At 42.1% G+C, this 144,179-nt stretch overlaps 1 protein-coding gene and 1 pseudogene across 2 annotated transcripts; one reads left to right on the top strand and one right to left on the bottom strand.

Moving 5' to 3' along the window:
• Positions 1-32,939: 32,939 nt before the first annotated feature.
• Positions 32,940-33,409, bottom strand: LOC308431000 (large ribosomal subunit protein eL29-like; annotated as a pseudogene). Its single transcript has one exon. The product of its transcript is annotated as a large ribosomal subunit protein eL29-like (transcript).
• Positions 33,410-53,682: 20,273 nt separating this feature from the next.
• PIAS1 (protein inhibitor of activated STAT 1) lies at positions 53,683-143,628 on the top strand. Its single transcript, XM_080930294.1, has 14 exons — positions 53,683-53,712; positions 79,429-79,873; positions 106,668-106,752; positions 106,998-107,045; positions 108,778-108,868; positions 109,478-109,612; positions 115,357-115,462; positions 124,376-124,449; positions 129,935-130,095; positions 131,793-131,923; positions 132,841-133,021; positions 136,846-136,988; positions 139,013-139,050; positions 141,488-143,628. The coding sequence occupies exons 1-14, from the start codon at positions 53,689-53,691 to the stop codon at positions 141,779-141,781; spliced, it is 1,956 nt and encodes a 651-aa protein (XP_080786420.1). The 5' UTR covers positions 53,683-53,688; the 3' UTR covers positions 141,782-143,628.
• Positions 143,629-144,179: the final 551 nt, after the last annotated feature.

Here is a 144,179-nt window from a genome sequence, read left to right as displayed (position 1 = left end):
CTAGCCAGAAGGAAGTGGACCTGGACCTCCCCAGCTTTGGGGCACTCTAGCCCTCCATTTCTGTCTGGGAGAGGAAGAGGAAGAAGAATAGGTAAAGGAGGAGGAGGAGGAAGAGGAAGAAGAAAAGGAGGAGGAGGAAGAAAAAGAAGAACAAGAAGAACAACAACAAATTTCCTTTCTGCTCTTGGATGTACTGAACTCAGCTGTGTCCCTGTGTCTCTTAAATTCCGTTTCTGCCAGAGCATATGAAAAAGCAGAGAGCTAATTATATACTAGTAATTACCTGAAAATGATATGTTCATTGGCTTCTCACGAGCAGACACTACTATTTTTGACCTCTTCATTGTTCGGATTGGTGACAGGAGTCACACTGTCTCTATTCCAAACATTCCCTCCTAGTTCATGATTAGCATACTCTTCAGATGGGGCCACAGTGTGGAGAGCCTCCTGGGTAGGAGAGGAGGGTGTGACTCAGTCCACCCAGGAGGCACTGGAAGCCTCCCCTACCCACAGACACCTCCTCCTGTTTTATAAGAAAGAGTTCATCCCCCTGCCTCAGAGCCATGCACTCCTATCTCTGCCCTTGGGTTCTGGAGAGAGTGTCCAACAGGAAGGCCCCCATCCACTCCCGGATACATTTATACACCCTTCAATTATGGGCCTTGGTTAATTGTCCTCTTTTCCACCAGCCCTTCTTATGACACAAGGAGCCTGTAATTACAGTGATGAGATGTTTCAAAGGCTAGCCTAAACTGGGTCATAATGGGGAAGCTGGAGGTCAGGGTACATGGGTCAGAGTTGGTCCCTGTGGCCAACTGCTCTCCCAAAGCTCCTGCCATGGGAAGGCCCTGTTCCAAACATCTTCTGTGGTCACCTCTTCCTGCTGTTCTGTTGATACCAGTTGTGCTGGTGAGAAGGCTCACTTAGTGTGCCTTGCAATACAAAAAACCTGAGTTCAATTCCTAGAACCCATGTTTTTTTTAAAAAAAGGCCAACTATAATGGCAGGTAATCGTAATCCCAGCACTGGAGAGGCAGAGACAGACAACTTCATAGGGGCCACTGTCATGGTGACTGCCACTGGATAGTCTATTTGGTGAGTTCCAGGCCAGAAAGGGACTCGATCTCAAAAAAAAAAAAAAGAGGATCGGATCTGGGCAAGAAAATCCAGGGATGGTCTGTGGTCTCTGCAGGTACATGCACAGGTACATGCAGATGCAAACATGCATGCACATGCACGCACACACACACACACACACATACACACACACGAGGAACAGCATTTGTAGGACATTTTATGATGAAGGTAATCATGCACACATGCACACACATATACACACACACACACCATATAAATAACAATAATTCTTTTAAAAAGCAATTTAGATCTATGTCTAAAGAGGTAAACTGCCCTCCCCAAGTCCCAGGTAGCCCAGTGAGTTACCTTCGGGACTAAAACCAGAATCCAGGTCTTTGATTACTCTCCTGCTCATTTCTCATCACACCTGTGGTAGGATGTCTACTACTTGGTGATGATTTGCTTCCCATAAGAGCTATCATGGCTCCTGCTTGTGTGGGAATGGCCAACCTGGAAAGAGTGCTGTGGTGATTTGGTCACATCTTCCAGGCTGTGGAGAAGAATATGGAGGACAGGTTGGCTCATACCACCATCGCACGGCCTCAGGTTAACTTGACCTGAATCCTCCAGGGCCATCAATGTTGTTGTTTGAACCTGCATCTCCCAAACCCTAGTGAAGAAATTTCAGAGTAGCTTTTTCTTCCTCTGTAAAGGAAAGACAGTGTCAGGTCTGCCCAAAGCTGACTCAGAGCACTGCCCAGACTCTACCCAGCAGTATCACGGGACATGATGTCACCCACATCTTCTCAACCCAAGAGCTGCCTTCAGAGTTCGTTTTGAGACAGGGTCTTTTGTACCCAAGGCTAGTCTTGCGCTTGTTTGTGTCATCAAAGATAGCACTGAAGTCCTGATCCTCTCTCTACCTCCTGAGTCATAGGTGTGAGCCACCGCATCAGGTTTATGTGGTGCTGGGGATGAAACCCAGGGCTTCACGAAGCCCTGGCAAGCACTCTGCCAGCTGAGTCACATCCACAGCCCAAGTTTCACAATACTGACCGTGTATTTGTACCATTAGGAGAGTAACCTTTAAGGTCCGGGCAATTTAGTAAGGAAAGCACAAATCCCAACAGGGCCAAGGGAGCGTGTTTTAAAGCTCAAAGGGGCCTGGACAGATGGCTCAGTGGTTAAGAGCACTAACTCCTTTGATGGAGGACCCAAGTTGAGTTCTTAGCACCTATGTGACACTTACTTCTTGCTTTTCTGGGCTCCTGTGTGCACATGGTACATAGAAACTCAAACAGGCATGCACATAAAATAACAAACAAGGCCAAACATCTTTAAAGGCATAAGGAGGAACAGATCTCAAGCCCAAGGCAGCTGATAACACACAGCACTGAGCAGAGGACAATTAGAAAAGGCTTTGCTTCTTCCCTGTGGTCTTGGCAGAGATGGTGCTCACTAGAGCAATCCCAGTAACATAAACGAATGACTCAGCCCGAGTGTACAGCAACAGGGAGTAGTGGGGACTGCAGCTAATTGAGAATTAGCCTAAAGCAGTTCAAACTCCCATTTTTAAAAAACAGCACTGGCTAAATGGGAGATGTTTGCAAGCTTCACTTGGTTTTAAGGCTTTAAACTAAAAATTTTGCCAACTGGACAGGTCTGTGTGTCTGACTTAAACATTGTTTACCAGAGATGTGGGCTAGGCTCGATGGTAGAGAAGTTGCTTAGCATTGAGAGGCTCTGGGTCTGACAATTGTGCACACAATACATACATACTCATGCACACACATATACAACACACACACCCTGGTTAATCATAAAAAGAAAGAACCACTTAATGGCTGGGGATGTATCTCAGAAGTAGAGCATTTGCCTAACTTGTGCAAGGCCCTGGGTTCAATTCCTAGTGCTTCAGGTAAAGAGAAGCATACCTAATATCCATAGGGTAATGTGGGTCACAGCTCTATAGGGTGATATATGTGGGTCACAGCTCCATAGGGTAATGTGGGTCACAGCTCCATAGGGTGATATATGTGGGTCACAGCTCCATAGGGTAATGTGGGTCACAGCTCCATAGGGTGATATATGTGGGTCACAGCTCCATAGGGTAATGTGGGTCACAGCTCCATAGGGTGATATATGTGGGTCACAGCTCCATAGGGTAATGTGGGTCACAGCTCCATAGGGTGATATATGTGGGTCACAGCTCCATAGGGTAATGTGGGTCACAGCTCCATAGGGTGATATATGTGGGTCACAGCTCCATAGGGTGATATATGTGGGTCACAGCTCCATAGGGTAATGTGGGTCACAGCTCCATAGGGTGATATATGTGGGTCACAGCTCCATAGGGTGATATATGTGGGTCACAGCTCCATAGGGTGATATATGTGGGTCACAGCTCCATAGGGTGATATATGTGGGTCACAGCTCCATGTCCGATCTGGCCTGTCTCACCTGCTACCTGGACATCATCCCAAATAAACAATTCTAACTTCAAGAACGGTCTTGCTGTGTCTGGAGAGGTGGCTCAGTGTTTAAGAGAGTTGGCTGTTCTTCCCGAAGTCCTGGGTTCAGTTCCCCAGCACCACATGGCAGCTCACAACCATCTGTGACTCTAGTTCCAGAGGATCCAGGCTTTTGTGGGTGCAAAGACACATGCAGGCAAAACACCAGACATATAAAACATTTTTTCCAAATATATATTTTTTTAAGAATTGTATTGCTGGGCTGGAGAGATGGCTCAACTGTTAAGAGCACTGGCTGCTCTTCCAGAGGTCCTGAGTTCAAATCCCAGCAACCACATCGTGGCTCACAACCATCTGTAATAAGATCTGATGCCCTTTTCTGGTGTGTCTGAAGACAGAGACGGTGTACTAATATCTAATAGATTAATTAAAAAAAAAAATAAAAGAATTGTATTGCTAACCTGACTTGGTGTTACAAGCTTGCAATCCTGGCACGTGGGAGGCTGAGGCAGGAAGATTTCCAGGTGGGAAGGATGAAAAGAGATGGCTCGTCAGTTAAGAGTGGGTACTGGTTTGGGAGAAGCCCGGCATTCAATTCCAGCACCCTGTTAAGGGGTTCACAACTGCTGGTTCCAGAGGACTTAACTCTGGCTTTCTCGGCACCTGTACACCCAGGCATATGCTACCAAAACCGTACACACATACACAAAATATAAAAATAATAAAAATAAATCGTTTTTTTAAAAACGGCGAGTGGAGTATTCGGGTCTGTAATCCAAACATTTGAGAGATGGTAAAGACAGGGAGGGGATCCCGTTGACTTTGGCTACATACTGAGTTCAGTTCATGGCCGGCATGGGCTACAGGTGACCAGGAAGTGGGGGTGGGTGGAGAAAGTCGGAGGAGGAGTGAACAGTCTAAACAAACAAGAATAAATATGAAACAAGACATTTCGGGGTGAGATCAAACCCTCCTTTGAAAATTCAGGGGGCTTCCCAAGAATCAGGAGGTTTTCAAGGCTGATCAGTAGCGCATAAAGGGTTGTAGCAGGGAGCTGGGACACAAAGTGAGGGACTGGCAGAGTCCCAAGTAGGACTGAATTGTACAACGTAGAGCCCTGGGGAAGGTTTCACTTCTTGGTCTCTCAAACTCTTCGAGAAAAATCTCATTTCATACGCAAGCTTTAAATGCTTTTCAGTGCTGAACAGAACCCCTCCCCCAAAGCCCAGAGGCTGGGTTGGGCTCCAATGATGCTGTGGAGAGGGAAGGGAGGTGTGGAAAGGTGACCAGCTGCTGAGGCCTAGGGAAATGAGCTTGCTCTCAGAGTCTCTCAGAGGTGAACCAAGTGGTTTCAGAAAGCATCAGGGACGAGCATGGGATGCTGGAGGGCCCGCTTCGCTCTGGAGAACTGATATACCCCACGGGGAAGCAGCTGAGGAGTGGGCTGGGCCTCACTCTTCCTAATCCTCGAAAGGAGCTGTTGGTTATAAACAAGGCAATTACCCACAGGAGGCCGATGACTCAGCTCAGCGGACTGTAAAGTGCTCAGAAAAATAGGGCCCCATCAATGCAAAAATATCACTTGGAGCACTTTCCCCTAAAAACCATCTTCAGTCCTCCTGGATCGCTGCCTGTAAGGGCCAGCGGAAGGATTTACGCCATTAAACGGAGCTCACCTGGCCTGGGGAGCAGGCGTTCTGGTCAAGCCTCAGACCCTTGGAGAAGGAAGGCAGCCGCCACACTGCCTCGCTTCTCCCAGAGCACCGACATTTACAAGTCCACAGACAAAGGTGCCTGCCTTCCCATCTTAGCTCATCATAACGCATGGCAGCCTAGCCTTCTCTGAGCCTGGGATGAGTCCAAGACTTGGTGTAATCATCTTTTGGAACCCCAGAAGCTTCAAGTAACTTGCAGCAACTTACAGGTGAGTTTATGCGATGCCCCATCTGTTCCAAGGACCCCGAGTAGATGCCGGGGATCCCCCATAACTCTGGACTTACATCCTGTATCCTGTGTTTCTTGTGAATGCACAATTAAGATAACGTTTAGTTCTACATTAAATAAAAGTAACAGTAAGAAATTGGCAATAATAACTAATGATAAGTTTGATTGATGAAATAAATAATAGACCATAATATGGCTATTTCTAATTTATGAATTGCTTATCTCTTGAATTGTCCATTGGCTGTTTTCTGGCGGTGACTGACTGTGACTAAAAACATAAAAGCAGACCCACGGAGAAGGGGGACCTCCTGTGCAGGGTGGGAAGTGAGAAGAGCTCTGTGGCCTTCTCACAACTTTGTTAGTAGCCCTTCCGCCTCCTCTCCTCTCTACTTCCCCTTCCCTCCTCTCTCCTCCCCTTCTCCCTCCTTTCCTCCTCCCCCCTCTCCTCCCCCTCCTCCCCCCACCACGCTTCTCATTGTCCTTAACCTGGTCCTCCTAGACCTAGAGCCCACATGAAGTCTGACTTAGGGTGTGTGTGTAATCCCAGCCCTGCTCTGATATGATAGGAAGTAGAGACAGGAGGATTCCCAGCAGCTTTGAGCTAGCTACCCTAGAATACATACCAATGAATAACAAGAGACCCTGACTCAAGCAAGATTCAGGAAAGACAAGGATCAGCCTGGAGATTGTCCTCTGACTTCCACACATGCACCATGGCATGTAGGAATTAACAGGAGCACACACAAGTCCCCCCACACACACATAATACACACACATACACACATACACACACACATGTAGTTCACACACATATGGAATAAAAAAATACTCAGTTATCTGAGATGCATATATGTGTGTGTATATTTATGTACACATACATATCTCAAAGAGCTTCATTTGTAACCATTTTATTATTTATTAAAGATGAAACCATATTAGCAGATTGATGATACAGATGTACACGATTAGATGCTAGTAGCAGCATGTGCCTTCCATCCTAGCATCTGAGAGGCAGAGGCAGGCGATCTCTGATTTCAAGGCCAGCCTGGTCTACAGAACAAGTTCCAGGACAGCCAGGCTACACAGAGAAACCTTGTCTTTAAAAGCAAACAAACAAAAATAAATCTTTGCTGACTATCTGATGCCACAGGACACCGATCATTATTAACATTTTTTTCAGAGTTATTCAACATTTGATTTTGTAGGAGGCAGTGTTGAGTACACAGATCACTTGAATACGTCGTACAAAAACGGCTATTTCAGAAACTCTGCCATAATTCCAAGCCCAAATTCATGGAACAATTTCTAGTAAACTTAAGTCAGAATCCAAGCAGCAGTTAAAAGATACCTTATTATGTGTGTCTGTGTCCACAGGTGTGAAGGTCAGAGAAGGGGTCACTTCTCACCTTTACCCACTGAGCCATCTTGCCAGCCCTTAAGCACCAATTTACATAAACAAACATCCTAGCCCAGTAGAATTTCAAGGTCTGCTAATAGGGTACCTACACATTTAATAATGGTGGGAGTTTTTGTTTTCCATAGTTAAATCTGAGCAGTATATGTTGGGGGGGGTTGTGTGTGGCATGACCAGTTCACCTCAAGGCATGTGTGGATTCTGTTCTCAGAACTGTTCAGAGCCAAAGTCTTGGTGAAGTCACGTGACACCTCACATGGCACCTCATGTGACACTACACGTAACATCTTGTGGATGAGTGATGCCCTAATTTCCTTGGGTTCCGTATGCATTCAGTGTGAGTTAAAGTTAGGTTGTCCTGCTTTCAAAATCCCTTTGCTGTTGTCAAAACTTTGTGGTCTCCACCTTAAGTCACACCCGTTCATCCAGGGCCACACCCCACTGTTTGAAAGTTGGATTCCCAAACCAGTACCACCTCTAGAGCCCGGCCGATGACAGGAGCTCCTGAGCAGTCACTGCCCCTCACATACATGCAATCTACCAACATGTGTCTCTGAACTCCCCTTGTCCTCCAGGTACATCCAGCCCTTCCATCCTTGACCCTAAACATCCCCCATCCATTCCAAAGAGCAAGTTTGGGCATTTCGTCGTATCCACGATCCTCCTATTAGACTGAGCCACGCTGAGCACCCCGAGAAGCTCGTGACAGTTGGGGGTGCTGAGCCATTTGACCCATTAGTATCGGATCATGAAGGGTGTCCCAGAGGAGGGTGAAACAGCAACCAGTGCTCACTCACGGAACTGACGCTGGGACCTGTCTCTTCTTTTTCTGGGCACTTTGCTTTGTCCTTCCGGCTCTTAACTTAGACTTTGGGCCTGGACCCTGGACTTGGCTTAGACTTCTGGCACTGGTGGCAGGTACCTGCTGTAACCTCTGGCTCTCAGGTCCTCACCCTGATGTCAGTGTTCAAAGGTCAGGGAATGGCTCCGCCCCTACGCTCCAGGTTTTTGCTCCATCTTTTAGCCTTCTGTTTTGTAACTATTTGTTTTCATGACTGGGCCCCTCCCAGTATTGTGAGCAATTTAAAGGTAGAGAGTGGGTGTCAGACATATTTCATAAGTGAATGCCTGAATAAATTACAGTGTGCCTGGTCTCGGCGGCCTAATCACTGGTAATACAGCTTTGAGTAGCACAGAGGGATGCTGTCATCCCTGACTCATGCCAAGTGTCCCAAGAGAGAGGAAGAGGGGCTTCTGTGTGACTGGCCACACCTTGGACCCAGAAGCACTTCAGTTCTCCATTGATGTGTGTGTGTGTGTGTATGCGCTCGCACGTTCACACATGTACTTGTATGTTGGTGGTATGTGTCATGCATGTAGAATATGACATTAGTTGTTTTCTCTTACTATCCCCCTCGTTTCCATAAAGAATATATATTTTAAATACATATAAGTAATTTTATAAAGGGAAGAGTGTGAGCATGAACTCCACTCACTTCCACAACGTATGCAGCTGAGCTTCCTGCCGTTGGAGAAGGCACAGGGGCCAGTACAATGGACAAGCCTCACCCTGGGCAACGACCTCTGTGGTGATGCCTTCCCTGCCAGGTAAGTATCCAAACTTTTTGAGACAGGTTTTTCCCTCCTTCCTTCCTTCCTTCCTTCCTTCCTTCCTTTCACATTCTGTTTTTTAAGTTGTGCATGTTTTTGTTTTGTTTTTAATGTATTTAACTGTTCTGTCTGCCTGTATGTATGTGTATCATGTGTGGTGCCTGCAGCATGCAGAAAACATTGTCTGATCCCCTGGGACTGGGATTACAGATGGTTGTGAGGTGTCACATGGGTGCTGGAAACCAAATCTGGGTCCTCTGCTAGAAAAGTGAGTGCTCTTAAATGTGAACCATTTGGGGGGCTGGAAAGATGGTTCAGTGGTTAGAGCACTAACTGCCCTTCCAGAGGCCCTAAGTTTAAATCCCAGCAACCACATGGTGGCTCACAACCATCTGTAATGAGATCTGATGCCCTCTTCTGGTGTGTCCAAGGATAGCTACAGTGTACTTATGTATTATAAATAAATCTTTTTTAAAAATGTGAGCCGATTCTCCAGCCCCTCGAAGTAGTGTCTCTGATAGAACCTTGAGCTCAGTGGCTAAGGTAGGCTAGCTGATCAATGAGTTCCATTATCCTCCTGCGTCTGTCACTCCAATGCTCAGGTTGTAGATACATGTTAGCATACAGGTGTGTGTGTGTATGTATGTGTGTATGTGTGTGTATGTGTGTGTGTATGTATGTGTGTATGTATGTGTGTATGTGTGTGTATGTATGTATGTGTATGTGTGTATATGTGTGTGTATGTGTGTGTATGTGTGTGTATGTGTGTGTGTGTATGTATGTGTGTGTATGTGTGTGTGTGTGTATCTGACCATGTATGCATGGATATTCTGGTCTTCCTATGTACACCAGGCTGGCCTCAGATTCAGAGATCCCCTGCCTTGCCTCCTGAGCACTGGGATTAAAGGCCAGCGTGGGTTCCATACTCCACTTTGACCTTTTTTGTGGGTGCTGTGTATCTAAACCCAGTTCCTGAGCTTTCACCGCAGGCACCTCATCGGCAAGCAGTCTCCCCAAGGGTCTCCACTGCCTTCTCTGCAGCTTGTCCTGGACGGGTCTGTTTCTGAACTTCATCTTAAAACGGTCATGGCTCCTCCATATTGTGCCATATTTACACCTTGTGTTTCGTCTTTTTGTTACTACTGTAGGTTGTGAGTTAAGGTAACAAGGCCAAGAAGAAGGAAAAAAAATCATCACTTCAAGCCATGCCATTTGCAGAGATGGGAAGCTGGAACGGGGCTGTAAAAAGCAGGCTGGGTGCCACAGGAAGGAGAAGATGTACCTCCACGCCTCCAGCCTTATCAGAGCTCCACAGCCTCTTGCCAAGATTTTAGGAAAAGGATGTTTTACTCCCAGAGAGCTATGCTACATGTATCTATAGGTGGGAAGTCTTTCAACAAGTATTTTCACTCAAAATACCTGGCGTGTGTTTTCACTGGATTAAGTCTGCAATTTCAGCTCTATGTTATGAAATCTTGACATAGGGTTGTAATCACTGTGTGTAGTTGTGTAGTTAAGGAATCACGTGCAACACTGGCCAGTGAGTGAAGAGTTTTAGCATATAATAATCCCATCTGTAATCTGGGTGATGGCACACACCTTTAACCCTACCACTCAGGAGGCAGAGGCAGGATGATCCCGAGTTTGAAGCCAACCTGGTCTACAGAGTGAGTTCCAGGATATCTAGGGCTACACAGAGAGACTATGTTGAGGAAAAACAAAACAAAAGAAAAATCCCATGTGGGGTGTGCCCCCCAAGAACAATTGGGGCTTTCTGATTGTGAATTTTTCCTCCTGCAGTGATAGGTTGGGAGAATGGTTATGGCTTTTGAGACGCTAATGAGACCGCGCAGTGGTAAATTCATTTAATCCCAGCACTCAGGAGGCAAAGGCCAAGGATGTCTGAATTTGAGGCTGGCCTGGTTTACATAATGAGTTCCAGAGCAGCCATGGCTCCTTAGTAAACCCTGTATAAAAAGGGGTGGGGTGGGTGTAGGGCTGGAGAGATGGCGCAGCGTTAAGAACAGTTAGTGCTCTTACAGAGCACATGAGTTCAATACCCAGAGCCCACATGGTGGCTCAGAACAGTCTAATTTCAGTTCTGGGGAACCTAACATCCTCTTCTGACCTCCGCAAGTGGTCATGTGGTTCTCATACAAATGTACAGACAGAACACTTAATGTTCATAAAACAAATAAACTTATTAAATATTGTAAAGCGAATAAGGAATCTCAACCCAGTTCTTTTAGATATTTACTCTAGGTGCTGAGGCTGGGTAGGTAGTTGACAACCCTAGACTCTGTCATCAGCCCTACATAAAGTGGGCATAGTGATCACATCTGTAACCTCAGCATTTGGGAGGTAGAAGAAAGAAGATGTTCAAGGACATCATCTGCTAAGTAGTGAGTATAAGGTCATCCTGGGCTACAATGAGATCCTATCTCAGAAAGAAAATAGTAGTAGTAGTAGCAGTAAAAATAACTGAAGTTAAATAAACATTTAGATTCCTTTGAAACCACTGCTATGATTTAATCCAGACAATTGAATTTATTTATAAGAATGTGGGGGTGTTGTTGTTTGGTTTGGTTTTCTCGTTTGGTTGAGGGTAGGGGTGTTGTTGGGTTTGGTCATTTGGTTGAGGGTAGGGGGTGTTGATGTTTGGTTGAGGGGTAGGGGGTGTTGTTGTTTGGTTGAGGGGGGGTCTATTTGGAACAGGTAAGTAAGACAAACTCTAAATTTGATTTTGCTGTTACTTGTCAACCAACTGATCACAAAGATGGCATCTACTGCATGCACAGGTGCATGATGGGAAGTATATAGGGAAGGCTGAGGCTGTGTCTCTTCTGTGAATCTAGAATCTACTCAGATGCCATCTAGTCACACAGTCCTGGGTTCAAATCCCACTTGTAGAATTTGGTCACAAGATGGGACTTTGGTAAATCACGCACACCTTTGAACTCCGCCCTCCTCTGTCAAATGAAGATGCTAATAGCCCCCTACCTATGGGGTAGCCATGGAAATAGGGCAGATAGTAGGCATATTTTTCAGGCCACATGTACAAACACTTCCCACTTGCCTTAGCCTGAGGAAGACTTGTGTTACTCCACTCACACACATGTATCACATACATGTACACTAATGAAAAATATTTTTAAACAAATATTAATTTTTTACATTTACTGACTTTATGTGTGTGTGAATGCCATAGTGTGTAAAAAAAATCTCTTGGGCTGGGAAGAGAGTTCACTGGGTACAGGGTCTGCCCTGCAAGCTTGATAACCTGAATTCAGTTCCCTCAAACCTACTCAAAGGCCATAAAAGTCAGACACAATGACATAAGCATCCGTAACTCCTGAAGGCCTCCCTCCCAAAGCCAGGCCTTCAAGGTCGTCTTTTGCTACACAGGGAGTTTGAGGTCGGCCTGTCTGAAATGCTGAAAACAGAAAGGGAAAAGTTCCTTGATGAAGCAGTGAGCCAATACCGTATTATTCGGTTTTTACTGAAATGCTGATCCTTGAGTAAAGCATGTTTTTAAAGATGCTAGCCTGCATGAAGAGATGGAAAATCTGGAAGAGCTGAATGCTGAGTAACAATGCTACCCCGAGGAGAAGATCTTATGCAATAGTTTGGAGTTTCAGACCAAATTGCCCTATTTTCCCCTGGAACACCGTTTTCTCCTTGGACAAACTCAAACTGATGAGAGTGGGTTGTGCTTCAGGGCTGAGAGTTTGGCTGACATCCCCTAAAGAACAACACTCGTCTATGTAGCCTCTGATAAAATTCAGACTTTAAATTGGAAACTGGCCTTTTGAAAACTCACGTTTGCCGTGGGTTTTAGTGTCCTTTGTCAAGAGATCAGTGGGCATAGCAACAGAAATAATATTTGATGTTATATAATGAAGTGTGTTGGAGCTGGAGAGATGGATCACCAGGTAAAAGCACTTGCTGCCAAGCCTGATGGCCTGAGTTTGATCCCTGAGACCCACATAGTGGGAGGAGAGACCCAACCCCTGAAAGCACTTCTTCTGATCTCCATAGGAATTCTGTGGCATGTACACGCATGCACACGCATCATACACACATGTAATAAGTAGATAAAGGTAGAAGTAGATACATAAACAGTGTAGGTTAACATTTGGAAGAGCTACATAATTTACTGAGCTGATATTTTCCAAACGACAAAGACCTAACTTTACAGCACACATGAGCATAAAATAATGTATGTAAAGTGTAACACAGGGAGGGTATGGTGGCATATGCCTGTACTCCGGAAGTTGAGGCAAGAGGGTCACATGACCAGAGACATTTGGTTTGGCCTGGAACTCACAGAGATCCACCTGCCTCTGCCTCCCGAATGCTGCGATTAAAGTCATGTGCCACCAGGTTCTTCTCCTTGACATTTGAAGGAGTCTCCTCTCTCATTCTGTTCTCTGGGAGAGTTTACGGAGCACCTTTCAGCCCTTACTACAGGGGATTGCTTGCTTTAGATCTCGGTTTCTGTTTTGTCATGCCTCGCACAGGGATTGATCTCGTGGCTTTCGAAGCGCGGACTCCATTTTCTGTGTATAAAGTGAAAATATGCTGGCCCTCCATGGGGGAGGGGGAAGGAAGGGGGAGATGCGCGCAGTGGAGGCGTCTGGAAGAGTCCGGAGCAGAGGGAGAAAGTAGACTGAACATGGCCAGTGCACTGGGAGAGAGGGGAAGATCGCAGAGAGAGAGAGAGAGCATCACACTGGAGAGAGAAGCCGGGTTATATGAAGAGTGAGTAGCTGTGCCGGAGAGAAGCCTGTGAGCTGGAGGGAGTCTAGGGTCTGAGGGAAGATGAGGAGGGCTAGGATGAACTGTGTATCCCAGCATGCACTTGGGTATGCTGATAGGTATCCCAGGACTCCATAGGGCCCTTATGCCAGAGGGAAGGGAAGTGACTTCTTTTGGTAGAGGGAACCAGTTTCTCAAGTTCCTGAAGAATGCTGGCTTTTATCTAATCTCAAGAAATCCTCCCATAGCTCAGGTTGAGCTCATTTCTTCTGAATATCAGAATTACCTTTTGGGGTTTAGGACATTGGAATTTCCTTTGGACCGAACATTCTGCAAATGTCTAAAGAGATTTTTGATGTTGATTTCATCTCTGTTGTGAAGGAATTAATTCATGAGCTAGTGAGAAGAGCTAAATAGTTTTTCAAACGTGCTATCTTAGAAGTTATTTCTTTGGTAAATCACATTTATTTATTTCGCATGTATGTGCACGTATGTGTGTGCGTGTATGCACGCGTGTGTATTTCTGAGTATGTGGCTGGCACATGGAAGTCAGAGGACAGGTGTCCAGAACTGGTTCTTCTCCACCATGTAGGTCCTCAAGATAGAACTCAGCCCATCAGACTTGAAGGTAAGGCTTTTTACTTGCTGAGCATCTTATTAGTGCCCAAAATGTATTTCTAACCTATCCTCTTCAAGGGAAACACAGACAGACAGACAGTCAGACAGACAGACAGACAGATACGCGCGCGCGCGCGCACACACACACACACACACACACACACACACACACACGCACACACATATTTTCTTTTTAACTGAGAAAAAGTTTCACACTGTGGCTCAGGCATGCCTGAGGCTATGTAGCCTCCACTGGCCTTGATCCCAGCCTGGGAAGTGCTGAGGGGCACAAAATCTGACTGTAGAGTTCTGGAGTTACAGGTATAGGTCACCTTACCCAGAACCCCCCTTTCTGTTTTTTTGTTTGTTTGTTTGTTTGTTTTTTGTTTCTGGTTTTTTTTTTTGTTTTGCTTTTGCTTTTGTTTTTTGAGATAAACACATGAGAACAGTTCCTAGGCTGGTTTTTAACTCGCCATTCTCCTTCCTCTACTTCTCTAGTACTAGGATTGCAAACATGAGTCACCAAGCCAGGATTAGATCTGTGATCTTGCAATGACAAGTGGGTGATCTTGCTTCTCGACAAAGCTCCTAGGTAGCAGGAGAAAGACAGGTAGCCACAGCCACTCAGGAAGAGCAAAAGACATACCACAAGAGGCTTGAAAACACTGCTTGCCCTGACTTTTTTTTTTTTTTAAAGATAGAATCTCATTTATCCCAGGATACTCAAACTTGCTTTATAGTAGAGAATGGCCTTGAACTTTTGATCCTCCTGCCTCCACTTTCTGAGTGCTGGAATTTCAGGCATGCACTATTATCCCAGGCTTAGGAGGTATCAGGGATCACACCTGGGTTTCATGTGCTGGCTACTTGAGATCACAGTTTGGACCCTCACCTTATATATGGGTTCATGATAACACCCTGGTCACCGCCAGCCTTTGACGCTATGGGCAAAGCCACCTGTGATTTAGTTCCTTGCAAATGTCCCTCATACTTTGCTTTTATTTCTTTCCCTTTGCCTAAATATGATTCTAAATAGAAAGAAAGGCCACACTTCAGTGATTACGATATTAGTTGTTAGAATCATCCACTCCAAGGAAATAGAACATCAGCCATACAACTTAATTAACCATCTTCCCATAGATCAGAGACCCCAGGATCTAAGGTGACTTTTCAGGCATCATCAGAATGTGTGTCCAAGAGGGGGGTGGGCAGCTGCAACATTGATGAGTCTGGTCTTCATGGTTTGCAAATGCTCCTTCAGGTTTTCCCCGAAAGCCCTCTGCTTGTGATTGTTAACGGAGATGACCCTTGAGGTAGCAGCCTGGCCTTTTTCCAGTCAGCTAATTTGTTGTAATGAAGTTTGTCTCTACCATCACCTTGACTCTTGACTAATTAATTGGCTTTATTACATGAACATTGACCAAGCCTTCACTTGATAATGAGAGGCAGTGGAACCTTTGAGAGGTGGGGCATAGAGAAAGTTAGGTCACCCAAGGTGTACCCTTGAAGCAGATATTGGGACCCCTGTCCTTTCCTGTCTCTGTTTGCTCTCTGGCCACCACATGGTAAGCAGCTTTCCTCTACCACTTGTCCCCACCACACTGACTCTCCCCAGGCCCCAAAGGAACAGAGGTCAACAGGCTCTACATTGAAACCTCTGAGATCGTGGGTCTAAATAAACCTTGCTCCCTCATAAGTGGTTTAGCTCAGGAATGTGGTCACAGTGATGGAAAGCTGACCAGCACACTCGGAAAGAAAGACAGTGGAGAAAGTATCCAGACAAACTGGCTATGACAGTAATACTCAAAACCCCTGGAGCATGGTGACATATGCTGCTGTTAATCCCTATACTAGGGTGAGGTCAGCCATCTCTTCATGCAAGCTAGCATCTTTAAAAACATGTTTTACTCAAGGGTCAATCCCAAGCACAAACAAGACCAAACCAAACATAGGTCATGCCCAAGCAGTGGTGACAGAGAAGGGAATATCAGGTTAGCAAAGTACTTGATACACTTGGCAGTATACCCTCCTAGGCACTTACAATATGCATTTACTCCAGCAATTAGACCTGACCCTAAGAATTTCCACTGGCTTCTCTTAAGAGTTAAAAATGCTTAAGATTTCAGAGACAAGCAAATCTGTATCTCAATCACACTGCTACTTTTTATTATTTTTACTATTTTTTGAGACAGAGATTATAGCCCAGGCTGGTTTCAAAACCACAATGAAGCTCAGGATGACCTTGAGATTCTGATCTTTCTGCCTTCCCTTATAAGCACTGAGATTATAGGTGTATATCACCTTGCCCATTTTATGGGGTGCTCAGGATAAAACTCAGCTGTGTTGTTATAATAAGAATGTCTTCCATAGGCTTACATAGTTGTAGGCTATATTTTTCAAAACCTACTTTAGTAAGGGTTCTTAAATGCTTTAACCTCCCTTCTAGCCCAGCACCTACCAGAGGTAGTAGAAAGAAAAGGTTAATTGGGCAAAGTAGGATGTGGACCAGTTTAGAAATAAATGTTTGGGGGTGATTCCAATCTTTGTTATCAGGATATCAGCAGTTCAGTTCACACGAATCAGCAGCAGCAGTAGCTTGATACCCTTGCAAACACCATTCACAAATCAGCAACAGCAGTTTAATCCAGAAGAAACTGTGGGACTCTGCAAATCAGCCACAGAAGCAGCAAGAAGACACTGGAATATACAAGAAGTTCTTTGGTGCATTTCTCTCTACAAAGTCATGACAAAGCATGATCATCAAAGAAGGCAAAGAAGGTGAAAGAACCAATGCCACAGTGTAGTCAGGTAAGGCCAGAGTCAACAAAGCCTATGGAAGACCAGCAAAGAGTGGCAAGGAGAACCAATGCCACAGCATAGTCTACTGTCTGTTGGGTTATACTTAATACTTTTCCAAACATAAAGTGTCCTCTCAAGTGTTCACTCAGCAAAATACAACATGCCCTTTTCCAGGCAGCTTCCAGAATGCCCCTGTCTGTTCTCAGCAAAACATCATCTCATAAGAAAGTCTCCAATAAAAAAAAAATCACATGACACACTGAATTGCCAAAGAAACCATACATTTACACTTTCAATTGACTTCAGCTGTAAGTAGAATTGTAGCAGATTCAGAAGTCAGAAAAATATTGATTGAATCTTTTGCTTTTGAAAATGCTAATTCAAAATGCAAATGGGTAATTAGACCTTTAATGGCAAGATTAGCACCAATAGATGAATGGATTAGAGGTATAACTGATATTGGATATCAGATTTATGATGCTATTCTGGTAGGAGAAGAAATTTCTAAATGTCTTAAGAAAAATCAAAGTGACACATGTTTTAATTCTTTATAATCAAGCTCATTTGGTTGTAGGCAAGGTGTTCCTAGAAGCAATGATTTTTCTAGAAATAATACAAAAAGAAGGCCTTAGCCTTCAAGAATATGTGCAAGGTGCAATAAAGACCATCAGCAGGCTGATGACTGCAGATCACCAGGGATAGGTAAGGTCATACTTTGATATCCAGGCCCTAAGAAAGTTCCCAAGAAGGCCCTGATATCAAATTTGATTCAATCATTCTCAATTAGAATTAAAGATGCACAGCCACAAAGCAATTAAAAAATGTAGTACATGTTGTTAAAAACAACACTGCTCTGGGTATAATTAAGGTCAAAACAGCTCCAGTAGCTAAAGTTCAGGAGACCCTAGAAAACAAGTATTTTAAAATACTTATATAAGTGATCAGAGACCAAAGCTAAAAATACAAATAAATGGCATTGAAATGGAAGATTTAATAGACTTAGGAGCAAACATAACAATCATTTCACCAAAATCTTGGGATCTAGATTGGCCTCTCGGGATGTAAATACTCAGCTGCTAGTGATTGGAACTTTATATTGGGTGAAACAAAATACAAGATGGCTTAAGTGTATAAGCCCAGAAAGACAAATAGGAAAATTAAAGCCATATGTAGCTATGTAGCTAATATAACTATGATTGTAAGAGGACATGATTTGTTATAACAGTAGAAAACACAGATTAACATTCTCCTTCAAGCTCAGAAACAAACCATAAAATAAAGAATGCTTCTGAGACAAATATTAAAATGTAATATCAAGAATAGTCACAGACTGTCTAGCTTGTCCATAAGCAGGATACATGTATTGGTTTTTCAAAAGTACCAGGTACCATACTTTTGAAATGGCTAACTGATAAGCCTGTATGGGCGTATCAATTGTCTATGACAAAAGAAAAGTTACTAGAACAACGGGTTGAAATTCCTCCAATGTGATGGTTTGTATATGCATGGCCCAGAGTGTGACACTATCAGAAGGTGTGGTCCTGTTGGACCGGGTATGGCCTTGTTGGAATAGGATTGTCACTGTGGGTGTGGACTTTTAAGACCCTCATTATAGATGCCTGGCAGTCAGTATGCTGCTATCAGCCTTCAGATGAAGATGTAGAACTCTCAGCTCCTCCTGCTCCATGCCTGCCTGGACACCACCATGTTCCTGCCTTGATGATAATGGCCTGAACCTCTGAACCTGTAAGCCAGCCCCAATTAAATGTTGTCCTTATAAGAGGTGCCTTGGCCATGCTGCCTGCTCATAGTAGTACAACCCCTAACTATGACACCTGCTTTTGTTATTAAAAAGAAATAAGGAAAATGAAGGATGTTAGCAGACTTAAGAGCCATAAATAAAGATGATTCAGCCAATAACCTCATTACAGCCTGGAATCCCATTGCTTTCTTTATTACCTAAGTCATGTCTATGATGGTAATTGATTTAAAAGATTGCTTTTCATAATCCCTTTTCATAAGCATGATAGAGAAAAATTGGCTTTCTTAGTACCTACTTATAATAATGGTTGTCCAATAAAGAGCTATCATTGGAAATTCCTATCACAAGGAATATTAAACAGCCCTACCTTGTGTCAATATTTTGTACAACAACCATTTGAAATAATTCATAAATAGTTTCCTCAACCTAAAATTTGTCATCATATGGATGATATCTTACTGGCTGATATACCTTAGGGGGAAAATGTTTGGTGAATTAAAGAGAATTTCTCTTGATGAAGATTACAGATTGCTCCTGAAAAATACAAATAAAAGATTCTATCAATTATCTAGGATATAAGATAGGTTAAGAGAAAATTTGACTACAGAATGTACAAATCAAGAAAGATCAATTACAAACTCCTAAATGATTTTGAAAAATTACTGGGAGATGTTAACTGGCTATGGCTCATAATTGGATTAACTACTCAAGACTTAAGTAATTTATTTAAAACCTTACAAGATGATAAGGACCTGAAAGGTCTAAGAAAATTATCAGCCGAGTCTGAAAGAGAGTTGGATTTGGTAGAAGAGAAATTACAAGATGCTCATCTGGCTGATTTTGATCCAAAGCTGGATTTTATTTTGGTTATTTTGCCATCTACTCACTCTCCCACAGAAATTCGTATGCAGAGAGAAGATAATACTTAAAGTGAATATTTTTAGCACACACCAAAGTAAAAAAACAAAGATCTGTGCAGAAATTATTTCTGAATTGATTCTGAAAGGAAAATTGAGACTCCATCAATTAGCAAGAATAGACCCAGCAGAGATTGTGGTACCCTTTACTAATGCTGAAATTGTCCCATTATGGGCCTAAAAAAAAAAAAAAAAAAAAAAAAAAAAAAAAAAAAAAAAAAAGACTACTGGTATCTCTTCTTTTATACAAGTGAGAATCAAATTAGTTATTTTTATAAACTGAAGTTTCTTGCTTTTTGGATATTTGTTGTTAATCCCTTCCCCCAAAAATTACTTTAAGCTCTTTGTCAGAGATAGATTACATTGTTGGAGTCCAGGAGCCACCCCACAAAACACATGGACCCTAATCTCAGTCAAACAGGGATGATTTATTGAGCACACACCCTAAGACTGATTATCAGGACTGTAGTTCAGAATTTGGAGACTGAGGCTAAAACCCTGAACATTTTTTCTATATCAGCTTATAAAAGCTAAAGCCACAGCAACCACAATGAGCTCAATTCCAAGTACTGGAAGTGCTGCTGGTGGTCAGCCCTGACTCAAGTCATTTTATACATAAAAGTTTATATTGAACTTTAATTTGATGGGTTCTGTATGTGAAGCTTATAGTGGTGGAATTTCTTAAGATTAACAAACCTCATAACCTATAGAACATAACAGGGTATGTGGTCAGCATGACCTTGCTGAGTCAAGTCACTTCTCTGTGTCAATGACTGGTAGGCATATTACAACAACAATATGAAATAGCTCACTGGTATGGAACAGAATGGCTACAGCTATGCTAAAGGGACAAGCTTTAACAATACTTTATTAAGTTTAAAACTTTTAAATGCAAATAAGAAAGGAACAACAGCTGTTAAGAGACATTGGATAGTAGAAAAATTCTGCTGAATTAAATAATCCTGTATATTTTTAAGATGTGTTAACCTCAGAATGGAAACCTGAATATGTGTTTTCTTGGAGAAGAGGTTTTGTCTTTGTATCCACCAAAAGGCTATGGATACCATCAAAACTAATAAAGATTAGATTTGAATAAGAAAGACCTTCTGAACAAGGGGAGACCATAGTTCATCAGACAGCTTGGTCATTCAGTCCAAACTGACATAAAAACTAAAAAATTCCTTTCATTTGATCAGGTGTAAAAAAAATAAAAATAAGAAATAGAGATTTTAAATGGTTTAAGTAAATTCAAAGGATTAAGTGATTTAGAGCTAAGATAAAATATCTGATCAGGGCAGTGGAAGCCCTTTAATCCCAGCAGAGAGAGGTGTAATTTTATGTTAGTTGGTTTCTAAATTCTAAAGTTATAGTGAACAAGGTGGTGGTGGTGGTTCACACCTTTAATCCCATACTTTGGGAGGCACATACCTTTGATCAAAATACATGAGAGTCAGAGGCAGGCACATAAGAATTATAATGATGTCATTTTAAAAGCTGCTTACAAAAGGCAGGCTGAAACTCAAAGTGAATATCCTTTGTGACCTAACACTAAATATACTTAAACCTTGAATATCTTTATCTATCTATCTATCTATCTATCTATCTATCTATCTATCTATCTATCTATCTATCTATCTCCCTCTCTCTCTCTCTGTGTGTGTGTGTGTGTGTGTGTGTGTATGTATGTATGTATATATATATATATATTCAGTAGGATATATTTATTTTCAAAATTTCAATTTTTTTATTTCAGTTGAAGATAATAATTTTTCTGTTGTCAAAAATATTTTGTTTAGAGAAAGTTATTAACCTTCAAAAACAGGGAACCCCCTCTGGAGTTAGAGTTAGGGCAGGGATTTGTTTTTATCTTTCTAGGGGCATTAGAGGCATCCAGCTAAGTAATCTGAAGACTACTGGACAAGTGAAACATCTGAAGAAAAAGGATGGATCATCAAGAGAAGATGTTCCAAGAAAAAGAGTAAATTGGTCAAATGGTATCACTGCCCTCTGCAGACATAAGTGGTAATATTTATGTCGTACCAGTTCAATTAAAAATTAAAGCTGGCTTTGGGAGTTGGAGCATGACTTTCTTCTTCTCTAAACCCAAGTGTATTTGTTAAAAGGAAAATCCAAAATCTGTCTCACATCCGAAGAGCAACCTGAACAGAAGGAAATAAGCATCAAGGGCCTGACTGTTCTATTGCCACTGATCTCTTCGTCTTTTGGTTTTCAGTTCACCCTCTAAGCTTTCCTTAAGGTATTAATATTATATCAAAATATATAAGGTTATCATGTATATATAACCTTCCTGTCATCATGCAGAGTACTAACTAATTCTAGAAGTAATCTTCATTGAGCTTCCTATACATGTTTTCAGGTTTGAGTGTGAAGCAAGTAACTAGGAACAAAGTTTGTATTCCTCAAATGTGGTCCTTAAACCTTTCTGAGATCTGCTGAAAATGGCTTTTAAAATGTTCATGTTTTCTGTAATCAACTAGGACCATTTCTAACTGTAACCTTTTAGGTCTCCAAGAAGATGATTGGGCCCCACAATGACTAATCCACCTGGATTGTGGAAACACTAACCACTGGGAGAGACTGCCCCCATGCCTCTTCTACCACCAGGTTCTGCACAAACAGTGGATACCTTTGGGTTGAGTGCTATGTTCTACATAGCCAGGATTGCCACTAAGCTGACAAATACCACCCAAAGATCAGCTTTGAACTACAAACTACTCAGGACATTTAAATTGCTGAGTTCATGTGAGACTGACATGAACATTGTATAGAATTTTAATGTCAAAAATATTTAAGCCTAAGACTGCCGAATGCAACCATGCTAGACATTGTGAAAAGCTTGGTAGAAATAGTTTCATTATTATAATTAATTTTACTGTGGTAGAGTTAGTCTTTCCTTTTTATCTAGACAGATATGGGGCATATAGAAATAATAGGAAAAAAGGGTAAATTATTGAATTTGCTCTTACAGATATTTGAATACTGATACAAAATTAAGGCTTTATTTGGTTACATTTGTGTAGATCTTTGTATATTGATGCAAATTTAAGGTTATCTTTTGGTTACAACATGCTATATAAACTCCTTTTAATGTACTGTACCCCTATGTCATTCTTAAAAATGTAGTGGGAAGTTCTAGTCTTTTTGAAAGCTACTATTATAAGTTGTTTAGGCCAATTAAGAAATACAAGTTAATAGTCAATCAAACTTGTGGTTTTGTTAGGTATTACTTTATTAAATCACAGGTATTTTCTGTTAATCCTATAGTAAATAGCTAGAGACAATCATTTGCCTATTCAAATAAAATATACTGAGATAGGTAAGTAATCTTTGAAAGGCTCAGAGATCTATAGGCTATGGCACTTAAAGGTGTTCTATTCAATTTAAGACTTTCTGACAATGACAGCAGTCAGCTTCTGGCAGGACCCCCATGCTGCTTGGAAGAAGAGGATGAACATGTTGCAAACTGCCACTGGGCAAGAAAATGCCCTTGCCTAAACTGCAGACGGTGTGCTCTCTAAGCTGTTGAAAAACAGGACACAACAAAAGTCACCTGCCAAGCTCTGCCAAGACGATGTAGAAAGTCCTTCACAATTTCTGTTTCACAGAAAAGTCTGTCAGATATTCTGGGCTCATAGGCCAAAGAGGCAGATACTCCAACATTTCAGGGGAATCTTGGATGACTGTCCAGGCAGCCAGCGATTTTGTCATTTCTAAAGGTTTGGAAGCTGCTTATTCTGCACTTTCTGTTTATTTAGGTGATATTTATCGTTCCTGGGCCTCTGAAGGGAATGAAGACTAAATAGTTATAGTCTCGCAGTTAAGGTTAGGTTATTTAGGATTTAAGAAAATGTTTTAAAGTCTTAAACGATGTTTTTAGGTTGATAAATGCAAGTTATGATAGGAAGTGATTTAGGTACAGAACTTTGGACTCACCAAGATAGGACAGTCAAGTACTTTCTCCAAGTGTGCCAAGTACAAGTGGAGTGGACCTTGTGAGTGTAATTCTAGTGAGTGTAATTCTTACCTGATAGTATGTAGTTTGTTGAAGTTAGAGAAAGAGTCTTTTGAATGCAGCGAGAATACAGGGAGGGCCATCTGTAAAACCTTACGAAGACTTACTACTGGAGAGGCTTCCCGACACGTAGATGGACAGAAAGAAAGAATTGAAAAGTTCATCACAAAATAGTAGTAGAGAGAACTCCCAAGTTAGAAATCTTACACTACCACATAAAACCGTCAATGCCAGGGATGGTTTACACTGGCCAAGGGTAGCCTATGGAAAGCCTCAGACATCACAAGCCATTGTCTGGGCTGTTGGTTACTCTCCATAACCAGATGGTAAGCCCCTATTGCTGAAGACAGTACTTACAAATGCTGTTGAACATGAAGTTGACCAGGTGCCTAACCTGACATTTTACTCTTGCTGGCTAGCCTTGGAAGGTGCTCACTCTATGGGCCATCAAAGGAGAAAGGTAATCCTCATCCTATTTCAAAGCTACAAACCCTGTGACCCACAGCAATGCCCTGCCTGTGAAATATTCTGATACAATAGAGGCAAAAATGTTATGGGAGCAACCAACCAATTTCTCATTGGCGGTAAGACTCACTCCACAAGATGGAGCCTGTAACTGACCCTGCAAAAGTAGCCAGAAACCTAAGACTAGATGGAAAACCTACTACTATTATTTTGTTAAAGGAATATGGCACTTAAAGGACTCCTAATGACATGTTGCTACACCCATAAATAGTTCCTCACTCAGTACATGGTAGAGATGCTTCGTTTTGTAGCAGATGGGGATTTATCCAGAGATGCACAACAGAACCCCTGGCAGAGAGTGAGAGACTCTGGAGCTCAGAGTCCTAAATGGGATGTCTTCACCAAAGCCCTCTCTAGGTCAGGGAGTTGTGTGGAAGAGAAGGAGGAAGGATTGCAAAAGCCAGAGGCGATTGATGACTCCACCAAGAAAACAATGTCTTTCTACCACACCAGGACCGATGCACATGTAGGCTCACAGAGACTGCACAGGTTCAAGCCAGACAGGGTCCCAGCACTGAGAGGGGAAAAGTGGACACAGACTGCCACCCTAAACCAAGAAGTTATCTGCTATTGATACCCACCGGCAAGGGAAAAAAATCTGTTTTCTCTAATGGAGTCTCTCTGGATACATTAACCACACTTCAGTTCATGCCCCATGCCCAGGACTTTATATAAATATGTCTTATTTGTTTTTTTTGTTTGTTTGCATATTTTGATTTCCATTTCTGTGTTTTCATGGAAAGTTTTTGTATTTGTTTCTTTGTTTTAATTTATTTGCAAAACTTTTAAGAGAGAAAAAGGACATGAAGCCTAGTGGGTAGGGAAGTGGGGAGGATCTGGGAGGAATTGGGTGGTGTAAACAACTGGATCAAAATACTACATCGTATGAATTTTTTTTTTCAAACTAAAAAACAAGAAAGAAAATCAACTTTTGACCTTGTAATAGGGAAGTATAGATTCTTTCCTGAAGGTCTCAGCCTAATAGTTGTCACCTGGTTAAGACTGAAACTCACTGGCAAAGCTCCGTGGTAGCAACTCAAGCCATTTAATTTCACTAACACCCACACAATATTATAGAGGAAAATTTTAAAGCAATAAAGAAAAGCCTAGATAATTACCGCACATGTTTCTACAGACTTGAAATGGCAACAACTTGCCTGTAAATACCTCCCTTGAAGAATCAGTTAATAGGATATATGACACAGCAAAAGAAACCATTAGCCACAAAGCCCTTAAAGAGAGACCGCTGCTTCTTGTGAACCCCTGACAAGCTCTGCAGATAGGGATGGGAAAAGTAACATTATTTTTAAATTTATCTCACTATATGTGTTTGTCTTCTTTATTTATTTGGAGTCCCATAGATCGAACTCAGGGCTTCACAGATGCCAGGCAAGTGCTCTGCCACTGAGCTACGTTCCCAATCCAAAGTGACAACTTTCTGATGGGGTTAGACAGAGTAAAGGCCTGTGAAGCAGAGGCCCCCAGTCTTGGCTGTCTTCTCAGCACAACAAAGACGTTGTTGTAGCATTGTTCTCGGCTTCCATCTTGACCTTTTCCCTCTCTGCTCTCATTGGTTTGTGTTGGGTGTCCATGGAAGAAGTTACCTGACAGGAGAGAGGGGAAAATAGCAGAAGTAAAAGAGGTTAAAAAATAAAAAATAAAAATAAAAGCAGGCTGGAGAGATGGCTCAGCAGTTAACAGCACTGGCTGCTCTTCCAGAGGTCCTGAGTTCAATTCCCAGCATCCTCATGGTAGCTCACAACCATCTGTAATAGGATCTGATGCCCTCTTCTGGTGTGTCTGAAGACAGCTACAGTGTACTCACATACATGAAATAAATACAACTTAAAAAAAAAAAAGCCTACTGGGTTTCATACCTACTACCCCTCAGAATTCCCCAAGCTCTAGAAACCCATTTAACATGGGCCTGAGTTGTTTTATAAAGAGGGCATTTTATATTATATTATATTTTATATATATATGGTGGCCTCAGATTTGCTAGGTAGCCAAAGCTGCCCTCCAGATCCTCCGACCTTCATCTCCCCAGGTGCTAGGGTAACAACAGGTCAGTACACCAGGCATGTGCTGGACTTGTAAAGACACTCGATGCAAAACCACATTTCCCACTCATACAAAGTCACCAGCCTGAGATAAGCATCTGTGAGGAGTAGAAGGAAGATGAGACTACACAGATAAAAGCCTTATGGGGAGCAAGAACTGTGGTCCCACATATGCAAATACAGGGGGTGGCTGGACAAGGACTAGAGGGATGTGGGGGAGGAGGGGGTGGAGGGAGACACAAGCTGGAGAAAGTAAGAGTTTTCAAATATGTAACTAACAGAACAATAGCTTGTTTAATCATTGGCCAGCATGCCTGCCTTCTATTACTTCGTAACTGAATAGGGTCAAGTGAAGGACAAATGTATTGATAAGACAGTGGGCAGGGCCTCCCTGGAATCTACAAATGCCAGTTAGCACTCACTGGTTCTACCCAGTTTGGAGGAGACTGGCCCAGGAACTACTTTAGGCTACGTGCCCTGGCACCCTCCAGCAATAGGACTTTCTAGTGACCTCTGAGGCTGGCTCCTCTGGGAAAAGAAAGTCATCCTGTCAGAAAAGCCAGAGTCAGTTTCCCCAGCACATGGAAGGGACATAATGGGGCTGGAGTAGTGGATTCCTGGACAAGCAAAACCAGACCTCAAAATGAGTGTCAGAGATGTATGAAAGATCATGTCCTATTGGGATGGGAGGAACTGAATATTTCCGCAACAAAATGAATCCATATGCTCAGAACTTTAGATTCAATTTTCAAAATTACATTCATAATGTATATATGTTCAGACGTGTATGTGGTGACCACACGCATGCATGGCACATGGAGTTTAAAGGTTGATTATGGAAGTTAGTCTCTCCTGATATGTAGGTCCCGGGAATCAAACTTAGGTTGTTGGGCTTAGCAGCAAGAGCCTTAACCTACTGAGCCATCTTGTTGGTCCATAGAACTTTTAACCTAGATTTCCTGTATGACTCCAGATAGAAAAACACAACATCAAGCTACTGTCCTGGAAAATGGATGCCGATCAGTCTAAGTTGCCCTGGAGAGATAATGAGACGTGATACACTTTGTATCTAAATGCTGCAGAACGCTTGTTTCTTGTGGGTGTAAAACAAGACCAGACCTGCATTTGGAGAAGACCGCTTTGCTAGTGGAAGTCGGATGTGAGAGGAGAGGCTGACTTGGGGAAGGCTGAACCAGAAACCATGATGGTACTCTGGGGGAGCAGGTGGTGGAAGGACAGTGGACACTCAGACATACAGTGGTCTGGGAGGCGGACAGTAGGAAGCAACAGCTGGTTGTGTGGTGCAGGCCAGCGGGATTCACTGAACAGACTAGGCAGGAGGATTAACAGTTCAAGGTCAGCCTGGGCTGCAACTTAGTAGCTCTGATGCCAGGCAAAGTCAGAGAAACCCCAAGGGCCCACACAGCTCTTGGTGAATTACCCAGCCCAATCACATGACATCCTAACATGAATCTCCGTGTTAGGACCTGCCAGGGAAATGGTACCCAAAAATCTGACTGGACGCATCCTTCCCTTTTATGAGGTGTGTTTTGGCCAGAGCTCTGGAGATAGACAATGGGGAAAGACTTTTCTTTCTTTCTTTCTTTCTTTCTTTCTTTCTTTCTTTCTTTCTTTCTTTCTTCCTTCCTTCCTTCCTTCCTTTCCTTCCTTCCTTCCTTTCCTTCCTTCCTTCCTTCCTTCCTTCCTTCCTTCCTTCTTTCTTTCTTTCTTTCTTTTATTTAAAAAGATAGGCAAGTCAGGCATGGTGGCATATGCCTTTAATCCCAGCACTGAGGAAGCAGATGCAAACAAGTCTCTGAATGTGAGGATAACCTGGTCTACAGATAGAGTTCTAGGACTACACAGAAAAACCCTGTCTTGAAAAGAAAACAACAAACAAAGGCACAGGAGAGATGGATGGCTCAGTGGTTAGGAGCCATTGTTCTTGCAAAGGACCCAGGTTTGGTTCCCAGCATTCATGCAAGGCAGCTCAAAATGGCCTATAACTCAAGATACAGAGACTCAGATGTCCTCTTCTGGCCTCTGGGGCACCTGCACACACAGTACACAATATCCAGGAACATAAAAACAAAAGCAGATACATAAAAAACATTAACAATTTTTTTTCAGACAGGGTCCCTCTCTGTGTGGTCTTGGAACTTGCCATGTAGGCCAAGATGCTCTCGAACTCATGGAATCCCGCCTGCCTCTGCCTCCCGAGTGCCGAGATGAAAAGAGCGCCACCACAGCCAGCTATATATTTTTAAAGGAAAAACAATAATAAATCATAGACTCTGAGGATAACTCAGCCAGAGAACGCTCGGCCAGCACCCAAGGGAATCTAATCTCCAGTGTCCACAGTACTGCAAACGACGGCAGTAAATGTTCCGAGGAGCATGAAAGCTCGGTTGAGTCTTCAACTTCCACCAGGAGGACTTCACAGTCCCCTGGGGGCTGTTTTTGTTTTTGTTTGGTTTGGGTTTTAGCTGCTTCTCCCACCCTGCCATGGCCCAGGCATCCTGTCCGTCCCTGTTGCCGTCTGTGGTGCCCAGCTTTGCGTTTTGTTGAAGGTAGCCGAGGTGTAGAGCCACTTCACTGACAGTTCACGGTGGGTAAACAGAGGGAGCGGGGTGGCATCAACAGCAATAGGGAACAAACAGTTCTTTGTGGTTAGGGTGTAAAATCGGTGGAGAGGCTGGAGGAAGAGCAAGTTCAGGCAGAAAGAATGAGTTTGGTCTGGAAAATGCTGACCATTGTGAAAGGGTCTGATGGTCTAGAGATGATGGCGGGAGAACAGGAGCGGGAGCGGGGGGAGGGGGGGGGGAGACTAAGAAGTGGGCATGGGGGGGACTAAGAAGCTGGCATGGGGGAGGGGACTAAGAAGTGGGCATGGGGGAGGCAGCTGCTCTTTAAGAGAGGAAATCTTTGGAACAGATGTCATAGGGAATGAAATGGCCAGTCTCTTGTGACAGAATGTTGCCATCCACAGTGTTTATACTTAGGAACTGCACAATCAAGTTGAAAAAGCAAAACCCCTCATGACTTATGTAAGTTCGTGGTTTTCTGTTGGGGACACTGATAGTGGTCCCAGGCTCCATTCAGACTGTGGGTTGGAGGTTGCACTAGCCTGGGTCTAAGAATGATATCCAAGAGCTAGCTATGGTGGGTTAGATGAGAACGCTCTGTATCAGCTATCATACAAACCCCGGATTATATTTGAATTTGAGTAGCAAACAACTCATTTAAGCTGGTGGCATGCTAGCACATAACGGTTAACCAAAGCAGATGGTGAAGTTCATAGGAATCTTGCCAGTAACCATTTTTATTAAAAATTAAATCAAACAGGGCTGGCAAGATGGCTTAGCAGTGCAGACAACTTGAGTTCCACCCCCAGAATCACTAAGGCAGAAAGAGAGAACCAGTTCTAACAGGTTGCCCTCTGATCTCCATACATGTACTGTGGCATGTATATGTGCAAAAATAAATGTGAGAAAAAAAATGTGTGCAAATTTAAATACACTAAATGCATTATATTTAAAATAAAGGTAACAAATACTCATTTGCCATCTGGTCCCACTTGAGTGCAGGGGATTGAACCACAGCCTTGGGCATGTAGAGTACACACCTCAACCTGCTGTAGATGGTCCTGAAGCTGTTTGTATTTTAAAGTTAATTCCACTTCCCCAAGAAGGGCTGCCTAGTCACATGACTCCAACTCAACCTTCCCCTTTTAATTAGTAAAATAAAGGAAAGCCAGTGACTGGGCTGAGTGAGGGAGATAGAGAGGGCTGAGAGGTCTGAGGAGGTCAGAGGTCATCAGAGAAGAGGAGAGGTCATGGCAACATGGAGCTTCCCAAGGACCAGCTAGACCCAGGTGATATTGATTGGCGTTAAATAGCTATGAACGTTAAGGATTTTACAGGCCTAATATCTCATATAGAAGGGCAGTTTGTATCTTTGTCTATTTGATGCAATCTTGTTGTGCAGAGGGTTTGTGGATTGAGAGTTGAACATATAAACCTGTATGAAAAGCTATAGGCTGTAGAGTTGTGTTTGTGTGGGATTTTGGGGTAGAGAAACACCCAGGACACAGGTGGAGAACAGGCAGTAGTAAACCACCAGGGGAAGGGAGTTGCACGAACGAGTTGGTCCGTGTTGGCAGCTCAGACCAAGTGCCAGAGGTGAGCGCGGCTCTGTATCAGGGTCGGGCCTGAAGAGAGAGACCTCAGGGCCTGTAAAGAGATAAGTTCTTTTTATTTTTTAATATTTACTGCAACAACCTACTTCCTTTTTTCCTGAGTTCTGGCTTTGCTGCCCAGACAATGAGGTAGAAACCACTCACGGGGAAACAGGTATTTCTCTGTGTGCGTTCAGAGTTACAGGCTTGGCCTGCTCACATATCCACTCTGGATCTGGCAAACGCTTTTATTTTTTAATAAATACAGATGACAGAGTCCTAAGAAGCAGAACAACAAACAAATACACACAACAGAAGCCTACACACCTTATCTTCTTGGTGCTCAGAGTTTACTCACTATTCTACCAAATATAGTTCAGTGGATAAAGTGATGGTCTAGCATGCCCGAAGGCTTGGATTTGATCCTCAGGGAAGCATCAGTGATATGGTGGCTCATGTCTGTAATTTCTTGGGATATAAAGGCAGGAGGATCAGGAGTTCTAGGTTATCCCTAACTATGTAGGAAATTTGAAATGATCTTAGACTACATGAAACTCTGCCTCAAAACAGTAGTGTTACATATGTGTGCTATATTATATGTGTGTAGATATGCATGCAGCTGTCTCTTGAGACCAGCCTAAAGCATTATGGGAGACCTTGGTGCTCCAACTTTAGCATAGAAGAAAACTAGGATGTGACATATCTGTGTCATCTCTGCGGAGAGATGAAAGGCTCTTGGGGATGTCTTGCAGACAGAATACATAAGCCTAAGTGGTGATCTGTAGTTTGTAATGGTCTAGCTGCCTGTCATGTCAAGGTGGGATAGATCTAATCAGAGACCACTTGCTGTGAATTACTGTGTCTCTCCTATCATTCTACAACTGATGCATCCTTAGGGCAGTTGGTTCAGGGTTTGGGTTAATTTCTCACTGGTCTGCCCAAGCCCAAGAGAGAGAGAGAGAGAGAGCTCAGGACACGTCTATGGACTTGAGGAAGAGCCAGGACTGACTTTGGGACTGTTGACTATTTTCTATGAGGAGCTGTGAAAAGTTGAGGGCCGGGCCGTAGAGAATCCAGATTCCAGATGTCTTTGGCCATCCCACAGCTCCAAGCCTCATAGACCATCCTTAATGTGCTGCTAAAAGGAAGATACTGTTTTACTTCCTACCCTGTGTGGAATGGTGAAGCCTAGAGCACCCACTCAGAGACAACATTAAGACTTTATACAGCATGAGCTGTTCCGTGTACCATCCACTCAGGAAATGTTTTAAGGTTAGTTTTCATTACATTTTTGTTTCTGTGTAGGTGTGCCTGTGTATGTGATGTGCTGTGTGGATGCCGGAACACAGACAACTTGTGGAAGTTGGCGCTTTTCTTCTGTCACATGATCCCCAGGGACTGAATTCAAATTGCCAGTCCTGGTGGCAAGCCCTTATTCCTACTAAACTATCTTAAAGGCCCAGGAAATATTTCCCAAGAACTTTCTTAGACACAATGAAGGATGTTCAAAGGACTGTAAGACTTGTTCCAAGTTTAGAGTTTAATCCCAGGAGGTTGGTGACTAGCCTGTTTGATTTAAGCCATAGTTATATTACGAATTTTAGGAAAATAAATGTTTGCTCTGAGGCCATTAAGGCCATAGTGAAGCTTTGATGAATCAGAAGACATATTTGAAGATTTGAAGCTTCGTTCATTTAGAAGATATTCACACCTGGTATAGTAATGCCCACCTGTAATCCTTACATGGGGGAGGCTTAGACAGAAGGCCATCATATTTCCCACCAGCCTAAACTTATATCTGTGACCCAATCCCCTAAAACCTAAACAAACAAACCAGATAAACAAATACAAATATCCCACTATGTACAATGAAGTGAAGTCTCGATAAACTCCATCAGAAGTTAAAAACATCATGTTAAAAATACATTGCTGACTGGAGGTGAAGGGGAAGAAGTTGGAAAGATGGCTTGGTAGTTAAGAGCACTGGCTCCTCTTTCAAAAGACATGGGTTCAATTCCCTGCATCCACATGGCAGCTCACACAACTGTATGTGGCTCCAGTTCCATGGGATCTGACACTTTAACACAGACAAACATGCAGGCAAAACATCAATGCACATAAAGGACAATAAAATAGAAACAGACTTAAGGGCTTGGAAAAGTGGCTCAGAGGTTAAGAGTGTTTGCTGTGTCTCTATAGAACCCATATTCAGTCTTGAGCATCTCAAGATGGGTGGCAGCTTCAGGAGATCTCATGCCTCTCTTTGGCCTCTGTGGGCTCCTGCACTCAAGCCCACAATATCCACACACAGACATACATAAATAAAAAATAAATCTTTGTCCTAATGTTTTCGTTGCTGACATGAGACACCATGACCAAAGCAACTCTTATAGGAGATGACATTTAACTGGGGCTGGCTTACAGGTTCAGAGGTTCAGTCCATTATCTTCATGGCAGGAAACACGGCAGCAATCAGGCCGACACGGAGAAGAAGCTGACTTCTAGGCAGCTAGGAGGAGGGTCTCAAAGCCCACCCTTACATTTATACACTACCTCCCCACAAGGTCACACCTATTCCAGCAAGGCCATATCTCCTAATAGTGCCACACCTTGGGGCTAGCACATTCAAACCACCACCATCTTAAATACTTTTTTTCTTTTTCTTGTCTCAAGTTTATTTGTAAAAACAGCATAGGACACTGGTCATCTGCAATAGTGTGTAGCTGGGTGTGCCACAGTAGTCTGTCTGTCTGTACACTGGCAGGAGCCTTTTCTATGGAGCCTTCACAGGGGCCTGGGCACCTTTGGGAGCCTGAGCTGGAGCTGAAGCCTGGGCCTTAGCTGGAACTTTGGCCTCTGCCTTGGTTTGAACCTTGGGCTTTGGTTGGCAGAGCCTACGACCCTTGGCCATGTAGCTTCGAATCTTCTTTCCAAGCTTGGGGTGAGCGATGAAAGCCAGACGGCTGAGTTTGCTGCTGGGGCCCTTTGGCATCTTGGGCTTGATGGCCTCAGGCTTCACAAGGGCCTTGATGCCTCTGCGCGTGCACTCACTGCCTTTGCATTGTTGGCCTGCACCTTCTTCAGACCTTTCTTGTTGTGCTTCTTGGCAAAAGTCATGTTCCTCAGAAACTTGGGATCAACGCCCTTAAGAGATTTGTATCTTTGTGACTGGGGTTTCTTGATGCCATTCCTGTGCCATTTTGGGGACTGGTTGTGTGTGGTGTGGTTCTTGGACTTGGCCATGTCTGCACGGTAACCCGCAGCGCAGCTCCCTTTAAATGCTTTTAATACACTCAACCTACAAGCATCATACTTAGCCTCAGCCTACTAAAATATGCTCAGAACATGTTAGCCTCCAGCTGGGTAAATCATTTAACACAAGGCTTATTTTTAAATGAGCATGTCTTATATCTTATTAATTACTGTACTGAAAGCGAGAGATAACGAACAGGCTGGATGGGTACATTTTGAACCACTATAATTTTTTTAAAAATAAATTTAAATCAAACCACAAAAACCTGTGGGGAGGTGGGCGGTTCCGGTAGCAGAGCCTTGCTTTGCAAGTTGAAAACCTGAGTTTGAGCCCTAGAACCTATTTTAAAATGCCAGGAGTGGTGTCAGGTCAGAGGTCAAAGATCCCTGAGACAAGCTGGGCAGCCAGCCAAGAGTAATGAGATTCTTTGTCTCAAAGGTTTTCGTCATTTTTGGAATGACATCTGAGTTTTTTGGTTTTTTTTTTTTTTTTTTTAGCTGCCACATATATGCATACGCATATACATAACCAACTTGCACACAAAGGCACACACATACAGTTTCTCCATTCCCTGGGCTGATGGTCTGCAGTAATGTCTTGAGGTGCTAAGCAAAGGCAGGGAGCTGTTGTGCCTGACTCACCCACGCCATTGCTAGGGAAGACAGCTGATACTCCACACGTGTGTGAGGCTAGGCTTTTGGTGTTCCACAGATTAGTAAATGGGTACCACTCTCAAGGAGCTTCCTAGTTTAATTCATTAACCTCTCTTTAAACAATGCTTTTATTAGTTCTTCGAGAATTACATCAGTACATTCTAAGCATATTCACCCCCCCACATTCACCTACAAATACTCTCTCTACCCTCCCATCCCTTCTCATCCAAGCTTGAGATTATTTCCCTTCCTTCCCTCCTCCTCCTCCTCTTCCTTCTCCTCCTCTTCTTCCTCTTCCTTCTCCTCCAGTTTTTGTTGCCTAGCCTAGGGAGTGTGCCTTGGTGTGGATCAGACACAGAAGCCACATAATTAAAGAAAATTGACTCCTCTTCCAGCAGCCAAGAGTTCCTCAGCTAGGGGTGGGATTTCACCTTCTCCCTCTATGCTAGGATTTTGTCTGGCTGGAATTGCGTAAGTCTTTGACATGTTGTCACAATCACTGTGAGTTCATATGTGCAACTTCCCCCATGGTGTCTGGAAAACACTATTCCCTTAATGTCATCGATTGTCCCTTGCTCTTAGACTCTTTCTAGCGCCTCTTCCACCAAGACCCCTGCGCCTGGGAGGGAGGGAGGGAGGAAGGTATGGGAGGGAGGGAGGGAGGGAGGGAAGGAGGGAGGGAGGGAGGAAGGGAGGGATGGAAATGTCCCATTAGGACTGAGCACTGTAAGGTTCTTTATTCTGCTTGTTGACCAGCTGAGGGTCTCTGTGTTGATTGACACCTATGACAAGGAGAAGCTTCTCTGATAAAGCTGAGAGATGCTCTGATCTCTGGGTTGAAACTTATTCTCACACTATTATAGACTGGCCTTGAACTTGGGGAAGCTCCCTTGTTCTGAGATTATAGATGTGAGCTACAACACCTGAATAATTGAAGAAACTGAAAAGGGGAGACAGGGTACCTAGGGCTAAGGACTAGCAGATAGATCTCAATGTTAATATGAACAATGTGTCTTACCTAAAGAAGGAATTTGTACCTAGATGCTTAGATAGGGTCAGTCCAGATCCAAAAGAGAAGGTAACATCTTTCATTGAGTTTAGATTACCTGGGGGTATGGCTGAACATGCCTTTGATCTCCTGCAATCTGGAGGCAGAGACAATCACAGCTCTGTAAGTTCAAGGCCAGCCTGGTCTACATTGGGAGTTCCAGGCCAGCCAGGGGGACATAGTGAGTCCTGACCAGAGTGGGGTGGTGGAAAGGGAGGCAGAGAGTGAGGGAGGAGCTAAGGGAGGGAAAGAGACATTGAGAGGGGGGAGGGAGTGGGGAGCCAACATGAATTTGAAGGGGGAAAGGTGGGACAAGACGTTCTAGTGAAGGGGAGCAGGCTGTTGCTGTAGCTGGGACAGCAGCGCTCAACCTCCCAGAACTGACTGTCCCCAAAGGTTCAGCAGGGTCTGGGGCTGTGGTTAAAGTGCCACAGTTCATGTGTTTATTGATATTGTTCCCAAATGGGGACATTCTCTGTACAGCACAATTTACATTGTCATCTTCTCTCAGACTTTTCAGGGATTCCTGAGGTAGGAGGTAATATTGTGCCTCCAGCTGGCAGAGGCCAGAGAGCATTGTCACGTGGCTCTGTGACTCTGGGGGAGTCCCTTGGAATTAGAGCACTGCTCTGAAGAACAGAGCCTCACCTCTAACGCCAGATAAGCTGCATCCATGCGAGGACTCAGGGTTCAGCTTCATACTTTGGGGACCAAAGAATGCCATCTGCTTCTTGAAAGCTGCTAGAGCTCCCAAGGCTCAGCCCTGCAGAGACCTCGTTAGCAACTGTGGTCTTGGGCAGGTAGTTGCTGGGCTGCTGAGGCTGAAGCATGCCCCATCCATTAGACGTTACCTCTGTTGGTTCCTTTTCACCAGGGCACCAGGATCTCACCAGGTGGAGGACAGAGCTGGAGGTGACAAGTTCTGTTATTCTCTCGGCCATCAACCCTACCTGTGTGGTTCCTCCCAGCCCAGCAGTGCGGTCACCATAACTGTATTACATTAGGAGATGAGACTATCTTTTTGGAATGTGCCTGTACTCACTCAGCCTGGACCAGCCAGCAGCCATCCTTCCTAGGGACTTAGTAATCTACCAGGGGGCAGAACCAGACTCCTTGCTGATCTGGGGTCCCTGAGGCCTTGCCCCTACCTTTTGCCTTCACTAAGATGTTCTGTGTCTGCCATAAACACTATCCATACCTGTAAATAACTTCCTTTCCTCTCCAAACCCCTTCATTTTCCTCCCAACCCCTTGTCTTTGCTTCTTCTGCCTTCTCTGCTGTCCCAGACTCTCAGTGATTATAGCTCTGAGCTAACTGCCTGTTTGAACAGAGAGGAAGAGAGAGAGAGGAGAAGGCAACCCACTAAAATCTCAGAACACAGAATCCTGTTACACAAGTAAGAAGTGGCCACGGTTCTCAAACTTAGAAGTGAGGGAGAAGAGGCGGATGGACCCGAGTCATGCGAGGCATCATGGATGCATACATACCACAGCATGTGTAGGAATCACGTGTGTGAGGCAGTCCTGTGATGACCTGCGTTCAATCCCGGGTTTGTACAAATGAACGTGTATGTAAACATAAGATAACTAATACTACTGGAAAACCCAAAGGACACGAGGCCCAGTGCTTGACCGATCCTTAACCATGCGTGATCATGACATACTTGAGAATGAATTCATGACTTTGGGGTCAATGACTTGCTTATGAATAGCAAGTGTAGACCAAGCTGGCTTGGAATTCACTCAGGGGTCTGTTTCTGCCTCCTGAGCAATGGGATTAAAGGGATGGGCCAACACTAGGAGCCGAGGGTATTTATTTATTTATTTATTTATTTATTCTCTAATATATTTCATCCCAACTGCAGGTCCCCTTCCTCTCTCATCCCAGTGCCCCACCCCCCACTTCCCAATCTACTTCTCCTCCACATCCCTTCAGGAAAGGGAAGGCCTCCCAGGGGTATCCACTAAACATGGCATATGCGGTTGCAATAAGACTAGGTACTTCCCTCGTATTAAGGCTTGATGAAGCAACCTGAGGGGGAAAAGGGTCCCAAAAGCAGGCAAAAGACTCAGAGACAGCCCTTGCTCATCCTGTTAGGAGTCCCAGAGAAGACTACATTTTTTTTCATTATGTACGAGTGCAGGTTCCTACACAGGTCAGAAGAGTGTCTGGTATGGGTGCAGGAATTGGACTTGGGGTCTCTGTGAGAACACTGCTTGCTCTTGACTGCTGAGCTCTCTCTCCAGTCAGGTTTTGTTCTCTACAATATTTGAAGACAATTATGTTGTACCGAGATGTACATACTTTAATTGTCATTATTCCCTAGGAAATACAGTTTAACAGAGCATGTACATTGTGTTAGTATCGTAGTCTGGAGACATTGTCAGTGTGCAGGAGGGCACACATAGGTGCACATATTATACTGTGTATCTGAGGGATGTGAGAGTCCTGGAGTTTGCGTGTCTGCTGGGCTCTTAGAACAGCTTCTCCATGAACTCCGAGGAAGGACAGAACCCTTAAAGTTAGTTGAGATAACTAGAAATTGTTTCCCTCCTGTTCAATCACAGAGCCTTGGGGTCATCCGCTGCCAGGTGGCAGGGCTGGGCACCTGCCTGATGTCTTTTTCCTGCGCATCTGCCTGGGTCTTCTTTGTTGTTGTTGTTTGGTTGGTTGGTTCTGTTCTTCCTGCATACTGACTTGACCCTCAAACCAAGAGGCTGGAACACCCTGTTCACATTCATCAGGCTCTTCCTTTGAGGGACTGACTGGAGCTTTCCAAACCTCCAACTCCTGGCTTTAGTTTTGTTCCTAATAAACTGTTGGTTCAGAACAAAGGTGTTTCTAGCTTGTCTGCCCAGGAGTACTGGGTATCCTTGGGACACTGTGTCTTGGTCTGGTGCCTGTGCCCTGGGGGGTTAGCCTGACAATAGGTCATTTTCTCTAGCTCCATCCCCTTAGGCTCTTGACCCTTCCCTCCCCATTAACCCATAAAGCTACAGGTACACTTCAGCTAGGCAACACAGAGCACGGTCTGGCCCTTTCCCCATCTTAACTTTAAGTTTATCTCTAAGAGAATACAGACATAACTGATTCTTTTCTCCCACTGTAAGGGACACATGGATGTGCCCAGACGTGTGTGGGCATGTCAAGGCCAGCTTGGTGTCAAGCATTTTCTTCCATTGCTTCCCATCCTCTCCTTACTCTTAAAGGATTTATTTATATTTTAAGTGCACACATGCGCACCAGAATGAGGTTTATGTGCACTGTGTGCATGCAGGACTCTTGGAGGTGATTATGATTCCCTGTGTATGTCTTCCACAACAGCAGTATCCACTCTCTCTTTCCTGGACCTTTCTTCTTGGTTTTTAAGGTAGGTTCTGTCACTTAACCCAGAGATAACAGACTCAACCAGGCTAGCTTACCAGGGTGCTACAGGAAACCGCTCTTTCTACCTCCCTGAGGTTGGATTACAGTTATACACCAGCTGGCTTTTTTGGTGGGGTCTGGGATTAAACTTATGCCATTACATTTGCACACCAGGCACTTTCTGACTAAGCCATGTCCCCAAGTCCTGGGCTCATTCCTTTGCAAAATAAGTTTGTTGGAGATGACTGGGCATGGTACTGCTCACCTTTAATTCCAGGAGCTGGGAGGCTGAGGCAGGCAGGTTTCTGTGAATTCAAGGTCTTCCTGGTCTACAGAGTGAGTTCCAGGATGGCCAGGGCATTTACATAGAAAATCTGTTTGGGGGAGGAAGGGGAAGAATGTTGTAGTAGATCATCTATCTCAATGAATTAAAATTGTTGTCAACCGTGTGCTAGGCTCTGGGTCCCATTTCCCATCCAGGCAAAGAAAAGTTTCAAAGTACAAACAAGACAAAAAGAAAAACTGCCACACCTTCAAAAAAGTTCAAGTTAATTTACTACTGCCAGAAAATTTGATATTGAAAGCACTATATATATAAAGAAATATTGATATTGAAAGTAGGCTGAGGGACCGACCTCCTGAGACTTTAACACATCAACCTCCTCCCAACTTCTTTCCCCCCCAGAATGCCAGAGACCTCAGAACAACCACACCTTGGTAATCTTTAAAACCATTTAAGTGTTTGCCCTCAGCTTTTGAACTCCTTAGAAATTTAACTGGTCTGAGTTTAAAGAGTCTCCAGCACATTCCACGCTCTTATTTAAACAAGCCACAGTGATTACACAGTTACCTCTCCCCCACCCCCTCCAACCCTTAGTGATTTTAATCACAATTTTATCTTAGGGCCAAGCATTCTTACCTCCAAACTGTTCCTCACTGGAATGGGCTTTCTAGGGTTGGAGGTCAGAACCGGAGTGTGCTATTGAGCCATCCATGGTGGTTCAGGCAGATCTAGTGGAAGGTGGTTGACCCTGGCATCACTTTTATCAAATGCCCACTCTTCCCTAGAGCAGTGTGTGGGAGGAAAGAAAGCAGGTCTTTAGGCACAGCATTTGGCTTACACTGCAGACAGTGTAGACAATGATTCTGCTCCTCATCATCAATGGATTATAAAAGACATGAAGGTAAGGGAAAGAAGATGAGATTGTACTGAGAGTATTCTCTTCCCTCCCCCCCCCCACGCACGTGTGCACACACACACAGAGATACTTAATATAAGACCTAAAACTTTGGCCTGGAGAGATGGCTCAGTGGTTAAGTGGTCAAGAGCACTGACTGCTCTTCCAGAGGTCCTGAGTTCAATTCCCAGCAACCACATGGTGGCTCACAACCATCTGTAACGGCCGATGCCCTCTTCTGGTATGTCTGAAGACAGTTACAATGCACTCATATACATGAAATAAATAAAATGAATCTTTTAAAAAAAAAAACCTCAAACACTTTAGAGAAAAACATAGGGAGAACACGCCAAGATAAAGGCAAGAACTTTCTGGAAAGGACTCCAGTAGCACAGTAAATAATACCAGGGATTAGTAATGGGACTTCGTGGAATTAAATTAGCTTCTGCACTGGGAAGGAAATACTGAGCTCAGCAAAGAGGCGAGCTACAGAATGGGGGGCACCTATATAGCAGGGGCACCTCAATAGTAGATGGAGTTAGTGCCCAGAATCGATGAAGAACTACTAAAGTTACCCCCTTACCAAACCTAAAAGGAGAAATGCAAATGGCCATTAAACATTTGAAAATGGTGCTGGATACTCTTCCCAATTCTGAAACCATCTCCCTTGGGTTAGAAGAGCTACTATAAGGAAAGCGAGTGATAGGAGGAAGGAACAAGGAAAACCAGTGGGGATCTCACACTACAGGTACAGCAACTGTGGGAGCCGGTGTTGCTGTTTCTAAAAAACTAAAGCCATGTCATGTTATAGCCACATTGCCCCCTTGTTTATTGCTGGACTACTCACAATAGCTAAGAAATGAAACCAGCAGAAAAACAGAGAAAGAAAATGTGGTACATCACACACAATGGAATTTTATTTATTTAGGCATATATAACTGGAAATCATTCGGTTAAGTAAATCCAGAATGATAAAGATATATGGAATGTTTTCTCTCATATGTAGAGCCTGATTTCAGTGTGTGTGTGTGTCTGGAGGGTATCTGAAGGGGGGGTTTATGGTATACTAGTTAGAGTTTTACTGATGTGAACAAACACCGTGACGAAGGCAACTCTTAAAAGAACAACATTTAATTGGGGCTGGCTTACAGGTTGAGAGGTTCAGTTCATTATCGTCAAGGTGGAAACATGGCAGCATCCGGGTAGGCGTGGAGCAGGAGGAGCTGAGAGTTCCACATCTTCATCTGAAGGCTGCTAGCAGAATACTGACTGCCAGGCAGCTAAGATGAGGACCTTAAAGCCCACACCCACAGTAACACACCTACTCCAACAAGGCCATACCTCAAATAGTGCCACTTCCTGGGCCAAGCATATACAAACCATCACACATGGCTAGCTCAGTGGGTAAAAGCACTAGTTGTGAAAGCAAGAAAACCTGAGTTCAAATCCCCAACACCCATATAAAAGCTGACCATGGGCACAAATGCTTACAACCTCGGCATTGGATTACAGAGACAAATGGATCCCAGAAGCTTGCTGGCCAGCCAGTCTAGATGAAACCATGAGATTGAGAGCTAGTGAGAGACCCCATCTCAAAAATAAGGTGGAGGGCTGTTGAGCTGGCTCACTGGGTAAAGAAAATTGCCACTAGACCTGGTGATCTGAGTTTTTTATCCCTGAGATCCACAAGGTGAATGGAAAGAACCAATTCCCACAAGTGGTTCTCTGGCCTCCACACACACACACACACACACACACACATAAATAACTGTAATGAAATAAAATATTTTAAATGAAGTTAAAAATGATGAAATCCAATGTCCTCCTTTATCCTCTGCATTTGCTCAAATGGGACACATATACTATATGTATATACACACTCACTATACATTCATAACACATACCACACATATTTACAAATATATACACCACACACACATACTACAGAAACACACAACTACACATTCACACTGTACATATATGCAGTGATGACCATAGTAAAGACATGCCTTTTAGATGTGTAAAATTCGCTTAGTTAGGATCCCACGACACTCAAGGCTGCACCTGATAACCAGACCCCAGTGATAACCAGACACAGGGCTAGAACTTACAACGCCCTCTTGACAGTACATAAGCAGAGATGAAGAGCAAGACAGTAGATCTGCAGATCCGCAGGACGGCTGGGGCCACGGGAGAGACATCACCTTGACTTTCCCTAGGGCTGGAGAATCCCCCCCACCCCCCAGATCCTGACCCTTGAATTGGAAACTACCATTAGCGACTGAATCTGACCTTCAGCTAAGATACATCACACAGGTGAGCAGCCTTGGGGACATAGGCTTAGGACCATAGTTAGAAATTTAGACTGTGAATTTTATGTGATAACCTTCAGCATAATAAAATATAACACTTGCTATACCAACTACAGGTACCTATCATTTTGCTCACAACACACACTCACACACACATACACATACACACCCCGTGCAGAATGAGAGATTCAGATAATTTTATTGTTCTTCCTGTGGAAACCCAGTTTTCCAAGCACCACTTTTGAAGAGACTGTCTTTCATTGAAGGTGTACTTCTGACATCTTTGCTAAAAGGCCCCTGGAGTCTGTCGGTCTGCATGCTGTTTTGGGCCAGCGCTTTGCTACTTTTGTCATTATGGCTCTGTAGCAGAATGTGAGACCAGCCATTGCTCTTTTGGCTTAGGATTAAGGGGAGGATTAGGGGAGAGCTTTTGCTCTTTAGGGTCCTTTGTGCTTCCATGTGACATTTAGGATTGTTTCACTAGTTATGAAAAATGTTGTTGGAGACTTGGTGGGGGTTGTGTTGAATCTGTACATGGATTTCCAGAATATAGTCACCTCACAAAATTAATTCCAACAATCCATGAGCATGGGCAGTGTGGTGGCTGTTCCTGGCGTCACCTTGACTATATCTGGAAGAAACTACAATTTAAAAGAGAAGGGCACACCTGTGATCCTGATCTTGAGGCTGGAAGACACAAGGTTCTGACCTGGATCTTGGCATGGAAATCTTGAGGTTTGGTGGCTATGAGAAGTTTAGGCCCAGGCAAGGTATAACACACCTTTAATTCCAGGAGACTGAGGCAAGGAGATCTCTGAGTTCAAGGTCAGCCTGGGACAAAGCAAGTCCCAGATCCAGGAGTTGTTGTACACACCTTTAATCTGGACCACACCTTCTGCTGGAAGCCTACTTCAGGACATTGAAGAAGTAGGACCACTTTTCTTCTGCTGCTTCCACTTACTCGCCAGCAGATCTGTTGGAACCCACTTCCCCAGAAGACCAGCTGGACAACTAACCTCGTGGGGACTGAGCAACTACTTGGACTTTCTATCCACAGCTGCCCAATGTTGGGTTATTTGGACTACAGACCGTAAGTCATCACAATAAATTCCCTCAACATAGAGAGGCGTCCCATAAGTTCTGTAACTCTAGAGAACCCTAGAGAAAGAGACGGGTCTTTCTATCTTCCTCAATTTCTTCCTAAAGTATCTTTGTAGCCTGAGTGTGTTTCTAGAGATCATACCGAAGGTATCCTAGGCAAGTACTCTACTAATGAGTAACAATCTATCCGTAGCCTTATATTTTTCTTTCTGTTATATTTCTGTTGATTTATTCAGTTCTTTTGCTTTAGCATCTAATAGGTATGCTGAGTAAGAACCCTGCCCCCGGGCTCGGCCTGCTGAGCAAAGGCTGAATATACAAGAAGCCTTGTATTCCATCCAAGTGCCTGGAGGAGTGCTCACTCTAGGAGAAGCTTCTTCTGGCCCGTGCTATTTTTTGAGTTGACCCTAATGTTACTTACCCTTAAGACCAATTTGAGTGACTTGTGACATGTCACGTTCTACTCTGATCCTGTCCAGAGCTAAGGTGTGGTCACAGTTACACACAGGCCCACAGATGTGAGAAGCGCAGCTCCCAGGGTTGTCTTTGCAGGGAGAGTAAAAGTGTGTGGGAGAAGCAAGCACCGACATCTGTCAAGGCTTCCTCGTAGCCTCGCTTTTACCGATTGGTCAGCTTTTGCTGTCATTTGTTCGTGACTATGTTTGTAGATAAATGTGTATGACGGAGGTTTCGGTGAGCTGCCTGATGTGAGAGCTGAGAATCAAATTCAGGTCCCGAGGAGCACTGTCAATGACTAGGTCTTCTCTGGAGACTTGGGAACCAAGGGAGGACAGAAAGAACATCAGCCAGATGTTGGGGAAGACCTGAGTAACTCTGTCTTCTGGATGCCGCAGGAGTCTGTTCATGGGCTCCGAGCAGCTGTGGTTTCTGCCCATCTTTGTTATTGGTCGATTACTGGGAAGAGACACTGTGATCAGAGCAACTTAGAAAAGAAAGCATTGAATTGGTGGGTTGCTTGTAGTTCCAGAGGCTCAGTCCATGGGCACCAGAGTAGAGAACATGGCGATAGGCTGGAACTCACATCTGACCCACAAGGTGGAGGCAGAGAGAGAGAGAGAGAGAGAGAGAGAGAGAGAGAGAGAGAGAGAGAGAGAGAGAGAGAGAAGCTTTGGAACCTCAAAGTCCCCTCCTACCTCCCACCCCTATGCCAGTGACCTACCTCCTCCCACAAGGCCATACTTCCTAATCTCCTTCCCCCAAACAGTTCCACCAACTAGGGACTAAGAATTCAATATATGAACCTCTGGGGGCCATTCTCATTAACTATCACGCTCCCCAAAATATTTTAAAGTATTTTTCATTAATTTAGAAACTCATGACTGTTCTCTTGCTAACTCCTCCCAGGTCTACCCCTGAACTCCAATTTAGAGTTCTCTCACTCTTATCCTCTTAAAAAAAACAAAACAAAACTATGGAGTTTAGTTTGCCCATATACTCATGGGTGTGAAGTCACTCACTGAAGGATGGTCAACCTATTGGGGGCCACAGCCCTGAAAGAAAACTGACTCCTACTCCCCCATCAGCTCTAAACTGTCAGTAGCTCCTCAATCAGGGGTGGGGCTCATGAACCCTTCCTCCAGGCTGGAGTGTGGATTGGTTTCATCTTATGCAGGTTTTGTGCTCAGAGTTCAAGAGAGCTGTGTCCCTGCCTTACTTTACTCAGACCTTCTCCAATCTCTGGCCATTACAATCTTTCTGACCCTTTTTCTATGGTGATCCTTAAACCTCAGGAGAAGTGGGTCTAATTGCTTTATAGCATCTTTCACTGTATAAAACTTGGGTTGGGAAATTGGCTCAGTAGCTAATTGTGCTTACTAGCTGTGGTGGTTGGGATAAGAATGGCTCCCATAGGCTCATAGATTTGAACACTACCAGCGAGTGGTCCTATTTGAAAGGATTAGAAGGATTAAGAGTTATGGACCTGTTGGGGAAGGTGTGTCACTGTGGGTAGGCTTTGAGGTTTCAAAAGCCTATGCCAAGCCCAGAGCCTGCTCTAGGTTGATGTCAAGGCGATACATGATTGGCAGTAGAGAGTGAGTCGGGAAGAAGAGTTCTGGTAAGGAGAGAGGAGGAGAGGCGGGAGATTCAAGATGGAGGCAGCAGAGGAGGATGGTTCAGATCAAGGTGAACTAGATCATTTTTATCTTGTCTAGGTGGGTGGTTTATATATTTATTAATTGGCAGTGAATTTATTGTTTAGATGTGTTGAAGATTGAGAATTTAACATATAAATCTGTTTAAGTTATTGATTGGGTCATGTTTTTACCAGGCTGTCGAGTACAGTGTGTGAAAGCAATGGCAGAGAGGCAGCTAGAGCAAACAGATTGGCATGGGGCCCTCCAAATGAGATGTTTGTGTGTGAGAAATGCTTGGTAACTAACCGCCTAAGGGTCTGCACCCTGCTCCACACTGGAGCGGCTCCTGTGGAGTGAGACCACGGACTGATAGCAACAGCCATTTTTTAGTTTTATCTCAACAGCCTCTCTCTCTCTTTCTCTCTCTCTGCTCACAGATGATCAGGATGTGGTTCTCAGCTACTGCTCCAGCATCTGTCTGCATGCTACCATGCTTCTTGCCGTAATGATACTGAACTAAGCCACTGAAACTGTATGCCAGCCCCAATTATATACTCTACGTGATAAGAGTTGTGGTGGCCATGTCCCTTTATGTCAACAGAACAAGGACTAAGACACTGCTTTTGCAGAGGACCTGAATTTGATATTCTGCACTCACACCTGGCACTCACAAGTCTAAAACTCCTGTTCCAGGGGGATCCTGCACCTCTGCACCCTGTGGGGACATGCACTCACATGTGCATAGACACACATAGACACACATGCATACACTTAGTTAAAAAATAAAATGAGTAACCACTGGTGGTGGCCTATGCCTTTAATCCTAGTACTAAGGAGGGAGAAGTAGATGAATCTCTCTCAGCTTGAGGCCAGTCTGTTATACATAGTGAGTTCTAGAACAGCCAGAGCTACATAGTAAACCCTGCCTCCAAACAATAACAAGGATAAAATAAAAATAAATCTAGTTTTGAAAAGAAAAAACAATGTATCTACAGTCTGATGCAACTTCTTTTGTTTAGTGGTGTGTTGACTTCTTTCTTGACTAGTAATGTTTTTCTGCAAGGGTTGATCATATGTGCTGCTATTTTAGTCAGAGTAAGGTTAGGGGTATAGTGGTAAACAACAATAACACCCCCTACTCTCCCTCCCCCCCACCCCTCCCTCCCACCAATCTTAGTAGCCTAACTCAAATGTTTATTCCTGGCCTTGATATAGTTGAGTGACAGAGTATAGCTGAGTGAGATGATCTGTCTTTGTTCGCTAGCGTTACAAGAATACATCAAAATGTAATTCTTGCTCATGCTAAATGATGGTTTGGCAGAAAGTTCTGCTGGCCAGGGCACTCAGGTACCAAGTGTGACAGAACCTACCATCGTGTTCTGCCATCATGAGGGCAGTGAGGGAGAAACGATGAGGAGGCAGGGACAAGGATGAGGAAATGAATAAGTATCAGACCTTGAAGCTTTTGCCTCAGAGTAACACACAGAAGTTCTACATGGTCAGGTTAATGTAAAATGGGGTGGAAGACAGACATACAATCCTGCCATTGCCTAGGAGAGGAGACTCCACACCTCTCTGAACAGATTAGGAATGTGGGAGCCCCCATTCCTGGCCACCAAATACCTTCTCCCTGACAAAATATCCTCCCCCAGTCATTTCTGAGGAAGTCAACCCCAAAGCCTTATTCTGATCCAACCTTCACTCTCAATAACCTTCATCTGTTCAGAGGCTTTAAATGTGGGAACATTGGCAATACTGTTGATTAACTCATTACTGTGAATTTGAGTGTTTTAGTATTTTGACATTTATCTTTGTTTTTTTAATCTACTTTAAACTGAGAAGCAGCTGTCTTTTAGTCCTGTTAGTCTTTGGATTTTGCCCTTTCCTAGTTTCAAGGCAGCCAGTTCCCTTTATGTCATTTTTTGTTAAATTCAAGTACTTGGTAACATTTGTTACACATTCTCTGTAAAGAGTCCCTGGGAGACCATTGTGTGATACTCAGAAGGTAAAGCTTGTTGAAATGGAAACACTGGAACATTTTGGGGTGGTCGCTAAAGAAAGCTACAAGCAGAAGGGAAAATGACCAAGAGAGAGGTTAGGCATATTGCAGGTGGCAGGACCAGGGACTTGAGGCTGCTCAACACCCCTCGGAGCCTACCTGCTGCTGTCATGAGACCCCTGTGGAGCTGAGTGACCTGTCATTTGCCTTGCTTGGTTTTGGTCTTGCTTTAGCCTGGTTGTTTTTGGCTAAGCGTCATTTTCCCTTTTAGAAAGGAAGAATCTTAGTTTGGGACTTATTGCTGTGAAGAGACACCTTGACCACATCAACTCTTATAAAGGAAAATATGTAATTGGGGCCGGCTTACAATTGCAGAGGTTTGGTCCATTGTCATCATGGCAGGAAATATGGCAGTGTGCAGGCAGGCATGTCACTAGAGAAGTAGCTGAGCCTTCTATATCTTCATTTGAAGGCAGCAAAAGAAGACTGTATCCCACACTGGACTTTGGATACTTTCTGTTTTTTTTTTCTTCCATTCTTTTTAATCCTTCTTCCTTTTCAACCCCTAGCACTAGGTAGGAGAGAAAAAAGAGTAGAGAGGGGAGAGAGAGAGAAATCCCCGAATAAAGTCCTGGGTAGGAGAGAGCAAAACTAGTGTCACTTCTTCCTGCTAATTAGGGGTATCAAGTTTCTTGGGGCAAGTTTGATCTTTTCTGTCAGGATATCTAATTCCTTCTTGTTTCTTCTTCGAAGGAATAGTTGGCAAACCACAACAAACCACATACAACCACTGGCTAACCAGCTCCTTCGATCATGGCTCTGGCATTTATATATAGCCAGAAAACTCCCCAGAATTTCAAATGTCAGTCTCTCTCTCTCTCTCTCTCTCTCTCTCTCTCTCTCTCTCTCTCTCTCTCTCTCTCTCTCACACACACACACACACACACACACAAACATAGCTGCAGTTGGCAAAATCACACCCCTGCTAGAGCAAGAGGCAAATCATAGTCACCTGCTGTGAGCAATCAGAAGCAGCCCCACATCCCTACATTTGGGATTAAAACAAAAGCACAGTCTTATACTATTTCTTTGGTTTTTCAAAGAAATCAAAATTCTCACCACAACACTAGGAGAACTCAAAGCCTGTTGCCATGGTGACACACTTCCTCCAACATGGCCACACCTACTCCAACTAGGCCACATTTAATACTAACACTCCCCATGGGCCAAACATTCAACTACATGACTCTGTGGGAGCCATACCTATCCAAGCCACCATGGTGGGTATTTATTCTGTGCTATTGTGTTCTGGAGTATACAGCTAATTTTTAAAGTTTTTGACTAGCGTATATTATACATGATAGTAAGTTTTATACCTGTACATGTTTTGACTGTATTTATCCTCCACTCACATTACCCTCTCTCATCTTTCTTGTACTCCAGGTAATCTCCTTCTTCCAAGCTAGTTCTCTTCCTACTTTCATGTCTTCTAAAAAACATTTTTTCATTGTGCATCAATGAAATCAGTTAGGGTTCTTTATAGGAACAGCGCTGAGCTCTTAATACAGTAGCATGGGCAACCTGCTGTGGCTACACCCCTGAACGGAATGCCTTTCCTTCTCTAAAAAGGCATTAACTACCCATAGACTTGGCTCACAAGCCCCACCCCACCCCATCCTAATGCAATGTTATTGGGTCCAGTCTTGTGTAGGTTTTCTGTAGGTAATCATAGCTGCTAAGAGGCAAGAATGCATCAGCCCTGTCCTGCCTGGAAGATGGTGTTCTACAGCACTCTACCCCTTGCTTGGGCTCTTATTTTTTCTGCCCCTTCCACAGTGGGTGACTTACTTTTTTATTTTGCTGGCTATTGCAGTGAGGAGATTGTCGTGAGTTTCAGTTGAGAATGTGTGGTCAGAAGTGATGGCGTGTGCCTTTTGTTCCAGCATTTGAAAGACAGAGGTAGATGGATCTTTGAGTTCCTGGCCAGTCAGGGTTATGTGGTAAGACCTTAGAGAGACAGACAGAGATGAGAGATACAGAGGCAGAGAGATAGAGAGAGGAAGAGAGACATAGAGAGATAGAGATAGAGAGATAAAGAGAGAAAGAGAGAGAGCCAAGAGTCACTAATGTCTGCTTCCTGACTTTGATACACTGTCACCGGCTATCTCATTCTCCATCTGTCATTCCTGGAACTGTTCTTGCTGCTACTGCTTTCTAACCAGGATGGACCAACGTGGACTCTCAAGCCAGGATCCAGAGTAACTCCTGTTTCTGTAAAGTTGCTTTTCTCAGATAGTTTGCCATAGCAACTGCTCTAGGGGATCTGGAAAAAGACTTGGAACCTGACCTATAGTCTAGCGAGAAATATGGCTGAATCTCTGAAACCACTAAGTGGGCTATGGGACAGGAAGCTGTGCTTGCCAGTCCTCTGCCCTGTGCCCCTGTAGCTCAGCGGAGTGTGGAGCCAGCAGGGAGGCTTTGCTCACTGAGCACGATGGTAGAGCAAGTCCCTTAGTGTGTGGTGGGGTGTGGATTGACTTCTCATCTACCCCTCACCCCAAAACAGAAAGAAGACTTTGCTTCTGTGGGGAGGAGTTGGATCCATCAGGCTTTTTACTTTGACTTCCCGGTGTTAAGACATTGGTGCATACCTGTAATCAGTGCTCAGGACGTGGAGGCAGTAGGACCAGGACTTCACACACCAATCTTTTCTTTAAGGTTTATTTATTATATATAAATACACTAGCTGTCTTCAGACACAGCAGAAGAGGGCATCAGATCTCATTACAGATGGTTGTGAGCCACCATGTTTTTGCTGGGATTTGAACTCAGGACTTCTGAAAAAGCAGTCAGTGCTCTTAACCACTGAGCCATCTCTCCAGCCCGAAGAATTGCATTCTTATGATTCATTTATTCTCACTTATGATCCCCTTCTTTCCCCAGAGCTGGGGGCTGGTAAAGCTAAAGATATTTATCTACCCTCTAAGAATTTCTTTTGGGCCACTTATATGTTTCCTGCTACTATGCCTAATAACCTATGTTTAATCTTGGGATCCACGTGGTGGGAAATGAGAACCAATTCGAACCTTAACAAGCTTCAAACACACACACAGACACACACACATACTCATGCACACATACACACTCATACACACACATACACACTCATGAACACACTCACACACACTCACATACACATTCAAACACAAATTTTAAAAGACTTGGAGGGGAGAAAGAACCTTTATGGACCCCCTATTGAGCTCTTGAGGGGGCTCAGCCTGAACCACCTGATTAACACTCAGCTAAAATAGGGAAGGTCTCAGTAAGAATAACAAAAAGACATTGCTGTTAGGAAGTCGGAGCTTGTATGCCTGGAAGTAGGAGCAAAGGCTGAATTTTTTAAATGTTTAATTTTGAATTGAGGCCTCTTGCAGGGCAGCTGGCCAAAAACTTGTGTGGCCCAGGTTGCCTTTGAACTCCTGATCCCCTTGCCTTTACCTCCCAAGAGCTATGATGTCAGCTGTGGGCCTCCACAGCTATTTATAGACAGATTCTGGCTATATAGCTGAAGTTGTCCTAGAACTCACATGTAGCCCAGGCTGGCCTTGAACTATTAACTCTTCTTGCTTTGCCCTACCCCACCCCAAAGTGTTGGGATCATGTCTTTGTATTACATATTCAGCTGTTAACAGAAAGCTTAGTGTGTATAGTCCAAGTTCTAGGATTACAGGCCTTCACTGTCTAGGCCAGTGCAAAATATAGGGCTCAAGAAGACAGAAGTGCCTGGGGATCAGGAAAGCCAGTCTGTCTGGACTCTGTCAGTCATGTAGTGCTTCCACAGTCAAGTAGTCCTCCGTCAGTCAGGTAGTCCTCCCACAGTCAGTCAGGTGTTCCTCCCACAGTCAATCAGGTTGTCCTCCCACAGTCAGTCAGGTAGTCTTCCCATAATCAGTAAGGTAATCCTTCCACAGTCAGGTGGTCCTTACACAGTCAGTCAGGTGGTCCTCCCACAGTCAGTTCTCCCACAGTCAGACAGTCCTCCCAGTAGTCTGGAAGAGAGTGGTTGTTGTAAAGATTGGACAAAATCGGTTGCCTTGGATATATTTTAATAGCTGGACTCAGCTGGACTCAGGGATGCACCGGACACTGGAAATAAGTGAAAAGAGAGGAGTCAGGATGCTTCCCTGACTTTCCCTGTGGAAATACTGGATATACACAGGATAATAGTGAGACTGTTGGGGAAGGATGAGTGTGAGGTGATCAGATGTTGAGCTGATACTACTAGGTAGTTAGCAACATTAGGGATCAACCTTCTTTTAATCAATTAGTTAATTAATTAAATCTGAGACAGGCCATACTTGTAGCCCTAGCTGGCCTAGAACTTACTACGTAGATTAGGCTAGCCTCAGTCTCACAAGAGATCTGCCTGAGTCTGCCTTGAGTGCTGGAATTAAAGACCTGTACCACCACACACAGTCTCCCTAAAGCAAAATAAATAAATACATAATACATTAAATTATTCCTTTTGGGATAGGATCTCATGTAGCCCAGGCTAGCTTGGAACTGGAACTTCTGATCTTTTACCTCCCACCTACTGGGATTTCGTGTGGCACCTCCATTTCCACTTTTATACAATATCATAGATCAAACAGGGCTTCTTGTATGTTAGGTAGTTAGAGAGACAGTCCATAAGCAGAGCTGAAGCCCTAGGCCTGCCTGGATTCCAATTCAGTGATGCAGTCTAAGCTGCAGATATTCGATTATATTATAGACCAAAAAGTCAAGAGTTGAATGATAGCTCTGGGTAGTTAAATGAAGATCACAGACTGAGTCTTATTTAGACTCTCCAATCTTTCTTCTCTCTCTCTCTCTCTTGTCTTTTTTGCTCTCTTCCTTCTTTTCCTTCCTGTATCCCCACCCCCACCCCAGGATCTCTTTGTGTAGCTCTGACTGTCCTAGAGCAAGCTTTGTAGACCAGGCTGAACTCGAACTCAGAGATCCACCTAGTCCATAGCAAACTTTAGGGCTGCATAAGTGAGACCCAGGAAAGAAAAGGGATGGAGAGAGAGAGGGTGGGGTGGGGGATGGGGGAGCCAGTGAAGAGACAGGAATGGAATGTCAGGACAGAGACAGTGATGTGGAGGAAAGTTCAAGAACTGTGTTTACAGAGAAAGCAGGCACATCAGCTGTTAGCAGTCCCTCCGGCCAGTTTAGGTAAGCCCTGAGAATGGGCTTTGAAAAGGCATAGAAGAATCATCCTCTGGCTGAGAGATCAAGATAGGGCAGTGTAGCTGCCTCAGGATAGGTGGAGAGGTGAAGGCTCCTGAAGAAATGGGAACTTGTAGAAAAATGAAGAGAAGAAAGCAGAGAAGTGCCCACTGAAGGCAATTTTGGATCCAGAGGAAGTTTAAATTTCAGTAAGAGGAATTTTGGTCTGTGTATATGCTGCTGGAAATGATTTGGTAAAGAAAGGGGGTTGGAAACTAGAAAGAAAATGGAGGAAATTTAGGGATTCAGGAGTGAAATACTCTAGGTCACTGGTCAGGACCTGACCTAGAATTCAGAGGCACTTCAGAGTAACCCAAACGTTAAGAGGATTTTAGATAGTAAAAAGTTGATCAGTTAAAAGGCTGGGGTTTTGAACGAAGGAAGCTTTTAGTAGATAGGAGTAGGTATGAAATAATCTTTCTTCAAGGCTAACTATCAGTGTATTGGAGAAAACCCTTCTGGGATTAAGCACACCTCCTCCTAATCCATTTTTCTCACAGTGAGCCTTTCAATCTCAATGATCATCACCATTAGTAATTCTATCTTTATTAGTTCACAGATCTGTACCCCATGAGCGACAGGTCGGGGATCTTCCCAAATTTCTGACTGCACAGGGTGACATGACAAATGAAATGAATGTCTTCAGACTTTGCCTTAGCCACCCGTTAACTGCTGTATAGGGTAGAATCCCTTTTCCTGAAAAGATACCACAGGAAATATGTATATATATATATATATGCTTTACTGTCTCATCATGAGGATTCGTGTAAACCCAGAAACGCTTCGTCAAATTCTCCTTAAGTGAAACCGGCTAATTATGACCCCCGCCCCCCCCGCCCCCCCCCGCAGCCGGATTGGGTACAGGTGCAGACCGCATCTTGCGGATGGGGGAGCGCTGTGGCTTCTGTCAACAGGGGCTCAGAGGACAGCCAAGGACGAGAGTGAGGCCAACACCTCCCCAGATGTGGCCTCTTCCCTGGGCGCTCCTGGACCGGCCGGCGTGGGGGCGGGGAGGCCGAAGGGGTAGTAACTGTCAAACTCCCGCTTGGCGCCATTATTTAAATAGTACGTGTGAGTCTCGCAGCTGTGCGTGCCTGGGGCGGGGCTGCGAGCTCCGGGAGTGGGGCGGAGGCCGGGGGCGGAGCGGGAAGGCTGAGGGGCGGGGCGGAGGCGGAGTCAAGTCCTCTAGAGGGGAGGGTCCAGCGCGGGCCCGGCGAGCTTCACTGCGCTTGCGCTGACAGACGCAAGATGGCGGACAGTGCGGAACTAAAGGTAAAGCGCAGCTCGAATTCACTTCTAATATTCGGCCGCGGAGACGGCGCCGCTGGTGCCGGGGGGGATGGGTCGGACCCTTGGGGGGCCGCTCGGGCCCGGCTACACCCGGGTCTGGAGTTGTAGGCGGGAGAGGCGCTCCGGGCCTCAGTGGAGGGGGCCTGGCTGTGGCGGGCCGTGGGCCCCGGGTGCCTCGGGGGCGCTGACGGGTCGTCCCCGGCGTGTTATTGTTGTGGGCGCCTCTGGCGGGGGTGGTGGGGCGAAGAGAGAGTGAGTCGGGACGTGGCGGCAGCGGCGTTCCCCCGGGCCTGGGTGCTTTACCTTGCAGCCCGCCTCCCCGCCCCCCCCACACGGGCAGTCAGGGGCTGGGGGGGGGGTAGGTTGCGCTTGGAAGAGGGGGATTGGGAAAACTGCCCTGCTGCCGCTTCCTCTTCCTCTTTCGCCGTCCCGGGCTCCTGTCAGGCGCTGCGCTCGGACCCCCGGGAACTTGGCTCCGGCCGCCCCGCCCCTCCGCGGCGCCCAGGCGCCCCCGCCCCGCTTGCTGCCGCTGCCCGCCTGTCAGTGGGTTCCCGGCCAGTGGGAATGCGCGATCCTGGGGCGATCGGCTAGGGAATACGAGGGAGAAGCTCTTGGAAAGTTTAGCGAACCCGGAGCCGGCGTTGGGGGTTCGGCTAAAGGGTTGCAGGGGGAGTCTGCCCGGGCGGGACGTTACTGTTTCTCTCTTGATTCCGGGCCACCGGGATGGGTGTGGGGGGAGCAACCCACTGCAAGAGTGTGCATTTGGGAGCGGTGGTGGGGATGCAGCCACCTCTCTCCACTCTTGCTGTCTCTGGTGTGGCCGATGAGAGCAGCCTTAGGGGTCTCTACACACCATGATGGCGATGCTATAGCTGATGGAGGTGAATGGTTCGTGTTTATATCCCCCGTTGCCTTTTGTTTGTTAGGGACATCTTGCTGGCCATGTTGATTTAAACGAAATTCTCCTCCCACCCACCCCATCCCACCCCAACCTCCAATAAATAGAACGTTCCATCGTTCCTCTCAACTGTACCAATTACTCATGCCTCGCGAAATTAGATGAAAGGGTGCCCCCTTTTCCCCGCTTTTTCTCCCATCCCAATCTTTACCTGATGATGGCTCCTTTACTGAAGCACATATACACAAGCAGTTGGGGGAGGGCTGATGGAACCCTTATGATTGGATTGTGACAAATGGGGCTCTGCTTGAATAATTCTGGTTTAGTAGCAGGCAGGCAGGCAGGCAGGCAGGCAGTTCTTAACTAACGCATATTATTTAGAGGCTCTGAACACGGTATTCCCTTCTCTGGCTTCCTCTGTGCGAACCAAACAGCTGGTTATAGCACAGCAGAGAACTAACATGTCTATCAGAGTGGAGATTGGGCTATGCAGTTTGTAAATCTTCAGAGAGGTTTAGAAATTCTTTTTTTTTACAATCAATAACAATTATTTTTATCTCCATTATGATGAAATAACTTCTCTCTCTCTTTCTGTGTGTGTGTGTGTGTGTGTGTGTGTGTAAAAGCCTCACTGGAAGATCCTTTTTTTCCTAGTAACTTTGGAGTGTTAACATGTCAAGATTTTTGTACAAGATTTGGGTATTTGTTCTTTTAAGTTTACTTCTGATTCCTAACTTGTTTGAGACAGAAAATGTTAATAGATCGTTTCCCCCCCCTCCACCCACCCCTCTTTTTAAGACAAGGCTTCACTATGTTGCTGAGGTTGACCTGGAACTCACTGTGTAGACAGACCATATAGGCTTTTTATGGGAATGTTAGGGATCCTCCAGCCTCTGTGTCCTTAGTGCTGAAATTAAAGGCATCCACCACAATACCCAACTTGGATAGTTTCTTTTATCCCAATTTCAGACTATTGATTTCACCGAGAAAGCCTCAGAAACTGACATTTTGGTGACAACCAACTTGCATAAAAACAAATGACCAAAAAACAGAGCTCAAGTGTGTGTGTTTTATGTAATTTTTTTTTTTTTTTTTTTTTTTTTTTTTTTTTTTTTAGCAGTCACTATGTTACTGTCTTTTGTTTCTGATTTTGTTTTGAGGCAGGGTTTCCTTCTGTAGCCCTGCCTGTCCTGGAACTCACTCTATAGAACAGGCTGGCCACAAACTCACAGAACTCAGAGATCTGCCTGCCTCCTGCTTCCCAAGAGCGAGGATTAAAGGCATGTGCCCCCCCCCATTCCCTTATGGGTTGTTGCTGTCATCTTTGTCTCCTCATATTTATTTTTAGGACTCCATTTGATAAATATCTGGCCAGGTTTTTTATGCATGGACCGTGTAGTAAGGCTTGAAAACCTTGTGGAAGATGTGCACGCTAAGAATAAAGTGCCTTTGTTTTTTCTGGTAAGACAGTGCCTTTGGGGCCAGACATAGTGGCCCCATACCTTTAATCACAGCACTTGGGAGGCAGAGGCAGGTGAAATCTCTTGTTTGAGGGCCAGCTGGTCTACCAAGTGAGTTCCGGGATAGACAGAGCTACTTAGTAAGATCGTGTCTTGATAAAACAAACAAACTAAAAGAAAGAAAAGTGCCTTTGGGAAGGGATGAGATTCTTGGTGTGAGTCTTGTTAGGTAAAGTCACTCTTCACAAAATGAGCCAGTATCACACAGACACTGAACACTTAATGGGAAATGGTATTTTTCTAAAACTGGTCTCCATTTTTTCACCCTCTCTAAAAGCTCCTTGAGATTTTCCAGAGGGCTTGTTTTCCACTCTTTCATTTCTGTTGTATAATTTTTTAGATTATAATAAGTGTTTTGACACATTGGTGTGTCATTGTGTGTGCCTGAGACTTAGAGGAGCTGTGATAGATTACTTAGTTGGTGATAGCTGTGTTAAAAGTTCTGTTAAGGTTTCCTTGTGATTTACTGTTCCTTTTTTTTTTGGAGAGTAGGGGTGATAACAAGAATGCATATGTGTATTATATATATATATATTTGTGCAGTGAAGTTTAGAAGATATTTCAGATATATTTTAATGTGTGTGTGTGTGTATGTGAGAGAGAGAGAGGTATGAGAGATATTGATTATATATCCTAATAAAACAGGAGAAGTCTCAATAATTAGAGGAACCCTAGATTTTTTTTTCCTAAATTTTCAAGTTTTAAATGAAAATGCAGAACTGTAGTGGGAACTGCTGAGGAAATTCCTTATTCGATTTTACAGCCCACACTTGACTGCTGTGGATTAGATTCATAATTATTTTCCTAATGGCCCTTTTAGTGAATCCTTTTAAATCGGTAGCGATTCTGCTAAGATCAGATGGGAAAACAGATCCAAAGCCCCTGTAGGGATAGTGCAAGCTTGAAGATATTGCCAATAGAAAGTAGATTGAGTCATATATTGCAAAATGAGTTCTCTGTACTTCTGCTTATGAAAAGTTCAATTTTTCATCCGGGGATACTCACAAGTGATTTCTGGGAGGCTGTGAAGGGTGAAGGTGAAGACACTTCAAACAGGAGGGTGTGCAGCCCAAGTGATCTTGGTAGTGATGACCTGTCAGTCTCACTGTAGCTACTCTGGTTTGTTGTTGTTTTAAAGACAGTCTCTTAGCTCTGGCTGGCCTGGAACTTGCTATATAGACCAGGCTAACCTCCAACTTACAAAAATCTGTCTACCTGTTTTTGCCTCTGGAGCGCTGTGATTAAAGGTGTCATGCCTTTAAAAAATATGTTATAAGAAAATATCCAATAAAAAATTTGTGAGCCGAAAAAAATATGTTTTTTTAATTTTTAGATAGCTCCTTTGCCTTTAATCCTAGTAACTTAGGTTAAGATGTGAGTTCTAGTCCAACCTGGGCTTACTAAATAGCCAGACTCTATCTAGAAAATAAATCAGGTTAAAATAAGCAAACAAACAAAACTTCAGACAACAAAACACACTAGCACAGTGGGTCTCAACTTCCCTAATGCCTTAATTCAGTTCCCTGTGTTGTTGTGATTCCAACCATAACATTAGTTCGTTGCTACTTCATAACTGTAATTTTGAGTTATGTTATGAGTTATACTTTAAATTTTTGATGTTTAGGATATCTGAAAAGCCACTCCTGTGAAAGGTCTTCCACCTCCAAAGGGATATATACTCACAGGTTGAGAACCTCTGACCTAAATGAAGAAAAAAAACCACAATAATAACAAAAATAAACATTTTTCTTTTAGAGTCAGGATTCACTTTGTAGTTCATGATGGCCTGGAGTTGATAACCTTTTTGCCTCAGTCTCCAGAATGCTGGGCTGTCAGCACCAGCTACCACACTCACCTTCCAAAGTCATTTTTTTCCCCTGTGTCTTTTTCGTTAAAACTGGAGTTAAATTATTATAATATTTTAACTCATAGAAGGAGCAGTGGGAGGGAAGGATTCATCACTTTCAAGAAGTAAATAACTGAGCCCAATGAGAAAGGGAAGCATACTTTAAAGTATCTGCTGTGTAAGCATATCAGTAAATTTTGTTGTCATATCTGTCTCTTTATTTTCAACAAATAACCACTTAGTTTTGATCTCTGTGGTGTAATTTGTCTGCTTTTATTTCACATAGAAGCAAGTAAATCTGACATTTTATTCATGGATTTGAGCTTAATCTCTCTGACTTGCTTTTATGAAGTGCTGCTTTTAGATGCCTTTTGTTTATGTCACTTCTTGGGAACAGTATTTTAAAACAATTTGAAAAACACTTAAGTTTTTAAGTAGTTCATGTAATTGTTTTGAAATATTGCCTCCTTTTCCTTGCTGGTTTTCTCTGGGCGACTGCATTGTCTTTCTCTTCTAGGAGTGTCTCCTAATCCCCTTTGATTGCGGTAGCTGATTAACCTTGGGTTTCTCCTGGTGAACTCCATCCGCGTGCTGTTCCAGGGCTCATGCTGAGGCTTTTGATTTCAGTGTAATTTGTACCCTTTCATGCTGGTAACTAGGAGTAAGAAAATAAAGTGGGTTGTGGTTGTAGTGGTATTTAGGAAGAAGTTTCTGCCTTAGAAAGTGGGATTTTATAAGCTGTATCATACTGAAAACTAAACAAGAACTTGGTTCATTACTTCACAGAATTGATGGTACTGTTTTCCTAAGTGTTCAGCTCTGTCACTAAGCATTTACTTTTTTGAATAACAGTCTTATGTACACAGGCTGGCCTTTAAACTCACTGTGTACCTGAAGACAACCTTGAATTCCTGGTGTTGTTTCTATCATCCCAAGTGTTGGGATGACGGGCATAAGCCACTGTGTGTGCTCTAATCTCTTACTGTGTGAAGGATACGTGATATCTTAGTTTTGTAGTGCTGTTCAGTTTATAGTGTATCACGTACATTTGCTTTTTGCATAGTTCTTTGAAATAGAAGAGGAATGAAAGAGGTAAGGTAGCCTAGAAAAGGCAAGTTTTACCAACCATAGTGGCAAGAACTTGTGTTTGAGTCTTTGATTTCAAAGCTCTTCTCAGTAGGCCTCCCGAAAGATGCCAGGGTGGTCCTGGAGGTGTTTAAGAAGTCTAGCTTACCAAGAACTGTAATGTTGCTAAGACATTTCCTTTAGTTCTGTGCCTGGGTACGTTGGAGGGACACTATGCATTTTCACTGTATAGCCCTGGCTAGTCTGATCTTACTGTGTAGACCAAACTGGCCTTAAACTCACAAAAAGCTGCCTGCCTTTCACTCCGGAGGGCTGGGATTAAGGTATGTGCCAGTGTGCCTGGTTTTGCAAATCTCTCTTTTAAAACATTTGGATTTTGTTAGTTGGAATCTTACAAATGAATTTTCTTTCTTTTAAATTTTTTTTTCTGAGACAGGATTTCTCTTTGTAGCCCCTTGACTGTTCTGGAACTCACTCTGTAGACCAGGGGGTCTTCAGTCTCAGATTCACCTGCCTCTGTCTCCTGAGTGCTGGCTTTAAAAATATGCCTTTGAGTGTTTGCCTAAATTTATGCATTACTTCCATGCAGTGTCCACAGAGGATAGGAGAGGGTGTCGTATCTCTTGGAATTAGAGTTATAGATTATTTTGTCTCTGCCTTGTGGGTGCTAGGGATCAAACTCTGGCTTCTGAAGAGCAGCCAGTTCTTCTTAGCTAGCCACTGAGTCATCTCTACAAGCCCCCACTGTTTTGCTTTTTGAGATAGTCTCACTCGACAAAGACTAACCTCCAATTAAATAAGTATTACTGTTTTGCTTGGAGAAATTTTTATAAAATATTAAAAAGACAGAAAAATCCCGCTTATAATTCTAGCTCTCAGAAATTCTACGCTTAACGTCTGTCAGTGTAGACTTTCGGTGACTGTAGGTATATGTATATTATTACAATCACAGTATTAAAAAATCATGCATATATTTTTGAGATAGTATCTCTTTAATATGTAGTTCTGGCTGGCCTGGAACTTGCTATGTAGAGCAGGCTGAACTCAGACTCCTAGAGATCTACCTGTTTTTGCCTCCCCAGTGCTGGGATTAAAGTTGTACAACACTGTGCCCAGCGCGCGCGCGCGCATACACACACACACACACACACACACACACACGTATATATGTATATATACCCAGTGTACATACAGCGTACACATACACAGTCCAGCTGTCTTTAAATTCCCCGAGTAATGAATATAGGATGGCCTTGAATTCCTGATCCTCTTCTCCATCTTCCATGTTGGGGTCGTAGGCCTGACTGATATATGTCATGCTGGGAATTGAACTCAGTATCATGAATGTTAAGCAAGCAGTTTATCATCTGAACTATATCCACAGCTGATACTTTTTATTTTTAATCTGTTATTTTTGTGATAAATCGTTCAGGTTTGTAGATATAGATCCAAGTTGCTTTCTATTTTATTTTTCTAGTAGCTCAACATTATGCAGTTGGTTCTGTGTGGGGAGGGACCTGGTATTGAACCTGGTCTTGTAATTTTCATGCTTTGGCAGATAGTCTTGTGTAAAGCTCAGACCTTTGCGCCATGTGGAGAGCAGTGCGGCTGTTTTTCTGGTTCAGGTTCCCTAAGAGGAGTGAATTAGTACCTTTTAGCTTATTTCTTGTTTTACCTTCATTGTTCCTATTTCTTTTATGTGTCAGGTGAGATTACATTTGATAAAGAATGAACTCCAAGATGATATAGCATATTTAATTGATCTCAAGTATGTTTGATTTTGGAAATTATATTAAAATAATCAAATATTGTGAGTTTTGTGCTTTAGGTGGTTGCCAGTTTTAAATGGCATGCTAAAACTGTATTGAACATTAATATAAAGAAAGTGGAAATGAGAACAACTTTTCATTTTTTAATGGGAAATCAGTGTTGCCATGGTTTGAAATTGGTAGGCAATGCTGTTTGGAGGAGCTAGTTATGGAAAGGTTACATAGGCTGTGAAAATATTTTTCTATTTTAAGAAGAAACCTTTTTGGGTATGGTAATTAATAAGTGCACATATAAGTTAAGAATGCTTTTTTCTTTTTGAGGCTCTGTCTGTAGCTCAGGCTAGTCTCAAACTCAGGGTTTTCTTTGCTCATCTTCCTGACTGCTGAGACTGGGGGTGTATGCTACCATCCCCCGTGAGAGCGCTGCAGTATCTGGAGAGTCTGAGCCATGGAAGGAACACATGATGAAGTTAAGCTGTGGAGTGGATTGTGTTCTAAATTTGTTGGAAATTTGCTTATTAGCATTCTTTCTGAGTAGGCAGCAGAAGTTTTTGAAGAACTTAGTTGTTTTGTCCTGTAAGTATGGATGACCCAGGATTTATGTTTTGGCTTTAGATGGTTACATAGTAACTTACAGAAGGTGGGCGGAGGCACAGAGCGTAGATTCTATGTAGTCATAGCTGACTCTAAGGGCCACTGCCACAGTGCATGGCGTGGCCAGTTGAGGCTTTATTCTGTACTTTGCCAATCCTACCTGGGCTTCCCTCCTGTGTTAAGGCTTCTGTGCCCTCTGCTTTTGGTTTCAGTAGTCTCATGTGAAAAGGCAGAAAAGCCTTTCCCTCAGACTTTGGTGAAGAAACCACCTTTTCTTCTCTCTTAAACCAAGAAAAAAAAACAAGTGTGAGCATTTTGAACAGGAGGCCGTGTGGATACTGACAGCAGTGGTGCAAATGCTCCTGTGTGAAAACATCGCTTCCTTACCTTTCCTGCTGTCCTTGCTCTCCGTTCTCTTTTTGGTTGCCATGTTAATTCCACACAAACAGTTCCTTCACCCTGTGACTTCTGTCTGTCCTTTCAGTGGAGCCAGGCCTGGTGGTGCTCCCAGCACTTGGGAGGCAGAGGTGGGCAGATCTGAGTTTGAGGCCAGCCTGATCTACAGAACAAGTTCCAGAAGAGCCAGAGTTATATAGAGAAATACTGTCTCTCCCAGCCCTTCTCCCTCACCCCCCAAAAATAACCCACAAAAAGTTCAGTGAACGAAATAAAAAAAAAACTTCAGTGGCTTTGCCCAAAACAGTCCGTCTTAGCTGGTTTGATACTCAGGACTCTTCCCCAGTTTGACCTGAGTCTGTTTTTTGTGTTATACTTTCTTGGCTGTAGCAGGAAAGCCTGAGACTTGAGGAGCAGAGTCACTCATTGCTCTGTAACTCAATAGAATTCTGTTGCTGTCCAGGAGATGCTTCCTATCTCTCAGCCTAACAAATTGTGTTACTGTTCATTCTTGTCGGGAACCAGGCTGATTCACATGTCTACTGTGGCATCTAAATTGGAAGTTTACTCTTTTCATGCTGTTTTTAGATTAACTTGGATAGCGTGTCCAGGATAACTTTCTTGGATGTCGATCATGTGTGTACCTGTTGGCTATCTTGGAACTGAGGTGGTGGATGGTTGTTAAGCACTATGTTTAACATTTGAGTTACTCATTGATTTCAGCCCTGTTTGCTGCAAAAGGAAAATGAAAAATGCTTAAGTACTTGTTTTGTTGTCTAATCCTGTATTAGTGTTGGGGTTGGATTTAAAGACAGATGTGATCGGTGGCAGTGGAGGTGTGCACACCTTTAGTCCCTCTCGAGGCAGAGGCAGCCTGATCTACAAAGCGAGTTCCAGCATGACCAGAGAGAGTTACACAGAGAAACCCTGTCTTGAAAACAAAGCAAAACAACAACAAAAAAGTAGATGTGCTGAATGTTAAGGAGGGTGCACAACAAAGCCCTTCTGCATTTGAGTTTCTGAATGTGAGCACGTTTGTTTCTAGTTTCATGGCACAGTGCTTAAAATAGAACTTGGCATGCTAACTTGTACTTATATGGTGAATTTAAGGTGTTTTAAAGAATTATCACATGGTTCGTATTCTTAAGGATCAAATGGGTTTCAGAGTAAATATGTAGTTTTTGTTTTTAAAAATTTTAAATATCTATCCAAATGTTATTTATTTTTCCTGTTTTTAAGGTGCTTTAGTCATATCATAGTATCTTTTTAGTTGACATGTACTTGCACATGTGTATGAGGTAAATATATTTCCAGTATTTTAAAGTCATTGTGGCTCCTTTGATCACAAGCACTCATGTGACTGGGGCAGCTGGAGGCCAGTCTGGGTTACGTATGTAGTGACCCCATCTCAAAGATGGATGGATGGATGGATGGATGGATGGATAGATGGATGATGGATTGATATATTGATGGATGGATGGATGGATGGATGGATGGATGATGGATTGATGTATTGATGGATGGATGGGTGGATGAATGGATGGATGATGGATGGATGGATGGATGATGGATTGATGTATTGATGGATGGATGGGTGGATGAATGGATGGATGATGGATGGATGGATGGATGATGGATTGATGTATTGATGGATGGATGGGTGGATGAATGGATGGATGATGGATGAATGGATGGATGATGGATGGATGGATGGATGATGGATGGATGATGGATGGATGATGGATGGATGGATGGATGGATGGATGGATGATGGATGGATGGATGGATGATGGATGGATGATGGATGATGGATGGATGATGGATGGATGGATGGATGATGGATGGATGGATGGATGATGGATGGATGATGGATGATGGATGGATGATGGATGGATGGATGATGGATGGATGGATGGATGATGGATGGGTGGGTGGATGATGGATGGATGATGGATGGGTGGGTGGATGATGGATGGATGAATGACAACAATATTGTTGTAGATTCCAGGCTTCTGAAGTTAACCAAAAAAAGGAACGGGAGGAGTCGTCAAGTTTCTGACACTAGGCAAAGGACATGGCCCGAGCAGCCTGAGGGAAAGGAGGGTTACCGTGGCTCCTGATTTCAGAGGTTTCAGCCCATGTTTGCTCTATTACTGTAGGCCTGTGGTGGAGCAAAACATGGTGGCAGGAGCTGGTAGGAGAGCCACCAGAGAGAGGAGAGGTTCAGAGACCAGGCACCCTTGAAAGCACTCCCTGGTGACTGACTTCACCATCGGTGCCCACTCTTAAGGTTTCTTCCATTGGGTTCTAAAATAGTACTGCTGCTGGGGGACCAGCTCCCTAACCACACGAGCTGTGGGGACACTCACATTCAAACCATACTGTTTCATGCTTAGAACTTGGGTTGCAGTGTGTTAACTAGTGTTTATTATTTACAAAGTCTTCCAGTCTTCCATTCATTTATGTGTTCTGAATGTGAGGTACTAGACTATTGGCTTGAGCATATATGTGATTACTTAAGCAGGAAACATATGTATTTTATATTATAAGTGCAGTGCATCAACTGTTTCTATCTTGGGGTTTGTTTCTCAGACTCCTGGTGTTACCCTGGGTATTTCTAGGTCAAAACCATTTTTCTATTACCAGTAGGACATTGTTTTGGTATGCTGACAATTATAAGATCAGTGGTGAATAAAGCCATTGTGATTTGCATGATCCCTGCTGTGGTGTGACTGAATTATACCAGTGGTGTATTCTCCACCATCAGACTTTTGGATTGAAAAAGATAAATGCTTTAAAAAATAAAACAAACTGGACAGGTTATGTGGCTGAATAGTAGAGTGCTTGCGTAGTTTGCCTGAGGTCCTCAATGTGATTCTCAGCACACACATACTTACCCCCATCCCCGTCTCCCCCTTCTCATCTACCCCTCCCTCTCTTACACACACACACACACACACACACACACACACACACACACACACACGAGAGTGCACACACATGCTATGTAAAGGCAGGAAGACTGAGTGGTTATATTTAATGCCCTTGATGAAGGAATGAGTTAGTGATTTGTCATTGAACCTGTCTTTGCTTACCTTCTATGGCATGTTGTTTGAAGTGCTTCTGATAGCAGGCCTGATGATTAGCTCAGAAAAGAGCTTTGTGCAGTTGTTGAGCAGCAAACTAAACTAGCTGCCTTTCTAAGTAAAACACTATTTTTATTTGAAATAATTGCTTGGCAAAGTATGGTTATACAGAATGGGTGGTATTTGGCATACATTTTCTTGAAAATAAGTGAGCCTGTCACTACAAGGAAAACAACTGACAGTATTCATTGCTAATGATAAAATTTAAGCTTTCAAGGGGAAATTGAATTTTGGAAAACTACTGCACTTGCCACTAACAGTTTGACAGATTCCATACTTGACTCCTTTGATGTAATTGGTGTGATATGAGTAAGTGAGCTACGATTAAGACAGTAGTGAGCTGCATCACTGTTTGAAGAAGTGTGGAACTTGGTGTGCTCTCTTGTTTTGACATGAGATTTCATGTAGCTTAGGCTGGTTTTGGATTGTGGATGTAGCTCAGCGTGACCCTCCTGCCTCTTGAGCGCCAGGATTTTAGGTGTGGAACCACCATGCTCAGGGGAGCTCAACATTTTTTTAAGTAATCAGTGCATGGTTTGGTAAAGTCATATATGAATAAAAAGATCAATTGGAATGGAGGTTAGACCAGTGAATTTTATTTATTGAAATAGGATTTCATGTAGTCCTACTGGTTTTAAATCTGTTTTTGTTTTGAGAAAGGATCTCAGGGATCCTGGGTTAGCCTTAAGTTCTCTTGTGTACCTAAAATGACCTTGAACTTGTGATCTTTCTGTGTTCCCTTTTAAAGTGCTAGGACTATAGATGTGTACCACAGTGCTTGGTTTGTGTAGTGCTAGAAATTGAGCCCAGCTTCCCAGGGTTTTCTGCTAGACAAACACTACTAAATGGAGCTATATTCCAGGCACTGACCTTCGATCTCTTATTCTCCTTTTTGCATCTACCAAGTACTGATATTACAAATGTGCACCACCATGCTTTGAAATGACTTTGGATTTTTTTTTCTTTCAACCATTTGTTTTTTTTGTTGTTGTTGTTTTTTGTTTTTATTATATATGAGTACACTGTAGCTGTCTTCAGACACACCAGAAGAGGGCATCAGATCTCATTACAGATGGTTGTAAGCCACCATGTGGTTGCTGGGATTTGAACTCAGGACCTCTGGAAGAGCAGTCAGTGCTCTTAACCGCTGAGCCATCTCTTCAGCCTGACTTTGGATTTTTGAGACAGAGTTTCTCTATATAGCTCTGACTGTTCTGGTTCTTGTCTTGTAAACCAGGTTGGCCTCAAACTCAAAGATCCATCTGCCTCTGTCTCCCATGTGCTGGGATTATAGGTGTGTGCTACCACACCTGGCTTTCAGAATGATTTTTAATAAATAATGTTCATTGCTAGGATTTCAGATCTTATATTGGAACAGCTTTTAAGAAATTGCTGTTTGGAGGCTAGAGACATGGTTAAGAGATTAAGAGCACTAGCTGTTCTTCCAGAAAATCAGGGTTTTATTCCCAGCTAAGCCATCTCTCAGTTTTACTCATTACTGATGTTGTTGTTAGTTTGTTTGCTTGTTTTGAGACAGTCTCACTATGTAGTCCTGGAACTTGTTGTGTAGTCTAGGCTGGCCTTGGATGTCTACCTAGTTTTGGGATGAAAAGCATGTCTCACTGCACTTGGCTATTACAGGTATAAATTTAATTAAAAAATTTTTTTTGCTGGCTCTGGTGGTGTATGAGTTCAAGACTAGCCTGAACTACATATACATAGTAAGATTCTTGTGTCAAACAAAGAAATGTACAAGTGAATGCAAGTCTGCTGGCTAGTTCTATGTCATATAAGCCTAGAGTCGTTTTGGAAGAGCAAACCTCAACTGAGAAAATGCTACCACTAGACTCACTTATAGACAAGCTTGTAGTGCTTTTTCTTGATCGATGACTGACCCAGCCCACTGTGGGAGGTGCCACCCTTTCATCTTGGGTTCTATATAAGAAAGCAGGCTGAGCAAGCCATAAGAAACAAGCAGCACTCCTCCATGGCCTCTGCATCAGTTAATACTGCATGTTCCTGCCTTGCTTGAGCTCCTGTGCTGACTTCCCTCAGTGCTGGACTGTTATTGCAGGATATATTCTGATGAAATAAGAAACTCTTTCTTCCTGGAGTTGCTTTTTGGTCATGGTGTTTGTTTATCACAGCAGTAGAACCCCTAATTAAGACAAAACCCAATGTTTTCTAATTTGATTGGTAATATAGTAGATTTTTCTTTTGCTTCTTATTGTCTGGGGCTCAAACCCAGGGCTGCTTCTATGATTGGTAAAGAACTCTACCACTGAGCTTCAGCTCCAACCCTAGTAACACAGTACTGACAGATTCAACACAAAGGAGAATGAGTATCCTCCACTTTCAGAACATTAAAAACTGATAATATAAACATTTTTTAAGAAAATATGAAGAGTTATACTACAGGAGTGTCTAGTGTCAAATGAGACTGTCTTCTTTACTCCATTTCTGACATTTTTTATAGTTTAAAAGACAAAAAAAAAAAGTTTGCTTATAGAAAAAGCACCCACTAACAAATTAGCCAACCCATAGCTTTAGTGATGTCCTATGTTTCTGCAGCCAGATGCTGAACGAAGGTGCTGGAAGTGCTTTGGATCTTTCACGGTGTGAGGAGTAGTTACTTTTTTTGTTGTTTATTTTGTTTGTTTGTTTGTTTTTTGAGGTAATGTCGTAACCTTGCATTGTGTTTTTTCAGTGGGCATGGAGGAGATTTGTATGAACAAATATACAGTCTCTGAGATGTGCTCTAACCCAATTGTAGCTAATAATTTCCTCACTAGCAGAGCTTAGCTCTTGCAAATAGCAAATATATGTGATTGGTTTATAATTTACATGTTTGTTTTCTCTCTCTTCCTTTTGGGATGAAACCAAACAGCTGTACTATTGGATGCTTTTATGTTTTTGTCTACACTTTTCCCATTCTTTGACAACTTTTTAGGGTCCTGGTCACCCTACCTACCCTCTGTCTACACTTAGAGTTCTAGTCATCCCAGCTCATATTTATTTCTCAGGATGGGGTCTGAAAGACTGGCTTTTTCTTTCCTCCAATGTTTTTGTAAGGTTTTAAAACTGGAAGAAAATGAAAAAAGGTGAATGTCTGTAACCCTAGCACTTGAGTGGTTGAGGCAAAAGGATTGCTGCAAGTTTGAGGTCAACCTAGGTTCCATAGGGAGTAGCCTAGGAAAGACCAGAAAGGAAACATTGGCCCAGAAGGCCCTCTAATGAGAGTTCACAATATTGTGGCCTCTTAAAGGTAAAAGACCTCTTAAAGAGTTGTGCAATGACTGGAATGACTCAGCTGTTAAGAACACTGGCTACTCTTGCAGAGGACCCTGGTTTGATTCCCAGCACCCTCACATTGACTCCCAGGGGATCTGATAACCTCTGTCCTTCATAGAAACACAAGTAATGCACAGACAAATGTGCAGGCAAAATAACTATACATAAAAATTAATTTTAAAGGGGGAGGTTAGAGGCACTTGAGATGGTTTGGTGCTAAAAGTGCTTGCTGTGCAAGCATTAGGGCCTAAGTTCAAGTTCCTAAAACCTAGATTAAAAGCCTATGTGTGACTCCAGTACTGTGGAGAGGAGTGGTATAAAACAGCTTCTTCAAGATTGAAATAGTCCATTCTGCAGGAAGGTAAACAACTCAAACAACTTTAGGAAGTCCCTGAAACTCATATTCACTAGGGCCATTCTTGTCAGTGTAAAGGCTGAGATTTCTTTTGAGACTAGCTGGATAGAACTGCAAAGAAACAGACAAGCTGAGCTGCAAAGTCGTCTCTGAGACCACACCAGCTGCCTGGGAGAACAAAAACCAGTTGAGATGCCTAGAAGTGGTTAGACCAGAGTCACCTGGAAAACACACACACCAACTTGTTGAGCTTCCTAAAGGCCATGCCATGTACTACAGATTCCCCAAGTTTTGTGGAATGGGTCTCAGGAACAATGCAGACTAATGGGAGGGGGGGCTAATTAATAACCCTTCATTCTAGACTGTTTTTAGAAAGTTAGTTCTTGCTGTATGTAGCCACTTTTATAGAAGTTTGCCTTGACTCTTTTCTGTACCCATTGTAAGGAAAAATAGGACCTGGTTTTAATTAGCAGCACCACGTGCATATAAACAATGTCAGTGGTGAAGGATTGGGCAGTACTTTTAGATTAAACTCTGTGTGTTCAGTGGTCAATTCTTGTTCAGTACATTTTTTTCTAAGTAAACACCTCATCCTGGATAGATTAGTGTTTTCCAGAATCTGCTGAAAGTAACAAGTACAGAGGGTGATGCTGAGCATTTGTCTAGAAACAGACTTTGCTTCTGATTCTCAGTTTAGTGAAATAGCTCACTTTTTATTCAAACATTTGTCTGCATATCTGAAGGAATGAGGTGTCTGTGTGTGAACCAGTAGTGAGGACTCTGCTTTAATTCTGGGATTTCTCTTCTTTTCTAGCCTCTTGCCTCCCTTCTCAATGGGTTGTTGTTGTTTTTTTAATGTCATTTAAGTGTTTGCTAAAATAAGTTAACTTTAATTTATAAATTATTAATAACAAAAGAAATTTGAATAACACTGACTTTAGTTGTGTATTGTAAGGCGAGTGTCATTGTTGTCTAGGCTAACCTCTTAACTCCTGCGCTGCTGAGATTGTGGGCATGTGGTATTGTGTTACACCTGGCTGATCTTTGAACTAATGGGGGGGCGTGTGTGCATTTATGCATGTTAGTATCATATGTGGCTGGGCAGGTGTGCTTACCTATATGGAGGCCAGAGGTTGATATTGGGCGTCTTCTTGCTTGTTGGTCTCCTGAAGCGGGAGCTTGCTATCTCAGCAGTGTCAGTATGTTGTCTGGGTGGATCCAGTTCTCCTGATTTCAAGTAATCCTTCCCAGCCTTTCTACACTGTAACATGTTAAATGTAGGACTTGGGATTTGAGGTCTGAGTTCATACCCTTCTAGCTCTGTAAACTCTCTTGGTACTCTGAAGTAGTTCTGATACAGGCTCTTCAAGCTTTTCCTGTCTGAGTTCTGGGATCCAGAATTTGAGAGACCTTGCATAGTTATAGAACACATTCTTTGTGTGTGTGTGTGTGTGTGTGTGTGTGTTTTAAAAGGTCATCTCTGTTTAGGTTTCTCAATATGTCTCCCTGTATGTTTGTGTACTTCATGTCTGCCTGGTGCCCTTGGAGTCCAGAAGAGGGCATCAGATCCCTTGGAATTGTTGTCACAGACAGTTGTGAGCCACCATGTAAATGTTTACATGGTGAATTGACCCCAGGTCCTCTGGAAAAAAAAAAAAAACATTGCTCTTAACCACTGACAGCCCCTGACAGTACTGATTTTTCAAAGACCCACCTATAGCCTGAATACAGAACACAACTTATGGTTTTTCTTAGACTTCCTGCTTCCTTGGTCAAACTTCTTACCTTTCATGAAGATAAGCAGCTCCTGATGGTGGGTATAACATTAGCTAGAAGCTTTGTTGTTTAAGCTTGTCTTACTAAAGGCCTTACTTCATTGAGGTCTGCTTTTATAACATTCCATTGCACCCATGTTCTTATTCCACTGCCTCCTCTGTTCTCTTGTGTTTGTAGCTCCCCTTCAGTGTCCCCTCCTGAGTCTGTCCCGACTCAGCTTTGTGCTGAGTAAGACCTGGTGTTGGTTACTAGTGTCAGGGGAGAAATTACTAGCAGTTTGCATTGTGGGCTCAAATGTGTGCTAAGAAAAGAAATCATGTTTACTAAAGTGCAGGCACATTTAGCTGTTTAACATACACATTTTACAACCACTATTGTTATTATTATTTTAAATATTTATTAACTTTTATGTGCATTAGTGCTCTCCTTACATGTCTGTGTGAGGGTCTCAGATCTTCTGGAACTGGACTTACACACAGTTGTGAGCTCCCACTTGGGGGCTGGGAATTGAACTTGGGTCCTCTGGAAGAGCAGCCAGTGTTTCCAACCACTGAACTACCCCTTCAGCACTACCTTTTATTATTTTTATCCACCAGAGTCAATGACAAAACTATAATTAAAAATGTTTCTAAAATTAAAAGACTGTACTGGTTGTATGAACTATTTCCCAAGAGCAGATTTCATTTAATAGTTAGAGCAGTATAGAATTTTGTATGTCTAAGGAATCTTTGAGATCTTGTATGTTATCTGTCTCTTTCCTGTGTCTGTCTGTCTTCCTTCCTTCCTTCCTTCCTTCCTTCCTTCCTTCCTTCCTTCCTTTCTTTCTTTAAAAAAAAAAAAAAAGATTTTTCAGACAGTCTTGCTTTGTAGTCTAGGCTAAGTTTTGAACTAGCAACCCTGTCCTAGTCTCCCAAGTGCTAGAATTGTAGGTGTGAGCATTACTCCTGGCAAGCCTTTATTTCAGTGTGTGTGTCTGTATGTGCACACTTGCCCCGTAGCTAGTGTGGAGGTTAGAGGACAACTATAGATGTTGGTTTTATAGATGTTTCTACTTAGTGGGTTCCAGAGATTAAACAGGTAGTTAGGCTTTGGAGCAAGGGCTTTTACCCACTGGGTCATCTCAGCAACTCCCACTCTCCCCCTTTAAAAGTGAGTGTAACCCCCAAATTATAATTTGATAAATTAGTATCAAATCAGTATGAAAATACAAATCTCATGCACAGTGTTACCATCATGGCATGCAGTAGGTGTTGGATCAGCGTAGCTTCCTTGTGCTCATGTCTTGATTGTGTGCATGGAGTAGGTGCCTGACCATCCATGGAAGAAGCGTGTATAGTACAGCTACATGCAGAGCAGCCTTTTCCTTAAATAAAAACCATATTTTCCTGCCTCTCTGCACATGAAGTTGGTCAATGTGTTAGTGTTTTAAATTCTAAAATTTTAAATTAAATTAAACTAAACTTAATACTGTGTCCAAAATTTTAAAACAGTCTGAGTTAGATTTGTTATTTTTAGTATTCATGTTAACAAGAAGGAGCTTTTTGAAGCCTATAGCCATATGTTCCATGGAACGTGGTAGGACATAGTTGGGAATGACGTGTAAATCATCTATCAAAAAGGGGAACCATGGCAACCGTTTCACAATGTTAAGTTTGTACATTGCTTGAAGGAAAATGGCATCTCTGTTTACATATAATCACAATATTTTGCCATCTTTTGAGAGCGTAGTGTAATCAGTGTGCTGGGCTGGAGGCTGAGAGAGGAAGGTGCTAGCTGGAGGGTGTGCTGCAGATCACTTTCTAGTTGTCTCACGTTGAGAATAAATAACAGATGAGAGACTGGGAGGGACATGGTCAGGAGAGGTGTCACCAACCTGACTACTACCTTAACTAGAAACTGACTAGGTTGATCAGTTGGTTATTGACTATTTTGTGATCTTGTTTCTATCTTTATTCTTCTCCTTTCCTTGTTTGCTTGAATGTATGTTTTGAAAGACTATGCCTCTTTGTAGCCACAGCTACTCTGGAACTCACTCTGTAATAGTCTAGTCTGGCCTCACATGGTAGGGATCCTACCTCAGTGGCTCAGGATCTAGACTAATGGACATGAGCTACTGTGCCCAACTTATGAACTATTTCTAATGGGGAAGATAGAAATGGTCCAGAATTAAGAATATAGTTTCGTTGAATAATCTGACTTTATAAATAATTAATATTTTTATTTTACTATTTTTTTTCTTTAATGTATCTAATTTGTTGGGGATGGAAAGGGAAGGGCTGGCACTCTTGATTTGATCCTAGCAGGCCTGCACCTTACCTTGTATACCAGACTGTGCTGGAACTCTGTAGATTACAAACCTCAGTCAGTCCTCTACCTCTCCCTAGTGCTGGATTAAAGGCATGACTCCGCATGCCTGGCTTTAGTGTTTATTTTGTACTTGGTTATATAGTGATAGTAGATAAGACTCCCAATGCAGAGTCTGCTTTGTGACTGACCTGAAACTACCACAGCAGGATGTGCATGGGAGAGATTGTTTAGCTGCAGAATAAGGCTCACAGTGTGGCTACTACTTTTTTTTTTTTTTTTTTTTTAAGATTTAAAGATTATTTAAATGAGTACACTGTAGCTCTCTTCAGATGCACCAGCAGAGGGCATCAGATCCCATTACTGATGGTTGTGAGCCACAGTGTGGTTGCTAGGAATTGAACTCACAACTTCTCTTTCCAGTCCTTGACACAAGCTTTAATAAGGAAGGTCATAGCTAATGAGAGTATAAAACTGGCACTTTTTATATAATTACCAAATGGACTCCTCCTCCTCGTATAGTTGGGAATAGGTGTGTGTGTGTGTGTGTGTGTGTGTGTGTGTGTGTGTGTGTGTGTGTGTGTGTTGGAAGCTTAGGATCTAAATGGCAGACTGTGAGAAAAAGAACAAAAAACACAAAAGGAAGACTTGTTAGAAACCCTTCAGGACATGTATCCCTAAATGTAAAAGCTTAACAGGTACTAGCCCAGTACTAGCCCAGGCAGAAACAAGATAAAAATTTATTTCCAAGGCATGATACTCTAACATTTGAGAGCACCTAAAGAGAAAATGTTGCAAGCTTCCAGATGGGAAATACACAGGTAACCATGAAGGATTAGAGATGAATGGCACTGGGGCTGTGCTTTGTTTGAGATTGGTCTCTTGGAATACAGGCTGGCGTCAAACACAGTTTAGCTGAGGGTGACTTTGAACTTCTGATCCTCTTGCCTCTACCTCCCCAGGTGCTGGGGGTAGATAGCATAGTATCTGAGTTAAGAAAATGCTTTAAAAAGATGAATTATATATTGTGGGAATGAGTGCTCTGCCTCCATGTTTGTGTACCATGCATTCCCCCTGCCCTCAGATCAGAAGAGGAGGTCAGGTCCCCTAGAACTGGAGTTAAAGATGGTGGTGAGCCACCATGTAAATGCTGGGAACTGAGCCTGGGTGCTCTATAAGAGCAGCAAGTACTTTTAACTACTGAGCCTTCTCTTCAGTTCCTAGTCTAACCTACACTGAAAATAGAAAATAAGGAAATGTCTTAAATTCTACTTAAAAAAAATTCTCTCTAAATCTCTGTATTAAACCAACCTTGAGGATTGATTGTGAGGAAGGGTTGATTGTATAATACAAGGAATAAAAAAGACACCTTAAATCTATTGGAGAAAATAACTCACTAAGAAAAGCCAAGAAAGGAGAAACAGAGACTAGGACACAGGGCTCAGGGTGGGATGCAGATGAGCTATCCTGAGATACTGTGCACTGGGCTCAGGTCTAATTGTCCACAGTGGAGCCCTGTAACTGGCTGTAGGACCATATTGTCAGGAAGAAAGAGTCCTGTGATTCTAAAACTCACGGGTCTGAGGAGTAAGAAGACAATGAGTTTGAAGCTAGTCTTAGATATCCAGCAAGTTCCCAGGCTAGCTTAGGCTATATGGGGAGAACCCTGTCTCAAAAACAAAACAAGGCAACTCAAAAGAAAGCCAAATCAGAAAAAAAAATGGAGATAAAAGATACAGAATAAAACCAGCCAAGTGAAAGCAGCTTTAGGTCTCATAATTGAATACATTGAGAAGAAAGTTTGGATTTGCCGATGAATTGATGGTAGGTACATAGAATATTAACAAGGCATCAAAATGGTATAAAGTATAAAGAACAAAATTATATGAAAAGAGAGTAATTGTGATGTATTTTGGGTTCAGCAGTGAATTTTATTTAGGCGTAATAATGTCTAAATGTTAAAGAGCAAAGACAATTGATTCAATCATAAATTATGATGGGGAGATTATAGGTGAGGTGATTTCACAGCTGAAACCATTATTTATTATAACTGGAAGTCAGTAGATACCTTTAAGGAAAACGAACTGTTGTACAGGTAGTGAGACTGGAGAAGCAGTAGGTAGAACTGAGAGTGCATCCAAAAATCTTCCTTGTCAAGCTGTTAGGCTTTTTAAAAATGTGTTCATGGGCTAGAAAGATACCTCAGTGGTTAAGAGCACTTGTTCTTTAGAAGACCAGGGTTCAATTCCCATGACCCATGTTAGCTTAAAACCATTTATAACTTTCGTTCCAGTGACCTCTTTTAACCTCCAAGGGACCTGGCATGCACGTGGTACACATACATACGTTGAGGCAAAACAGTCATTTAAAAATGTGCATGTGGAGCTAGAGGGAGCACAGTGGCTTAAAAACCTTGCTGTTTTTCCAGAGGACCTGTGTTTGGTTCCCAGCATCCATAGCAGATGGCCTTTAACTGTCTATAACTCAATTCCAGGGGAGCTGATGACCTGCCCCCTTTTTTGGCCTCCTTGGGTATCAACATGCAGGTGCACATCACATCAATAAAAACAAAAAAATTTAAAAAGAATTTTAAAATTGTGTATATATCTGTCTGATTAAAAATAAAACAATTTAGGAAGATCACAGAATACTCTTCTGTGAAGAGTATACACATTTCAACCATTTAATCCCCCAGGATTCTGAGAATTATCATCCACTGATGTCATCAGCAGAATGCTGGAATCCCACAAGAGGTGATGATTTCTAACAGCCATTGTGGTTAATGTTATCCTTAGTTTTCATTTTGCTGTAGTTTTAACAAATGAAGTTTAAGCACATTGCAGGTTAAATATATATTGTTTCAACATCTCAGAAATATTTAAATGATTTGTTTTTCTGTGTGTTGTCAAGACTTCTGCTTGGTAAATTCTCTGCAGCCTTTGCTTTGAGTGGTACCTCAGATGGCTGGACCTTTTCTGACCCCTTCTTCAATTCTTGGAAATACTATGCTTAATAACTGTTTCCTCAGAGTATGCAAAAGCTGTTCCAGTAACAGCAAGTAACACCACCTCTCACTGTGCAAGGTTTTCAGGAGCGATTAATGGTAAATTGAGCCCGCACACATCTTAACCATAATTTTTAAGTTCAAACTTTGTTCATTTTTTAATTGATTCCCACTCCCCAATTAAAAGGCATGTGGTTTCTTTCCTCAAAATGGCTCTATTTATTAGTATATATTTGAGGCAGAATTAGTTATGGGCATTCAACAGATTCTTTGTTTCCTGTGTAAAAAAAATGATATAACAATGATAACATCTCAGCCACATAACAATGATAATAAATCCTCTTCACTTTGAAAGTCCAAACTAGGAAACTTGACTTGCTGATGGCAGCTGTCTTTTGAGAGCATATATGTAACTGTTGCCCTAACGGTTGTTGTTTGCTTTGCTTTCTTTGAGGCAGTAAAAATGTAGTTGACACTGTTAGGTTTATTTTGTCATTTCACTTTTTCTTGACCCTTCAAGCAAGAGTTTTTATTTTATATAAATTGTGAGTGACAATATGAAGAGATACCATAATATATCTGTGTTACACTTAATCTTATACTCACAATAAAAGACAAAAGTTACCATCTTTGAAATTTGTGGTATTGAATTGTTTTTGTTTGTGGCTGAGAGAATAGAATTGAATTAAAAGGGAAATGAAAATTTCTCTAAAGTTTCATTCTATTCTCCCCTCCATACCCATTTTAGAAAAAAAATACATTTTGCCCATGGGCCTCTAGACATTCGTGTGGGGGATTATCTTGATCTTGTTAATCCATGTGGGACGACCTGCCCACTGTGGGCAATGGCATACCGGCTGTTAATGGCAGCTGTGAGTTGTAAGTTTTACAATGGAGAAAAGGGGCTGAGTACAAGAATGTGTTCCTTGTTGTTCTCAGTTTTGAGTGAGGTGTGGTCAGCTTTGTTAAGCTCCTCTCATGTTACTTCCCCACCACCATGAAACTTACCCTTGAATTTTGAGCCAATACAGTCCCTTTTCCTTAAGTTGCTTTTGTCAGAGTATTTTATCTGACAATTATTTATAGGCTGGGAAGGGGGCGTATATAAACACTAAGACAGTGTGATGTTTGAATGAGACTGTCCCCTATAGGTCACCAGTTGGGATGCTGTTTGGATAGGTTTAGAATGTGTGGTCTTGCTGGAAGACGCACATCATTAAAGGCGGGCGTTGAGAGTTAAAACCTCATCCCATTCTGAGTTTGCTCTCTGCTTCCTGCTTGCTGTTGGAACTGTGTGAGCTCTCATCCGTACCTGCCGCCTGCTCTTAGAATTCCCTGCCATGATGGATCCATAGTTTAAATAAATCCTTCTTCCTGTAAGTTGTCTTGGTCATGGTAGCTCATCACAGCAACACAAAAGTAAAACCAGCCAACTTCCAATTTATTTTTAATTATTAATTCTTGATGTTTGATTTTGCTTCATTAAAAACAATTATCTTTAAATAAGGATCATTCCTATTGTAGCTAAGTTGGCTTTTAAACTCAAGTTCCTTCTTTTCTCAGCCTTGTCTTGGAAATGTCCAATTTATAATCTAGAATACATTTCTGGGAGTAGAGAGTTGGTTTAGTGGTTAAGAGCACTTGCTGTTGCTTTTCTAGAGGATCCAAGTTTGTTTCCAGTGCCCTGCAGGCTCCTGCACACATTAGATACACTGCTACAGACACAAAACAGTCATATATTAGGAGGGTGATGAGTATCATGATATCCATGTGGAAGTCAGAAGAAAATTTGTAGGAAGTAGTTTATTGTATGGATGCTGAGGACTGAATTCCGGCTGTTTCCAACTTGGTAGCAAGCAAGTACCTGTAGCCACCCAGCCATGCTGGCTCTGTTCTATTCTCCCCTTCCTTCTCTTCCTCTCTTGACAGTGTCTCACTGTAACCCTGGCTAGCCTGGAACACTTCTCTGTGTAGACTAGGTTGTCTCAAAGAGATCTACCTACTTCTGCCTCCTAAGTGGTGAGATTACATGTGTGTTCCGTGCCTGGCAGTTCTCTTTGCAGATGTTTTATACCTTTCTTGGAGGTTTTAGTGAGTACAGAGAAGATGCCATTGCTGTCCTATTTACAGACTTTTTTAATATCCAAAAAGAAAATATCTATATCAAGCTGGCTTTGAACTTAGATCCTCCTCTCTCAGCCTCCCAATTGCTGCTGTTTCAGTTGTTGGCCATTATGCTCAGCAGTTTGTTCCCAAAGTCTGGGTTACATCTTGTATGCCTCTGTAGAGCACAAGAATTTGGGCATTGATTTGAGTGATTTACTACTGCAAAGGTCATCTCCATTCCTTCTGCATGCTTTTCTTGTTCATTCTTTCACCGTCCAAACAGTTGATAACAAACTCTGGTTCTAGATGCAGAAGATAAATGGTCATGGGACCTAGTTCTAGAACAGTCATCAGCCCTGGAGAACCTGTCTAGGCAAAGAAACACCATATGGATAGAAATGGCAGTGCAGCAGGGCAGTTGTGAAAATAAATACCTGAGGAATGGCTGGAAGAGATAGACAGCAAAACAGTTCACTCTGCTAGGACAGGCTGGTGAAGGTGGGAAGGTGTTTCTCTTTGGCCATCTGTATTGCATTACATTACTTCATTCATTGCCCACTTTTAGGGGGCTATTCTGCTATCTGAAAGAACCCTAGTGCAGTGGTTTTCAATCTGTGGGTTGTGACCCCTTTGGGAGAAAAGGGGGAGTCAAATGAACACGGCACAGGGTCACCTAAGACCACTGGAAAATACAGATATTTATATTACAGTTCATAACAGTAGCAGAATTACAGTTATGAAGTAGCAATGAACGTGATTTTTATGGTGGGGAGGCTCACTACAATATGAGGAACTCTGTTAAAGGGTCATGACCAGTGAGAACCACTGGTCTAATGTGTTGGCCAAGAAAGAGGGTATTTATGAGTGGTATGGGATGGTAGGGAGGGAGTGCAGCCACTGCGCGTCGGTATTTGATATGAGGCCAGAGAATCCAGTTAAGGAATAGGAGGTTTAAAGGATGTAAGATTGCAGGTGTGTGTCTGCCCTGGCATCTCCTGTCAGAGGCGTGTCGCATAAGTAGCATGAGAGGCCGTAAGTCGCAGTGTGGCCTTTGGTCCCCTTCCTGTTCTGATTAGATCTCCTGCTCTTAGAAGGTGGGGGAGTGGAAAACAGTGATGAAATACATTGTAAACACAGGAGTAATGAAGGTAAGTAGATTTCTTCACATGTCCTGGTTGTGCAGATGGGATTCCTGACGGCTTAAATGAGAAGTGCAAGCCTTAGCATCTGAGACTGCCAGCTAGCTTTTAGAAGCAAAGACTAAGAGGTAAGCCACAGGGAGATAGCAACTGCTTTTTGGAGTCCCGAGTTAGTATAGAGCAGGACTTGGTAATGTGAGTACTGGGTTTGAGGTGGGGCGTTTGGCTTTAATATACTGGGCAGGTTTTCCCCCAAGAAGGTGGGAAGACTCCTGAGAGACGTTGCTACTTGTTGCCATCCACGGTCTGCCTCTAGAGTGCTTGTTGATTTGCTGAACAGGAGACTAAACTAAGATGGTAAATGTGCTGGCATTTAAGCAAACCTTATGAAGAGGCTAAATACAAACTTTAGAATTGTAATTTATGGTTGCAGATACTAATATTTTACATTTTACTCTTTTCTCTAAGCAAATGGTTATGAGCCTTAGAGTTTCTGAACTGCAAGTACTGCTGGGCTACGCTGGGAGGAACAAACACGGGCGCAAACACGAACTTCTTACAAAGGCCCTGCATTTGTTAAAGGCTGGCTGTAGTCCTGCTGTACAAATGAAAATTAAAGAACTCTACAGGCGGCGGTTTCCTCAGAAAATTATGACGCCTGCGGACTTGTCTATCCCCAGCGTACATTCAAGTCCTATGCCAGCGACTCTTTCTCCATCCACCATTCCACAGCTCACTTATGATGGTCACCCTGCTTCGTCCCCACTACTCCCTGTTTCTCTTCTGGGACCTAAACATGAACTGGAACTCCCACATCTCACATCAGCGCTGCACCCAGTCCACCCGGACATAAAGCTGCAAAAGCTACCATTCTATGACCTGCTGGACGAACTGATCAAACCCACCAGTCTAGGTAAGAGTGGTGTGAGGCCGTTAGGAGATGCTGTGCTTAGCGTTTTTCTTAGAGTTAATTTATGTTTGGTAGTAGTGTTAACAAGAATCTTTTGAGTTTAGATTAAATCAAATATATAAGGCCTATTACTTAGACAGAAGTGGTGACCAATGAGGTCAGACACAATACTAAGTTTGAAACAAAGTTTCATTGTATAAACTGGCTGTCCTGTGTCTTTCAGTTTATACCAGGCTGTCTGTGAATCCACAAAGATCCTCCTGCCTCTGCCCTCTGAGCTATTTGTCCTACCATACTTGGCTCCTAACTAATGTACAGTAATCTTGTGAAAACAAATGACCACTAGTCTCTCATTTTTAGTGTTAGATGACATCTAAAACAGACTGACCAGTTTGGATTACTTGAATGTGTAAATAGTTTTAATTAGCGTGAAAGGAAATTTGAGCTTTGATGTTGTGGTCACTTTTAGCTGCTGTTTTTCAAGTGGAGACATGTGTTTTAAGCATACACACGTGACATACACAAATTCCTATTCATAGGAATATGAGTGCTAGACATTTCTGTTACTAGGTTTCCCATCCTGAAATTTTCTTATCAAGGTATAGAGTCCAACATACTAACATATTAATCACTTTTACTACAGTATCATCTTGCTTTATTAGTGTGAAATAAAACTGACTTTTTTTTTGATGCCTTTGGTATAATATACTTTAATAGCAGACTTGGTTGCTGTTTATTAGAAATCAGTGTTTGGTAAATAGTGGCTGCCAAGCTAACTTCAGTGGTTTATCTTTGTGTGATATTTATGTAAAAACTTTGTTGGTGTTTGAGGGAGTATCTCCCTGCTTTTGCTTCCTTGGTGCTAAGATTACATATGGGAGCCACTGCCCCCAGCTCATATGTTTTGTTTTTTTGTATCCCTAAAATGTAAACAAAGCTAGTGAACATATAAATAGCAGACTATGTGTGCCCCAGAACCTAATGTATTTCCTGTCTGCTTCTTATAGAAATGTTTCTTGATTCCTGTCATTAATATTAATTAAACATTTCAGTTTGAGGAATTGCTGAGTATTAAGAAAAAGTTTTGAGTACTTTTAGAGAAGGTCTAATGTACCCCAGGTTGGCCTGGCATTCCATATGAAGCAGAGTATGACCTTGAATTCTTGATCTTCCTGTCTCTATCTCTACCAGAATTAGGGACATATGCCACCAGTGTTTTAGAGATTTTTTTTTGTTAGATTTTTAATTTATTCTTTGAGAATTTTATATATGTATACAATATATTGGATCATATCTACCTTCTTCAACTTTCCCTGGACCCTTCTTCCTATTGCCCCCTCCTAACTCCAGGCTCTGTTTATTGGCTGGTTTGTTTATAATCCACTGACTCTAATTAATGTTTTTCATGACTGCGGGGCCATGCTTTTGAGAGCATCACTGATAGAGGAAGTATTTGGTTTGTTGCTTTTCACAAAATTTCCCAGAATAAGTGAAGATACAGAAGGTATTTTCAAACGCGTGTGTGCACACTTCTGCACGTGCATGTGACAGCTTATGTAGGAGGTTAGAGGGTTGATTTTCTCTACCATGCACGTCTTCAGGATCAAATTCAGACAGTCAAGCTTGAAGGCAAATGTTCTTATATGCTGGGCCATTCTGTTAGCCTGACAAAGAGCATGAACTTTATAACAACACACCATTTTATTATTATTTTTTAAATTGTGTTTAAAGCTGGGTGGTGGTGGCATATGCCTTTAATCCCAGCAGTCAGGAGGCAGAGGCAGGCTGATCTCTTGAGTACAATGCCAGCCTGGTCTACTGACCAAGTTCCAGGACAGCCAGGGCTACACAGAAAAATCCATTGTCCCCCCCCCCCAAAAAAAAACAATCAAACAAAAGATGTTTTTAGATTTATGTTATTGTATGTGTTTAAATGTTTTGCCTGTTCATGGGTGCCTAGTATTGTGGGGATCAGAAGAGGCCATTTGATCCCCTGGAATTGGAGTTACTGGTTGTGAGGCACCATGTGGGTGCTGGAACTTGAACCCAAGTCCTCTGTATAAACAGGCAGTGTTTTTAACTGCTGACCCATCCCTATGACTCCATTTTATTATTTTTTAAAATTTATTTAATTTTATTTTGTATGCATTAGTGAGAGAACGTCAGATCCCCTGGAACTGGAGTTACAGTTGTAAGCTGCTATGTAGCTGCTGGGCATTGAACTCTAGGTCCTCTGGAAGAGCAGCCAGTGCTCTTACCTGCTAAGCCAACTCTCCAGTCTCCCCCTCTCCCCATTTTATTCTTAAAATGACTGAAACAAGAAAGAATCTACCTAATGCATATAAATCTTGTAAATGTTCATTGAAAAATAAAGTTTGTATGTAAACATAGATAACCCGTGGTATTTCTTGTTTTTCATAGATGAATCTTGTACATAGATTGTGTGATTTCCTTTTATTCTTGTCTGACTCATGTAGAATCATTTTAGATTAAAGGCCTTATCTGCATTTATGTAAAGTTTATATTTATTCATACTGATACATATTATCTGAAGAAGGATCATTACATCATCTGATATTTGAAAGAAAAAAAAATGGTAGCTTGAATTTAATTGAGTCTAGCTTTTAAACTTTTTTCCTAGTTTTAATAATTAACCTCTCATGCTGTCACTAACATCAAGTTTAAGTGCTGATGTAATTAGATGGTATTTAGTATGTGTATCAATTTTGTTAAAGAAAATAGATGCAAACTAGATGAGTATATTGGACAGTAGTCGAAGGTTTAACTTTGCTCAGATGTGTGCATTCGTTTTTTCATTCTGATGGGTGTGTCCATTGTTTCCTACCTGTATAGTTATTGTAGCTTGATTTAATTCACCGTAGTTCACCCTTACATCTTAGTGATTTAATCTCAGCACTGGGGAGACAGAGATCTTTGTGAGCTTAGTCATCTTTCCAGGGTGTGGTCTCTGCCCTCCACCCTAGAGCCTTGTTTGCTTGTTTGTTTGTTCTTAAAGACCAGAGTCTTGCTATGTAACCAATGTAGCCTGTCTTTGTCTGATTCTTAGCTAAGAATTTTGTTGTTTAGGGCTGGATCTCACTCTGTGGTCCAGGCTGGCTTAGTTGTGTAGCCTAGGCTCAGTTTGATCTTGCAGCAACCCTCCTGTCTAGTTTCTGGCTCCTGATTGCTTGTGAGCCTCCACATCCAGTCCAGAATTTGTTTTTTACTCCAGAAAAGTTAAAATTAAAGAAGTGACTGTACCAGGAGCTAGCTAGTTAGTAAGGGACTTGTCACCAAGCCTGACAACCTGACTTTGATCCTAGGGAGCCACATGAACAAGGAGAAAATGGACTCCCAAAAGTTGTCCGTTGACCTCCACATGTGTGTGCGCTACCCCATAATGTTTTTTAAGTACTAACAGTGAATATGTAACAGGCCATGTGTGCCTGCATAACCTAAAGTATTAGCTGTCTGGCTCTTTCAGGAGAAAGTTTGTAGATTCTTAATATAAATCACTGGGTGTTTCTTTTTTTCTTTTTTCTTTTTTTTCTTTTCTTTCTTTTTTTTTTTTTTTTACAAAGAAAAGGTCTCATGAATCCCTGACTTGAAACTTCTTGTACGTAGCCCGGGCTGTCCTTAGACTCTAGCAATCCCCATGCCTCAGCCTCTCACTTCTGTCACTACAGGCATCACCACTCTGAAGGGTACTTAAGGGACTTTGGGGAACTTTTTCTTTCTTTTGAGGAAAGGGTTTGTGTAGTCTGGCTGACCTAAAACTCACTGTGTCGACTAGGCTGGCTTCCACCTGCTGGTATTAAAGTTGTGAACCACCACATCTGGCTTTAGAAAATCTTAAATTTATTCTTTGACAGTTTCATACATGTAAACAATATCTCTTAGTCATGTTAATTTCTTCCACCTACCACAACTACCGTAAGGACATTGGGATGTATGATGGTAATGGGTGAGCATGTTTGGTTTTCCCCTGAGCAGATATTAAGCTACAGAGTTAACTTAGTATGTAGATGCTGATGACCGCAAACTGGATTTTCCTGGCTCCATCTCTCAAGTGTCACCAAGCTTGGTTCTTTTGTTTGTTTTTACTGTTTTAAATGGCCCTCTATCACCCAGAAATGTTGTCTAGTGGTCTGAGTATAAGAACTATTCATGTAAGCTGTGATAAAACTGGCCATACCTTTAATCCTAGCCCTTGGGGGGCAGAGGCAAGTACCAGGGCTATGCAGAGAGACCTGTCTCCAGAAACAGCAAATGTGTAAGATACAAGTGTTAGATGAGCTTTGCTCAGGGTTAGCAGTATTGTCAGCCATGAGTTATGAAAGTCAGCAAATGTTATTAAATAAAAGTTTCCAGAGAGAAAAACATAGTACACAAAACATTAGTACAAAATGAGAGCATAAATTTTGAGAGCAGAGAGCTAAACCCCTCTACTAGTACTAGCCTAGTTCATTGCTCGAGTGACTTTACAGAGGAAAACGGCTGCAAATAACCGTAATTGACGACATGTATAATTTGATTCAAGTACCAATGACTGACTCCATTGTGTGTGTTTTCACATAAAAATACAAAAGCAGCATGTTGCTATGTTTCCAGTTTCTCATTTCTATCATAGAATTAAAGACAAACATTTTGATTCCAAATCAAAAGTAATCCGTGGACGCTTGATTCAGTAAACATATTGTTGCATGTGACTGCTTTAATGAATCTGAAAAGGATTTGTTGAGAAAACTTATGAGTAACCATGAAAAATTTAGAATGAACACAGTTGTAAGGCTATTTTTCTGGATTCTTTAGCATTGGTAAAAGACAGTGTCTCAATTTGTAGCCCTAGTAGACCTTGGACTTGCTGTGTCTCAAACTCATAGAGATTCACTTGGAATTAAAGGCATGTGCTTATACACCTGACAAAGACTGCTTAGATTAAATTAAGTGGCTCTCGTCATACAGAATTTGCTTTCCTAAATGATTTTTTTTCCAAGAAAAGCTCATTTGTTTTAATCTTAGAAAATTATGTATTTTGAGAAATTAAATATTTTGGTTTTTTTTTTTAATGCAAACATTAAAATTAAGCCCTTAAAGAGCTTACAGTTGGTTAACTTATCACAGTAAATTCAGTTATTTTTTCCTCTTTATATTTTGGCCATAAGCATTAACCTGAGCACAATTTAAAAATGCCCACTCTGGATATTGTGATATAATAAGGTTTATATATAATAAGGTTTATAATCCCAAACCTTCACAAACACACTACATAAAAGTTTTGGCTTACTTAGTTAGGTTTCTATTGCTGTAAAGAGACAGCTTGACCAAGGCAACTCTTAGAAGGAACAATGTTTAACTGGGGCTGGCTTACAGGGTCAGAGTTTCAGTCCATTATCATCATGGCAGGAAGCATGGCAGCGTCCAGGCAGGCACAGTTCTGGAGAAAGAGCTGAGAGTTCTCTGTCTTGTTCTGAAGGGAACCAGGAGAAGACTGTCTTTCAGGAAGCTAGGAGGGAGGTCTCAAAGCCCACCCCCTACATTTACACACTTCCTCCAACAAGGCCACACCTACTCTAGTACCTCCTAATAGTGCCATTCCCTGGGCCATGCATGTGCAAACCACCAGAGCTTACACCTGGAATGACTTAACCGATTGACAGAGTCTCCTTATGTAGTCCATACTTGTCATTCAGCTTCTGCCTCGTAAGTTCTGAACTCACAGGTTTAGGTCAGCAGGCCTGAATTTCCTGCTGCAGGAGTTCTGAAGATTCTAGCAGAGGGGAGGCTGATAAGATAGTTCTTAAGCTCTGTTTGTATTGACACCAAATTTTTTTTCCTTATCAAATTCTGTATTTTTGTGCTCTTTGTTCTCTATGTCGATTCCTGAATTTACACTAGTGATACTGCATTCATTTGAAAACTTCATACAGTCTTTATGTTTGCAAACTCCTCTGGTTTTCCCAGTCTTATGTCTTTTCAGGTTTGAGGACAGAAGGGGGGCACCTTGAGGATTAGTTTTACAAAGTGTATTTTGGGTGCATTCAAGAATCATTTTACTAATTTCATCCCATTTAGAAAACTGTTCTTGGAGAGTCACATGCTCATGGAATTTATTCAAGACCTTCCCATGTTCTCTGTTTTTTTTTTTTTTTTTTTTTTTTTTTACAGTTTGATTCAGAGTGGCACTGTATAGCTGTGGTCAGCTAGAAGTTCATGATCGCAAATGACTCCTATGCATATGCTTGTCTCAGAATCCAACATTACATCCATGTACAGTGTCCGCTGAACAAAACTGAGACATTCCCATTCCTCTACTGTGAAGTCTATAGCCACATCCTTGAAGGTTAAGAGACCTTGTAGAGTGTTTACTAGAGACACACTCATCTTTTTGATGTTCTTATCCCAGATTCAAATATTGGAAATCATCTTGATCATTGGTTTGAAAACTGGATTCTTTGCTAAAGTCTCCTTGGCCTTTACCATTCAGGGCTATTGGATTTGATTTACAACTATGCAAATTTGGTTGAGCAAATGGAGACCTGGCAGGTGACAGGACCAACTGCTGAATGTCCTAGGAGGCCAGCACAGCTACTGCAGCTAAAGTTTTCAGGTACCTCAGATACTGAGGACTAGTCTCCCACCACTACTTCTTGACCACGAGACAGCCGCGGAGAACGCTGGAATAGTGGAACTTCCTTTACACCAGTTCTTATGCAGCACAGTCTAGCCTCCAGTTTCCCATGTGGTATTGGTTAGCATTGAGCTCCTGATCCTCCTGCTTCCTTGGATTTATAGACATGCATTACTGTGCTGTTTTATACAAAACCCCAAGACTATGCATTCTAGGTAAACACTTTGTCAACCAAGCTACATCTGCCCTATTATGGGTTTAGTGTTATTTAGAAGCTAGATTAGTGTACCCTTTAAAGTTTTCATTGTTGCTGGATGGTGGTGGTACATGTCTTTAATCTTAGCACTCAGGAGGCAGAGGAAGGGAGATCTCTGAGTTTGAGCCCAGCCTTGTCTATAGAGTGAGTTCTAGGATAACCAAAGCTATACTCAGAGAAACTGTCTCTCAAAAAACCAAAATAATAATAATGATAATAGTTATTGTTATTATTAAGAGCTTTGGGGCCTCTGGTACTAGAACAACAGGTGTATGTGGGTGCTGGGAATCAAACCTGGGGGCCTCTGTAAGAACAGTCAGGGATCTTGATTACTTGAGCCAATGCAAGCACCCCTTCTCTTTTTCCCTCTTTATGTGGTATTTATTAAGCTCAGGGCCTTCATGTGAGGAAGCACTGCTGAGGAATTGTGTCTGCAGAAGCCTTTTTTCTTTTTCTTTTTATACAGATATTTGCAACAGTTTTAGACTTTTGAAGTCTATATGAATCATTCATACAAAATCTTCTGAGAAAAAGAATCTTAGCCAGGCTTAGTGGTGCACGCCTTAATCCCAGCACTTGGGAGGCAGGCAGATCTGAGTTTGAGGCCAGCCTGGTCTACAGAGTGTGTTCCAGGCAGCCAGGGCTACACAGGGAAATCCTGTGTCAAACAAAGAAAATTTCTTTGTGTAGGTTGTATAAAAGCATACATTCATATGTACACTTGGAGTTTGCTTTAGGGAAATGAAGGCAGCAGATGCTCTCCATCTCCTCAGGAGCTAAGATGAGCCATCCTGTTGGGGTTTGTACCAGACAGGCAAGGCTCCTGGTGTGTCTTACGTTAGCTATTGGTGTCGCTGCCAACGAGTGCTGATACCGGATTATATTTGACAGTTTCCTTCTCACTTTGAATAATTGCGTTTTTCTTTTTCTACATGCCTAATAGCCAGTGCCTGTGGACCAAGCAGTGTATTTGTGCACATAGGCACTGAGCAGACGGAAAGACCTTTCTGGGGGTTGTGAACACTCAAGCTCTGCCCAAGCTGTGCTTGAAGAGGGAGTGAAGAGTACTGGGTTTCTTTCTCTGGGTGGTTTGCCTCACTAGAATCTTTGTTTCCTAGTTTAGTAGCACTGATCTTCAGGATAGAACTTCAAGGTTTACCTTGCACACCCATGCTTTGTCAGTAACCTTTTTATATGCTGATTCTGACTTCATGTTTAGTGGTATTTATACAGTTGTCTTGAAGTTTGAGGCTTAGGCATTCACTGTGCATTAGTCAATGGATATCTGTGTGTTTAGGTGTAATCTTGGGAATTATAGTAGACTTTCTTGGTGAGAAAGGAATTTTGACAGGTAGTAAAGAATTCCCTTATATAGTTGTAAATATGAAATAAAGCCTGTTAAAATTGAGAGATCAGAGCTGAGGAGATGGCTCAGCAGTTAGAGCACTGGCTACTCTTTCAGAGGAGTGGGGTTTGACTTCTGGTACCCATATGGCAGCTCACAGCTATCTTTAACTCCAGACCCTGGTGATCTACCTGTCTCCTCTGGCCTTCACAGGCACCAGGTGTGCACAGATATACATGCAGCCAAAACACCCTTACATATAAAATGCAAACAAAACACCCACATATCTAGAGCTTCATGCTGTGCATGATGGTGCAGACTTGTAATTCTGATGTTCAGGAGGATCAATAATCTAAGGCTATTCTCAGCTATATAGTGAATTCACAGCAGTCTAGGTTATATGAGACCCTAGCTTATTAAACAAACAAACAAAAATGTTATGTCTTGAGGCTAATTTGGTGTCTAGTCTTTGGAAATCACAGATGGTGGCTAGTGTTAATATGGATGCATATTAACAAGTGCAACTTCTGGGTCATGTTTCTATGCTTTTCTCAAAATACTAGGCCATTTTCTATAGTGGCAACGTTTTTCCTATTTACTGGCAGTCTGAAAACCAAGTGTTCTGACAATCCTGTGCTGTTGTGGGTGCCTCTGGGTCTTCCTGTTCCTGGCCAATAACTCATAGGGAACTTTCCCCTACTTGTTACAGAGATTTTTCAGTTAATAACCTATATCTTCTGGGATAAGCATTATTCTTCCGTACATATAAACATTTAATCCCCATTATTTTCCTCTATTTCTTGTCAGCACACTTAATTATTTTTAAGGTGAACATGTTTAAACAGATGGGATGTTCAATATCTTTCCATCTGTGTCCTCTGGGAAATGTCCGAGCACATCTCCATATTTTTAATTGGATTTTTTTTTACTCTTGACTTTTGAGAACTTTATTTGTTTTAATGCTTGTGTGTGTGTGTGTGTGTGTGTGTGTGTGTGTGTGTCTACTGTTTGTACTTTTTGTTTTGTGATGTGTTGTTTAAAGCAGGGTCTCACTGTATAGCCCAGGCTTTATACTTGGTTTCTTTATATTCCAGTCCTTAAAGAATTTTGAGATATTTACTTCCAATCTATAAGTCGTTTACTTACTCCCAAATGATGTCTACATACAGGTGGGAGATAACAGGATATCTTCCAGTCATCACCTTCCACAAGTCCATTCTCCCCTCTGTTGTTTCCAGTGATGAACTCTGGTCGTAAGCCTTGCTCAGTGTTTTAGTTCTGGTTACTGTTGCTGTGATGAAACACTATGACCAAGGTAACTCATAACAGAGCATTTACTGGGAGCTTGCTTACAGTTTCAGAGTGTTAGTCTGTGACCATTATAGCAGGATGCATGGTGGAGGCAGGCGGCAGCAGCAGGCCAGTGGACGTTGTGCTGGAGCAGTGGCTATATCTCACATGACCCCACAAGTTGCAAGTAGGAAGATACAGAGATTGGGTGTGGCTTAGGCTTTTGAGACCTCACCAACTCCTCACTCCATGACATACCTTATCCAGCAAGGCCATATTCCCTAATCCTTCCCAAATAGTTCTGCCAAGTCCGGGTCAAGCTTTCAAACATACAAGTGAAAGCCACCCTCATTTAAACTCACAGCCAACACCTACTCTACCTGCTGAGCCATCTTGAGTCTCCTCTTTGTATCTTTGGGCAATTTTTTAAAGATTTGTTTATTTATTGTGTGTAGAGTTCTGCCTGCATGTACACTTGCACACCAGAAGAGGGCATCCGATCCCTTGAACTCAGGATCTTTCTTTAGAAGATCAGCCAGGGCTCTTAACCTGTCAGCCATCTCTCCAGCCCTTGAACAATGTTTTTTTTTTTTTTTTTTTAAAAACAAGGTCTTGCTTTCTAGTTAGGCTGGCTCTGAACTTAGGGTTTCTCCTGCTTCAGCTTCCTAGGATTGTAGGTATGTGCTGCCATGTTTAGCTCTTGCTTTATTTTTTTAGTATGTTAAAGCGTGTGCGTGTGCGTGTGTTATAACTTTATTTTTTTCTTGTTATATGATGCTCTATTGTATGAATTTATTCCCTTGTATTTTAGCAAATATGAATATTCATATACATATTTTGTCCTGGACATTGTCTTTGTTAATTTTAATTTTATATTACTATGATAAGATACCATTACCAGGGCAACTTGTAGGAAATAAAAACAAAAACAGATTGTTTGGGGCTGTGATTTCAGGTTAGTGTCCATGGCCATCACGGCAAGGTGCACAGCCAGCAGGCAGACGCGGCATTGGAGCTGTAGCTGCAAGCATGAAGGAGAGTTAGAGCTAACGGGGAATTGTGTGGGACAGTGTCACTTTCTTACTAGGATTCCCTCTGAGCCTGAAGATAGAGCTCTTGTAAATGCTAAGAATGTCTCCCACATTACTCCTGCCTGTTATTACCTATTAATGAAAAACAAAAATAAAACATCTGCTCTATAGAGTATAGAGAGTCAAAGTCCATATATTGGTCTAGCTGCTGGAAATTTGTAGGACTGTCTGTCGGTTGCCATTGTGTTCTGTATTTAAGTTAAGTTCCTCTCCATCGTTAGTGAAGGCTGCTCTAGCTGTGAATACATATGGAACTGACTGATGGCTGGAGCCACCCTGTGTGAAACTTGTAAGTGGAGTTGAAAGACTAGCCTCAGTTGTCAGCACCCTGACGTCTCTAGAGAAGCTGTGGACAGGAACGACATCCAGGAAGCCATGCTCCCTTATCCAGCCTGCGTTTTCTAAACAACCAAAATCTCAATGGTTCAATTTTAGTCTGACACTGACTGTGTAGTCCTGGGCTGGCCTCAGATTTGGGGTGGTCTTTCTACCTTGTTCCCCAAGGGCTGAGATTTTAGGTGTGCTGCACCATATCCCACCAGCTGCTGTATTCTTGCTTTCATTTTTTATTTATTTTTATATGTGAGAGTGTTTTACCTGTGTGTATGTCTATACACTGTGCATGCATTCAGTGCCAATAGAGGCCAGAAGATGACATCGGATCCTCTGGGACTGTAGTTTGGGGGCAGTTGTGAGCCACCATGTGTGTCCTCGAAATTGAACCAAGTCGTCTGTGCTCTTAACCACTCTTAACCACATCCTTCCAGTCCCTGTATCCTTGCTTTTAAAGCCTTTTTATTTTATGTGTATTACCATTTGCTTCCTTGTATAAATATGCACCATATGTATGCAGGCCTGATCCCCTGGAACTGGAGCTGGTAATCAAAGCCCAGGTTTTTTGTTAAGAACAGTAAATGCTCTTAACCACTGGGTCATCTTTTAATCGCCAGTTACTATATTCTTATGTAAGACTTTTTATAGAAGAAATTTACTAGATACCAAGCACAAAGGCTCTCCCATCTGTAACCCCAGCACTTGGGAGGTAGTGGGAAGTGGACCGACCAGCAGTTCAAAGATATCTTCTACTATGTAGAGAGTTTGAGGCTGTTGGGCTATATGAGACCCTGTCTCAAAAAAGGAAAAAACAAAAAATAAAAACAACTACTAGAAAATAATAGATTGAAACTATTAGAACTAGTTAAAGTCAACCTGATACTTACATGGGAATAAAGCTAATTTTGAAATTCATATAAACAAAGAAAAAATTGAGCAGAGAGGACGGCACAGGACCATAGGCCCTTCTTTCCTTGTCAATCCAGGTGTCCTGTTTTCTGTCTCCCTGCCTTCCTCACTGTGGCAGCACTCCACAGCCTCATTGGCTTACTGTCTGCAGGTCTACCTAGCCTCTGCAAGGCCATTCAGTCCCCTACAGCGACCCTTAACCAGGTTTGGGAATCCTCGAGCCTGCTCTGCTGCAGCTCTGCTCACCGACCGACACTGTCTCAGAGGTTGTCCTCACAGCTTCTGCTGGACTCCAGGACACACACACTGTTTTCCTCCCTTCTCCTTAGTCATTTCTTCCTAGACTCTTGTTTCTAATTTCTGTTTATATTTTGTGATTTCATCGAATCTCAAAGCTTTAAATGATTATTAAACATAAACTCTAGAGTTTCTTTCAAGTACTTATGACATGATTCAGTTGTGTGTCTCAAATTTAACGTGTCTGAAACGTCCCCTCTTATTATTTCCTTCTTTCCTTCTCATTCTCTTTCCTTCCCTTCACATAGATACTAGCCCATCTTTCCCCCTCTCACTTAAGGACGTCTTCGTTATTTGTAATTTGGGCATTGAACAAGCCCACCCAGGTCTCGCTCTGTTATATATGTGTATAATCTCTAAGTTCTATGCCCAGGTTCCTTCATTGGTTCAAAAAATTATTGTCATATTTGAATCTTTGGCTAGGTCCTAACTTTACTTAATGGGTTTCTAGACTCTTGGCGTCTCAGGACCTTTGCCTTTACTGCCCTGATCTAAACTGATGGCCACTTTCCTGGATCATTCATCTTTTGCCTGCTTTACAGTAGTCTCATTGAGAGTAATTCTTTTAAAATAAGCTAATTGTAGCATTCTTCTGTCTCCGCACTTGTGGTTAGCCTTTCATCTGTTTGATCAGCCCACTCAGGCCTTTATGAGCTGTTTCTCTGGTTTGTTTGATTTGTTCAGAAAAGCGAGGCTTCTTGAACAGCCCAAATTGGCCTTGAACTCTTGATCTTCCTGCTTCAACATTTCCTAGTAGCTAGATTTGCAAAGCTTATCTGTGTTACAATTAATGACAATTATTTCTTCTTGAACATGGCTTTAATCACATTGGTGGTCTTGCTATTTCTCAAATGTACTACCGTTGTCTTAAGAGCTGCTCATGCATATTTCCAAATCTTGAGTGTTCTTCCCATAGGTATTTGCACAACTGCCTTCTTACTAAACACACACACATACACACATACACACATACACCAAAAAAAACCCCAAAAAACTAGTGACCATCTTTTAACATCTCTGGCAATGTGTAGGTGCTATGAAGACTTTGAGGCAGCGGCTTTGTTTTGTCTACTTGTCACTGATGGTTCCCAGTACCTAACATAATATGTTATGTAATAGTTGCTCAGTGTTTGTTGAGTGAATATTTGTGCAGCAAATCTTTTGTGATCTCTATTCTCTGCCTTTCTTTCTTGGGTGTTGATATCATTTTTAGGCTATGTGGTTCCCAGAATATCTAGAAACGTTTCAGATTCCAGCAAAAATGGAAAACTCGTATGTCCCAACATTTGCAGCAGAAATCCTGAGGTTACTTTGGAATTGAATTAACTACCAAGTTCAGCCCTTGACCAGTCAGTCACGGGCAGGAGAAGCAGTGCACTTTCTGGCCTAGCCTTTGATCATGTATTTAATTCTTAGTCTGGAGACAAAGCCACAAACAAAATATCTGTTGCAATAAGAGGCTTCTGACAAGTTCCAAGAAATGTGTACCAGTGTGTAAAGTGTGGTCTTGAGTGCTGACTCCAGTGTGTGACGTGGATGCTAATAGGAGTTCTTGAGTCTGCCCACTGGGTTTGGAAACTGAATTTCAGGGGCTGGAGAGATGGCTCAGTGGTTAGAGCACTGACTGCTCTTCCAGAGGTCCTGAGTTCAATTTCCAGCAACCACATGGTGGCTCACAACCATCTATAATGAGATCTGATGCCCTCTTCTGGTGTGTCTGAGGACAGCTACAGTGTACTCGTATACATAAAATAAATATTTAAAAAAAGAAACTGAATTAATGTGATAATGTATGTACTTTATGCATCTCCAAGCAGGAGGTAGCATGAATTCCTTCGTCATGAAATTTTTTTGTCCTTCTAAAACATCTCCAGGTATATTGTGATGTACTCTACCGTGGAAATAATTTGTTTTTATGCCTATTAAAATTAGGAAATTAGAGAAAGTTTTATAGAACATAAAAATGAAAAGAAAAATTTATCTCCAGATGTATGCTTATTTCAAGAAAAAAATTTTATACTCACAAAGAAATAATTCAGATTTTGTGATGGACTAAAATTTCTTATGGGGACTTTTAAAAAAGATGCTATAATACTTAGTGACTAAATAAACCAAGGAGACATTCTTTAACAATGATTCCACTCCTCACTGATAGCATGCCATATGAAGGACAACTGGAAGTAATTCATGGGTGGAGGAGTCTTGGCCACAGAGCTATCACAAGGCATGGCTCTGCTTGCTGACCACCCATTTCTAGATGACCTCATGGCCAGCCTCACACTCCAGCTGCCCTGTGCCTCTTCAGTGAGATCACTTCTCTTTATGTATTCTTTTTTTACACTTAATTAACCGTGTGTGTGTGTGTGTGTGTGTGTGTGTGTGTGTGTGTGTGAGTGAATTATGGGAATTAATTCTGTCTTCCATCATGTGGGTTTTAGTGACTGAATTCTGGCTTGGCTGCAAGAGTCTTTATCAGCAGAAGCTGCCTGTAGACCCCACTTATGTACTTATTCCCACCTTACTTTACCTCTGTCTCCTATGATCTGACTGACCTCAGAGCTGAGGTCAATTTCTGGATTTTGGTCGATTTGTGGGTTAGAGTCCTCACTTTCTTACTTAAGGACATATCCATTCAATTGTATTATCCATTTGTTTTCTCTCCGTTTATTACTATTCATGTATACATACTTTAATGCTAATTTTTTATTTAAAAAACAAACTTGTGCTAGAGAGGTAAATCAGTCATTAAGGCCCTGACTATGACCCAGGTCCAACCCCAGCACCCACTGGTGCAGTTGCAGGTGTGATCTGACACCTCTTCTCGCCTCCTCAAGCACTGAATGCACATGTTGCACAGACAGACATTCAGGAAAAAACCCATGCACATTATAATAATAATCATTTTTAAATTAATTTTTTTCTTTTAATTTTCTTCTAGCTATACACTCCATTGTGTTTTCCTTTGCTAAAAAAAGTTATTTGCCAGGAGTGTTTCAGTTCAGTCTTTTCAGATTTTTTTTCTTCTCTTTCTGTCTTGAGCCCCATCTAAGTAGCTTTTCCCATACTACGTGCTATAAAAACTGCTGTTAGCATGGTCACTAGTGGTCATTGTAATAGCAAGAATAGCAAGTGATTCCAAGTTCTGCAGAATCAAAGTGAATGACCACCTCCGCCCTCTGGGTTGTGTGGTGTGATGGTGAGACAGGAATCATCTCCTCCTCCTCTCTAGTGTCAGAACAGTGAAAAGTGGTGCACCACGTAGACCAGGCTGACCCAGAACTCAGAGATCCCCCTGCCTCTTTCTCTGGAGTGCTCCAACTAAAGATGCGCACCACCATAGCCCTGAGTTTTATCCTGTTTTGATTTTAAAACAAGTTCTCTATGTTGACCAAACAAGCTTGAAACTCTCGTGTTTGCCTCCCAAGAGATGGGGCTTCAGGACTGTGCCAGTATTTTATCTCTTTGTTTTTAACGTAAAAATTTTAATCTTTATTTTTATTTTATTTGTATCAGTGTTCTGCCTGCATGTATATCTCTGAAAAGGCACACACAGTAATTCCAGAGACCAGAAAAGCCTTTGGCTCTCCCAGGACTTGTGAGCTGCCATTTATGTATGCTAGGGATTGAACCCAGGTCCTCCAGAAGAGCAGCCAGTGTTCTTAACTGCTGACCCATCCTTCAGTCTAAAATCATGGTATTTCTTATAGCAGTGTGGCAATCTGCACATGTGTATATCGTGGGGTTTACAGTTTTTTATGTGTAATGTACATGTGTTAGGGCAGGAGTGTGTCACTGTATGTGTGTACAAGTCAGACATATACACATACATAGACAACTTTCTGAAGTTGGTGGAACTCTGGCCATAAGTAGTTTTACCTGATGAAGGAAGAAACAGTATCTGATGTAGCCCAGGCTGACCTCAAATTTACTATGTAGCTGAGGATGACCTTAAACTAATCTTGCATCCTCTTTTGTGCTGGCTTGGCACTGTGCTCTTTGCTTTTCTATGGATTTTGTATTAGAACAAATTAAGTAACTTTGTATAAAAGTGAGAAAATTTACACTCACTTTCAATCTATTTTCTTTTTCTGTTTTCTTCAAAATTTATCATTTAGCTTGGTTCCTAGCTGCCTGGTTCAGCTTGATAGCCAGCTGTGAGGTAGGTTAGACAAAAAAAAAAAAAAAAAGTAATGTTTAGCACCAGAGTTGCCTTAGAGCCTCTTAGAGAATTCAGTACTGTATCGTGAGTTTATTAAGGCCAGCTCGGGCTACCTGAGAACTTACCAAAGACAGGTGAGCAGCAGTTTGGTCAGAGCGGTGCAGACCTGATAGTGGGTTGGGATATCTCTTCTGTGGGAGGGAACACGAGCTGCTGCCGTCTTCCACTGCTGCTTTCAGGCCAGCCTTGCTGTCCAGCCCTGGCTAACCTAGAACATGCAGGCTGTGACTGTTTGATCAGTCTTCCTGCTCAGCTTCCTGACTGGAATTACAACCACAACCAGCCTGTAATTTTCTGTTTTAAAGATAGTTGGAAGCATGATGAAGTTGCAGTTGTTTTTAAAGAATACATAGTTAATCAAATTTGGGATTGAGCAAACTAGAGTTCATTAAAACCCAAGGGTTGACATTTAGAGATAGGTACTTTAGTTTCACTTCCCTCAACACAGCAAGAAATATTCTGTAACTGAAAGATGATTATTTTTAGCTTTCCATTCTGCATTAAGGCAGAGTAGCAAAAGCTCAGCCATTAGCTGAACTCCTTGTTCTGTATCAGGCTTCACAAGCCTTGCTTTCCTATGCCTAGGATCTGGCTTCCCGTGGTCCCTCTTTTTTCTTTTTGATTTAGTTCATCTCTTTGAGGAATAATTTGTAAAAACTTTAAAGGATGAACTTTATGCAACCCCTTCTCTGTGTATTCTGTATGTCTAGGTCATGTTTGTCTTTCCTAGAGATGGGCCTTTGGCAGCTTATACTTACTAAGGAAGGGTGTTGAAAAGTCACCTCCCTTAAGGGTCATAAGTACTCCACGCAAACATCGCCAGCCTTTACTGATGCACACCACCAGAATGTGAAACCACCAAGGTTCCACAATGACACAGAAGATTTGGGGATTGTATGACTTCTATTTACGCTTGAGCCAAGAGCAAGTTACCTAACACTTCAGATGGCACTGAGTGGCTATTGCACTAGCTTAGACATTTCTCATATACCCCAAATATTTTAATTCTTTTTTAGCAAAGTTTCAAACTATTGTGTATTATAGGACTTTAAGAACCTTCAGAATTGATGACAATTACTCAAAACACTGGTGATTTAGCTTCAAACCTGAGACTTTAATGTTAGTTTCTTTTTCATTAGGAAAGCAAAGATCTCCTATTTCTGTATTGAAATCAGTGTCTTAGTAAATCATTATTTACCTAAACCTATTATAGTCTGGCTTCTGTATCTATACGCTGTAACAGACTGTGACAAGTTTAGGCATGAATAATTTGTTAAATATATGAATAAATGGAGAGTTAAATAGTGGGCTTTGTTGTGACATTCTCATACATACATGCCCAGTGAGTTGGCTTGGTGCCTCTACTCACTGAGCCATTGTGGTGCTGGCCACTTTTGTTACCTCTTATTTTTACTGCAGTGCTATCTCAGTGATTTTGGTTTGTAGTTAAGACTATTAAGTATTAAGTATTAGTAGTAATAATTAGTATTGGTATTAACAATTAGTATTAAGTATTAGTAGTAATAATTAGTATTCAGAAAGTATTAGTATTAAGACTAATAGTTAAGATTATTGAGCATCTTTAACAGACTTTTAGCTATTTATGCCCTTGCCTTAAATGTCTTCAGATCTTTTGCTCAGTGGCTTTTTTTAGATAGCGTCATTTTATTTTGGTTAGTGGCCTCTATGTGCATTCTGGGTAAACTTCTTTCAATGGATTTGAAAAATATTTTCTCCCATCCTGTGACTTCATTTTATTTTTTAAAACAGGTTTTTTTTCTTAGTGCTTAAGCATTTAATTTTTATAAAGTTTAGTTCATTAGTGGTCTTCTTGCCTCTTAGGTGCTCACTCTGATTTTGCCATTTTTAAGTGAAATACTTAAGTTCAACTCTGTGATATTAGCAACTGTACATTAGTGTTACTTTCTATTTCATTTGGGAAAATGAAGATCTGTTTGTGTAGTGAAGTCAATGTCTTTATCATTCTTTCCCTAAAGCTGTCATCGTCTGGCTTCTGTATCTTCATACATCTCCTCAGTAGTGGCTCTGTTCCTGCCGTACTGTGTTCTCCCTGCTAGGTCTTAGGACTGCATAGTTCACTTTGTCTAGTTTAGGCATCTTCTGTCTAGTATTATACACTGTCTTTTATATTGTTTATTTCACTGGACGTGAGGATTTCAGTTTTCTATCAGAAGAACTTTGTTCTATTGCATTTTATGCAAAATAACATCTACATCACTTTTTCTCTATTCTTCTGTTCACAGACAGGTTATTTCATCTTCTGTAAATGCAAGTATCCCTTTGGTATCTACTCGATGCTTTTGTACGGTGCACACTTGAAAGTTAAATTACTGGTCTCTGTGGCAATTTTGTGTCACAAAACTATTGTATAGTGACTGTGACAGCACTTATTTTACATTCCTGCCACCAATGGACACAAATTCCAGCTTCTTCATTGATTTACACTGGATATTTATCATAGTAATTTTTTGGGGTGGTGGTTGTTTTTGAGGGTGGTGTTTCTTTAGGAAGGCCTGGTTTTGTTTTGTCTGTTTTGTTTAATATAGCTGTCCTAATAGGTTTAAGGTTATCTCACTGAGATTTTAGTTGGCATTTTCTAAATGAATAACTTTAGTGTTTTTATTGGACTTTGGTATTACTTGGAGAAATGTGTTTTAGGACGTCTGTTTTTTAAGTTGGATTCTCCCCACCTCCCTCTCCCCCTTTCTCTCTAGGGGTGGAGGTGGAGGCAGTTGTCAATCTCAGGAGTTGTTCCTTGGGACTACCATATACTTTGTTTTTTTCAAATTTGTTTTGGTGGCCTGGAGCTCACTAAGTAGACTAGGCTGTCCATTCTGAAAGCTTCAGGATTCCTTCTGCATCCACCCTTCCCAAGTGCTAGGTTTAAACAGAAACTCAATCAAAATTCCTCCTATCTTTGTATGACCAGCCTGTCACTGACATAGGTGTCATTGAAACCAGGTTGTCTTTTTGTAGCAATTTGTTGATTTGGTTTGTAGTGATACAGTCTTGTGGACTCCAGACTGGCCTTGACTTTACATTCCTCCACATCAGCCTACTGAGGACTGTGGTAGTGGAGGCTGCTGTGCCCAGCTACAGGACTAGACATATTTTGGATATTTGCACTAGTATGTGTTTATAAGAATCTCACTGATTGTTGTCTTTTTATTCCTTTGATAATGTTCTTTGTTTAACATGTGAAAGGTTAATTTTTTAAACTAGAATTTCACTTTATTTTTCTCTTGCCTGAGTTTTTGTGTCATTTAAGAAACTATTGTCAAGTTAGGAGAAATAATTAGTTCCCTGTTTTCTTCTAAAGTTATAACACATAAATGTAGTTTTCCACTTACTTTGAATTAAGTCTGATAGACATTGTAAACTCCATTCAGTTCTCAGTGAATGCCCAGGTGACCCCACCCCATTGTTGAAGAGAGCCTTTCCTTATAAAGCAGTCTTGCCTTGTTGTCAAGCATGACTGTAGAGGCCTGGCTTTATTTCTGGGCTCCCAGTTTGCTTCCATTGATGTGTATGTTTCTCCAGTTTTTATTTAGAACTGTATGTTGAATATTATATAGCATGCTAAGACTGGAAATCAGAATCTCTACAGGAACTGCCTTTGCTGCTTGTTACTGGATACAGCTGTCCGTTGGTATAGTGACATTTTCATAGTATTTTCACAGTTACACTGAGCTTAGTGTGTGAGGTTTACATTCCATTATGTCTGTGTTTTGCCTATAGGCCGATTTCCTGTGGGTTTTTTTTTTTTTTAAAGAAGTATGTCTATTTTTGGCTTTTTCAGCCTACTATTTGGCTCAAAATGGCCTTGAACTTTTTAATCCCCATGCTTCCAGACTTGTAGGCTTGTGGCACTCCATTTGGTTTATCCTTTTATTTTTATTTGTACTTTTATATTCAAATGCATTTATTATGAGTAGATTATAACTGCCTCTTTTTAAAGTGTCTCATAATATCTGCTAGTCTCACAATATCTCTTAATTGCCTTATCTGATGTTAGTAATGCGTGGTAGATTTTGTTTGTATGTTTGTTTGATTTGGTTTCTCTGTGTAGCTCTGACTGTCCTGGAACTCACTCTGCAGACCAAGCTGGTCTTGAACTCATAGAGACTGCCTGCCTCTGCCTCCTATGTGCTTCATAGCCCTGGCTGGTCTGAAACTTACTGTGTAGATGAGGCTAGCCTAATCTTACAGAACTCTACCTACCTTGCCTCCTGAGTACTGGGATCAAAGGCATTGCTACCACACTTGGCCCAATATGGTGGTTTCTTAATCTACCCTCTTGGTATTCATTTTTCTTTTGTTATTTATTGCTCTTTATTTATTTTTTGCTCTTCTGTTGTTTTTCCTCCAAAACATTATTTTTATGTCTCTTGCCCCTCCCCCCATCAGAGTAGATGTGTGTTGTGTTGCTTTGTCAGATCTTCTGAGCCGTGTCACATAGCTCTTTCGATCATCTCATCGCAGTCTAGCCTTTAGAAGCATTGCAGTGGCTGTGGCTTCCATCCTGCCTTTCTAGTCTTCATACTGCTCATTAGCTCTGCTTACCTGTAGCTTTGAAACTGCATTTTACTGCTGTTTTTAGAAGATGGTGGTCTATTTACAAACACATGGTTCATACTGTCTCTGCTATTTACATTTTGGGTAATTGTTTCATGTGGACAGATTTTAGTCTGGTGTCATCTCTGTATGGCATACAGACTTCCTTTACTGTTTCTTTAAGCATAGGGTAGAGGTGAGATTTTTTTTTTTTTTTTTTTTTTTTTTTTTTTTTTTTTTTTTTGCCTCTTTTATATTTCTGGTTTGTTTTGGGTTTTTGTGTTTGTCTTACTGAGCTAGGAATTTCCAGCTGATAGTTTTTGTTTATACTTTAACATGCTTACCATGCCCCATTCCGATTACACAGGCCTGGGCTTGCTGCAGTCCAAGAGAACACTCCTCCTAGTGACTTGCTGACCCACTATGTCTCTCCTTGGCCTTCTTTTCATTTGACTACTTTTAAGACTTTCTTGCAGTCTTTGTGTTTTCTTAGCCCTTGGTGATAGCTCCACCAGCACTTTGTCTTCAGTCCTAATGGTTGGGTTTGCTGAACAGTTTAAAGTTGTGCATTCTGCTTTTCATCTCATTCCCAGAGCTGTGCTTTCTTTTATCCACGCCCAGGATTACTCAGGCCTCCTCCTGAGCTCCAGGTCTGTCTGCCCTTTGTTCCTCTTTGATCTTCTTTTTATGGGGAGTCCCATAGGGAGACCCCAGGAGATAGGGACTCCACAGAAAGAAAGACGGAGTCAACTAACCTGGACTCTTGGGGGCTCCCAGAGACTGAAAACCACCATCCGTAGAGCATGCATGAGCTGGACCCTTCCCCCAATTACATATAGCAGTTGTGCAGCTTGGTCTTCATGCATGTTTCTCAGCAACTGGAGCAGGGGCTGCTCCTGACTGCTGCCTGCCTGTGGATCCTTTTCCCCTAACTGGACTGCCGTGTCTGCCATCAAGGGGAGAATATATGCCTAGTTCTGCAGTGACTTGATATGCCACGATGGGTTGGTATCTGGGAGGGTAGGAAGGGACTCGCCCTTCTCAGAGGTGAAGGGAAGGGGGAATGGATGGAGGAGCTGTGTGAAGAGGGGACTTGAAGGAGAGGGGCTGTGTTGGAATATAAAGTGAATAAAATAAATAAGTGGAAAAAATTCTTTGAAAGTGGGTATGTGCACATGAGTGCACGCACCTGCAGGAACAGAGGTGTCTGATGCTCTGTCCCTGAAGGTGCAACACAGACATTGTAGTCGCATGATGTGGGTGCTGGGGACGAAACAAGTGTTACCTGTTGAGCCATCTCTCTAGCCACTGGATTTGTGTTTCTTTATAACTTTCTCTATCTAAGTAGAAAGAAAGCTGTAGTGAACAACTGAGGAAGGGGTTTTATTTACATAGAGGCAAAACTCCTTAGAAGACTGCTAGAGGATGACCTCATGCCAGTAGGACTTGGGACGGCTCAGTGAGTAACAACACTTGTTCTCTAAGCCTGAGTTTGAACCCCCAGTGTTTGCAGAAAAAAGCCAGATATGAGTAGACTTCCCTCTGTCCCAGCAGTGGGACTGGGGACAGGTAGATCCCAGGATTTCTCTGGCCAACCAGCCTTGCTGAACTTGAGAGTTTCTGGTTCAGTGAGAACCATGTCCGGAGGATGGAGTACAAATACGAGAAGACATATAACATTGTCTTCTGGGCTCTGAACGGATGGACGGGACACACACATATACGGGGGGCGGGGGGGGCACCTAAAATATCCTAATAGTTGGAATTCTGTCTAGATGACTGTCTTTGAGCCTTGTTCTGAAAATGAATTTAAAGAAACGCAGTGATGAGGCGCTTAAGCAAGTAGACGATAGGAATTAAAGTAGCATTCTTCTTACACCATGTTAAAAGAACCATGGAAGCTAAGCACAGACATTCCTGTCTAAATCCTCAGCACTGGAGAGACTGAAGGAGGAGGATCCAAGTTTGGGTGCATACTGAGTCTGTCTTCCCTCCCAAAGCAACCAGTGGAAAAGAAAAGTAGCTAAAAAATAAACAACAACAAAACCAAAGTGACTTGGGTGTAAGGCTCTAATATAGGATCCTTATATTAGCACACAAACCCGGAACTCAAGGATGTCTGTCCATCTCTGCCTCTCAAGTGCTGGGGTTAAAGGTTTGAGCCACCACATGCTTTGGCTTGAGAGTATAAATAGCCGAAAGCAATTTGAAGTAACAGAAATTTAGCCTTTAATGATCATATACTAAAGTAAGTTTCAAGTGTATAAAATAATTATATAGAGAAAACAAATAAGAGAAATTGTGTACTGGTCTTAATTAGTATAAGATTTACAAAGGAGATGGTTAATAGACTAAGCTACATAAAAATGTAACAGTTAACAGTTGTTGATTAATAATTTGTGTGTGTGTATGTGGACACATGTTCATGTGTGAAGGCACACGAGTTGTATCACTCAGAAATATCAGTGGACTGGCTGCTGTGAGTCCTTGCCTTGTCCTGTTTTGAGGCAGGGTCTCTCTACCTCTGCATGCTTTCCAAGCTCGCTGACCTTTCTAGCTTCTGGAAGGCTGTCCTGGCTCCATCTTCTGTCTCACCTAGGAATTCTGGGACTACAGAAATGAAGCCACCACATCTGGTTTTCCCATAAGTTCTGGGGATCCAGTGATGTCATTGGCCTTGGTCAACAAGCCTTACAACTGCTGAGCCATATCTCTGGCCCAGATTTAACTTTTATACTGTCCGAAAAATGCAGCCAAAATGGTGTATGTGGTGGGGATTATCAGACTCTTAAGAAATATCTGTAGCAAATTTTCCAGGATTTTAATACTTTTACATATTAAACCTTTATGCAAATTTGTAAATAGGCACAGAATAAGATTAGACAGTTTAATAAAACGTTTAACAAAACAAGCATAGAAAAAATTTAAAATAAACTACTGAGTAGTTACTGGGAGCCACATATTAAATTGGCAACAATTCCCTTGATGACCAGAACAAGGCAATTACTAGGTGAATAAGGTGTAGTGGCTGTTACATAAACACAACACTTAATATTCTTGTATTATCATTCATGGAATCCTTGGAGTTGGGGCGGCTCCATCTTGTTTTTTGAGTTTCTTATGGAACCTGAAGCCATCCTGTTCAGCTGCATATAGGCTGGTCATCAAGCCCCAGGGATCTCTGTCTGTCTCAGACCTGAGATTTCAAATGTGAACCAACAGCATATCAACATGCCTGGTTTTTGACATGGGTGCTGGGAATCCAACCCAAAAGTCCTGCAAGTACCACACCCACTGAACCATCTCTGCAGTTCACGAACATACATTTTAATCATGAAATCACACAGCTCTGGCTCTTAACTTGCCACATACAAGAATAAAACCTTTACAGCTTAGTCCACTAACTTGAGTGTCAGCATCTGAAAGGGGTTTAAAGCTTTCTTTGATAGTGGTCAGGTGGCTTGGAGAAACTAGGTGGCAACTGTCAGTAATAGTAGTGTTCTTGTCATGGTCGATCTAAGAATCAAATAGTGACAGACTTCAGTGGGTAACGTGGAGGCTTGTTTTTCTGTGCACTACTGCCTGTGGCTATGCCTTATGTTCCGTGCTCTGGGATGGAGGCAGTGGGGTAGAAAGTGATAGAAGTTAGAAGGCTGCTTCACTTCAATGATGGAAGGGTAATATTGTTTGCAGAGTTGAGCTCAGGGGCTGACATTATTTTATTTTGAACAAATAAAGCTGTTAAAGAGCGTTTGGTTATGATGGCCTTTTCAGACGAGGGAGTGTCAAGTGATAGTGTCCATATTTTCCGATACCTGAAAAAGTGGCTGCTCTGGGTAATGAGATTAAGCCTGTGCTTTATGGTATCGGTGGGTAGAAATCTCCAGCATTGCAGATTTAAAGTCATTATAGAACAGAAGAAGTAGCCAGCATCGTGTCATTCTAAATCTGCACCCATCTGAAACTTCACAATAGTCATATATTTGGAAATGAGTCTAAAATTTTTTGCCTAGTGAATAATATGAATTTGTGGGGGGGTTGCGGGGGATTATTTTAGCACTGTTTTAGAGCAGAAACAAAGGTTTAAATTGGGCCAGACCTGCTGGGAAAAAAAAAACCTCTATACAGGACACTCTGAGAAAGAAGCTGCTAAGGTGGCTGACAGAGGGCAGTGTTTGCCTTCCTGCATGCTGCTCCTTGTTTATTGTTAATTGCCAGATTGTTACCATACTTACAATTTCGGCAACATTTTCTGGTTAGCAACTGTTCCTTGGTGATAGATTCTTTAAGAAAAGCCTCTCCCCGCACACAGGAAGTAGAAATGCAAATCTAGCCTTTAAAAGATGTTGCTACTGCACTGAAATGTAATTTTAGACATGTGCTCTTTTCCATTGCTGGTTGTGCAAGTTTTTCGATGAGGCATGCTGCATTTGGGGTGGTTACATGTTTCTTGCAAGTACAACAAACACAGTTAAGCAAGAGATTGAAATTAGCCAACAGTTAGCTTCTCTGCGGTCTTAGATAGCCCACAGCCAAGGATTATGTGGTTCTTTGGTAGAAAGTTGTCTTGTTAATTTTTTCCCCTGAACGACATGACCTCCTGTAGCCCAGGATAGCTGTAAACTCAGTATACAGTTGAGAATAATTTTGCCTTCTGAGCCTCCAGCTTCTCCCTCTTGAGTACTGAGATTGCCGATGTGTGCCACCACACCCAGTTCACTAGGTACAGAAGTTGACTAGGCAAGTGGCCTACCAATGGAGCCACATCCCAAGCCTGATTTTTTTTTTTTTTTTAAGATTTATTTTATGTGTGTGAGTACACTGTAGCTGTCTCCATACACACCAGAACAGGGCATTGGATCCCATTACAGATAGTTATGAGCCACCATGAGGGTGCCTGGGAATTAAACTCAGGACCTCTGGAAGAGCAGTCAGTGCTTTTAGCTGATGAGCCATCTAATATTTCTTAATTTACCTGTTTATTCAACAAATAGTCATTCAATTCTTGACACTCAGATACTTTGTGTGTGTGTGTGTGTGTGTGTGTGTGTGTTTGTGTGTTCACACATGCATGCATGAATGTCTCTCAGAAAGCCAACGTACTTGTTGATTTCAGTATAGTTGGGGAATCCCTTGTGCCACATGATACATGCTTTTTTGTCTGCTTGCTGCCTTCCTTTTCCCTCTCCCTTTATCCTTTCTGTTCTTCATTCTTGTTTCCTTAGACCTTACTCCTTCTTTAAGAAGTAAACTCATCCAAGAATATGAAAAACTGTATATGGCAGTGTATAAAACATGTATGGTGTTCAGGTTTGGTGGTGCACACCTGTAATCACAGCAGTCAAGATCTAGGCACAGGAGGATTGTGTTTGAGGCTGACCTTTGCTGCATAGCATCACCGTAAGACCCTTTCTCAGAACAGACAAGCCTCGTATGAACAGAGGGATGAAAGTTTAATTCTTTAAAAACTAAATGCAGTTTCACTTGTACAGATTCAAAGCAGGTTCATTTGTTTCTTAGCTCAGAAACTTTTTGTATATTTACATGAGTTTGTATAATTTAATTTTAAATGAAATTAGTATTGGTATGCTGTTATAAACATGTGCATATAATTAGACAACTTTTGGTTAGTTTTTGCTATGTGTTCTCTGAATTTGAAATCTAAAGTGCTACTTCTGGAATTAGGCCTCTCCGTACCTTTGTATTTGATATATTACATCTAGAAATTTGTTAATTCTCAGTGCTTTTGTCTGGTCTCTAGGATATATGCAGTTAATTAATGATGTGGTTCTGGCTTCGTCTGTATTGATGAACTTGAAGGTTATTAAAATGTAACTCCTCTCTTCTTCAGCTTCAGACAACAGCCAGCGCTTTCGGGAAACCTGTTTTGCATTTGCCTTGACACCACAACAGGTGCAGCAGATCAGCAGCTCCATGTAAGTCACCTTCAGTCTGACCTGCAGTTGGGTGTAAGCCCAGGACCAACTCCAGAAGATACGGTCAACTGTTCAGTAGATCTCTCTCTCTCTCTCTCTCTCTCTCTCTCTCTCTCTCTCTCTCTCTCTCTCTCTCTCACCCCCACCCCCACACGGGAACTGTTAGCATTTCTGATGTTTAGGAATACAATGGCATGTCTTCATGTATATATTTAAAAATAATTTTTATTCTTATTCTATTTTAGGGATATTTCTGGGACCAAATGTGACTTCACAGTGCAGGTCCAATTAAGGTACAGTGTTAGCTATAATACATATTCAATTTTTAAAATAGAATGTTCCTTAGAAACTAATTTTTAAAAAATCTCAACAAATGTATTGGAGGTATTGGGTGAACTAGGAAGAGAAAACACCCTGAGAGACTCCGCTTGTTGACCATTTGGGTCTTCTCCGTGGTGGTGTTCCCGGGGTATTTGGGAAGCTGCAGCCTGAGAGTATCTGAGAAGTATCAGCTTTTGGGTGGTTGTGGTAGCATGTGCTTTGACCTAGAACAGCACAGCGGTCTGCAATCTTCCAAACAAACACCAGATACTCCAACCTGCCCAGCCTGTTTGACACACACATATGCATACAAGTAACATTACATGGATTGACTATGTTATACTTATATATTTAAGAACACACACACACACACACAGTTGAAGAGAGAGTGAGGCCATCTATTTAAAACAGAGTTAGGAAAAGAGGGGGATGGTACATAGGAGAGATTGGAAGAAAGAAAGGGGAAACATGTCATTATAATTTCAAAAAAAATTAGGAGTTGAAAAAATCAGTTTTGTTAACACCTTCTAATAATATCTGAGGAAGTTACTGTTCCTCAGAAGATAAGTTAAATAGATTTAAAATCATGAACACTAGTACAGGTTGGTAGCTAGAACTTCTTACCCAGATACTTATTAGAGTTATTTGCTGTTGACCTTAAGCAACTTAGCTGAAGTGTCAGGAGTGAGGAGGCCACGCCTCTTGTTGTAAACCCATATACAACCTTTTGGTTGTTTAAGGAGGTGTTACATAGCCCTGGCTGGCCTGGAACTCAGAGATCCTTCTGCTTCTGCTTTCTGAGTGCTAGGATTAAAGGTATGGCTCATATGGCCCAGCCACATAGAACTTTGGGCTGTCCCCAAAACCTAACTGAATGGTTGATTTAATGAAACCTAGACAGCCAGTGAGCACTGTTGTATATGTCATATATTTGATGAAAATGAACAAGAACCACATGAGGTCATTTTTCCTGTGACTGTATAGTTTTGAAGGACTGCTCGAAGAGATGCCTGTATTGGAGCAGTGGGAAGTGGTCAGTGCCAGCCCCGCACTCACTGCTTCAGAGACAGAGCTTGTTCTCGCTCTTACAGACATTGAAAATAAAGTGTTAACTCTTGAATCCTTCTTACTTCCTGTCCTCAGCACACACTCAAGTTCTGTTCTGATTGCACAGAAACAGGAAGCATCTGTGAAATTCCCCAGCAAGCATGTGTGGACTACAGTTTTTATGCAGTTGTCACTTAATACCTCAGCTTTGTACTTGTTTTTCTTTGACTGAGAATAGTACCAAGTGTGCCTGGTGTATGTGCATAAATTTAATGGACTTCAAACATTTAAGTAATGGGTTTATACATATTTTGTGGTAAATTGAAACACTTTTCTACATATATTTTATGCATTTAAAAGCTACCTAAATTCTTGGATGTTTTCCAACATCTGTACTAACTGGTTTTTCTTTCAGTTTGTTTAAAATATCCCAAATCTATGCACATACACACACACCTGTGCAATTCAGGCCTCTGTTTAAAGGTGAACTTTGTTTTAAAAGCCTGTTTGCCAATGTTTATTCCTATTTATTAAAATACACTGTTTTTATTGTTCTTTTTCTGTTTTAAAATTGATCATCTTTCAAGTTATTTATCAAGTTAAAGTGTTAGAGGTTATCTTTTAATAAGAAAATTAAACTCAGTCTTTGCCATTTAGGTTCTGTTTATCAGAAACCAGTTGTCCACAAGAAGATCACTTCCCACCCAATCTTTGTGTAAAAGTGAATACAAAACCTTGCAGCCTTCCAGTAAGTTCTATAAGCAATTTTTGAATTAACATCTCCTATGTGATATTACATATGTCATCTTAGATGTTTTCAGTTATCATTTTGGGGTCTAAGAATGCTTGGTCAGGTATTGATAAGACACCAAGTTCAGCCCCACTGCCACAAGGAGGCTCTTTGTATGTGTGTGTCTGGGTTAGCAGTTCTGGTCCATGGTGGCATCTGTGATACTTTGTTCAGGGATGCGCATCGTGAGTTGCAGCTGTGCTCCTGTGCATCTGTGTGCCTGCAGTAGAGCAGGGCTCAGGATGCTGCTGTGCTTTATATGGGGTAGGGATGGGGCTGTGTGGTTCCCCTCAGAAATGTTTCTTCTATACCTCTTTAAGCCATTATGAACTCACTCTGATTCTTAGATTTAAGAAAATTTGAATTTCTATCACTGGTATTTTTCTCAAACTTAAAACAAGGCTGGTAAGTTGTTTGGAGGAATCATTGCCTAGGTAACTAAGTGTTTGCTTCCCTACTTTTTAATGATATCATTTGTATTTTCTAGCGTGTACTTTGTAGGTTGTTTGTTTTAAGAAATGAGAACAATTGTGGAATAGTGGAAATTAATTACATTTTTTTTCTTAGGGTTACCTTCCACCTACTAAAAATGGTGTGGAACCAAAGCGACCTAGCCGACCAATTAATATCACCTCACTTGTCCGATTGTCCACGACAGTACCAAATACCATTGTTGTTTCTTGGACTGCAGAAATTGGAAGAGTAAGTAAGCTTTTGTTTATAGCTATTCTCCTGTCATAAAGAAGGGATAATCACCATGGCTTACCTGAGCTTGTATGTGAATTACAGTGTAAGTGAGTTGAAAGGATTTTGTCCCACAGTGAATCTTGAGGCTGTTCCTATCAGATCATGTAGTCTCCCTGGCTTTTCACTCCATAATTTATCATAAACTCTTCCTATTTCCTTATATGTCCTTTGCAGCATTTTTAATGCATTTGCCCGTTTAGCCTGTTCTCTGATGTTGAGTACAGTTTTGATGCTGTCCTGGCAGCCGTGGCTTTGCGTACATGAATGATGATTTCCTTACAGGCAGTTCTCGGAAGTAGAGTTTTTGAGCCAGAGAGCAAGGATTTTGAGGAAATTTTATGTGCGTTGACAGATGGCTTTCCCTAAAGATGTACAAGTGTGTTCTCCGATTTACAGTGTTTATTTGCATGCCAACATCATTATCTTTTAAAAATTTTTTAGCATTAAGTAAATGTTAGCATTTTGCACCCTTTTGTTTTTGAGAAGAGTAGGCATATTTGGTGTTTATAACTTTACATTTTAAATTTGTACTTGGATTCGTTTTTCTTAGTTTTCTTACTAGGCTTAATATGTTGAGAACTCATATATAAGACATAATAAGAATTACGTCTTACAAATATTTGTTTCTACTTTGTGTGCTTTTTATAAATGTGGTTATTTCTATGTAGATTTAAATTTTCATAGTACCAAATGCTAACCAGCTTCTTGCTTTTTGTCTTTTCCCCTTCTCACAATGCTCAGTTTTCCCATGCTTTCCAAGCTGATGGTAATAAGGTCAACTACTAAACTAGGAAGGTTTCTTGTTTATCTTTAAATATTTAATGCATCTTGAGTTCATGTTGTATGAGAATATTTCTCACTTGTTTTTTTTTTTTTTTTTTTTTTTTTTTTACTTGTTAGCCAACCCAATTCTGATATCACTAAGTAAGTGGTAGTTATTGTGACATAATTCTTTATATTCAGCTCCTGTTCATGAACTTTTTCTATACTGTTTCTTTCTCTAGCATCCTTTTTCTGGGATAATTTTTTAAATCTTTGTTTAAAGATTATTGTAGCTTTTGAGTATTATCCATAAGTTAAAATATATTGACTGTTATACACTGCATAACACTTTTGTAGGGAGAACAAATTTTTGTTTTCCCAGGACCTGAGATCTGGGGGTTTTGTGCAGACACACACACGAAAAATGTCCATTTAAAATAGAAGTGGCTGGTGATCTTAGGGTAGTCACGTACTTGAAGAGGACAGAGGCTAGAGAAGGGATTCCCCAAGGAAGCAGTGATTGAGAGATAGTTCAGTCTATAGCAGCCCAGAGGCAGTGATCCTTGTCTTTCCCAAGCAACTGAAAGGGGTTCACTGTGACCAAGTGTAGTGAGTGAAAACAGCGCCTGGGTTCTGGAGAGTAAGACATGACTCAACCAGGAAGAGCTTTGTAGGAGATGTTCAGAGTGGTTAGAGTTGGGATCATTGCTAAAACCATGCAGTAGTCACCTCCTTAGAGCCAGTTATCACAGAAGCATTCATTGGAGCTTCAGTGGAGAGTGATGAGGAACAATACCCATTGTCATTGTAACTGTTTGAATGGCGAGCACACAGGTGACATTAGCAGGAACTTCAGTTGTAATGGGCTGGGGTAAGTTATAGCGGTGGTGAATTACAAGCCCTCGCTCTGGAGATAGGATGAAGGGACTGGAGAGTCTAAGGTGTCTGCATGGTGGCGGGTTCTCCTAGGAGGAGGGACAGTCAGCAGTGAGTTGCATCCTTGAAGGAGCTCATGGTAGCTAGGAAGGACAGATTTTCAGTAGGACGGTAAAATGGTTGGAGGGACTAGAGAGATAAGTTCTGATTGGGTGATGTCTCTCAGATCTGTCAGGAACTATGAGACCCACTAAGAGAGAAGTTACAAAGAAGAATTTGGAGGAAGTTGGTAAAGGTATTCGCATGAGACACAGTGAGACTTCTCTTCACATTATTTCTTAACCACACATCTTCCTCACTCTTTCTTTCTTAGACTCAGTGAGATTTATTTAGTCACAGATGAATAGGGAAACTGGGAGGATTTTTTAAATTTTTTATATTTACAGCTTATGGCTTTTTTAATGAGCATTATACCCTAAGCTGGGTCAATTCCAATAAAACTCACATATATGTTTATAAATATATACACATATTTATATATATATAACACAATATAACAATATCTTATATAATTTATGTGATTTTATATGATTTTAATTTAATATAATTATATTTATATAAATTTATTGTATACATATTTTTATATATGTATATATATATAAAACATATGTGTTTAATTTGTCTATGTGTCTTCATGCAGTTTATAAGATAGTAGGTTTCTATATGGCCTTCTCAAATCCTCAGTGTTAGTTAGTCCTTTTCCCTACCTCCTCTGCCTTATCCTTCTATCCCTTGCCTCATTTAAAACTAACTGGGAGGATTTTTCATAGTACTGTGTAGTGCTATCAGACATAGGAACTGTGTTTCTCCATTTGCTCAGATTCTCCTTGATGCTCCTCAGTAACTGCATAGGTTAGTAGTTGTCTTTGTAAGTCCTACAGCCTTAATTCATGTGTTAGTTTTATTATTGCTGTTTCTAGTGTTTCTTTTTTTCTTTTCTTTTCTTTTCTTTTTTTTTTTTTTGTTACATTTTCTAGAGTTATTTAACTTGACTTACTCAGTAGCTACTGGTTTGTGGATATTTCCTACTGAAGTTCAAATATTGTTTTTTGTTACTGTTGATTTTTTAGTCTCCCCAGGAAGGTAGTGTTTGGTTTGAGATTGTCGTTTACATAAATGATAATACATAATATGTCTCTCATCTCTTATTCTGCCTGGAACTTTTTAAATGTAACATAGATGCTAGTGAACAGCATTGATTATTCCTGTAATAAGCAGAATACTACTACTATTATAATATCTAGTATTAGAATGATCTCTGTGTGCGTGCATGCGTGCGTGCGTGTGTGCGAGTGTGCGCGCTCAAATGCAGACATGTGAGTATATGCATCACAGCGTCTCTCCATCACTCTTTGAGGCGCCTCTGAGGCAAGGTATCCTGACCTAGCCTAGAAGCCAACAAGTCCCCAGTGATTCTTCTGTCTCCACCACTAGTTACCGACCTTGTAAGAAAACTCAGCCTAAACTGATCTGAGACTCACTGTGAGAGTCTCACTATGTAGTTTTCGCTGGCCTGCAACTCATGTAGACCAGGCATGTAGAGCTCACAGAACACTGCTGCTGCTGCTGCCTCTGTTGCGTGTGCCATCATGCCCAGCCCCACTATTAGCTTAGAACTTAGCGGCATTAATGATACAGTTACAAGATTAAAAAGTTACTAAAAATGGATTTTGAGAGCTGGGAATGTAATTCAGTTCAAAAATTTCTTACCTACCATGCATGAAGCTCATTACTCCCAAGCATCCCATGAACAAGGCATTGGCGACACTTGCCTGTACTCTCAGAAATTACAAGTGCAAAGCTTAGGTATGCAATAAAGCCAAAACAAACGGTGCCTTGTGTTCTGGTTGGTTGGTATGTGGGGTGTGCATATATGTAATGTCTTACCACAGAAGTAATAGGGAGAGGAGGGAGGGACTGTAGTGATTTATATGTAGCACTAGAGGAAAGAGGACATCTTTCCCATAGGGAGTCTTCCAGAACACCGACATGGAAGATCTGGATCCTAAATGCCAGTTTTGGTTTTGGTTTTGGTTTTGGTTTTTTGAGACAGGGGTTTTTTCTGTGTGATGTTGGGATTAAAGGCAAGTGTCACCACCACCTGGCTTAGAGACCTTTTAAAAAAATGTAGAAAGAGGGGGCAGCTAGACAGATGGCTCAGCAGTTAAGGTGTAATGCAGATAAAACACTCATACATAAAATTTAGATCCTTAAACTATAGAAAGGAAAGTATTTTTGTAAATCTTAGATGGTTATAATTACATTATTTTAAAGCCACTAGTTTAACTCAGCTTGCGAGGATCCTCCGAAGAGTTCATGCAGAATAGATTTTATACAGACTGGCCTGGTGGTGCAGTTATAGAATTCCAGCTGCTCAGGAGGTTGAGACAAGAGAATCTCAAAATGAAAACCAGTCCAATCAGTTCTAGGCTAGCCTGTGTAACGTAGTGAGACTCTGTCTAAAAGTACAAAGTAAAAACAAGGCTGTAATTACCTAGAAGTGTTGCCTAACTCACAAGAAGCCTTGTGAAGGGAGGCTTTATACCTCTGGGAAGAGGAGGCGAAAAGGAGGAAGAGATAAGTCTCTTCAGAGGATTAAGTAGACTCCACACAGTTTTGACGGAGAGAAGCAGATTGTAGCATCTTGTTCCTTCTACTCTGTTGCATTGTATTCAGCATTTGTTAAACTTTCACTATGGATGGAGGAATTACTTGGACAGAAGTAAAAAAGGGGGACAGAAAGACATTGTTTGGATTATGGAGGAATTCTCTTACAGACTTAAACAAATTTACAAACTTTGGGAAGGTACAGACAAAATTAACAATTTGAGATATAGACAGACAGTTAGGGCCTAGGTAGTACTTTGAGGACTGGCAGAAACACTGACTAGCTGCAGCTGGTTTGATGCTCTTTGTGTGTAGCGTCTCCTGTGACAATGGTACAAGTGGAATTTCATTCCTAGCATTTTTGCAGCTTTTTTTTTCTTCTTTTCTGGTTACATGGATGGATGGATGATGGATGGGTGGATAGGTGGGTTGATGGGTGGATGGATGGGTGGATGAATGGATGGATGGGTGGATGGGTGGATGAATGGGTGGATAGGTGGGTGGATGGGTGGGTGGGTAGGTGGGTTGATGGGTGGATGGGTGGGTGGGTAGATGAATGGGTGGATGGGTGGATAGGTGGGTGGATGAATGGGTGGGTAGATGAATTGGGATGTTCATTGGGCTAGGCTTGGATGTTCTAATAAGCTCTGTGTAGAAGACTTAGTGGAACTTCATGGCCCTTGCTCATTCAGTACTGTCTTCTGGCATCTTTCCCTTTCCTCTTGGTTTTTACTGCCTGAGCCATCCCAGCAGTCACACGATCCTAAGCATAGTGTATAATCTGTATCTTAGTTTCATCAGCCTTTCAAAATAGAGTAGTACCTGTTCCTCCTGCAGACCACAGACAAAGTTGAAATGAAGTCTGTATTGTCAGGAGTGCATTGTAAACTGTTGCTAGAAGGAAGACTGTTTCCTCACTTCTTCTCAAGTGTCCTGATCTGCTTAATCCTGTCACGTCACAACCACCACCAAAAACACCTCTCCTTCCCCTCTCTTCATAGTCTTGGCCTTTTTTTTTCTTTCTCTTTCCCAGCCATGCAGCTTGCTGCCTGCTTCTCACACCACCTTCTTGGGGTCCTTGCAAGCATTGTGTATCCTGTTCATCTTCAAATCAGTGCTTCTCTGTGCAGCCTTCTTTACTGTTTCACTGCCTGAGGTCCACATGCCCAAGTCAAGTGTCTAAGATCTCGTGGCTTCCCAGGCATAGGCACTAAATTTTCTCAGCCCCATCAGCAGCCTGTCAGTCAGGATTCACTGAACTACCTAGGGACAGTACTTGACACACAGTAGGTGCTACAAGAAGTGTTAGTTTTCTTTCCCTGTCACTGTGGGTTAAATAGATATGCTGTTTACTTAAATATATGATTGGTTTTCTACATCTTTTTTTTTTCCAGACCTATTCCATGGCAGTATATCTTGTAAAACAGTTGTCCTCAACAGTTCTTCTTCAGAGGTTACGAGCAAAGGGAATAAGGAATCCGGATCATTCTAGAGCTTTAAGTACGTATGATAAAACTTACCTCATATATGTAGCTAAACTATCTTGTTAAGGGTAGAGCAGTGTTCTTTTCTCTACTTAAATTCTAGTATTTCTTTTGGGGTTTTGTTTGTTTGTTTTACTAGAGCCTGTTATAGAGGGTTAAAAACTACAAGAACCTGATATTGTGAGCTTGTAAATTAAGATCTAAGGGTAGTTTTAATGTCTTTGCCATGAACTATTTAATGATCTGTGTTTTACAGATCTTAATGTTTACTTTGTTAGGTTACTTCTTGAACACAGTATTTTTTTTATAGCCTTATAAAACCAATGTTTAAGAAATTTTAGGAGATGGAAAGGAAATCTTGACATGATTTTGAAGAACGTTATTTTGGTTTTCAAAAATATTTTAGCTTCAGGAGAAATGCATAGAACTGTATGGTGACTGTCTGCTTGCTTTACCAAAGCAAGACATCACTGGAGTGGCAGAAACCAGTGTTGCCTTGGGTACATTTCCTCATTCTCTGGTGTCCCCTTATCCTTGTCTGTAATGATAGGTTTGTAACACATTTTTTAAAGTATTTTTTGAGACTTTCATCTGTGCAATCACAACATACACACACACACACACACACACACACACATACACACACACACCTCCCCTTTGGGTGTTTATTTTGATGTGTTAAAATTGGAATGTAAGTAAGGTCTAAAAGTGGAGTTCCTGGCTTAAAGTTTTGATCATCAGTGTCTTTTCTGAAGAGGTTTAAGTTCTTCCTTAACTCCCTCTTCCAGAATTGTGAGCTCTTTGTAGAATTTAGTGGTGGAGGTTTGGTGCTTAGGAAGCAACACATTGTACTCACGAACATGATGGCTAGCCTTGATTCTGTAGTTTAGCCTGGCTTCAGACTTGCTGTGATCCTCCTGCTTCATGTGCTGGAATTAGAGACTTAACCACCACACCCTACACATGAAGCTCTTAAAATGAGTTACTAATAGCAGCCCATTCTCAGATTTGTTGTTAGCATTCTGGTGGGAAGAATTAAGATATAAGGCCCGCTTCCTCACAGCTCCTCCCTGCAGCACAGCTCCTTTCTCCTTTCTCCTTTCTCCACCCTGTCTATAGTAAAGTGACCAAACTGGAAGATCCCATTACCCCTGGCAAGCAGAACTCCCAAGGTAGTTTACTGGAGGGTTTTCTGTACTGAAAGGATCCTCTTTTGAAAATGCAAATAGCTGGGCATGGTGGTACACACCTGTGTCCCTAGGCACTTGGTCGGCTGAAACAGGAGGATCATTTGAACCAAAAGTCCAAATGTGAACTAAAATGAAAGCATTGTCTGTGGGTCAAGGGGAATGGAGGCACCATTGAGTTGGAGACAAGAAATAAAGGGTTCTGACAAGAGAAGGAGGGACAGACATCCACCTGGAAGGGATGTGTAAGAGGCATCCTTTTGTCATAGCCTCGATGGAGTTATCCCTGACTGACAGACAGTCTTTATCTTGCCTTGTATTACTAGATCTCAACTAGTCAGAAATTACAGAATTATGTGATAAACTGTGGTGGAAAAGACAAATACCACAAAAGAAGGGATGAAGCTTTGGGATTTAACAACAAAGTAGACTGTCCAGGCTCTTGATACTTCTGCCCCTGCAGCTAGAGTGCCCTGTCGGGAGGGCCCGGATTGGAGAGTCTGGGAAACCTGTCCTGCTGCTGTCACACAGCAAGGCTGCCAGGTTGCAAAGCTACTTCCTTCCCATCCTCTGCTCTGCTGATCGGGTGAGGGTTTTATGGCAGTTCTGTTGTCTTCCTTGTAGACCAGGTGAATGAATGGAGTATTAGTTGGATTCTACCAGTATTAAGTGTACTACAGGCTGGGTATGGTGGTGAACATCTTTAATGCCAACACTCAGGAGGCAGAGGCAGGTGAGCTTCAGGCCAGCCTGGTCTTCAGAGCAAGTTCCAGGACAGCCAGGGCTACACAGAGAAATTCTACCTTGGGGGGGTGCGGAACAAAGCAAAAAGAAATAAATTGCAGTTGACTAAAGACATTTACTTCTATATCACCTATAATGAAATAGCTTTCCCAAAAATTATGTAATTAAAATACTATTTTAAAAGTTATGCAAAATGAAACTTCTCAGGAATTTTTGAAGTGTGAACTTGCTTATATAATTAAGTTAGTTAGCGAAAGTCATTCTTAACCTTGTCAGGAAGGTGTGCTGACAGTTTAGTCAAGTCTGCGTGTGATAATGTTCTTAGAACTAAGATTTTTCATTGAGAAAAAGCATTCTGTGGGCTGGAGAGATAGTTCAGCCAGTAAACGCTCACAACCAAAATGTCAGAAATGAAGTGAGTTCTATATTTTCGTTCAGGAAATTAAATGAAGTGTCTGCTGTGTTCTGGGAATAATAGCAGGACAACACTGCACAAAACCATACCTTCTCTGTATATCCCAAAAGTTTACAGTCTGATGGGAAAGACAGACCTGAGTCACTACTGAGTTACAGTTTTGACATGTGCTTTGAAGAAGGAAGACAGGGAACTCTGAAGAGACACTACTGCATTCTAGTTCTCTGTTCTGCTCTGGGATGCAGAGGATAGTAATGGGAGTTGGGAAAAGAGGAGAAATTGTTCTTAAGCCCTAGGATAGGAAGGGGATATGCCCAGGGGGAAAGGCCAGAGAAACTAGACTATAGAAAGGGATGGGAAGCGCCAGGGTAGAGTGGGGAGACTGTGAATTCCTAGGTGCTATAGGGTCCACCAAAGGGTTCCTACACCGAGGAATGACACTATCAGGTGTGGTCTGATCATCAGATAGAGGATGAACAGGGAGGGGCAAGTCTAATGCCTGGGACCCGTTAGGAACCTCTCACTTAAAAACAACCAGTTTGTGAGAAACAGAGGAGTGTGATTGTATGTGTGTTAGTGTGTTGTGGTAGAAGTTAGAGAGGACAGCTTTGGGGGCTGTTCTCTTTCTACCTTTGCACATGTTCCATGGGCCGAACAGGTCAAACAGGGCTGTGCAGCGACTAGCGTACCTCACTGGTGTCTCACCGGCCTGCGTTCACAAGCACTCTGTACTGCTCAGTGCTGTTCTCTAACGTGGAAATGGTGTTTGAAAGGTGAGACTGAAGGAGCTGACGGCCCTTTTTGAAATGTGCTGTTTGAGATGTAGACAATGCCCAGAAGCACTGCACGACTGCCGGCCACGTTTCTAGTCCTCTTGTCTCCTCAAGTATTTCCTGACAGCTCTACTGATAAGTCTTTCTCACACTCAGAAACTCTGCTTACACCTTTAATCCCAGCGCAGGGGCAGGTAGATCTCTGTGAGCCAAGACCATCCCAGCTTGCAAACTGAGTTCCAGCCAAGCCAGGGCTAGACAGTGAGACACTGTCTCAAACAAACATTAAAACCTTGCGTCTGTTGCTCTTGTGCCCTGTTTCTCTACCACTCGCACAGTGTCTGAGGCCGTGACCTCCGTGCTCTTCTCACTGCTCTCTGGCCAAAGCACTTCTACCTCATGCTTTGCTGGACTTTGTCTCCTCCCCCTTCTGACCCCATCCACCTTCCTTCTGTAGACTCTTGGAGAGAAGCTTCCTAATGTTGGGCATGGTGGCCTTTAATCCCAGCAGAGGGGCAGAGGTAGACTGAGTTAAGAGGCCGGCCAGGGCTGAGTAGATGTTCCTTGGAATTCCCTGCTGTCCCACCTCTCACGTCCCACATACAAACCTTCATTCAGGTTTCTCCTCTGACTTCACACTCCACAGGTAACTGTCTTGACCTAAACATTGCTCTGCTTATCAGAGTCAAGAATTTAAGGCTCCTCTAGGTTTGTCAACTGACAACCTGAACATTTCTTAAATCTGTCATTGCCCTCATTTAATTCCTTACATTTTGTTGTCTTTATCTTTAAAGCCTCAGTCCTAAATGATGTATGAAAATATTTCTTTGCTTTACTGACCTTTCTTTCCCGGGAACATCCTAACTTAGTGGCACATGGCTGATCTTATCACTCTGTTCATCCCTGAGCTCCTGACACCGTAGAGCAAAACCTCTAGCTTCCCTTCGTCCCTTCAGTGCTGACATGCTCTCTATACCGCAAACCTTCTAGCTGCTTCTACTGCCTTACTCCAGGGGTCCTCTGCTTCCCAGTCCCTCCAGGGTCTTTAGATGCCCATCAACCTGGGTGGACCTCACTGAGCATCTTCTGTTCCTGTGGGCTCCGCACACAGCACCTTGACACATAGGAACAACACATTTTGTTGTTACTATTCTAATTGGGTGTCATCAGATTTGTAATCTTCCTGCCACAACTTTCCACATGCTAAGGGTGTAGCCCTGTTTCTGTACTCAGTGGTCGGTGTTAACTGGTAAACAGAAATGTCCAGTGGAAGTCGGGCTTCAGAGCCTTTTGTTTTCTGGCCTGTAGTGGGGTGTTAAGCTTAGTTGTTTTCAGCTTTAAAATTCTAAAAGATTGGGTTAAAGTATTCTGAAATTAATGAGGGAGAGAAATCAAACAGTTATAATCCAGAACAGCATCATCTAAAACAGTCTGAAACAGTTGTACAGTTGTGTGGTAGTCACCAGCAGTGTGGCTGTTGAACATACAGTCTGACTAGCATAACCAAGGCACTGAATTTCAAACAGTCTATTTAAATTTATTAAGTACAGTCTCATGACCAACACTGGTAGCTCATAAGAACAGGGATTCAGTAGCAAGATGACTTTGTATGTAGCTGTGACTTTAGTCATGAGTGCTCTGCCACTGCAGATCAGAGTTCACAGAACAGTTCTTAGTGGGCGCAGAGCTTTGCTTTTCCTGCCCCCTTGTTAGCCAACATTCCAACGGCGCTGCTTTTCTTTTTGGAGTTATTTTGGTTATTATAATAAATTTGATTGTTATTACTTGTTTATTATTATAAACAAAAATTATCTCCAAAGATGCAGAAGTGGCAGCTGGCTAAATTTCGTATCTATTCCTGATTTAAAAAAAAAAAATCCTCTTAGCAAAATATTAATGGAATAAGAAAGGAATTACCTCAGTATTGCAAAACATTTACAAAAACAAGCTTTATTATTATCATAGTTAGTAGTAAAAACTTGAATCTTCTAAGTCTATGAATAAAGTTAGAGCATCATGCCTACCTAGCATTCCCTAGAGGTCCTAACCAGCACCAGGGAAGAAAAGATAAAGATGAGGGAAGCAGAAACTGTTACCGTTATTTGAAGGTTATTCACACAGAAAAAAGTCCCAAGGACTCACTAAAGAAACTGCTGGAACAAATACCTGAATCATGAGTTGGAAAACTTGTGAGATATATTGAATTGTATTTATTTATTAATGCATTGCTAGACCATGTTGAAATTTAGACAGTTATGTGGCATAAAAGGTGTATAGAGTGCAGATGCTATGAGAAAGCCAGCAGCAGACATAATTGAGTGTCAGTTCCCCAGGCTCGTCTACAGCTAGTCTAGTCCAGTCAAGACCATAATAGGATCTTTGAAAGAACCTTTACTAGGGCAGGGCTGAGTGCATAGCTGCATAAGAGAGTACTAGCTTGCTTAGCAGGCAAGAATATAGTAAAGTTAGTGGTTTTCTTCAGTTAAAAAGAATCCCAGACTTTTAAAAAATTGGATACTCTGTATTTACATTTGAGATGTTAGCCCTTTCCCCCTCCCCGCCCCCATTCCCCCTTCCCCTCCATTTGTCTTCATAAAGGTGCACTCCCTTCTGATCCCCCTCTCTACCCCATTGCCTTGGCATTCCCCTACATTGGGAAAACATGCCCTCCCTGGACCAAAGGCCTCTTCTTACATTGATGCCAGACACTATCTTCAGCTACATATGTAGCTGGATCAATAGGTCTCTCAGTGTGTGCTCAAAGGTTGGTGTTTTACGCCATGGGAGTTTTGGAGAATCCCAGACTTTTTAACCCATGTTTTTAGTAGTGCAGTTGGTAACAAATGTATTTCTCAGGAAATGTGCTGCCTTCCATCACTCTTTAAACAGCTTCTGGGAAGATTATTCCACTACCTTTGTGACTGGTTGTGTCAGCATCGGCCATGGTAACTTAATAAATGAGATCTCTGTGTGACATATGCTGTTTCTTCACTCAGCCCTTTCTCTGATATTCCAGTGAGCTATTCTCCTTGACCATGGCCCCACCCTGCAGCCGTGGGGAGCAAGATGACAAGTAGACTGTGGGATAGACTGGAGTAGGATTGGGTCTGTACAGCAAAGGAGATTCCTGCCTGTTTGTTGGCTTGTTGTAATAGAAATCCACAAATGTCATTTCAAAAAACCATATCTGCAAATTATTATAAGAATTGCTAGCATTGATTGTATATAATATTGGGTAGTTTAATACATTTTTCATTGGGTTGAACTCCTTTAATCCACTGTTGTGAGATGACTATTATTCTCACTTACCAGGTTATGAAAAAGTTGCCGAGGTGACTTGACAAGTCAGAATCCTGACTTGGTGACTCAGAGAACTGCTGTATTACTGTTGTGACCTCCTCTGTGAACTCTGAGTTTTAATTTCAAGGCTGATATTATGCTGTTGCTGCATTTAAGTACAAGTTTACACAGAGCTCAGTCAGTTACTGTTCCCATTACTGTGTAGGAGGGTGCTGCTGGACCAGGTGGTAAAGGCATGCAGAGTAGATGGTGTCTTACTCAGGAGGATAAAAATAGAAAGACTGGGAGGGAAAAGTAATAGAGGAGCTGGCTTACCTGTTTATGGAGGCTGAGAAGTTCCACAGTGTCGTCTGCAAGCTGGAGAAGCAGGAAAGCAAGGCTGAGCACAAGTCCAAAGACTAGAGAAACCAGTAATGTGACGCCCAGCTGATGGCGGCAGAGCCCTGGAGTGCTAGGGTGGATGCTGTACACAAACGCTGAGTTGCAGTGATTTTTTTCTTCTGTCCTTCCCACTTGCTATCTCCTTTAAGCTGAGGGATGCTCTTCTGTCACCTAGATCATGAACTCACATTCCAGTCTCTGCTCAGACATAAGACATACAGTCATGTGTTGTTACTGGAGAGTGGGGAGTTGGGTTTTGCTATTATTAATTGGGATTTTGTTTGGTATATGACGGGTGTCATACCCAGGCTCTTCTGGAATTCACTTTGTTAGGCCAGGGTGGCCTGTTCTTACAACAATCCTCCTGGGATTACAAAGTTACTTTGTCCTGCTAATTAAATTAGTGTTCTTTCTAATTTTATGAGGAAGGATTAGCTAAGGTTGGATAAGTAACTTCGTAATTTATATTTGTTGATATTACAGTGTCTTGATAACTCTGTTTTCCAAACTAAAGCCCAGAGGTTTTACAGCTTTGGAGATATGAAAGTCAGCCTAAGCACAAGAAATACGTACAGACTTTGAAAACTTCAGATTTCCAGTCTACAAAATAACTTCTTAGTCTGAAGTCAGAATCTGTGTGGCGCTTTTTAAACCACCCATTCAGGTCCCTCTTTACTAGTTTAATATGACCAGTTACAAAGTGGAATGTTCCAGATGTAACTCAGATCTGGTTCTATGTTGAGAATCCTTAATAAGAGACAACCCCTCAGTAGACTGTCCCAAACTTGGGCCATCACCACAGTGTGATTACACACGTCATAAAGGCTGCTGCTTCATTCTGCTGGTGTCAGTCGGTACCCAACATCTGCTGATGAGTTTGTGCTTCCCCTGTTAGCACTGTGGTCATTACTCAGCCACAGCTCTGAAACTGTGGTTATGTTTACAACCACTCCACCTCAGGCCCTATTTCTAAGATTGTTAGACTATTTTCTCTGGATATTTCCTGATTTGATGTTTCTGTTGGTTCCTGTCATCAGAGGTAACTGCTGCTGCAGGTTTACACATGTTGTCTTAGTCAGTGGAGAGATACCATGACTGAGGCAACTCTTATACAAAGAAGCATTTAATTGAGGTCTTCCTTACAGTTTCAGCGGCTTGCTTCATTATCATCATGGCAGGGAGCGTGGAGGGTACGTGCTGGAGTAGTACTTAAGTGCTAAGCCCTGATCCACAGGCAGAGAGAGAAAGCAAGAGAGACACTGGGCCTGGCTCCGGCTTTTGAATCCTCAAAGCCCACCCCCAGTGACACACCTCCTCCAACAAGGCCCAGCCTCCTAATCTCTCTCAAGTAGTGCCACTCCCAGGTGACCAAGCATTCAAATATATGAAGCTGTAGGGGCCATTCTTAATTCAAATTGCCATACCTGGGAAGTATAAAGAATCTTTTATGGTAAACTGGAGGACAATAAGGAATAGCCATGAAAAGTAAAAGTGTTAGTACCTCCCTCCTTTAAAATTGTGGGAAGTTGAGACTGAAAAGATGCACAGTGTCTCCCGTGGCTTCTGGGTCTTCTGTAAACAAGGTTAGTGGGAAGAGGCAGATTGACTTCCTGAAGACAATTCAGCGTTTACAGTAAACGACCAGATTCCGTTACATGGTATCGAATGCCTGAACTTTTCCTTTGAAAGTAGAGTTAGTATAGTTATAATAAATGCTTTGCTTATTTTCTGGCCATCCAAACTTATTTTTTATCATGTTCTTTATTTTCTTTAAAATAAATAATGGAAGTTAATCATAATTTTAAAGAAAATCATTAGTATCTTAGAGTACTAACTAAAAATGACCAACCATTCCTAGAACACATAAGCTGCTGTAGGACCAACTTCCTGTGCCGTGATGCAGTACTAGGACTTTGCAGGAGCTTCATTTAGCTACAGAGTAAGGCCCTCCTTCCCTTGCTGAGAAGGGCAGAAGCTGTGTAACTAACTGCTCTTAACTCTCCAGACAGGTGATGGGGAGATCATTGTTTAGGTTACTTAGATTTTAAGTTTTAAGCTTCTTTTTCAGTGTTATATTAGTAATGTTTTTAATAAGTCATTCTGCTTGTTTTCTCTCCAATGCATTTCAGTTAAAGAGAAGTTAACTGCAGATCCAGATAGTGAGATAGCTACTACCAGCCTACGGGTTTCGCTGCTGTGTCCAGTAAGTGTTCGCTGATGCTTGCCTTTGAGTATATACACTTCTTCCTACTGTGTGAGAAAGTCTGCTGGAGAGATGGCTCAGTGGTTAGAGCACTGACTGCTCTTCCAGAGGTCCTGAGTTCAATTCCCAGCAACCACATGGTGGCTCACAGCCATCTGTAATGGGATCTGATGCCCTCTTCTGGTGTGTCTGAAGACAGCAACAGTGTACTTACTTATATATAATAAATAAATCTTTAAAAAAAAAAAAAAAGAATCTTTCCATTCTACACTGTCAGCATTTATGAAAATGGAAAGACACCGAAGTATAGGACTGTGAGATGAACAATTGCAACGCTGCCTTGTTCATAGTGTGTATTATCTAAAGCACTGCCTACAGTAACAACTGTTTCTCAGGTTCAGTTAGAAGAGCAGAGTCGGGAGTGCTGTGGCGGGGCCACACTGCACCAACTCACACAGTACTTTTCTGGATAAAACTGAGCAGCTGCCCACATAACAGTTTAACCATTTGTCAACAGTAACTATAAGAATCAATCCACCATTTAAAACCTGTACCGGCTGGGTGTGGCACATACCTTTAATCCTAGCCTTTGAGAGCATAGACAAATGAATCTGAGACTATAATTCCAACACTTGTGAGGATAGGGCTGAGGCAGATGGATTATTGTAAATTCAAGGCCAGCCAAGTTACCATAGCAATACTCAGTCTTAATTTAAAAAAGATGGAGGTGGAGAAAAGGAATTCTGTTCTACCTGACTGAATTCCTTATGCCTGTAAAATTAACTTAATACTTATAAGCCAGAAAGGGAAAGAACAGTCATTTGAATGAAACAGTTATAAAGTCATCATACTTGACCAAATGATTAAAACTGTAAGCAAAAAAATTAAGTTCATTTCATACCTAATTTGTTGGTGGGCCCACCAAGATTAGGAATGGCAATTGAATATTACCTTCATGTGAAAAAAGGTGAAGATTCATAATAAACTGCTGACATTTTGGTTAATCAAATTAACTATTAAAATGTATAAAGCACAAAAGGACACTTGGCTCCTGATTGGCCTGGATTGTTCAGGAAGGTGATGTTATCGAAAGCTTCCAGCATTGAGATCCTGTTAACCTAGGAGGGTGGTTGTTTCTTGTCTTTGTTTTTTTTTAAGAAGCAACAATTTTGTAAAAATTTAAATATTATATATCCTTCATCTTAGCCTAGTATTGCTTAGTAAGCCTAAATTCAAATCTGAAGCCATAGGTGTATGATTAATTTGTAGTTCTGTCTTTTACAAGTTTCCTAAATCTGGGATCCCTCCCTACCTCTAACCCTTCTGGCCATAGAAGAAACAGTGCAATTAAAGCCACGATGTCCTTTGCCGTGGCTGTGCCGTTTATTCTGTGAATGACTTCTGAGGCTTCTTTGTAGCGTGTTTTCCTAAAGAAAAGCATTGTTACTATTATTAAAGGTTCTTTAGTAATCAGATAAATGTTAAGGAATCATAAAATTGGCACAAGATCAAGAAGGTAAAAGGTGAGGAAAAAAACTTTAAATAAAAATAATTTAAAATAACATCTCATTCTTTTTCTCCAAACCCTGACTTAGCCTACTCCCCTCTTCCGGGTTTCTTGCCTCTTCATCATTGTGATACCCTGTTGAGAGGACTTGATAAACTAGAAGACCACAGAAGCTTCCTCTCCCACTTAAGTCACTCCCTTCTTAGAGTCCACAGCTGCACTACTGTGCAGTGTCTAGAACACTGGGCAGTCACACGTGTTCATATGAAGCAGCCAGTGTATGGCAGCCGTTTTTGCTCATGGAATGTGCTGCTCATTCTGTGGTTCAGGTGCTTTTCCTGTGTGACTGACATTTTACTTCTCACACGTCTTGATTTACTGAGCTAGCTTCTAATGTGATGCCTCTGTGCTCCTCTCTCCAACAGTTTCAGCAGTTCCTTGTAAATTAGCATCTGCTTTCAAAATTCAGATTATAAAAAAGCTACTATATGTAATATATAATTATAATATGTCATGAGTTTCTATTCAGCTAAAGGGATAATTCCCCCTACAGTTATTCACAATAGCGAGGCCATATATTTTTAGGTATGTTTTTGCTCAAAAATAAAATACAGTTGTGATAACTCATCTATATATCAAATTTATGGAATCATAAAAAGAAATTTGTTCTTTGAAATATGTAAATATGCTGTCTGGCTGTGCATTTCTATCCTTTTGTATATGCAGAGCTCAGAATAAATGAGTTTCTGTTATTTGTATGCCATTTAGCTAAAGGCAACAAAAATCATTAAAATGCTTTTTCTCTTTGAGGATTGTCGGTTCTAATTTATTAAGAACAGAGACAGAAATGTTGAGAAGTCGGATGTGAGCTATTCCACAGACCTGTAAACCCAAACATAGATAATTTAGAGTGGATAGAAGAGAGAAAATAAACTAGAAATTTATTTTATGAGTAGTTATTAGTATGGGAAAAAAAACTAATGAGATTTTTTTTTTAAAGTATCAATCAGACTTATTTTATGAAGAAATGTTGTCATGACATTGTAGGCTCCTACTGGTGTGAGCCAGCATATGACTGTTTCTTCTCATGCAGCAGTAGCATGACAGAGTGAAGTCCGCCTCACTGGAGACACACGGCTTGTTTATGTTGATCTGCTGATAATGCAGACAGCCATCTTATCCTTCAAGGAAAGACTAAGCTGCTTAGGGTTTGCCCTTCTGACGACCATGTGAGAGGCAGTGGACACTTATCTCTAGAGAGATGGGAGCACCCTTCACAAGTGTTTTACGGCTTGTTGAGATGACTGTTGTGGCATAACTACTGAAAGGCCACATTTGAACGTGAACTTCTGGTTCCTTATGCCATTTATAACTGTCATTTCTGTGCTGTTTACCTGTCAGTTTGCCTTCAGACTGTAGGTCACCTTGTCGGTGAAGCTCGCCACAAAGACATGGGATTGTTCTCTTACCTCTGTGCACACAGGCTTAGCTGAACAGCTTCACAACACTCTTTACTGAACTTATATTCCATTCTTATAATTTGATTTCTATAAGCATGTGAAAAATAGGCTAAAGAACAAATTAATTCTGGCAACAGAAGATCCATTGCTTGTTTGACATTAGCTAAGGCATTTATTAATCAGTTAACAGTTTCTAAGGTATGCTCTAGATGGTGCTAAATTAAACTTTTATTTATTCTTTTATGTTTTTATACTTTTAGTGGCGGGCCATTTGTTTGCTTTTGAAACAGGATCATGTTGCCCAGAATGGCCTGAGACTCACTACTGAGTGAGAATGATCTTGAACAGATTCCCTCACCACGTGCTGGGGCTCCAGACCCCGAGCTGTAGTCACAGTGCTGGAGCTCAGGGCTTCTTGCATGTTAGGCAATGTTCTACTGACTGCATCTCAGCCCCAGATTCAGTTTTTATATCTTAAATTAGACCTTAACTGTGAAATGCACATTACTACTGGTTGCTTCATATTCCACGAAGAAAGCATAGGTTGAGAGTTTCGATGGGAGCTCAGTGCCAGCACATAAGCTCCCCGCTATAGAGCTGTGGGGTTCCCCCTGATGCTTCATGCAGGCAGAAAGACAGGAAGGAGGAGGATGTCAGCATCCAAGCAATAAGCCACAGGCTTTATTTATACTTTGAAAGAGGTTGTTCTTAAAGCTTTCCTTTCACATGCCTTTATTCTTATAAGCCCCAGTGTCTTCACATCTTTCAGACATAAAGCGTTTCCCCTAGGATGCTAGCATGCACAGCTGACAGTCTGTCTGTATACTAGACTGTCACACCACAGTATAGTGAAGACTTTTCCAAAGCCAAGGGCAAGGACATGAGTGAGCGCTGTTTCCAGCGGGTGATGCACACAGAGGAGAACACTAACTTTCCTCCTGCTCTCCGTGCTGTGGACATAAATGACATCCCTTCTGTCGTAAGCAGTTAGCATGGTAGAGTCCTTCTAACTTGTACATCACCGCATCCAGTGGAGGTGGAGAGGCAATGGTGCTACTTTCTAGGTAGAAAGGGAGGCCCAGAAAGGCTAAGTGGCTTCTCTAGAAGCACAGTAAATCATTGGAATCACAACAATGATTCAGGCCCATAACAGTTGGTTTCCTTGGTAGACAAGGAAATTACATGGTTCCCTGAAGTGTTTGTAAGCCAAAAACCTTTTCCTCTTTTAACTCACAAACATGGAGAATACTTTCCCATGAACTTACTAAATGTCATTATAGACAGTGAGTAGCTTACATGCACTGTTGCCATTCTGGACTTTGGATGGAGATCATAATACAGTATTCCTTGTGCAGGTCCCCAGCAGTACCTGGGGTCCAAGCAAGCAGTATAGGATTAAAGACCTCTGTATGTGGAATAGAGTCAGCTTGTGTCAGCGTAGTCCACAATTACTGGGCAAGAAAAACGTCCCCCAATGTTCTAGCGATGTCTGGGAGCTGGGGCTGTGTGATGATGCCCAGTGAGGAGATTGAGCGTCTGTCTCCTTCAGACCTGCCCCAGTCACCGCTCCCATCATGGAGAAAGTAGCTGATTTGGGCTTCCTCCTGTGAACCGAGTACTCATTCAGAGATGAGGTTAGAGTCTGTGCTGATCTCCATGTCTTCTTTGTCTCTAAATCTCTACTTAGCTTTTTTTAGGTCAAAGACTGATTTAGACAGTGAGAGTGTGAGAGAGCCACAAACACAGCTCAGTGGTGACGTGCTTGGCGAGCAGGCATGAGGCCCCGAGTTCAGTGCATGTGCACATTTGCAGTCTAGATGGTAAATGCCTCTATCCATAGTCACTGCTTGATATCCAAGCATGTAGTATTTTAACCTTCAGGTAGGTTTCTCAAAAAAATGTTTTATTTTCTTCCATAGTAGTGAAACACACACACACACACACACACACACACACACACAGAGCATGTTTTTATATTAAAATTTTTACATTTTAAAAATTAAAATATAAGTATAATCTTTTTCCATTTCCTTTTTCTAATCCCTCTGAAGTACCCCCTCCATTTCTCTCAAAATCACAGCCTCTTTTCTTGTTTTTATATATATGCCTAAATATATAAATACAGCCTGCTCAGTCCATATGATGGACTATTACTTGTATGTATATAATTTCAGAGCTGACCATTTGATACTGATAACCAATTAGGAGGATCATCTATTCGTCATCCATGGGGAAGACTTGTAATCTCAGCATCCTTCAGTTGTCTGTGTATGGTTGTTTGTCTAGCAGGGGCCCCTGTACAGGGTTTTCCTGAGCATGTCTGTTGGCGTTACCCTTACAGGTCTTTTAGGAAGCAGTCTGGGCAAAGCTCATGCTTCTCAGGCCCCTCTTCCATCACATTACCTGAGCCTTGCACCAGTTTAAATCACAACACACGCATGTTGTATTATGGGAAGTCATTGTTGCAGCCTGTGTTTCAACAACACGTGTTAATATTGACCTTTTTCCTTTCTTAAAGCTTGGGAAAATGCGGCTGACGATCCCATGCCGGGCTCTAACCTGTTCCCACCTTCAGTGTTTTGATGCAACTCTGTATATTCAAATGAATGAAAAAAAGCCAACATGGGTTTGTCCTGTCTGTGATAAGAAGGCCCCATACGAGCACCTTATTATTGATGGGTATGTATATTTATCAGGTTTGAGATAAAACATAGAGGTAATTTTTTCAAATGTGTTTGTTTATAGGGTTTTCGTTACTCTAGGAATCAGTGAGTAATTAAAAGTGAGTAAGTAGTATTGTAGGAACTTTTCATCTTTGAGGTTTATAAAAGCATTGATTCACTGAACATATGGAAGTAGAGGAAAGCAGTGGAAAGTTAGTTCTTTCCTTCTACCATGCATGCTTTGAATGTCAGACTTGGGCTGTTAGGCTTGGTGGCAGGAACCTTTTCACCATCTTGGTGTCCCTCCTCTTGAAAACATTGTTTACATTGATTTTATTTGTGTGTGTGTGTGTGTGTTCTGCTTGTTGTGAAAACACATGCTTTTTCCTCCCCCTCCCCCCCCCGCACCTTTTTATTATTTTAAAGCAACAGTTTTAAACAGTGTGTGTGTGTGTGTGTGTGTGTGTGTGTGTGTGTGTGTGTGTGTGTGTGTGTGGAGTACATCTAAGACCTACAAAGTGCATTAAGAGACTGAATGATCAAATTTTGAGATTCTGGCTAATTCAAACTCATCCAATACATAAACAAACAAACAAATAGCTTTTGGTGCTAACTAGCTTTTGGCTTAGCAGTTGAGAGCTGTATTGCTTCTATAGGGCACCCAAGTTCAGTTCCCAGCTCCAGTGTATCCTATGCCTTTTTCCGTACTCCATGTGCACATAGAGGCCCCACACACACACTCACAAATTATTTAAACTATTTCTTTTAAAAGTTGGGCTTTTCAGTAGAGGACCTGGCTTCTGTCCTTTCCGCCAAGCCCTGCTCTGCACTGTCCGGACTTGTGGAGAAGGACGGCTCGTTAATAGCAGTTCCCTTTCTGCTGCTTCTGTCTCCCCCCTTGTCTTCCCCTTGTTTCTTTCTCTGTCCTCACCATTGCTTACCGTGAGCAGCGGCTCTCCTGGTTAGTTTGTCTGTTGGTTTTGACCTGTAGATAGTTGGCCGTGGGTCTGCCATTCCCTCTAGGTTTCTGTAAGATACAAGGAAATGCATTGTGAAAAGGGGAAAATGCCTCCCTAATAATTCTAGTATTGTTCAGCAAAACACTCAAACAAGGCAGTTTGTTTACAATGTATAAGAAAACATAAGAGCCTTGAAGGCAGTAATATAAGAAATTGAATATATTTATCAAAAGACTTAACAACCCAGGGCTTTAAAAATGTTGAGTCTCAGGAGAATATGAATAAATAGTGTTTCCTTTTGGATTTTTCAGAAATGAAATAACTAACTTGTAGATCCAAATTAATAGTAATATTTCACAGCTCTGTATAGTATATATCTTCTTCCTTCTCTTGTAATACAGATCTCTCGCTCTCTCAAAAACAGAATGGGAAATATGTGTATCTTTAAAACTCTCGGGGGCTCAATGGGATAAGGTGCAGAGCCTAACAGCCTGAGCTTAATACTTAGAGTCCACGGTGGAAGAGGAGCGCCAACTGGTACAAGTTGTCTTTAGACCGCTCCATGTGCACTGTGGCACCTATACCCACAGAACAAACTGAAGAAATATTTTAAGTTGTCATTTCTTGCCCAGTTACATGACATCTCTGTGTAAACGTCCCCAGTTAGCATATGCGTGAGAATGGCTGCGGTTTGTCTGCTCTACTTCCCTTTCTTCCGTTGACTACGGTTCAACGTGTTCTGTTGTTCATTCAGGTTGTTTATGGAAATCCTAAAGTACTGTACAGACTGTGACGAGATACAGTTTAAGGAGGACGGCTCGTGGGCTCCAATGAGGTCGAAAAAGGAAGTGCAAGAAGTCACTGCCTCCTACAATGGAGTCGATGGTGAGGCTTCCCGTGGCCCTGGTGGTCGCTGCTGTGCTGCAGCGTGGTTTTAATATTGAGCTGCAGGCTGTTGAAATTACTGTGCAGTCCGATAACTCAGTAAATCTTAGGTTATTGATTAAATGTCCACACATAGCAGGACGCCTTTTAAATCAACTATTTTGCCAACCTTAAGATTTTTATGGTACTAGATTTCAAAGCAGTTTAAAGCCATCATTTTGAAGCACCTACTTTTAAAAGTTTGAATGCTTTTGGTGCAGAGTAGTGAACAATGCTTTTTCCTCCCTCCCCATCTCCTTTTTGTTTTCGCTTAGTTTTGTTTTGTTTTAGACTTTGAAGACTCATTTTTTTTGATTTACTTGCCTCTGCTTCCTGAATGCTAAGGCCAAAGGCATGCAGCGCCACACCAATCTGCATATATGTGTGGATAGATTTGGCTTTTTTGTGTTTTTTTAGGAGAGGACCAGTATTTTCTAGGTATTTTAGATGTTGTATAGATAAACATATGTGTAACATGCAGTCCTGCTCTAATACTACTTTTATTCCAAAGTAGATATAAAAGATACTTTCTTTTTGTTTGTTTGTTAGTTTTTTTGAAGCAAGATCTTTCTATGTTCGTAGCCTTAGCTGTCCTGGAACTCATTATGTAGACCAGGCTGGTTTTAAACTCGCAGAGAAAGATCTTTTGCCTCTGCCTCCAGAGTTTTGGGAGTAATAAAGGCTTTAAGCTAATTATTCTAATTCAAAATGATTTTTCAAAATAATTCATTAACAATCAATAAAAAAGCCACATAATAAAGCGGAGCTACCTTCACCCCGCTACCATAGCGCTGCTCTGCTGAACTGCTGGGCCCGTCGGCAGGGACTCTGAGAAGAGGGGCTCACACAGGTCTTGTGTTTTAATTATTCCCACACAGGATGCTTGAGCTCCACATTGGAGCATCAGGTGGCTTCCCACAACCAGTCCTCAAATAAAAACAAGAAAGTGGAGGTGATTGACCTAACCATTGACAGTTCATCAGATGAAGAGGAGGAAGAACCCCCTGCCAAGAGGACCTGTCCTTCCCTGTCTCCTACGTCACCACTAAGTAATAAAGGGTGAGTGCAGCTGGGCCTTTCTGAGACACTCAGAAAGTTCTTCTGCAAATGGGGCAAAGGCTGCCAGATCACCAGTGTGTGAGCACAAAATGTACGTGGACTTCTCCCAGGGACGTGCATTTTTGAAGGGTAAAGTACCGTTCTCCAGGAGTTTGTATCTAGGATCCTAATATCAAGGGGCATTCTGGACCTGGAGAGATGGCTCAGCAACTAAGAGTGCTTGGTGTGCTATGCCTTCTAACGATTCATATGCACTCACACAGTGTTTTAAAAAGATGATTCTGGTGCACTATCTTTTTTGCATTTAACCTGTTAACGAAGACTTGTTTGTTTTATTTGTATGTGGAGGTCAGAAAACAACCTTCAGGAATTGGTTCTCTCCCTCTACCATGTGGGTCCCAGTATCAAACTTAGATTGCCAGACGTAATAGCTAGTCCTTTACCCACTGAACAATCATACTGGCCCTCATTTAACCAATTTTTATTAATATTGTAAATAAAATTACTCTTGGATCAGGTGTGGTGGGATACCTGTTTTAATCCCAGCGCTTGGGAAGGGCAGAGGCAAAAGGATCTCTGAGTTCCCAAACCACCTGATGAATACATTGAAACTCTTTCTCCAAAAAGGGGGTGGGCAGGAGCGGGAAGAAAAATGTTCTTTTCCTATGTCATCTCCTTATATTTGAGGTATGGCTTTCCTTTCAGGATCTTTTTACAGTCTTTTTCCAGGTTTAGTCTGGTAGTAGCCATCTTGTTGGAGTCTGTGCCACATGCGCAGTTGAGCCACTGGCCTTTCCCCAACGGACTTGGTCAGTGTAGAGAGCACATTCCTTCCTGTGAACGCTGACTGCTCCGCCATTGTGCTGACCTTCACGACCAACCCAGACTTGGACAGAACAGCACATGTCTGTCTTAGTTAGCTCTTGGGAAACAGGACAAGACTGATGTTTTCTGAATGTGAGAAGGTCAGTGGAAATGCCTTCCACAGTTCCAGCCTGGGTCAGAAACCACAGAAGATTAGACTTCACTTTTACCTGCTTGTGGGACACTGGCTAAAAACTGGAACATGTGTGCTGTAAAGTTCATTTAAGTAGAACACTTACAGTAGAATGCTGAGCACACCAGGTCAGTGAGACACAGGAGAGACCTGCAGTGACTCAGGCATTCCTGAAGCAGCCCTGTTTAAAGACTTGTCTGTGTTTCCCAAGAGCCTCCCATCATGTTGTACTTTCAAGCTGGGGTTTGTAGCACATGTTCATAACCCCATCATTCATAAGGCTCTTTAGGGCCAACGTGAACTAGATGACATCCTGCCCAATAATGATAACAATAATCATAGTGGTGGTGATGTAGTAGTAAGTGTTCTAAATAACTTAGAGACCCAGATGGAATGCTTAGGTGATATATAAATCCTATGACACATGAGAGACAAAAAGTGACCTTGGATCTGGATATCTGCAGGAGATCTTAGAAGCAGCCTCCTACAGAAATCAGAAGACAACTATATTGTTATATTTTTGTGCCATAATTGGAAAATTAAGATGCTTTCTTTTGGGGGCTGGAGAGATGGCTCAGTGGTTAAGAGCTCTGACTGCTCTTCCAGAGGTCCTGAGTTCAATTCCCAGCAACCACATGGTGGCTCACAGCCATCTGTGATGGGATCTGATGCCCTTTTCTGAAGACAGTAACAGTGTAGCCACATGCATGAGATAGATAGATAGATAAATAGATAGATAGATAGATAGATAGATAGATAGATAGATAGATAGATAGATCTTTTAAAAAACAAAACCAGACTCGAGGTTTTTTTGTTTTGTTTGTTTTTGTTTTTTGTTTTTGTTTTGTTTATGTTTTTTAAAGATTCTTTTAAAGAAAAAAAAGATACTTTCTTTAAAAAAAACAGTGTATAAGTAGTCTGGAGTTACTGTGTGGCTTTCAGAACTCTGCAGTATTTTACTATCTGAGTAAATAGTTCTTCTCAAAATAGCTTTGTTTATTATGTTTTGAAAAATTATATTAGTTGCATTAACTACTTCCCTGTATTTGTCAGTGATGAATTGAGCCTAAACACAGCTCTGCAAAGGCTTCTCTGTGGATATGTAGATAGAAACCTGGATGTCTCCAGCATTTTTAAAAGAATGGCTGCATCTGCAGCGCTGTGAGTGTTCACAGTAGCAACCAGCTGGTAGCTGTAACAGGCAGCCCTGCAGGTCCTTTGCTGGTGTGCATGGTCATAAGAAACACGCCTGAGCAGTTACTGGGAAGAATGAGGCACCAAAGCACCTTGCTGTGTGCTCCACTCTGACTGTTAGACCAGAGTGCTCGAGAAGGCCAGCAGCCAACTGCTTTCTCCTTCTTCTCTTAAGCATAGACAAGGACACAGCTAAGGAACATGCATTCTCTATAGGTGTAAAAGGTTTACATTTACATTGATTGAAACATTTCTGTGCAGCACCTGAGAGTCTTACGCTTAGTTACATTCAGAGGAGTGTGGTGCAAACTCATAACTAGGGTTCTGTTCCAGAAATTTAACCTTGGTGTCCTTTGATGTATTCTGTACCATTAGATTTGTACCCCCACCTGCAGGTTCATGACATAGAGTATTGGAAATAAAAGATAGGTCTGGGGATGTGGTTCATTGGATAAAGTACTGGCTGTGAAAGCATGGTGATTCTCCAGATTCTGTGTGAGGCCAGATGGAGTACCACGTGGGTCTAAGTTAATAAGACAGAGATGAGAGAAGCCCTGAAGCTTATAAGCCATCTGACCCAACATATCCATGAGCAGTGTGGAAATAGGCAGGGGTGGGCACGGGGGCTGCTCTGCCCTCCGTGTGTGCTGTGTGGTGCCCATGTACTATGCGTGTGCACAGACACACTGCATTTTTGGAGTGAAGATGCCTGTATGCTTCCCTTTTTCAGGTTGGGGTCATGTGCAGTGGTGGTGCATAAACCTAGAGCTGTCGACCTTCAAAGCTGTCATAACTCCTTCAACATCAGTTCTTCCTGCCTTTCTTCCTCTTTTTTTGTTTTATTTTGTTTGGGGTGGTTTTTTGTTTGTTTGTTTGTTTGAGTTTTGCTTTGGTTTGGTTTTGACATTTTGAGACGGGGTTTCTCTATGTAGCCCTGGCTATCCTGGAACTCACTCTGTAGACCAGGCTGACCTTGAATGCAGAGATTCACCTGCCTCTGCCTCCCAAGTGCTGGGATTAAAGATGTGTTCCACTGCAGCCTGGCTGCCCTTTGTCCTTCAGGGAAGGAGGTAAAGCCTGTCGGTGCTTTTCTGGAGTTTCTGCTTCCCTTCTGTGCGACCATTTCTCTACTAATGCAGAGACCGTGGAGGAGTGCTGCTTACTGGTTTGCTCAGCCTGTTTCTTAATCACTAGTTTAGAAAATGCTTTCCACGCTGGCCTAGTACTACAGAGGACTTTATTACTTGAGGTCCCCTTTTTTCAGATGACTGTGCCATGTGTCAGGTTGGCAAAAACTTCTCCAGCATGAAGAATATTCCTAGGTTTCTCACTCCCACTCCATTCAGCACCTTAGAAAGGACCACAGTTTGTGTTGGAAGTACCTTCTCCTCATGGCCACCATGTGGCTCAACTGTGCATTGCTCCTGCATCTCAGAATGGGCTGCAAGCACTACCACAGCCTAAATTAGTTCTTACCATTTGCTTCACAGTTTGGTTGGTTGGTTGTTTGGGTTTTTGTTACTGTTTAGTAAACTTTTTTAATCATAAAAAGTAGAATGTATTGTGGGATACAATTGCATTTGCTAAACTGTTAAAGTAACAACTAAATTTTCTGAACATTTTTTTTCCACAGCATTTTAAGTCTTCCTCATCAAGCATCACCTGTGTCCCGGACCCCAAGCCTTCCTGCTGTAGATACAAGCTACATCAACACCTCCCTCATCCAGGACTACAGGCACCCTTTCCACATGACACCTATGCCTTATGACTTACAAGGTGAGTTCCTGCTCCTTTGCTGTGTCACACAGGCTGAGGAATGTCTTCATTCACTCTAGGGATGGAGCATAGGAAAGGGAGTATAGCGAGAACATAGCTTTGGCCTTTGTGGTGCCTTCCTCAGCAGCCAGCGCCACTGCTCTGGGAATGCTGGGCAGTGAGTGAACTTGAGGCATTGTGAGCTTTCCAGTGTCCCATAGGCTGTTGGCATACTTCTTATATGTGGCCTTCAGTTTGATGGAAGTGAATGTTGGGTTTTGTTCTTTGATTATGGCTAGGTGTAACAGATACTGTGTGAGGCTACATTGTATTACAAGAGATGGACTTGCTGGGTAGCCCTGGTTTTGGCCTGGAGCTCCTCATATAGTAGACCAGCGTGGCCTCAAACTTGCTGTCATCTTCCTGCCTCTGCCTCCTAAGAACTAGGATATTGCACTATAATGTGCAGGTGCTGTGTGCCGTGGTACACGTGGAGATCTGAGGACAGTCTGCAGGAGTTCATTTTCCTTCCACCGTGTGGATTTTAGGGATCAAACCCAGGTCATCAACTTTGGTGACAAGAACCTTCACACACTGAGATATCTTGTTAGCCCTGTTTTATTGTCTTATAAGTAGTGACTCTTAAATATTTTTAATTTGTTTCTTTTGAACCTTACTTTTTTTTTTTTTTTTTGAGATAGTTTTTCTGTGTAGTCCTGGTTGGCCTCAACTCATAGCCATCCACCAGCCAGCATATACTGTCATATACAGACTTAACCTTTTTTTTTTTTTAAGTTTTATATGTCAGTACATCATTTATCTCACAAAGAATTTCAGCCATAGGTGTATCTTTATGACCTAGTGGCTCACAGACTAACCATTTCACTTCCTGGAGGCGGGGCACCAAAACAGTCTTCTATACAGGCCTCCTTACCTGCTTGCACACCTGGGTCACTGTCACACATCCTGAGGCCCTCCCCTCTGCACTGGTTGGACGTCAGCATGAGACATTGGTTTTCTTACTCTTTGATCTGTCAGTGCTAGATAATTATAAGTTAGGAAGGGTCTGCTTGCAGCCAGGAACTCGGGTCAGGCTTTCTGGGATGCCACCAGATACTTCTTTTTAAAGGCAGGGTCTTTTATATCTCAGATCCAACTGCCTCTTCCTTTTGAATGTTAGAATTAAAGGCATGTGCTACCATGCCTAGCTATACAGACTCCCTTGGGTTTTAATCAAGTAAAAGGAAGTAAACACTTTGACAAGGAGAATTAAAAGCTTTCCTACAATTTGTCTTGCTCTTATTTTTACCTGTAAAGTCAAACCAAAAGTCATGAAAGACCCTAAGAGGCACTGTGTGGAGTAAGTTAGATGGAAAGGTTACTTAAGGGACAGGGATGTAGCTCAGTGTGTAGAATGGTTGCCGGGTGTGCATGAGAGGATGGGTTTGATTCCCAGTGCCAGATAAACTAAGCGTGGTAGGTAGTGTGCCTGTAGTTCCAGCACTCAAGGTGAAGACTTGAATAAGAAGTTCCAAGCCAACATAGTTTATGGCCAGCCTGCTCTACATGATTTACATCTAAGCAGACAGGCAAACAAGCAAACGGTTACGTGTGGGGATTAAATAAGAGCAAGGTATTGTTGCCAAAACTTGGGTTTTGTCCTTCATAGTCTACAGGTAGAAGTGCCATATACCCCTAGCTTGACTTGTCATGGTTTTCGATTTGTTCTTTGTTTTTTTTTTTTTTTGGTTTGTTTTGGTAGGTGGTGGTGATGGTGGTAGTGGCGGCGGCGGCTGCTGCTGCTGTTTGAGACAGTCTTTCCATTTTACTTTAGCAGCCTAAAAGTTGCTGTGTAGACCAGTCTAGCCTCTAACTAAGAATCTGTCTCCCTCTGCCCCCTTCACGCTCTGGAACTAAAGGTGTGCGCTCCTTGTGTTCAGGACCCAGAGGGTATGGGTGTAAGACTTAAGCGCTGGGTATTTAGAAAGGTTCGCTTTTCCTTTTTGTTGTTCTTTTCTCTGAGGTCATTTTTTTTCTTTCCACAGGATTAGATTTCTTTCCTTTCTTATCAGGAGACAATCAGGTATGTTAATGTGAATAATCTACTTCTTTAATTGTGTATTAAAATATTTAAAAGTATAATACATAGCCATAAGAAAGAATAAATTTCCTTATAAGACAGAGCACATGTGGCCAGGGTTGCTCTGTCTGTAAGAATTTAAATAAAGCATCATTCATCACTCCCACCCTCAGTCCTGTTGTAGAAAGGCACAGGGCAGTAAGCCGTGTGATGGACAGGCTATCATAGCTGCTCTAGCCTGTGGTGTCTCCTGCGTTGCCAGTGGCATGTTTGACGCAGAGTTGTGTGCAGTCTGTGAGTGCTGGCTGTCGGTGACAAAGCTCTGCTGCTTTCCAGGTAGACAGTGTGCTGTCCTCGTTTATTGCAGCTCTGATCGCTTCACTTCTCCCGTGCTTGATTCTAGCTCATACTTCTTTGTTCATCTCAGTCCCTAAATGTACAAAGTTGCTAAAAGGCCATATCTAATCACCTGGACACAAACATAGAAGTGATGAAGGAGTGTGGAAAGACAGTCAGTGACTATCACCACCAGTCAGGTGGTCCCATTGCACCAGAGCTGCAGACTTGAAAAGCAAGAACAAAGTGGAAGAAGTCTCATCGGAAAAGTGGCTAAGGACATGGACTAAGGATCGAACACAGAAGCTCCTCCCTCTCTGTACCGTAGCTGTCGCTGTCAAAGCAGTGACCCAGCCTCTGTCCAGAATGGCCATCCTGGGTTTCATGCCAGCGAGCTAGAGCACTGTTGAAGAGCAGCACACGCTGTAAGAAGCTGTGCATTAATGATGGTGCCCATGTGCATCCTCTTCCACGCCAGTGCCAGTGTGGTGGTCCTGTTCCCAAGCAATAGAAATAAGTCAAGGAGGGTCTTATTTTCAGGTTCCACACATGAGTATGCTTTATTTACATTATTTCCATCCATCTCTCCCTCTTTCAGCTTCTCCTATGGCCCTGTATAGACATTTTTCATTTTTTATTACTATCGAGTGCATGGTGTTGCTTGGTGTGACATAGCACATGTTTGGAAGTCAAAAGACAGCTGTGTGGAGTCGTCCTCTCCCCCTCTATGTACTCCACCCATGGAACTCAAGTGCTTGGGCTGCACAGCAAACACCTTTATCTGCTGGCCTTTGGGACCCACTACCTAAGTAGGACCTTTGTCCAAGTTACACTGCCACAGGAACACTGAGGAGACCACAGACATCAGCCCTTCAGATGCTTGAGAACACGAGCTCCAGAAGAGTATGTGCGGTGCGCTGTTCACAAGTGCATCTCAGATGGAAAGGGACAAAGCAAAGCAGCACAGCACGGTTCTGATGAGGGACACCTCAGGATGAACCCTAGGAGGTCATCAGGAGTCTAGAAACAGGCATTGTCTCTGTCCTGAAACCTTCCAGGAAACAAAATGTGGCTAGCAGACTAATTCTAAGTCCTGCCTACCTATGTAGACCTGAGTGGAAAGGGTGTGTGTGTGTGATGAATTTGTCTTTTTAGCAAAATACATAACTATATCTCATAGGGTATAGATAGGAAGACAGAAAATTTTTGCGTAGCCATGTGGTTTGTTTATGTTTTAAGTGTTATTATAAAGAATAAAGTAGTCAGAAGCTAAAGACTTGTAGGCAGTTAATGGTTAATGGGGGAGCCACTGATAAACTCGTTGGGACACATACATGTTCGAAGTAGACTGTTGGAAAAAGGAAGGTGTTCAGCTAAAGAAAGCAGGAACAGAGAAAGTAGTAAAGCAGTTCTGATCGGAAGACATATATATATATACATGTGAAAGTGTTAGAGCTCACTGTGCCTAATCAGTACGTAATAAACGTTTTTAAACAGCAAAATTAAAGAAAGCTAGCTTGGGATGTTTTTTTTTTAAATCAATGTAGAATGGCCTACGCATAGCATGCTGCTAAAGCCACAGTCCCCAGACCTGACAGGTCCTCTGCCTTCACAGCCTCTCAGCAGCAGTCCCTGACCCAGAGACACTGCAGCTCCACACACCGACTCTGAGAGTGCCCCACGCAGGCGGGCATTGCTTGTGTTTTACAGCAAGTTCTTCCTGCCCTTTATAGCTGGGAGATGTTCATGTGCACAAACACTGCCCTGTGCCCAGCACCTACAGTGCTGAGAGCAGAAACAGGCTGCAAGAGCTGCAGCCAGGGCATCTGTGATGCAATTCTTGGGCTGAACTTGCCATTGGAGATGTGGGACGTATCCTTCCTACTGCTTCTGCACACCTCAGAAACAGAGGGTTAAGATCTGCAATACAAACTAAAACATGCCCAAAATATGCACATGCAATCAGTAATAGTGACCACCATTTACTACAGGATGCGTTGTCACTTGAGGAGCCAGACACTCGGGATGTGGGCCTTGCTTTGCTGAGAAGAGCACGTAGAGGTGCATCTGATTGTAACAGTGTCTTGTCTCTGGTCCCTCCTAGCATTACAACACCTCCCTGCTTGCCGCAGCGGCAGCGGCGGTCTCAGACGACCAGGACCTCCTGCACTCCTCCCGATTTTTCCCGTATACCTCCTCGCAGATGTTTCTTGATCAGCTAAGTGCAGGAGGGAGCACTTCTCTGCCAGCCACCAACGGAAGCAGTAGCGGCAGCAACAGCAGCCTTGTGTCTTCCAACAGTCTGAGGGAGAGCCATGGCCATGGTGTGGCCAGCAGGAGCAGCGCAGACACGGCGTCCATCTTTGGCATCATACCAGACATTATCTCGTTGGACTGACGCCCTCACCCTGCTGTGCCCACCCCATCCCAGATTAAATGACTTGGCAGAAGAGAACTCTATGCTGTTTTACCTTATCCTGTTTAGAAAAGTATACAAGCGTGGTTTTTTTTTCCTTTTTTTTAGGAAAAAAAATTAAAAGAAATGTACAGAGAACAAAACTATATTTTCAGTTTTACTTTTGTATATAAATCTAAGACTGCCTGTCTGATAAAACACTTGTTTAAAAAAAAAAAAAAGAAAGAAAGAAAGAAAGAAAAAAGAAAAGAAAAAACCAAGCACCCACAAACCTTCAGTTCATTTTTTCTGGATTCTGAAGACTTTTCATCATTTGTCCTATGGTTTGGGTTTTATTTTACTTCAGTGGCATTATCTTTCTTGCAATAACGGAAACAATCGCATGTATGGGGTTTATTGTGGGAAAGGGGTTGGGACAGCTTTGATTTCCATTTTTAAAGTGGCAGACTTGGATTCTGTGTGTGTGGGTTTGCCAGCCTTAAGTTATGAATCTTGTCTATTTCACTGCGTCCCCTTTGTTTTCAGGACAGAGCTCTGTGTGCGTATGTCTGTCTGTCTGCCTGTATCTGTGTGTCTTGTGTGCGGAGCGCCTGTGCACCTGTGTGTGCTGTTCTGTCGTCACTGTCCCCTCCTCCTTAGTTTGCATTTGGTTAATATCAGTTTCCTACTTCTTTCAAAATGCTTCAGAGGTCTCGAACTCTTATATGAGCATCTTTCTCAACTCTCCCAGGTGCACGTTCTCCATCACAGACCCCCTGTGATCTACTGTCTACCCTCTACGAGTGTGTTTCCCAGAAGTGCTGGAGCAAAAGCTGCCTGGATGAGCAGTCAGCGGATAGGCCCTCGAATGACAATACACTTTTGTTGATTCTAAGTCTCAATTGCCAGTGTTCAGTATGTAAGCCAAGGCTGTGAGTACCTGCATTTTGGCCATAGGGTAACAAGTTTTCCTTGAGGATCTTCATACCAAAATGGGATATGAAAGAACTTTATAGCCCTGTGGGCTGTGGAGCGCTGTTTGGTACAGGACACTCCGTTCCACCAGTTACCTTAAAGGTTACAGTACAGTGCAGCCCACATGTGAATCCATAGCAAATCTATTTGATAAACAGTTGAAACGCTAAAATAACCTTAGTTATTTAGTTTTCTGGCTGAGTATACTTCTTTTCTTAGCGGGGCTTGTTCTTTCACCTTTTTTGTGGCAAGCATGACATAGGAGGCTGTTTTTTCTTAATTTAAGAATCAGTCGGTCTTACCTAATCTCAATAGCAGAATATATAAATATATTAAAATGCTTTTAGGAGATAATTAAGGGTCAAAGGAAGGAAAGAGTGCCTCTCATACTGAGCAGAAAGGAAAGCACACTCTTGCAGTGGAAACTGGGTGGCAGCTGATGGGAGGTGCAGGCTGAGCCGCAGAGCGGGGGCCGTCACCACCAGCTCCTGCTTTTTTGTTACACCTTCGTGTTCTCAGAGTTGGGGAAGGACCATCTTTGTATGTTGTAAACTTGTTTTTAAGCCTTGCGTCAGTAACAAAAGGACCGATACTAATCCAGGTAGAAGTCAAGATGGCTGTGTCTTGAGTTGTATAATAAAGCAAGTGGTTCACATGACAGTGCGGCATCTAAAAATAATGTGTTTTATAGTCTCTCTGCTACTAAAATGTCGACTTGAATTTTTGAAAAAAGTTGGTGTTGATATGTATATGTGTGTGTGTATATATGTATTTATAAACAAGTGTGTGTGAGTAACATCGTCGTCTTCCCTACGCATGTGTGTTCCACACAAACAGCTGTGTGTTAGAGTCACAACAATTCGCAATAAAACAAGACATTTGTTGTAAGTTCAAACCAGAAATAGTTATGTTTTTAAATTCATCTGGTGTGAGTACATGTTCTATAAGTTCTCATTACTGTATTAATTTAGACTCGTTTCAGACGCCATAAATTGTTACCTAGACTGGGATTAGAGTGGGGATCACTGAACTTTAGGGTGTGTTAACATAGCAATAGGAAACATTATTTTAACTGTCTGAGATAAAATGAATGGTTTTCTTTGTTCTTGGTTTTTGGTTTGGTTTGGTTTGGTTTGGTTACTGTTAGTAGTTTTAGGCCACTGGTCCATAGTTTTTTGTGTCATGCTGAATTACAAATTTAGAACAGTTCGGTTCAGATCAGCTCTGCATTCTTCATGCCAGTTATAGAGAGTCACCTTCCTTCTGTGTCCTGCCTCCTAACCTAAGGGGAAAGTGGGTAATTGGAGAGATAGATGTCCTATGACTGTGGCTGTGTCCCCATGGGAGAACAAGCCGTTTGATTTCTGTGTATTTTAGTTCCTTCCACTTACTGAGAAATTCATTTCTTCAGTGTTGACTCTAAAAT

This window comes from Micromys minutus (assembly GCF_963924665.1).
Source record: "Micromys minutus genome assembly, chromosome: 16".
NCBI lineage: Eukaryota > Metazoa > Chordata > Mammalia > Rodentia > Muridae > Micromys > Micromys minutus.
Note: the sequence above shows the minus strand (reverse complement) of the source record. Positions and strands in the feature narration are given on the sequence as shown.

What these genes read in the sequence shown, in the direction of transcription:
- PIAS1 (XM_080930294.1), top strand. Translation starts at nt 53,689, where the DNA reads ATGGCGGACAGTGCGGAACTAAAG. An exon ending in ACAGTGCAGGTCCAATTAAG is followed by an intron (nt 107,046 to 108,777) that starts GTACAGTGTTAG and finishes TTTGCCATTTAG; the next exon opens with GTTCTGTTTATCAGAAACCA. An exon ending in CTCCTACAATGGAGTCGATG is followed by an intron (nt 131,924 to 132,840) that starts GTGAGGCTTCCC and finishes ATTCCCACACAG; the next exon opens with GATGCTTGAGCTCCACATTG.